The 144,179-nt window shown below is 34.0% G+C and overlaps 1 protein-coding gene across 1 annotated transcript; it reads left to right on the top strand.

Moving 5' to 3' along the window:
- Window positions 1-12,289: 12,289 nt before the first annotated feature.
- GABRG1 (gamma-aminobutyric acid type A receptor subunit gamma1) lies at window positions 12,290-75,778 on the top strand. Its single transcript, XM_060011754.1, has 9 exons — window positions 12,290-12,453; window positions 29,136-29,284; window positions 43,148-43,215; window positions 57,875-58,095; window positions 58,937-59,019; window positions 62,239-62,376; window positions 62,503-62,655; window positions 66,857-67,068; window positions 75,188-75,778. Exons 1-9 carry the CDS (start codon window positions 12,350-12,352, stop codon window positions 75,455-75,457), a joined length of 1,398 nt encoding a protein of 465 aa, XP_059867737.1. The 5' UTR covers window positions 12,290-12,349; the 3' UTR covers window positions 75,458-75,778.
- Window positions 75,779-144,179: the final 68,401 nt, after the last annotated feature.

Consider the following 144,179-nt stretch of genomic DNA (forward strand, 5'->3'; position numbering starts at 1 on the left):
GAAAATCTTTCCATCTTGGATTAGGAAAAATGCTTTTAGATCATCCCAAGCACAAACCATGAAAGAAACCAAATTGATACCTGTACTTCATCAAAATTAAAAACCTTCTAACCAAGAGAATGAAGACATATGTCCACAAAAGACTGTATACAAAGGTTTATAGCAGCAACTGGAAGCAAGAAAAAGATACGTCAACTGGTGAATGGATAAATAAATCTTGGTACATCCATACAATTAAATATTGTTCCCAATAAAAGGAACATAATATTGATAACATCTAATAGAGCAGAATCTTAAATTTATTATGCTAAATGAAAGACACAAGAACACAAAATTGCATACTTTATGATTCTGTTTATATCATGTTCTGGAAAAGGCAAAGAACAGAGATAGATATCAAGACAGTGATTGCCAGGACTAAGTATGAGATGGATTGACTACAAAGAAGTATGTTGAAAATTTTCGGATAGTAGAAATATTCTGTATCTTCATAGTGACAAGTGTCAAAACCTATGGAATAGTATTCCTAAACAGGGTAAATTTTACCAATTGTAAATTATATCTCAATAATCATGGGATGTAAGCAATGTTGTTTACACTCATTCCTGTTAGGTTTTATCTGTGTCAAGATTTCCCAAAGCTAAATTCTGTCATCCAGCATATAAGTAAGCTTTCTCTTCTAGCTTCCTATTTTTCAGTCTTTCAAAAAATGCCTTTTAATTTTCTTTCAAGGTGACATTGATCAACTAAATCTATTCTGTCCTTGTTTGGTTGACTAACCAACTTTAAATCCACACAGACTACAGCTACTAAACAGACTGAAACAACATGGACCCCAAGGACTTCAAAGCTATGATCCTCCACCATGTCTGTTGGCAGCAAGTTCCTGCAATGTAGTCAACTGAGAGGGTTGATTAAGTTATCTCAAAGCAAAAATATCTGTCTTGAATTCCAAGATGAAAAAAATTAAACCTCTGAGGCTATTCCACATGTATATTAATGTGGAAAAATGACATTATTTGGCTTCTTTTTTTCTGATCACACATCTTCCTTTTTATTCTAAGGGTATATAGATTCTTGATAATTGCACTTTGCTTAAAATTTAAATGATGTTAGTTGTGAGCCTGGAGGAAAGAGTGTGAATGCAAATCAACAACAATATGAGTAATTTAGGGCAATAGTTCTTAACCTTTGGGGGAGAGAAGAAAGAATCCCTTATAGATAGTCAAATATTTGCTGAATCAATGAGAATGAGATGAAGCTTCTTCTCAGAAAAAAACATGTATATTATTCATGTAAAATGGAGGTCAAAGACTATGAATCCAATTCATCTTTTCATTAAGAGGTCATCAAACCCTAAGAGAAGGATCATCATTATGTTGTCTTATAAATACTTGTAAAGTTCTTGGAAGTATTTTAACATTCTTTGGAATGTGATACGTTTAGCAAAGCTGCAAAGCTGGTCACATATATTCAGTGAGCAAATATGTATTGACTGCATTTTGCCGTTGTATATGGTATCAGTGGTTTCAATGGAAGTCTATATATCATTTGTTTAAGCATCTCCTGAGAAGCTTGTTAAAAATACAAATTTCAGGATTTTACCTACTGAAACTCTGAATAAGGTTGTACAGGGTGGTAGAATTTCTATTTTTAAAGGCTCCACTAGGTCTTTCTGTTCAATAGCCTGGTTTGGAAATATGGTTCAAAAATTACTAAGTCCTGGACTACTTTTCAATGTTTATAGAGACATGAAATTATCTAACATGTTCTTTAAGTTAAACTTCTTCTCAATGAAAACAAATTACTGATGATAACTTTATTCCTAAAGACCATAGCAGTTAATTCCATGCCTTCATAACCATTTCAAACATTTGTTCTGGGCAGAATAATTTATGGATGTTTTTAGCAATAATGAAGGAACCATTACGAAGTGAACTACTGGCTTTGAAGAAATAATACTGTAATTCTAAAATAAAATCCAGTTTTCAGAGAATAGCACACTGATGTTCATAATTCTTCTGATGGGAAAATATGACAGAAGTTAATATTGTAAAGACTTTTAAGAATCAGCTCTACTAATCAAATACTTAGTATTGGGGAAATACAATATTATGCATATGTGTTGTGTAAATTTGTAGATGCTTTCTCCTCTCCATCTATTCCACTTGTAAAATATTTTAATATGAATTTGATGTTGTTTTTATATTCCTCACTTCTCTGCCTCATAATTTGTTTCAAAGATTAATTGTCCATACTCCTGTTCTACCCTGGATATCCGGACAAATATATTCCTCTCTTTTACCCATGAGATATGACATAATTTACCTGATTAACTTTATAAGTCTTGTTTTGATCAGCAAATATTAACTTGCAACAGATCCTTGCACCATCTCAATTTCTGCTGAGAAACCTCTCCCCATATTAACCCTGACATCCCATCCTGTGTACCCAAATTTGTGACAAGTCTTCAATTCTTGATTATGTTTTCATGACTTAAATGCTGGTCTTATTTCTATAGCTAGTTATCTAAATAGACAAACAGACAGACTGACTGACAGATAATTCACAAATTCACTCTTTTTCATCCAACAATTACAGTGTACCTACTATAGCTAGGTATTATTAGGGACACAAAGACAAAAGAGAGAGTCCCAGCTACAGAGAGTATGCCATATGGTGTTATGACAAACACCATAATATAAAATACTTACTGCTATAAATTGAACACATATACAGTGTAGAAATACAGAAAAATAGATGTCAATATCTGATGATGATTGTGTATATGTAGAATCTGTCCACAAAGATTTAATGTAAAAATACATTTTACATTGTGAATCGACATATTAGGCAATATTTATTCCCCCAAATTTAGACACTAATATTCTTGGAGACTTTGTAATTTGGACTTTTCTCAGACCACCCTTTTGTTCAAAATGAGTCAGACTTCTATAGAATTTCATGGGTGGTGGTTGGTGATAAATGGCTATAGGTCAGCAGGGGTAGCAGTTGTGGAGGAAAGCTGTCTGTGAAGGGAGAGAGAGCAAGGAAAAACTAGAAACTGGGGTGTTTCTCACAACCTCCAATCTTGACAACTCAGGTAATTTTCAGAAGAAAATGGCATCCATGGAAGGGTCCAATTCAATCCACCTGCTATCAGGTGGCTAATTAATGCCCTTGTGCAATGGTATCATATTTGGAGCTAAGTGTTAGTATCTGTTATTGACTGGCCGGAAATTTGCCAAGTCAGACCATACTTGGTGAATCTATATTACTGACTCTATGTATAACATTCATCACTTCGTGTAAAAGGACAGTCTATAAGGACATGGGTGGCTGGAGAAAGAGGGTAACTGATAGTCACACAGCACATCATCTTGTTCACTTGAACACAAAGGTCTTGTTCTGGTGAGGCTATCTTTGGTGAGAATCATAGATGGAATGAAAAATATGTCGACATTCTGTGTTTCTTCAGAGAGGTCTATTCAAATATCTCTTCCCCATTCTCTTGCAACCAATTTTCCAAGTGTGTCTCTTCCAAGTCTCTGACCTTTAGACACAGACTATAAATCAATGAAGATTCTACTTCTGACAATCTCTCATTAAAAAAAAAAAATTCAACAAAACAGTTATACTACTCAAAGTTCTGCCTACTGGGAGTTTTCTTCACTTTATTCTGGAGTTCCTGGAGTAAGCTGAAGTTGTCTACTTTTGTCTACAGAATCATTTGTAAATAAGGCCTGATTTTTTTTTTTCATCTTGTTAACTACTCATAGGAAATTCCTAATGAGACTCTAGGGGAAGACTGAGAGAGATGGGCAAAGGAGCTAGAGTAAGGGCCATAGGCATTTTAGCTATTTGTTTGTGTGTCTCAGTCTATGCCTCACTCAAGCCTGATCGCTTATGTGTTGCTATCATTTGACTATGGACTTCTGCCCATGCCAACAATACCAGTTCATGAAGGGTAACTCAGGTTGTATGGTAACTTGGTGGCTCACGTGAAGTGTTCAGTCTCTACTAGAGACCTGTAGCAAGCCAGAATCTATTTCTTAAAAGGAGAATAATAATCTGAAGAGGATGGCACAGCTTTGCTCTAAAATTTTAGAAGTCTTCTTTGTGATTCATTAACAGGAGTCTGTTCATAAGTGCCATACAGCACCCCTATATGCTACAATCATTTCAAACATAATTGGATTAGTATTCTCTTTTGGCCCAAGTGGTAGAGGCTCTTATGCCGTAGTCTAAACCTATTGCACAGTTTTTTTCTTTTTCTGAGGCCTAATAAAAATAATAAAAGCCCTAATAAAAAACAGACTTTAAGGTTACTCAGTAAATAGGTTGGAGTAATAAACCTAAATAAAGGATATGTTGTTTCTACAATCCAAAGAGACATTATGATCCTTCTTTAATGATAGGAAGGACCCGATGCATTAAATTTTCCTTCACCTTCACAGGAATATCTCCACACCCAGGTCACTGAACCCCTAGTAATTTCATCAATGTGTAAACAAGGCCCTGAATTTTTGTGGAATGCTTTCCCCACATTTTGGTATGCGTGTGTCTTACCAAGGTGTCTAGAGTAGTTTCTTCTTCCTGTCCACCAGATCCAATCAGAATGGTGTCATCAACTTAATGGAAAAGCATGATGTCTCATAAAATAAAAAGACAGTCAAGGTCCATTTAGACTAGACTATGTCACTGGCTGGATGTTTGATTTAGCCCTGAGGTAAGTCAGCAACAGTGTATTCTGACCCTCTCCTCTGAAAGTAAACTTCTAATGAGTTTCACCACTGAAATGTTTGCTACGCATCAGGTATCAAGAGACTCTGGAAACTCCAGTAATAAAAACAAATTTGGGATAACAGCTGCAATTGGAATCATTACCTAATTAAATTTTTGATAATCTACTCTTATTCTCTTATACCCATCTGCATTGTGTATAAGCCAAATAGACAAACTAAATGTATCTTTAGTAAGAAGTACCACTCCTTCATCTTTTACGTCATTGATGTGGTAGAGATGCAGCATTACATTTTGTTTATTATATTGGTAGGTAAAGAGAGTCCTGGGGCTTTTCTTGGGTTTTTTCCCACAGGTCAAAGAATTAATTTGGTATTCTACAAGTTGCTGAGTATGTCCCTCACAGCTATGCATTGTATACCTGGGATAAAATCACATGATGGGTTCAGGTGCACATAGGCCTACCTTGGAATTACCCCAAACCATAAATCATCTCATCTCTATAGATGTCTACTATGGCTACACTGGACCACAGTGGCATTTTGGATCTCCAGGAATTGCTGTAAGTTAAAACCAGGGCCTTATAATCTCAAAGAGTCTGGTTATTCAGCTTCTACAGTCACTCTGAAAAATGGTGGCAGGACTTCTGGGAGGAAGAATAGGACATAAATTTACAGAATAAATTTTTGTCTGCATAGCTACAATCTTCCTTAAGCAAAACCCATCTCCCCTTCATTAAGAGGCTCTAGACTCAAGACTAGAAACTGGTTTGAGGGGCTTGAACTCTTTTGTGATAATTCAAATCACATCTTTCTTCACCAGACCTAATGCTTTGCTGACTATACACATCACTAAGGTTCTATAGGCTGATCATCTACTTCAGTTCCAAGGACACCATTATCATTTAACAAACACCAAAGATCTCTGCAGCTCAGACTATGCTGATTACTGTGTTGCCTCTGGTGTACATTTCTGTACCCATGCCCATCTTTACTCTGGTGATTAAGTGCCACCACCTGACCCCTGATATTCTAGGATTTTATCATGCCCATTGAATACAGAGAATCCCTGAGATCCCATTATCTCCATTGGATTTGGGAATCCAGTTTGATGGCAGCATTTCCCACTATCATCTCTGGCCTAGAGAAAATAGTCACCCAAGAGCTCTTCAAGGCTGCTGGAGCTCCCCTGATGAATACATTAAGGGAGTGTGCTTGGACAAATTTAGGGGCATAGATTGGATTTGGTGAACAGGACAAATCCATGCTAACATCTATTTATTCTTAAAACTTCGGATACCTACTTTTCAGTATCATGGATGTTTTAACTTCATAACTTGCTACTTTGGGGTAAAGGATCAGTCAGTCATTAAAGCAAACTGCTAGAAATACTCTTGATTAAACATATTGAATCCAGAATCTTCACTTAGTGGAATGTACCCATTTCAAAGCATTTTGACCCACCCAGCATTATAATCCTTCTTCCCTGATCCAATATACTTAAAATTTATTTTCATAAAGGCTCCCCAGATTTCTGTCAATAAGGACAATTCTTTTGGTGTTCATGGCACCTCCTTGTGGTCTAAAAGGAGACTTGAGGACTATAAATGCTTTTCTGGTACATACATGTTGTCACTGCATACTTTGCTGGACGAAGAGCTATTGTAAGACAAATTAGGGAGGAAATATGCAAGTAGAAGGACGTTCTCTCTCTGTGGAGCTTAAATGGCCGCGGGAAACTATATTATTCTTTAGCTGCTAGTCAAAACCATATAAATAGACATACTGCAGGCTATTAACTAGATAAGTAGGGAGTTAGTTACTAGATAGGACCCATTCAAAGATGCCCTTGGGGCTGGGGCATTTCAATGCCAGTCCTGCTAGTGAGACTTTTTAAAAATAAAATATATTGGGCCATATACAAGGTGAATGAGTAATTGATATAAAGCTCCATCAAGATCTTTAAGGTTTTCATTAAATGTCAGGCTTTGATATATCTCCAAGTGCTGTACCTTTTCCTGTAAGTGTCTCATATTCTGAACAGGACTGTATTCCTTTGAATCACGGCTGCTAAAGGGTCATTCTTCAAAAACTCTTTCCCACCTTCGACATTTTTATGGGATGGCCCTTTAAAGTAAAATATGGAAGGTTTTCATGACAGTGATGCCCTGGTATGTAGTCACTAAAATAACAGTGTTGGTTAACCTGAGGTTGGAAAAGGTGTCCTGGGCAGAAATATAAATTATCTTCTTTAAAGCAGAGATCATGACTCATCTGTCATCGTAAAGACAACATCACGCAGCAGCTCAAACATGGGCTCTGAAAACTGACTCCCTAGATTCAAATCCCAGCTCTGCCATTGACTTGCTGTGTGACCTGGGAAAGTTACTAAATCTACTAGATCAATTTCCTCATCTATAAAATAGATGTGCTGGAAAAGAAATGCTAGAAAAGAAAGCATGAAACATACAAGAAAGAACAGCGATAACCAGTGGCAAAAGGTCAGATTCAGAAACTACTATACAGAAACCCAAAAATGGGATGGACTTAGATGCTTTAGATCCATAGCTGCCTGCCACCAATGATCAGTGCTCCCTCTCTTTGCTGTACTCTAGAGGCCAGGTACAGGATTAAGGAGATTGAACAAAGAAAGGGTGTGTGTCTTCAGTTTTCTGAAATCTCTTTGAGCTGGCCCTCTCTTCTGTTTGATTTAAATAATAATCTTATTGCATAAATTAAAGTGCTTGGGTTTGTTAATTTTTATCATGGCAATATGTAAATAGGAAAAATAGTTAATTTCCATGGTGTGATAAGAAGGAATAAGTCAAGCAACAAGGTCTGGATTTTGTCTAATTAGAGATGGGCACTTGGAATCTATGCTGTTGAAAGAGATCCCTTAATGGCTGCAGAATTATATAAAACGAATAAAGCTATGCATGTGTTTATTTATTTAATTATACACTGAATACTTATTCATTCTACAGATATTTATCGAGTACCTATTACTAGCTAGCCATTGCTTTGGACAAAAGGGGTGAGTGGATGAAAACAAATGAAATCCTTCACTTCACAGAGCTAAATTATAGGGAGAGAAAGGTATTGACCAAATGTACACATAATATTAAATACAGATAAGCTATAATAACATTAAATATATACATAACAATACCAGGTTTGATAAGTACTATAAATTTTTAATATATAAAATTTTAAAACACAGAACTGATAATTTGGGTAGAAATACAGATACTTTTAAAAAATGTGTTATGTTCTATGATACAACTATGAAATGGTTGCTTTAAGTGGAGAGAGTATTACATGCACCTATAATGTAGAACCATTAAGAATAATGCCTGGTGACACATAGAACTCAATAAATATTAACTATTATTATAGGACAGACTGTACCACAGACTAGCATGCAGTGAACAAGCAATAAAGGCTCCTTGGGGGAAAAAAATGACACCTAAACTTAATCAGAAAGAATGAAGAAAGACGAGGCGGATGGAGAAGAGGGAAGGGCCTTCTAAACTGAAGGAATAGCATATGACAGGACAAAACAAACAAACACACAAAAGTATGATATTGAGTGATAAGTTTAGGAACCTACAATTGTGATTTTGACTGAAGTATAGAGTTTGTGGCCATCAGAAGAAAAGTGTACCAGGAGAACTGGAAAATGACTCCAAATGTCCTCTTGCTCTGGAGAAGTCAGGTTTCAGGACAATGTTGAGGGTGGGGTGAGAACATCAGTGTCTCCTAATCTTCTCCATTCTCCCTGTTAGACTGTACATTCTAGAAATTACTACTCTGTGCCAGAGCCTGTAACCAAGCGCTGGAGTGAATGAATTAGATTTGAAACCTACTCTCAACAAGTAAACAACAGTGACAAATAACATTTTTTGAGTAATCTCTATTATCCATGTACTGTTTAAGGCAATCCCCATGTCTTCATGCCTTTGATGCTTAAAACAACTCAGTAAACTAAAAATTCTTATAACCTTTCTATAGATGAAGAAAGCAAGGCAAAAAGTGGTAAGCCTTGGGGCTTCCCTGGTGGCGCAGTGGTTGAGGGTCCGCCTGCCGATGCAGGGGACGCAGGTTCGTGCCCCAGTCCAGGAAGACCCACATGCTGCGGAGCAGCTGGGCCCATGAGCCATGGCCACTGAGCCTGCACGTCCGGAGCCTGTCCTCCGCAATGGGAGAGGCCACAACAGTGAGAGGTCTGCGTACCGCAAAAAAAAAAAAAAAAAAAAAAGTGGTAAGTCTTGTTCACCATTGTATTCTCAGTGCCTGGTACAGTGTCTGACATCATAATTTATTCATAAATATTTGAATGAATACATTAATAATGGACAAGTGAATCATATGGAAATCTAGCTTTGCTAGGCCAGGGTTGCACATTCATAATCAGGTCACTGTCTCACTGGTCATTTTGTGGGACAATTATAGGACAATGGTTTTCAAATGTTTTGATGCATGAGAACCTCCAGAGGTTCTTGCTAAAGATTCTAATTCATTTGGTCTGGGGAGAAGCCCATGTCTTTGCATTTTTAGTAGATACTCCAAGCATTTTATTCTAAGGTGATACTTGGATACATTTTGAAAAAAATGCTGTGAAATATGAGTTGATAATCATCACAACTAGGTATGAAATTAATGAATAATGGTTATGGCTTAGCCTGTCAAAGGAAGGAGAAGGGGTATGGTGACTTCAATGACAATATGAAGAAATCATCAGCTGCAATGGAATCATTCTACTGATCCTTTTCATCCGTATGGCAGGGCTTCTCATTTTGGGCACTATTGAGGGTTCGGACTCGATAATTCTTTGTAGTGGGATGGCTTTCTTTTGCATTTTAGAATGTGTAGCAGCAACTCTGGACTCTACTTACTAGATGCCAGTAGCTCGTCCATCCTCCAAGTTGTGACAACTGAAAATATGACAACTGAAAATATCTCCAGACATTGAAAAATGTCTCATGAGGTCAAATTGCCTAGAATTGGAAGCCACTGCCATAGTGGAAGACAGGGAGCTGTCTCCAGACACTTTCCTACAGCAACTTCTGGGCTTCTAATCTAGATTTGTATACAGTATAAGACACCTGATCTGTTTCTCCATAAGTGTTCCTCTGTGAGACACTATGGTTTGTTTGATGAGCACAGTGTACCTTCTTGGCTTTTTTTCAGAGCTCACACTATGTGTCACCCCTCCTCCCACCATACACAAACACATACACACACACACACACACACACACACACACACAACTGATTTAGCAAATCAAATGAGACAGACTGTCAGCGTCAAGACATGGCTGATATACAAAATCATCATTCCTTCTTCAGGTTCCAGAGGGCTCAGATCCTTTTAACGTAGTTTACAGGGAATTATAGTTAATTTTGACAGCAGAATAGGATCAGTTTCCCAGAAGACAAATATTATAAGAAGGAAAAATAAATCAAAGGAAGAGACAGAGAAATAAAAAGTCAGATAAAATTTCTTGAAAGAAAGAATTTAAATAAGTTTGAAAAATTTCAGCCCCAAATTGGCAAAAACATATATTTCAGAAAATACAGAAACTTTCCCAGTTTGGAAATTACTCCAGTCCTTTATTTTTACAAGAATAAACAGACAATGTGTAACTGCCTAAGGATATATCCTTCACCTTTTCTCTTCATTAATTTCTCTTAACAGTTCTCAGCATCTTTCAGTTATGTATGAGAACAATAAAAGTAAAACCTTGTTAAGAATTTTTGATGAGAAAACTATAAACTACTGTTGTATAAAAATACGCAATACCATATTGCCACTGATTATATGCAGAAAACTTACCTAATCTTAGCAAAATGCAAAGAGTACCTAGACGAGTATTTGTTATTCACTACATACGTCTAGTGAATTCATTCCTAGTTCACTGGCTAATCAGAATGGTGATTTAGTGTGTGCACACAATGAAACAGTCAAATAGCTATGCAAAGCATATTCTTAATTGGCCAGGAAAAAAAAAATAACTACCCAGATTCATATTGAAATCAACTTTAAATTTATTCACTTCAAAATCTATTATAATGAAACTTTATTGTTATACAAATTATTTGGTATGAGCTACCTTGACTAACATACTTTGTGGAAGAGAATAATGCTTCCTAATTAACAAGTAGTAGAAGAAAAACAAGGAAGTCAATACCTATTTTCAGAGAAGACTAGAAAGATGGAGAATCAAAGAGAGGGGAGAAAAGCCCAGCACTGCACCATCTGTTATTCTGGGCAAGAGAATACCTGTAACCTTGTTACCTCCATCCAGTTCCTTTAAGTGATTTCAGACGGCAGGGTAGCAACAGCTACTCATGCACAAACACTGTTACTTCTACCTTGAACTATTTGCTGGGAGACAAATACTCTAAGGTAACTCGGTGGTTAATTGCAGTTCACCCCTGAATCTGGTCAATTCCAGGTGGTTGTGAGGTGATTAATGACAGCCAAAGACCCCAAACCCAGGGCTTCGGTGGGAAGCAGTGATTTAGGAGGGCATAGAGGCGGAAGATGGCTGGGCAGAGCAAACCTGTTTCCACCACCACCACTGTCTTAGCCTTTACAGTTTGTTCGAGCTGCCAGAGGCTTTCTAGTTGCCATGGCAACTGTTGGGCTCTGCTGCAAACTCAAAGCAGAGCCTCTGAAGTTAGGTACCAAACACTGGAGCTCAACAAACGCAAAGGGGAGAACAAGGATTACACATGTAATCGATCTCCAGCTCCTATGAATAAAATAACCTTTTTAAAATCGGATTTTTGTTTATGTCTTTGTAAAAGGAGATTATTCTTGTCTGGTATTGTTCATTAGTATCATCTTCTGGTGCCCGGAGAGAGGAGACTGCAAATCCTCTCTTATAAGGCAGCAGAAGGGGGGTGGGTAGGAAACGTGATTACCAGGAATGCACCCAGCCCGCTCATTCATTCATTCAGTTATATATTTCAACATCTCCCGAGGACATATTTGTGCTGGGCCTCGTGCCAGGTGCTGGGTCTGCAAAGAGAAATGAGCCGCTCCCTCCCCCCCAACAAAATTAACAACAATAATTAACAAAAATTAGCAGAATCTTCGCGAGCCTTGGGAAAACCAATTAGGCACGGCAAACTCCCCACGGATCCCTCTTGGAAGACAGATTCAGAATCCAAACACGGGAGAGGAAACAGATCCCCGAAATAGAGTCAGGCAGGAGGGAAGGCTAGAGGGAAGAGGGAAGCCGTCTTTCCCTAGCGAGGGAAATCTGTCAGGGCCACTCAACTGCTTCTCTGAGGCTGCCAGAGAGAAGAGGTTTGTTTTTCTTTCAGAAAGACGGAGCCCTTTTCCCTACTGGGCTCGATTTCTAGTAGGGGAAGCCCCGCCTTTTGGGGCCGTTGATTGGCCCAACTTCTTTTCAGATAATTTATGCCAGCATCCTCTCGGTCTGATTGGCTCCCTTGCTCAATTCCGCTGGGAGTCGCATCCTACCTGGTTGGGAGGTGTACTGCCTTCCCACAGTCTCCCTTCTGTACTCACCAGGCTGCAGCTAAGGTGGGAGAAAAAGTCCTGGCTTGGAGAACTGAGCGGAAAAAGCGATCCCAATGGGTTCTTGGAAAACTCTTCTCTTCTGCCCTTTTCTTCTGTGGAGTCAAAGGAAAGGGTTGAGGTTGATGTTCCTGTTACTGACCCTGCATCTGGGAAACTGGTGAGTAAATTCAAGGACTCAAAACTATTCTTTGGTATCTACCCACTCCCCCCTCATTTCTCTTTTTTTTTTTTAAAAAAAAAAATCATTCTAGGTTAAATAATTTGCATTTCCCTGGGCACATGTGCAACATTTTACCATCAGTTTATTTTTTGATTAGATCTACTCTTTTTCTGATAGAATGAAATTAGCCTATGTGTGAAGCACGGAGATTAGCTCAGTTGAAGCAGAGTAGAAACTAGTAAAGATTCAGTTACTGGAAGTGGGGAGGGGAGTAGAAATGTTTTCGCTACTACATTTAGTCAATGAATGCCACTGATGAACTTTCTGGATGATTCTGCATTTTAAAGACAAAGTTATTTTAGAAACTTGTTACAGAGCATGGCATGTATGATGCTTTTTTATACAGTAATATTGCCTTTTCCCTTACCTTTTTACTATTCTAAAAAAAAAATCAAAGTTTTACATCAAGAAAGATCATAAATATGGCTAAAAATCCATCAGGGTTGAAGCTATGTTACATTTAAGTTAGAAATAACCATGTATATTTTACTGAGCCAGCTTTGAATCTTTTTTTTTAACTTGGCTGTGTACAAGTAAATAAATATTGTAAGGTGATGTGATTGTCCTGTGTGTGTGTGTGTGTGTGTGTGTATGTGTGTGACAGAGAGGAAGAGAGAGAGGGAGTGCTTAGAACTCAAGAGTAAAATGCAATCACTATAGAGATGGAAAAATGCCTTTTTAAGTACTTGCATCACTGCTAAAATTTATTATTATGATGATTATTTTTAGCATATAGCTAGAGTGGATTTTTACCATTACTAACAGATAGAACAACTGTATTTTCTCTCCAAAAATAGAGAATAAAGTATGCTAAGCAATATTAGACTTGCCAGAATATGTTTGACACTCAATGTTTTTTAAATATTACAGTTTTAGTTTATTTACCCTTTTCCCTTAGAAACATAAATGTTCTGCATGAGCACGAACACACTACTTGATTAATTATTTCTTATATTTAAGTGCCTTGTAATGGTTTATTTCTTTTAATATATTATAAAATTATGGAAGATATTTTGGTAGGCCATGTATTAGTGCTCTCATGCATCTTCATAATATCGCAAATGAATCTGTGTTCTCATAAGTAAAAACAGACTAACCCAGTGATTTTCTGAAATAACAACCTGTAAGCTGATTTATCACTGTAAGTGCAAGTTTCTCTTGCAACCTAATAGACAAGCTGCTTACTAAAGGGCATACTGTCTACTTAAAGAGATGTTTGGTTTTAAATAATACATTTTCTTCTTGAGGATATTTACATTATGAGAATCATGATGGGTTTCGGACTCTCTTCAAGCTGCTCAGAATTAACAAGTTGTGTGGTATAGTGGACAGAGATGGGCTCTGGAAGTCTGGAGACATGATTCTATGTGTCAAGGGTCCTTAACCACTCTGAACACAGTTCCTTCATCTAGGAAATGAAGGGCAGTAGTAGATCATTTATGATTTCTTCAAGTTTTTGTATTCAATATTTCTAAGATTTGAACTGAAACATAAAATAACTCAATAGCTGCATCACTGGCTTTTTGTAGCAGTTTTCAAGAGGAAAATTCTAATTGGGAATGCTGTGTACTTTTGTTTTGGTCATATGTATGAGTGAGAGAGAGAGAGAGAGATGCGTTATGTAGCTAAAATAAATAAATCGTTTTATCGTAGTACTATAGAGAATATGGATTATTCTGGCCAGTGAAAATATACATATTAAAAAATAAAGCTGTATGTTGCTGTTGTAATTAACTCTTAGGGTCTCAGTTATGAGAGTGTATGTCTTCACTTTTCAAAGTAGCTACAGTTGTGATGAACTTTTTATCCTTTTAATATTTAGTTGAAGATAATTGTTGTCAACATGTATAAACCATTTACATTCATAATTTCTTCTTCCTTTCTTCTTCTTTTGAGGGACCTTTCTAAAACTAATCACAGATGGTTCTATTTGTAAGAATTTTGATGTCTGATGCCAGTTTCTAATTTAAATTTTCAAAGTCACCTATTTTGGGGTTTACCGAATTGGAGGCTATTATTTTTTGTATCTAATCAAAGACAGTAGCTTGTTTACTCATTATTTTTCATCAAGAGCATAAAGGAGAGGCACTTTATTGATTTTTACATTGCTGAACTATGAAAACCAATCCTGTTGTTGTAATTAAAAGCTGTAGTCATGGTTCCTATGTTTCATTCTTTGTGAGGCTCTATGGCATCTTGGCAAGTTGGTTAAAATCTCTCAAGCTTGAGTTGACTTATTTGTAATGTTGAAAAAAATATAATTATAATCAGACTTTTGAAAAGAATTGAAAAAGTACTTTGAGATTTTACATAATCTAAAATGTAATTTATGGTAAGCTTTGACTAAGAAGTTATACTTTGAGAGAGCTAAAGAGAGATTGTTTTAGAGATTGTTTCTAAAAACAATCTCATGAGTCAATAATCATACAATTTAGCAGTCAGTTGCCCAAATGACAATATTCAAGTATAATTACATTATAAAATATATTATTTTAAAATAATTTCAGTAATATATTTTGTGGAGATGGTAATGCATGGTTTTTCTTTAGGCATACAGAGCTTTGGCTTCGTTTTCTAATAAAATATAGATGCAAATGAGTACAAAATGACTAATGATGCTCCATGATAATTAAATATTCAAAGAAGAACTGAGAGACAAAATGATTTTGAAGTTAAAATGTAAATGCTATAATTGATAAATCCCCTGTGTATAGAGTCTTTTTGGTATACTCGTCTTCCTTTTTATCCTATTATATACTATGAGTCACATTTTTGGCTTATCAACAAAAGGAAATGTTTGATTTTTTCATCTTAAAAATGAAAGAGACAAATCTAGTATTTTATATTTATATATTTATATAAAGGTGATTAAAATTTGTCTAAGAAAATAATAATGAAGGTGGGGTCCCAAAGAAGAGGAGACAGGCAGGGCGAAAAACTGAAAAAAAGGGCTCTTGAGATATTGTCAAAATATGATGAAATGACTGCCACAGGCCTCAGGAGAATAATTCACATATATGCATGCTACCAACTGAGAATCCTAGACTCGACCATTAGATGTAAATTCTAGTTTCAGCCTCAGCACTTCCCACTAGGCTGAAATCAGGCAAATCTTTGAGGCAGAGACTCCTCGTTTGTGAAAAGTAGAACTGGCATCTACCTTTCCAGCTTGTTTCAAGACCAAGAGAGAAAATTTTTGCAAAGTACATGACAGTTAAAGTTTTAACTGAAAAGTCATAACAACAGATATTCTTGGAATCTCAGTAATTCTAGAATTTTTTATTCTAGTTAAATTTAAGTGCAGTAAACTCCTTGAATTGTTTGTGCATTATTAAATACCTTTTGGATTATGGGAGAGATCATTCAATGAATATTTATTGAATACCTGCTATGTGCTCTACACAGTGCAACTTGCTGGGTTTACAGTGGTGAATAAACTAGACATGAGAACTAACCATATGGATAGTGCTTGTGTCTAGTGTTCTACATGAGTACTACCATTATACACACTGCTGAGGCTGAGGTTTATGGTATTAATCAAAGGAAAACATCTTGTAGTCAAAATAAGGAAATATACCTTCACAACTCCAAAGATAAACAGGAGTCTAAATTTTTAAGGTTAGAGGGTACTGATAGAAAAGATCACAGTCAGGGAAAGAGAATTAGAACATCATGAGATTACTCATCTATAATACCAGAAAACCATGGAGGAAATGTCTCCAAAATTCTAAAGATAAATGTTCAACCTGGAAGGTTATACTTAGCCGAACTACCAATCAAAAATGAAGGGAAAATAAAGCCCAGATACTGTTATTCTCCCCATTTCACAGATGGAAAAACCAGGGCACAGCAATTTTTACAAACTCACTAAAGATCATCTTGCCGATAATGCTGAATCCAAGACTCAGATCCCATGTGCTCTATGCCCAGAGCCTACATTTTTAATCACCTTTCCTCCAAGATTACAAATGCCATATAAATCAAAGCAATTAACATAACTGTGGATGAGGGGGTTGGAAAGTAAGGAAGGGAGGGATAAAAGGAAGAAAGGAAAGGAAATGAAAAAAAGGAAAGGAAAGGAAAGGAAAGGTGAAAGGAAGAGAGGAGAGGAGAGGAGAGGAGAGAAGAGGAGAGACAGTAAAATTGACACAAGCTGAGTAAGTTACAGTCCGCTGTGTATTTATCACATAATCTAGAATATTATGTGTAGTGCTGGATTAATTATTTTAGGAAAAACTTAAACGAACTGGAGTTCTTGATCTAGAAAAAACACCACTGGATAGAGAGTTAAAAGCAAGAATTTTGAATTCAGGTAAATTTTATTGAGGAATCATATATTCTTAAGGATGCTAGAGAAAATCATTGTTGAATTTATTATGTATAGATGTTACAGACAAACCATAAACAAGTAGTGAAAGCTATGTGAAGCCCGATTTTCATCAGTACAAAAGCACTCTAACAAAATAATGGATGTCTTGTCACTAAACTTCAAGCAGAAGCTTGTTAGAGTTCTTGTACTCTGTGAGAGCCAGATGAAATTTATGTTTTTTTCTACTTTTAAATATCTCAGAATCTAATTCTATCTGTACTAAAATGGTTTAACCAACTGAAGGCCCATGTTTCAGGAAATAGTCTTAGCTATTAATTCATTCAATAAACAGTTATTAAGCATTAGCATTCATTCAACAAATATTTACTCAGTGCCTACCATGTATTAAGCAGGGAACTGGAGACACAGTGGAAAGCAAGACATAATCTTTGCGCTAGTAGTGTTTGTATAGTGTATATAGGACATATATGTGATAGTATACGTGCTGGACAAAGAAGGCAGAGCCCCTGACCCCAGTGAACTTAAACTCTAGTAGTTAATGTTGAGATGGTCTATCAATATAAACAAGTAAAGACAATAAAATGCTATAAAAGCTACTTGCAATTCTAGATGAGCTATAGTGGGGACACTAAGGAGATTGGCATCAATTGTAACTCTGGGAAAAGACTGAATGCCCTTAGCTGTCATAGGCATAAGTTCAGGTCAGTGTTAGTGAAAAATATACATAGGAAGATAACACTAATATTCTGTGGCCAGAGGTATGGTCTCATGCTTTGGTGGGCCTTTTGAAAACTATATTCCTAAGATATCCTTTACTTTGGTCATCTAACATATGACATTAAGATAGCAACGTCCTATTAAAACCTATATAACTTAGTTTAGTAGTAAATTTTTGAACAGTAGGCATTCTCTCCTTACAAATACAAGTCATTTAGAGATTTAACATTTCTCCCTATTTTTAGACAAATATATTGAGTGACAAATATTTTGAGTAACACAGTGGTAAAGACTGTGATAAATATTAGGGATATAGAAAGGAAGTTAACATAGACCCTGCACTCCAACCTGTAGGTAGATGAGCATATCAGAAGATCTATGATTAGAATATAGTAGGTTAAATATGAAAATTTTAATATTGTTGTGATCAGGGTGTGATGTGGTTCTCCACATAGATGTAGGGCTGCTAGAATCAAGGGTTCTGGAAAACAAGTTAATCTTTGGGTAGATTGCTAGGACCATGACTTGTGGTTGCAGAATTTGTGATCCGTTTCAATATAGGCAGGTCATTTACCTCTCAGTCGGCCTAGATGTGTACCACTATTAGAATAATTTTCCAACACATGCAGTAGAGTGTTTCCAGCAGGGATTACTTTTCTACTAAATAGCCACATTGAGTAGAACAATGTAGCCCTATTGGTTGGATTAAATTTAAGTTTTAATCAGACATCTGTGTTCTACAATTTGTTACTCTGTGCAGGTGTCTTATGAGTGTATATTTCTTTCTGTCATTTCCTTAGTACAATTCTTTCTGAAAAACCTGCAAATTATCATAACTGGAGTTGACTAGAAAGAGTGTTTTGTTGCTTCTGTTCTACTCATTTGTATTCTCTCCCTTTTGAAGTGAAAGTTCTGAGAGGATACTTATGTCAATGAAACTATTTTACCTCTCATTTTATGGTCCCAAGACTTAGGGAGAAGGTATATCTTTTTGCATTCAAAAGAATGACTCCCATTTCTTTCTTCCATTTAATTTTAAGATCTTTTCATATCGTTTATAATTTAATAAGCCTCAATATTATGCCTTAATTTTGCAAAAATTTTAGCAGCCTGATAGAATTTATCTGATGCATAAGTGCATCAAAGGCTTAGAGAATGTGAATGTCATGAAGTGTTATATGTTTCTAAGTCTAATTTATGTTCCGTTATGTTGTATGAATATAAAGTGGAACAATGGAAAATTTGGTGTTCAGTTTAATATACTTTCAATCCAGCGGTAATTTTTTAATGGACTGTGAAGAAAATTATGGTTTCTTTCCCTTCCTCCAAAAAATATTCACATGGAACCAGTCTCAAAAGAACATTTATAATCTCTGTGTATTCATCATCCCCCTAAAGACTATTCTTTGGAAGCACGATTCCCAACTTTCTAAACTCTGTTTTAACAAAATAGCATTGGCCTACCAAACAAAGCAAATAAAAAAATCCCAAAACTGGAAAAATATATTGTTTTATTATTAGTACTAGTTGTTATCTTAAGGATCAATCACTAAACTATGAGCAAAGATGTTACAAAAAATAATCTGCTATATTTTATATTTTTCTGTTTTTGTTTTCTTTCTAAAAATACGTCACTATACTAATTTTTAAAAATCAATTCTGATATCAATCTGTCGCTTTTCTCATTAACTAATATAACCCTACACTCCTGTATCTTATCTAACCAGATCAAACTATGTTCTACTAGATTTAGGAATTGGCCATACCCCTTTTGAAACTAACAGTGAAGCTCTCTGTGCCCAAAGTAATCTCTATTGCCTTTAATTTCCTAACATTAGTGTAATTTTAAAGATGCTATGTATTCTACCTTACCAAGGAAACTACATAAAAATCACAGTGGATGAAGATGTCATGTTTTATTTTTTCTCTGAGACTAATATTCCACATCTCAAATTGTAGAATCATTAATATATAATCCAATTTCTGTTCTATTCTGTGGACATAAAATATTTTAAATTTTTTACCACAAATAGTTTAGACCTTATTTTTCTTTACTTGTTTCCTTAAACAAACAATTTAAGCAATCTCTAAGTGATATAAATATATGTTGTTGAAATATATGGGAAAACCAAAAATTTTTTCCCTAATGTCATAATCGTTTTGATCATATAATGTGAATAATAATGGAATAACACTTAGTCCATTCTACTCCTCAAAATTACTTAGCAATTTGGAGCCTATACTTCCAGGTTTTTCCATAAGTTTAAACAAATATGTGTATACACATTTGTATGTACATTTTTTATACAAATGAAATCTAACAGTTGTTTTTGTCACACAGCTAGTATCAAAGATATTTTTGTAGGTTTGTACACATACTTAGTTGTACCTCCTTTTTAATGATAATATGGTATTCTATATTAAGGAAGTATCATAATTTGTTAAATTATTCCATTACAGATTCTCTTTTTTGTTGTTTATTATGAATATTGTTACTGTGTGTATATATATATATATATATATATATATATATATATATACACATATGTACATGCTTTTAGTTTCAATATTTCATCAATGTTGCCAAATTACTCAATTTATTCTATTAGAGCAATTTATTCTATTAATGGTTATAAAAATGCCATTTATCTATATTATCAATGGTACTGAATGTAATGAATCTTTTAATATTTTGCCAATGTGATGGCTAAAATTTGTCACATTTTAAAGTTATTCTTCCTTGCTACCAGTAAATGTTAGCACAGTTTGTTATTTTTATTAGTCTTTTTTTCCCTCTGAAATTTCTGTATACCAGTTATGTTGTAAATATCTTTGTCTCAATCTATCCTTTGTCTCCAGTCTTTGTCTAAACTGTCTTATGTCCTCCATGAGTTATTTTTCCTTTTTTTTTTGTCATTTTTTTTTTTCCTTTCCTGGTTTGGTTACATGTTGCATAGAAAGACCTCCTCATCTCAAAAGTTAAAAAACATTTTCAATATTTTCTTTAATAGTTTTATACTTTATTATATTTTGATCTCTAATATATCTGCAATTTATTGTCTAAGTAGTAATCTAATTTATTTTTTCTAAATGGCTTGATAAACCTTTCAATCCAAGTTACTGAATAATTCATCCTTTCATTTCTAAACTGACTAGTCACGTTTATTGTATACTGAATTTCTAGACACTTGGGATCTGAATTTGAAGGTTTGATTTTGTTTTCACTGATTTCTTTATGTGTTATCACAATATGGTTTTGATTACAGTAACTTTATTTTGTTTTCTTTTTATTCTGGCAAATTTCATCTAACAATCTATTTTTCAATAATTTCTTGTAATTCTTATATTGATTCTTCTACTTAATTACAGTATAATGATTTTAATCTGTTATATAGGAACTGTGGATTTTAATTAAAACTTTATTAAATTTATAAACTAATTTGAGAATTATGTATTAATAATATTGTTTTATAGCCAAAATATTTATTTGCCTTTATTTTGTTCTATTCTTATATTCTTCAATTGGTGTTTTAGTTTCTTCACATAAGACAGATCTTCCCTGCTATATTTTTTGTAATTGTTTTATAGATTGTATTATCATTGTGAAAGAAATCAGTTTTTTTTTAAGTTTATGATGGATGAATACTAGAATCAGAAAGCTACTGCTACTATGTTTTAAAATTTATATTAGGTTAACTACAATCAATTCTCTGATTAAGACCAATAATTACAGTTTTCAGTTGTTTATTTTCTTTATTCACTGTAATTCACTTGTAAACAGCAAGATGATTTCTAATATTCGGTCCATTTATTCATTTACTTAGTGAATTTTTTTTTAATTTTATACCTACTATATGTCAGGCTAAGTGCCAATGGTAACACACTGAAAACCTTAACCCTGGCTTTCAAGGAGCTTACAGAGGGTCATAAATAAATAAAGTAAATAGCTAATTAAGATGCAGTGTGATCAATTTTATGGTAAAGTTAAGCACTGGACAAACTGGAACACACTTATTTAATGTTCTAGGCATGCTTCCCTTCCCCCTCCTCAAATTTTCAAAGCATTCCTCTCTGTGCCTCAAGTGATGGGTCCTAAATTCTTTTGTGTTAAGAGGATAATCACAGAATTGAGTGGACTATCACTTCACCTCTCTAAAACTCTGAAAGTTCAAATCTGTAACTCTATTATCTATCATCTTTTACTTATTTCGCTTCCCTACCAACTTTTATGAGCAATAAAAATGATTCAGCATTACTACCCTAAAAAGAGCTTTGTACAAAAGAATTAAGCAGGTAGAATATAAAGGTAAAAAGAAAATAAGAATTAAAGTTTTTAAATTTTATTTTCTTTGACTTTCAGATCTAAATTCAGTGCCTATACATACTCTTTAAAAGTTAGCTCCTGTAGGCTTTGACATTAAAATATAGTCTACTCAGAAACATTAGAAGAGGTATGTTTCTTCCCTGGAACTTGTCACTTGACTTATAGAAATGTATCTGATGTTCATAAACAAACACTAATTTGTCATGAGCAACAGATCACAGGTGAGGACTTGTTTGGAACTTCATCTGCACTTTTTTAAAAAAAATAACCCATTTTATTTATCCATTCCACTACTGATGCATATTTGGATCTTTTTTCTGAATTGATGGTACATCCACTAATGCTTCTCTGAATATTGTGGAACAAGCATTTTGGTGAATATACTATGCATCTGTGTTGAGTATGTACCTGGGAGTATAATTATTGGGTCATAGAGTGTGTGCACATCCATCTTTAGGAGATAACACCAAGGAGTTTTCTAAGTGGTTTTAACAGTTTGCCCTCACAGTCCTGTACAAGAGTTCCAGTTGTTCCACAACCTCATCAACACTTGGTGTTGTCAAGGTTTTTTATTTTAACCATTGTGGTTTATGTATAGTGGTATCTCATGTTTTTAATTTACATTTTCCTCATGAGTAATGATGTGGAGTGTCTGTTCATGTACTCATTCCCATTTGGTTATCTTTGTTTGTGAAATGCCTAATCAAATCTCTGCCCATTTTTTTTTTCCTGATGGATCATCCATCTTTTTCTAAATAATTTATGGGAGTTTGTTACAATCTTAGAGATGAGTCTTTTTTTTTAAGTTTTGCTATATGATTTAATATTATTTATTGCCTTGTCCTAAACAGCTTGAAATTCAATTTTGTAATCATAGCCTCAGCAATATGTATCGTATTTTTTTTACATCTTTATTGGAGTATAATTGCTTTACAATGTTGTGTTAGTTTCTACTGTATAACAAAGTAAATCAGCTATACATATACATATATCCCCATATCGCCTCCCTCTTGCGTCTCCCTTCCATGCTCCCTATCCCACCCCTCTATGTGGTCACAAAGCACCGAGCTGATCTCCCTGTGCTATATAGCTGCTTCCCACTAGCTATCTATTTTACATTTGGTAGTGTATATATGTCCATGCCACTCTCTCACTTTGTCTCAGGTTACCCTTCCCCCTCCCAGTGTTCTCAAGTCATTCTCTACATTTGCATCTTTATTCCCATCTTGCCCCTAGTTTCTTCAGAACCATTTTTTTTTTTTAGGTTCCATATACATGTGTTAGCATACGGTATTTGTTTTTCTCTTTCTGACTTACTTCACTGTGTATGACAGACTCTAGGTCCATCCACCTCACTACAAATAACTCAATTTCATTCCTTTTTATGGCTGAGTAATATTCCATTATATATATATATATATATATATATATATATATATATATGCCACATCTTCTTTATCCATTCATCTGTTGATGGACACCTAGGTTGCTTCCATGTCCTGGCTATTGTAAATAGTGCTGTAATGAACATTGTGGTACATGACTCTTTGAATTATGGTTTTCTCAGGGTATATGCCCAGTAGTGGGATTGCTGGGTCATATGCTATTTCTATTTGTAGTTTTTTAAGGAACCTTCATACTGTTCTCCATAGTGGCTGTACCAATTCACATTCCCATCAGCAGTGCAAGAGTGTTCCCTTTTCTCCACACCCTCTCCATCATTTATTGTTTCTAGATTTTTTGATGATGCCCATTCTGACTGGTATGAGATGATATCTCACTGTAGTTTTGATTTGCATTTATCTAATGATTAATGATGTTGAGCATCCTTTCATGTGTTTGTTGGCAATCTGTATATCTTCTTTGGAGAAATGTCTATTTAGGTCTTCTGCCCATTTTTGGATTGGGTTGTTTGTTTTCTTGATATTGAGCTGCATGGGCTGCTTGTATATTTTGGAGATTAGTCCTTTGTCAGTTGCTTCATTTGCAAATATTTTCTCCCATTCTGAGGGTTGTCTTTTCATCTTGTTTATGGTTTCCTTTGCTGTCATCTGCACTGTCTTACTAGGTAATGGAAGAGTCTTCCCTAGGTGTCACAACAAGGGCATTTGCATTGCAGTAAACTTTATATGAACTATATCCAGGGTGACTTTACAATTTATCATCCAAATTAGGCCATTTTGTGAGTGAAAGAGGTTACTATTAATATTGTAATTATTCTAGGACAACAGGTGTAAATCAAGATTGTCCTGGGAAAATCTTGATGAATATTTACCCTATGTATGAAAAATAGTTTATATTGATTGATTGACTTGTTATAGACATATATATATATATTTTCTAGCTGTAAAGATGAATTCTCCTCATGATTATATGGCTTAGCATGCCTTGTCTTCACTTAACCTATCTCTCAGTTATCATTAGTTTAAAACTTTTGCTTGTCATATTCAGAAGAGTAATACAATCATTAAAGTACTCTTTTACATACAATAATTTACTATGTAATCAGATGGATTTGTCAAAGTATTAAACTAAGTTAGTAAGACCAAAAAAAACAACACTGATACAGGTGACTCAGAAATTTTCTTTAGTAACAAGTTACAAGTGTCAATTAAAGAATATGAGAAGCAAAAGCCTCAGAGAAACAGATGCCAAGTTGGGATTGGACATGTAAGAGATTTTTGAGAGAAATGCCCGTGCAGGGTAAACGAGAGGAAGTGGAAGTAAGCAGAGAGAGCCTTCAGATAATAACGGAGGTCTGATCCCTGTGCAAGTATAAGGCAAAGAGGATGTTTGGGTTAAAAGAGTCTCAGACTAGAGAGCCCTACTAAACAGGCTTTGGCCAGGCCAGCAGGATTCATCCAACACAAGTTGCCCTTTAGAGGAGGCCCTAGTCTTGCAGGAACGGGTCTGTACTACCATTGCCACAATGTTCATTTATTGCCTGAAAGCAGCCCAGGGAAGCTTGGATGTGGTACAGATGCAGTGCTCGTCCAGAGGGCTGGCGCCTGGGCTGTCAGTCAACCATGTTCCTACCCCAGGAGAATCGAGTGGCAACTTTTTAAGGCTGCCAATTTCATTTTCTTGGCAGAGTGTAAAGCTCTACTTGTCTCTATAAAAACCTCTACTTAATTACTTATTTTTTATGATTAGAAATTTATTTCTGGGCACTATCTGGTGTATAGGAAGAAGCAGTTCATTCTTAGGTAGGCATTAATGTCACATCAACTCCTTTTCATATAGTTATATTACAAAATTATGCAGAAAAATTGTAGTATACTATTAATATACAGAACAAAATTAAATTTTGTATAGCTCCACTAGCATAGAATACTTAGTGTATTCATTATACTGCTTTCCAGTTAAATCTTTAGCCATTTTATACCTAGGTTTTGATTAAGGCAAATTATTATATGTTACTTTGCATATAACATTAAATTATGAAAATAATTTAATATTTTTACAGACTTTTCATAATCACCAATTGAATGGATGCATCAATCACACCATATGGACATATAATACTTTACTTAAACCTGCTCTTTTGTTTAAAATTTGTGCTACTATAGATAACACTGTGATAAGCATCTTTGTATATGATGGTTTTCTGTATCATCTGAATAGTTTTCTCCTTCATTAGAAAATAAGATCATATAGATCAAGAATAAAATTTTACTTATCTTTTTGTTTTCAGCAATTAGCATATTTTGTAATACATGGTATTTCCTCTATAAATGAATTAAAGCATTGGACTGAAGACTGAGCACACACTTTAGAAAGTCTTTTTCATCAGAGAGAGTGTGTGTGTGATTCCTTGAAATTATTATTCTAACTTCTCAGAACTCAAAGGCAGAGACTAAGCATTCTACCCATGCACAACCCAAATGCACTTGCTAACTACTTACCATAAATATTGTTGTGTTCTTATAAATTAGAAAACTCAAAATCTAACTACCCTGGATTGTTAAACAAAGATAAAGTAAGATACCATGGAAACTTCAAAGAGAAAAGGAGTCTTCAAGCTAAATCAATCTTGTTTCAAATCCTGGCTCTATTATTTAATAGTGTGGGTCCAGCGAATTCTATAAATCTATTTTTTTCTAATTTGTAAAACAGGAATAGTAATGTTTATTTCACGGGATTACTCTGGATTAAATGACATACCTTAATATGGAAGAAACCTAGCACTCAGTTCATGAAACATGGTAGGAACTTACTCAACAGCTGATAAGAACAATAAAAACATCAATCATCAAAATAAACATTTAGTAAAATTATATACTAAGGAGTATATTTATTTCCAATAATGATAAAATTATACTCATTCAAATTATTTAAGAGAAGTGCTTGCAAATGTCTACAAATTCCCATAATATTATCTACAAAGATAATACTTGTTTCCTCCAAATGAATGTTCATTCAACATAGGTAAATGTTACAAAACTTCCAGTCTATGAATGATAGTGAAACATCAGATATGCTATATGAACTATCTTTAAAATTATAAGTGATTTTTAGTCACCAAAATAATACCAGTGTGAAATTAAGGTAGTTAATGAATATTCTGAAGGTAATTCAGAAAGTGTGGAGGAAAAATGAAGAAAATTAACTATAATGAAATTTCTTTTCTGCTTTGACAAAAATGAGGAAAGTTAGTTTATGATGTCATTGACGTCAATTTTTATATTACCTCTGAGATAGCTGGGAAAAGGGGGATATAAGTCAGTATAAGCATGTGCTTCCTGGATTACCAAGATGTTACTACCCTAAAACACAGGAAAAACATATTTTTTCTGGGAACTTCCATTTGACTACAGTTATATTTCAAAGAAAAATCAAGTTCTTATACGTGCAGTGGTCTGCATCTATCCATCAGATGTTTTATTTTATAAAACTGGGATTTAAAGCTAGATGGATGCCCTAAATTTTGGTTGTTGACAATATCTCAGAAGTTCTAATTAGATAAAATTTTCCTGGAAGACACATGAGCAGGATTCTTAATATTTCAGTACTTTTAAAGCTTTAGTTTATAAATGAATGTATGTATGTACATATGTATATATTTTATTGAGAGAAAATAAGAAATTATTTAAAGGAAATCATACAACTGTATTTCAGTAGTATATATTTTTGAAGTTAAATACAGCAAAACAATTAATATAAATGAGCACTTCATTAAAAATCTGTTAAATAAATGTACTCCAGGAGTTCACATAGGGATAAAATTTGTATACTGTGGTAATAAGCTAAAATCTCAGTGGCTTACAATACTAAATGTTTATTTCTCGCTCAGGCTACATGTCCATTGTAGGTCAACTGTGGCTATGTTCATGTTGCCTTCATCCTGAAAGTGAAGTCATGGAGTAGTAGCCTCTGCCTGAGTATGGCTGGTCTTCTGGCAGAAGGACAGAGATATGGTGAACCATGCACTGACAATAAATCTGCTTGGTAGTGATGTATGTTACATGTATTCCATTAACCAAAGCAAATTGCAGGGCCAAACCTGAGTTTAATGGGACAGGGATGCATTGCAGAAAGGAGTATTTCAGGTCACATGACCAAGTTAGAAGTCAGTGGAATGAAAAGAATAATTCTCTGACATGAAGAAGAGGAAAAATATTGGGAAGAATAATGTACTCCATTATCCGTTAACTCTCCGTTAATAACTATCAATACAATTATTGTAAAGATAAAATGAGGTACAAATACTTACAGGTTAAGTTTTAATTTACAATGTTAATTTATACTCTTTAAAAGGATAAAGAGAGTGGATGTTAACTAAACTTACTGTGGTAATCATTTTACTATATATACATAGATCAAATCATTATGTTGTACACCTTAAACATATACAATGTTATATGTCAATTATATCTCAATAAAACTGAAAAATAATTTAAAAGGATAAAGGGGGTAAAGGCTGCATTAGCTAAGATGTTTAGGTTCACAGCAAAAGAGATTTGAATGAATAGTGTAGAAATATCAACTAAGGCTGTTAAGATAAACTTGAATATCTACTGTGGGAGGGAAGCTCATCTCTCAAATATATGTAAATAAATAATATAGATTTACCTGATTTTACCAGTATAAAAGTTTATATATACTTTTTCAGTGGAGGACTAATATTTACTAAAGTTGGGTGTAAGTCTAGGTTGATCTCACTCAAATGAAGGTGGGGTTACTTACGGGTAATAAACAAAGTAGTTTGTTACTTTTGGTGAATTATAGATGAATATCTATGTTACTATACGTTTCTACCACAATTCATAAGTAAGCTGAAACTTTATGCTTGTTAAACACACAGGCATAGCAGGAAGCATTAACTATAGGACCAGGGTTTGAGTCTCAGTTTTGAAAATAAATGAGTTTGTGCTTTGGTTGATTCCCTACTGACTTGTTTCCTCATTCACAAAATAAAGGCAGTGGGTTATTTGATCCCTAAAGTCTATCTTCTAGTCCTAAAATGTGATAATCATGCTTTCCATATATATATACACATATATATATGGAAAGCATGATTATCTATATATGTGTATATATATAGACATGTATATATATACATATGTGTATATATATAATATGTATATATATGTATACGTGATTATATATATATGTATATATATGGAGAGTGAGTCAACCACTCATGATTTGGTAAGACAATCTTTGACAGAGTTCTTGGAATAGATGTCTGGGGTCTCAGTTCTTCTGACTTAAAAGGAAGAAGCATAGGTGTGTTCAATACTTTTTCCTTTTTTCTTTGAATCCTTCTTCACTCATCTTTCCTTAAGTCTTCTTTTCTACACGTGCATTTTAAAATACATTTTACCAGACTAATGATTACAACTTTTCCTGCACTTATTTACCTTTGAATTTTTATTTTAGGGTGTGGTGGTATAGAGTCACTTACGTATGGTTGTGCAGATTGTGTACCGCACAAATCTAGGGCCACTCCTCACATTATCAGTGCATAATCTCTATGGCCTTAAATGACAGTTGTGGGAGTGGCAAAACTTTATTACATTAATATTATACGATATTTTCTTGCACTGGATTCTTCATTTTTGAGTATTATTAAAACAGGAGTTGATATGATGTAGGCCTTAGTCTTACTGAATGTAAAATATTTCGAATGCTTTTTTTCCCCTCTTATTATTCTCTTACACAATTAGAATAATCTTAAACTATTTTTAAAAATACACTACTTGGTTGAACTTTCTATTATACAATTTTTGTTTTTGAATTCTTTAGTGTTGATAAAGCAGATGATGAAGATGATGAGGATTTAACAGTGAACAAAACTTGGGTCTTGGCACCAAAGATTCATGAAGGAGATATAACACAAATTCTCAACTCCTTGCTTCAAGGCTATGACAATAAACTTCGCCCAGATATAGGAGGTAAGTTCGAGTAATCATTCTTGGATTTTGCTGACTGTGAAAGCCACATTTGCTGATGTTATTTTATCATATTTCATATTCCTTGAGTGTCCGATGTGTGTTAGAGACTGCGGGTTTGGCAATTATTATTTGGAATGGTACTGCTTTGAAAGCTTCACAGTTTGACGTGGGAACAAAGACATCTAAACATTTTCGATGTAATTATTTTACAATTGCTACAACAGAGCAATTTTTGATAAAACTGCCTGAAAAACTAAGAGATATTTCATAAAAGGGAATATTTGAAAGGTATGTAGGAGTTCCAATTTTTTGCAATGCTGCACTGTTTTAGTTAATGTAGAATTATAAGCCTTGAGAGTATAATTAGTGTAGACAATCCAACATTGTTCTTCTTTGTCAAAATTGTTATTCTCAGTTCTGAGCATTTATGTATACACTTTACAAAATAAATAACCTCTAAGTTTCCCACTGCAACACTTTAAAACAAACAAACAAAATATAAGGCAGCGAGATTTTTATTGGGATTGCATTAAATCTATAATCAATATAGAGAAATTGAAATGTTTACCATACTGAATTTTTACTGTACCAAATTCATGATCATCATATATTCTTCCACATATGTTCAATTTTTTATTAATGTCTTCTGTAAAGAAGTGCTGAATATATTTTACTAGATTTAATTTTCTAATTTGAAGTTTTAATGTAAGTATAAATAGATTTAAAAAAAATTTTACTTTCTAAGTTTTTATTAGCAGTGTATAGAAATATAATAGATATTTTGCTAATCTACTCTGTCCTCAGCAGCCTTGCTAAATTGATCAACTTTATGTATTGTTATATTAATATAGATTTTCTATAAAACATAGAGTAATGACTATTACCAATAATGACTACTTTGCCAATAGTGTTTATTTTGCAAATAATGAGCATTCTAATCAATTTTCAAAATTATACTTTTTTCATGACCTATTGCACTAAGACTAGAATCAGTGTTGAATAGTCCTGGTTTGTTCCTGATATCAGGGAAACCAGTCTATATTTCACTATTAATTATGATGTTTGATGTAAGCTTCTTTTTTTTTAAGATGCTCCTTGTAGTTCCTTTATCTTCTTATTTTGCTAGGGTTCTTTTTACCTCCCTACTGGTTCAAATGACTTCTGTGCACCTACTGAAACAATCATATTGATCATATTTTGCCCTTTATTCTACTAATTTTTTTTTCTGTAACTAACTTTGGCTGATTTTTAAAACTTAAACAAAATTTGCATGTCTGTAATAAATGTTACTTAGTTGTGACATGGTAATATTTTTAAAATATCACTAGATTCAGTTTGATAATATTTAGTTTTGGAATTTTATATCTATGTTCATAAAGGGCATTAGCCAGTTATTTTATTTTCTGTAATGTCTTTTTCAGTTTTGGAGTCAATATTATGCTAGCATCTACAAATGAGTTATATTTCCCTCTCTTTTCATCTCTGAAAGAGTTACCTAAAATGAATTCTATTTCTCCCTTCAATATTTGGAAGAATTACTTGGTGAAGTCATGTTGGCCTAGAGTTTGTATTTTGGGAAAAAATTTTAGCAGTTCAATTACTTTATTAGTTTTGGTTAGTTTTCAAGGAGTTTAAATTTTAAAATTTACTTGAGTTAGATTGTTTCATAACATCTTTTACGATATTTTTAATGTTTTTAGGATCTGAGGGCTTTTCTCCTTCGCCATTCCTGATATTAGTAATCTATTCTTTCATTTATGAATAAATCTTGAAGGGCTTTAAAGTTTTTATTAGTTTGTCATAAAATCGAATTTTAGCTTTGTCAAATTTCTTTGTTGAAAATTTTCTTAAATTTTATTATTTTACACTATTTTGTTTATTATTAATCTATTTTCCATGATTTAATTTTCTGTTTTCCTAGATTATTTTAATTATTTTTTCAAAATAAAATTTAGGCTTAATAAAATATTATCTATCCATGAAATTCCCAGAAGTCTTTCAGCCATAATGTTAATATTTATATAATCATAGAACCATTATCTAAATTATTAAATTAATATTGATACAATACTATTAACTAATCTACAGACCTTATTCAAACTGTGGCAGATACCTCACTGATGTCCTTTTTTTCTGTTCAGAATCCCAACCAAGATCACACATTGCATTTTGTTCTCATGCCTCCATACTCTCCTCCAACCTGGTATAGTTTCTCAGTTTTTCTGTTTGTTTCATGAACATGATAATTTTAAAGTATACTGGCCAATGGAACACCCCTCAATTTGTCTGATATTTTCATTATTGGGCTGTGTTTATGCATTTTTGCCAAGAACACCACAAAAGTGATATTTTGTGCTTTCAGTGTATTGTGTTAGGAGGCATGTGATGTTTATATATCTTATTCCTGGTGATGTAAACCACACTTTCATTAAGTGTGGTTTCTTCCACGTTTCTTCACCGTGAAGTTATTATCTTTCTTTTTGATTAATAAATATGTTGTGAGGAGATACTGCGCTGGGGAGAACTATGCAGATATTCTCAGCACACTTTTGTCCATTCCTCTGGTCTCTATCAATGATTCTTACCTGCAGGAGCATTACTGTGATGTTTGTCAAGTGGTAAGTCAATATTATCATCATTCCTTCTACACAAATTAATTGTAATTCTGCAGTAACTAGGATCTGTGACTTGTCCAATTGTTTATCTATTCACTTATTTATTTACTCAGTGTAGACCTCTAGATATATGTCTTATCTTATAGTTTATTATCCTTTACCATCGTTTATTTTATTGCTCAAAATGAAAATTTGACAACTGGTATGTCCTATAATTTTATTTCTCTGTTCTTTTGTGTTTCTATCATTTTCTGAGCATATCCTTACTTTCTAGCACATAAAATTTTCCAGGCTTCCCTTGATCCAGCAATGAAATTCATCATTTCTCCAAGAACCCTGGTTCCTCTTTTTGTAGAATGGTATTTAGAAACCAAGATGTGAGCACCAGGTGTATTTCTTAATATTGGGTGTCATTGCTTCTTGACCTTCTCATTGGGCAGAAGGAGAAAATATATGTTCTACACACACATTCATAGGCATCTATATTTCTATGTCTATCCCTGTGTATATGTATTATAAACCAGAAGTCAATAGTGACAGCCCTGTTTCCAATCCAAAGACAATAGGGTTCATTCTAACCTTTCCCTTTTCCTTATCTGTAATTTCTTTTTCCATCAGGGAGACACCTGGCTCTCATTTACCCATAGTATATTTTATTATTTGTTCAATTCCAGTAAATAAATAAAGTAATTCTATAATTTTAACATGTCTATAAAAAATTAACTAGAATTATTAAAAATATTAAAAATATTCATATACAATTTTTTTGCCTTTATCTTTGCAGTATGTAATCAAAATACTGTTCCCAAAAGTAACTTAGGTTAGTTCTTTTCTTCCTTATCCCCATTCAATGTGGTTATGTTAACCATTTTATGACAGTTTCATTTCCACGTTACTGGTTATATTCCACTTTGAATGGAATTCATCTATGTTTACTTTTAGCATTTGTATGATTTTATTTCTTTTACTTAATTCCCTGATGCATTTGAATTTTATTTCTGTGTATGGTGTAAAGTATGAATCTAATTTTTATCTTTTTCAAATGGCTTTTCTGTTGACTCAGCATGATTTATTAAAAAGTCAATCTTTGCTTCCATTATTTGAGATGTCAACTTTATCATATATTACATTTTCTTATGTACTTTTGTGATTTCTGTCCTTTCTATTCCATTCTTTCATTTGTTTTTCTATTTATGTGCCACCACACTATATTAACAGTAGAGATTCAACAGTATTTTGAGACTAAAACATTTAGTATTAATATCTTATAAAGCTGGCCCCACCTCATATTTTCATTTTGTTTTGTTTTTCCTTTTCAGTTTTCCTGGCTATTGCGTGTCATTTAAAAAAAATAGGAGCTTTATTATCAATAAGTTTAGATACATTTAAAAAAGAGCTGTTGGTATTTTTATTGGGATTGCATTAAATTTGTAAATTAACTTTGGGAAAACTAACATCTTTATAACATTGAATCATCTAATATGGGAACATGGGCTGTCTTTCTAAATCTTCATGTTAATTTTGTATCTCTCTGGAATGTTTTAAGATTTACTCATAGATTTTTCATATTTCTTAAATTGAATCCTAAGTATTTAATTTTTTTCTCCTGTAAATATTTCCTCAACTCTAATGTCCTCTACCTGATTTCTGGTTTTGCATATCAATGTCATTAATTTATGAATGTTCATTTTATATCTTACTACCTTCCTGCTGCCTTACAGATTTTTTTTGTTAGTTTAAGCATCATTTGTTTTCAAAATATGCTATCATACCATATACAAAAAAGTATTTATTTTATTTACCAACTCATATGCAACTAATCGAATTATCTTGTCTAAAAGCATTATGTTGTTTCATTGTCTAACATGTCTAATATAATAATGAATAGTAGTGGAGATAATGGGTAATTTTGCCTCGTTTTAGTTCTTATGGAAATGACTCTAGTGTTTCTTCATATGAATATTCACATTAAGAACTTATCCCTTGATTTGCTTGATTTAGTTTTAAAATCAGGAATTGGTACTGAAATTTTTCAAAGACTTTTTCAACATTTCCGGAAATAATTTTGAGTTTTATCCTCTTTAAATCTATTAGTATGGTGTATAGTATTAATTGAAACAATTTGCATTCTGGACTAAAGCTTTCTTGGTCATGATATATTATAAACTTAATGAGGTATTGGATTCTGCTTGGTAATATATTATTTAGTATTTTGTATTGGTATTTATAAGTGATATTCATCTTTTATTTTTGAGTACTGTCTTCATTTGTTTTAGCCATCCTTTTACATTTGTTTCATGAAAAGGTATTTTCCTTCATTCTCAAAGGTCTAGCACTTTATCTGGGTGTTAGCATCATCTGACTTTTGGAAGTTTGATAGAATTCCATTATAAATTCATCCAGGTCTTGTGCTTTTTGGAAATAGTTAATCACTTTGATCACTTTGTTTTCCTATGAAATTTGGTCTGTTTGTGCTTTCTACTCATTTTTGGTAATCTGTATTTGCCTAGGAAAACTATCTTTTTTATTTAGGTTTTCAAGTTTATTTGCAAAGAAGTCTTCAAAGTAATTTCTTAGGATTAAAAAAAAACCCTTTTTCTGTTTCAATGTTTAGTTCCCATTTGTTATTTCCTATTTTATATTTTGTATTATTACCCCCTTTTTTCTGATCAAGAAAATTAAGAGAAGTGGATTTTTTCAGAATTTCCATTATTAATGAATGAGCTCTACTCTTTTTCTATTAACTACCTTGTAATTTCTACTTTGTCTTTATTACAACCTTCATTATATTTTATTTTGTTTTACTTTTTCTTTTGAGTTGGAAATTTAATTATTTATTTTCCCTCTTCAATTTTTGGTGTGTTACTATCTGTATTTCCCTTTTTCTCCTGTAGATTTTGCCTCATAAAGGTAAATGCATTGCTATTTGGTGTATAAATATTTTGTGTTATATCTTCATAATGACTCTCATGGCTTTAAACATTAAAAAGTTGTTGTTTTTATTGAGATGGTTAAATTGATGCCAATTACTTATCACAAGAAACAGAAATCTGTACTTCCATTTTACTCATCATATTTCACTATTATTATTTGACACTCTCTTTTCTTTCAATTAATGTCAACTCCCTGAAGGTAGAAAGCATCCTATCCCTCATTGCTAAAACGATGTCTGAAACATAAATTATGTTCACTTAATATTTACTGAGTGACCTTTTTTGAATAGAACCTAGAGTGTATAATCTTTTAATTTCATGTGTAAGTATTTTGACAGTTGTTCTACTTCATGAATTTAGCATTTTACCTAAATTATTTCAGATCGAGATTTGGACTTTCAAATGCTATATACATCTGTGACATCACATCGTTTAATAGATTAGACGAGACATGTCCTAAGTACCTTGATAATTATACCATGCATAGCAGCATTTGTATCTGTGCATCTCAGATTATACACAATGAATTAGTTAATTGTTCACATGATTTGTAGGCATTCCTTTCTGTCCAAAATTTGTGTTAACATCTTTCTTCTTCATAAATTATGAAAAAAAATTTAATCACTTTACTGAGGACTTATGAAATTAATAACAAATTAACATTAAAAGGCTTTGTAATTCTAGTAAAGCTTTAATTACTTTATGTTGAGTTTTCTTTTTTATTTCTTAACAACTTTTCAGGTAGAGTCTACAGCTTTTCAAACAATTTCAGTGATTTAAAGTTTGATCTAATCTAAAAAATTACTATCCCAATAGATTTAAAGCTATCCCTCTCCCAGGATAGATGATAGACATGTGCCACTAGACAGGGACTTGGGGTGAGAAGGGGAGGATCTGCTTTTTTATTCCATCTGTTTAATTGTTCTAAGTTTCTAGTGATGGGAACGTGCAGGAGATATGAGGAGTTAACTGGGTGCAGTTTGAAACTTTTGTCTTCTTAGTTTTCATTTCTTTTTGGGTTAACACCAAATGGCCCCTGGTACACTTGGAGAGGCAAACATATAAATAGTGAGGGTAGGAGGGTAGGAATAGAATAGAAGTGCTTTATGTTGTTGTTCATAGGCGTTTTATACTGTTCAATTCCTTGACCTGGGGAATCTAGAGGCTTCTCTATATCTTCCACCTGCCTTAGTTCCTTTCATCAACAATCTAGTCTGGAGATATGTGCTGCTGTGGCCAAAAAACTGGTAAGATGCCTCTGGTCCAGTTATCTTCCTTTGATGTGAATTGTACCCACAAGAAAATAAAATATCCTAGACATTCTAAAGAGTGGGTGTGCAGATACTCCATTGCTTCTCTTTCTTTAAATCTCCTCTCCAACTTTCTTTTCCCCTGATCAGGTGTAGGAGTGGAAGCAGGTTGATCAGTCTGCTGTCTAAAGAGACATTAAACTACAGAATAAGAGAGCAGTCTTTCATTCTCCTAAGAAGAAATTCCAAATAATTAAATTTACATATACTTAATATATATTATGTATATTAATAACAGTCATACATTTGTGAGTACTGAATACTTGAAATTGGTTATTGACTATTGAGTACTTGAAATGTGGCTAGTATGGCTAAATTTCAATTAAATTTAATTAATTTCTATTTAAATTTAAGTAGTAATATGTACTGTGCAGAGTAGCATTTTATCTGTTCATCTCAGAGTATACATAATAAATGACTTAAGTCTCTCCAAAAAGTGATGTTGGGAAAGCTGGACAGCTACATGTAAGTCAATGAAATTTGAACACTCCCTCATACCATATACAAAAATAAACTCAAAATGGCTTAAAGACCTAAATATAAGACATGACAACATAAAACTCTTAGAAAAGAACATAGGCAAAACATTCTCTGACATAAATTGTAGCAATATTTTCTTAGATCAGTGTCCCGAGGAAAAATAAATAAAAGCAAAAATAAACAAATGGAACCTAATTAAACTCAAAAGCTTTTGCACAGCAAAGGAAATCATCAACAAAACGAAAAGACAGCTTATGGGATGGGAGAAGGTATTTGCAAACGATGCGACCAACAAGGAGTTAATATCCAAAATATACAAACAGCACATACAACTCAAGATTGAAAAAATAAACAACCCAATCAAAAAATGGGCAGAAGACCTATATAGACATTTTTCCAAAGAAGACATACAGATGGCCAAGAGGCAGATGAAAAGATGCTCATATCACTAATTATTAGAGAAATGCAAATCAAAACCACAAAGAGGTATCACCTCACACTTGTCAGAATGGTTATCATCAAAAAGTCTACAAATAATAAATGCTGGAGAAGGTGTGGAGAAAAGGGATCTCTTGTACATTGTTGTTGGGAATGCAAATTGGTGCCTCCACTATGGAGAACAGTATGGAGGTTCCTTAGAAAAATAAAAATAGAGCTACCATATGATCCAGCAATCCCACTCCCTGGTACATACCCAGAAAAAAAAAAACCTAATTCAAAAAGATACATGTGCCCCAGTGTTCACAGCAGCACTATTTATAATAGCCAAGACATAGATACAACCCAAGTGCCCATCAACAGATCAGTTAAAGAAGATAAGATATATATATATATATATACATATATGTATATATATATAAATATATATATAAAGGAATATTACTCAGCCATAAAAAGGAACAAAATATTGCCATTTGCAGCAACATGGATGGACCTAGAGAATATTATACTTAGTGAAGTATGTAAGACAGAGAAAGACAAATACTATGTGATATCACTTATATGTGGAATCTAAAAAATAATACAAAGACTCTATATACAAAACAGAAAAAGACTCACAGGCATAGAAAACAAACTTATGGTTACCAAAGGGGAGAGAGAGGGGAGGAGGGACAAATTAGGAGTATGGGATTAACAGATACAAAGTACTATACATAAAATGTATAAAATAGATAAGCAACAAGGATTTACTATATAGCACAGAAAATTGTAATCAATATCTTGTAATAATCTGTAATAGAATATAATCAGAAAAAAATAACTGAATCATTATGCTGAACACCTGAAACTAACACAATAGTATAAATCAAATATACTTCAATAAAAAATTTGAAAACAAACAAATATGAATAATTATTAAAGTGATCTTTGTAGGCATTCTTTTCTGTCCAAAATTTATGTTAGTATCTTTTCTAGCCATCTGTGTTAGTATCTACTAGCTAAGGTATTAGACAGCACAGTCTCAAGTATCTATTTATCCATATCTACCTTTTCTTCCATGTGTATCCAAGTGTCTGTTTGTCCATATGTGACCTAGGGAAGGAGATGGCAAATGTTAGTTGACATTCCTTGTTAGTAAGGGCTGGGAAGAAGCATCTGGACCCAAATATGACATCTTTGTGTTGAGAACCCCTGCTGTCTGTTCTAGGGCAATAAGACATATTAGTCATAGTTCTTTCAAAATCTGTATAACTGCAATATCCAGATCAGTGGGACTATTTCTTTTTTAATACCATTTAGGGGCAGTAAGAAAAGACCATTAATCTTATTTTCCAGGATTAGAGTTTTTGACTGACTTCAATTAATTTTAATATCCAAGGTGACCAAAAAGCTACATATTATGCTAAAGATATCTTGACTATTGGAATACAGCATGGTTAAAAATAAGTACGAAGAAAATATTTTTAAAATTCATTTTAGTTTATATCTTCTGATTGATAACCAATTACCCACCCAGAGTGAGCTCTCTTCAGTTTTGCCTTAACTACGTGGAAACTCGATGTTGAGCTCACTGTTTTTTTCTTTCTTTCTCTTTTCCTTCCTCTTTGTATTTTCTGGATTACTAAGTTGCCTGGAATGTCTATTTCTATATACTCACTTGCACTAGGAGTTTACTTATATTCTGGTGAGATACTTAAAGCAAAGTACTTAGAAGTCACAGCACAGAAAGAGGCCTTGCAAAAATAATTCAGTGTCCTCTTTACCTGTCTTCCCTCTATCTATCAAAAATGTAATTTGCTGTGGCAGTACATGCTTTTCTAAGTCATTGTTGTACTATCACAAAAAACAGATCTTTGATCTCTGTGTGTATTGATGAATTAAACATAGTGTGCCCACTTTCTAAACATCATTTAATAAGCTTGGAATAGCAATTTTCTTTTAGCTTCATTTTCCTACTTTTGAATTGAAGTATGGTGTTTTCCTTTTTAAATATCACTAAAATCCTGCAATTGGACAAACCTTCTACTGAGAAAATCATAAAGCCAAGAAAGTACTTACTCAATTACTAAGAATCCTGTATTTTAAGTGATTTCACCCAAAAGTATTGTTCATAGCATGAATCAATGAAAGCAGTAATAAGTCATTATTAAGGAACAATTACAGATTTCTGTTGTTTTCCTTTTTATATTTTGAAGCATATAAGCACTAGCTGTAGTTTCAAAATTAATCTGAAATATTTTAATTCACTTTCAGGTTTATTCTACGTCGTGTTTCGGGGATGAAGTTTAAAGGATTGGATCAAATGATAGCACCTCAAAGTTATAAAATGATACACATAACAACTCAAAAAATGCTCATAGTTTGCAAATATATGTTCATTGTGTAATTTATTGAATATCTTCTGTGAATAGCAATGTTCTACGCTGGAATTACTGATGTAATATATCTTTTGTCCCATCTCAGAAGAACTTGATGTATGCGCATCATGAAATAGTGTGGCTCAAGCCCTAATGCCAGAGTTAATATTTTTGTAACATACATATATTTGCCTTATAGTTAGCTAAGGAAATGTTGATATCAAGAAACCAGGACAGATCACTCATATCTACATCTTTCTCTACTGTAAAATGTGAAAAGTATGTCCTGTAAATAAAAATGTCCTCAAGAATATTACTCAGCCATAAAAAGAAACAAAATTGAGTTATTTGTAGTGAGGTGGATGAAACTAGAGTCCGTCATACAGAGTGAAGTAAGTCAGAAAGAGAAAAACAAATACCGTATGTTAACACATATATATGGAATCTAAAAAAAACAAAAACAAAAACAAATGGTTCTGGAGAACCTAGGGGCAGAATAGGAATAAAGACGCAGACGTAGAGAATGGACTTGAGGACACGGGGAGGGGGAAAGGTAAGCTGGGACGAAATGAGAGAGTGGCATGGACTTATATATACTACCAAATGTAAAATAGATAGCTAGTGGGAAGCAGCCACATAGCACAGGGAGATCAGCTCAGTGCTTTGTGGATAAGGAGGGTGGGAGGGAGACGCAAGAGGGATATATGTATATGTATAGCTGATTCACTTTGTTATAAAGCAGAAACTAAGACATCATTGTGAAGCAATTATACTCCAATAAAGATGTTAAAAAAAATCATTTAGTTCTTGTTATAAGCGGTGTTCAGCCCCAAGTATCATGCAATAGAGAGCAGGCACTCAGTTTTTGTTGATTTATCAGATGAACTGAAAAAGTCTAATCAGATAAGACTGGTACATTGCACTTAATTGCTTATAACTGTTAATAAATATACTAAATGAAACTAATAAACCTATTGTTATTAATTGACTTTCATAAAAACCACTCTGTAAATCTAGTTATATTTAGCTTAATTATATGATATTTATTGGTTACAATTCATAGCTAGTCAAACATAAATGGCAAATGATTAAAGCAACTCATCTCAGAAGTCATCAGCTTAGGTTAAGCTATATAAGTTAAGCTATATAACCTTCTATAAGTCATAGAACCTACTTTTATTTAAGAAATCTAATTGTTGGCTACTAGATCGAATTACATTGTCATGTATCATGTAAATCTATAAACCTATAGTTTTGCACACTAAAACTATTTCTAACAAATCCCATTTATTTTTCTAGCTAAGAAAATATGTATGTCATGTAATAAAATATTTGCTTGAGGTAAAACAAACTAAATAAATACTGTATGTTTTTCTAAGTGTAGGGCTTTTTATAATTTCAAAGATTAAAAATAAATATGGTTTTAAAATAATACAGGCACTGTTTTCCAAAATGCCTCAAGTTTTCCATGGAAGCTTACCAGCCTGGAAGCTCTGACAGACTAAAAGTTACTAAGATAGGGAGACTTGAGACAGGATAGGGACTCAGACAGGCAGATTCAGCTATGTACTAGAGGAGGGGGTTCATCCTGTGAGGTCTAATATAGTGCCTGCATTGTAAGAGTGGTAAGTACTGGGCCAGAAAGGGAAATCACATAAACTTATCCAGAAAGGATAACTGAGTATACAGTACTGGAAACATGCTTACTTTAGCATAGAAACTTTTAGGGTACAAGGTGGTTTTTCTGCTTTATTTTATTTGCATTATCTCTATGTAAATCTCCATGAGATCTATGACAGATTTTCTTCTCACAATGTCTTTTTCCCTTCCTGTCTTCTTTATGAAACCTTTATATGCATTCCTCAACAAGTATTTGCTGAATCAGTAAATGAACCCTTTATGCTTTATATGGCAGGGGGGGTAGGGAGTAAAAAGAAACATGTGAAAATGTTTTTCATAGTGAACAAAAAAATCTCATGAGTATAAGTTATCATCATTATGGTAAATCTCATTATAGCAAGCCAAAAATACCTGTCAAAGGTTCAAAGCCCAAATCACAATCAAATATGCACTATTGCAGATAGTAGTTAATCATATCATTCGATTAACTTTAAAAGGCTGACCTGTGCTGCACATTTTGATAGAATATAAGAATACAGCATATACCATTTAAACACTAACTTGGAAAACACAAATGGTTATGTACAAAACACAACAGATGAAGTCCACAGGGATGGCTGTACAATATATTCTAAGAATTAGATGAAAATACACCTTTCACTGGAACCAGTTATAAACAACCCAAAGGAATTTTGTTAACAAGAGAGGAAGGAGGTGGGAACACATTTAATGAAGCTCCTCACGAGAATCAGACCTGGATGTAGACGCTTCAGATCTATCACCTCCTTTAATCATCATAACTATGCTTCAAGCTCTAGCGTGTGCCGAACTAGCTTATACTGGCTCACAATAACCACTCATTATATATCGTCCCGACTCTGTATTCAGTGACTTCACACTGGTGTCTTTAAATCATTCATTGTGGGAGTATTTACAACATTGAAATCAGCAAAAGGTACAAATCGGGGCTTGTTTTCTCCCAGTCCAAGAGCAAATTTGTTAACATTTGCTAGCACATCATGATATGCACTAAGTAGGATAACATAACAATGTTTAGGCTCTAAAATCCATCTAATCCTAAAATTCTATGACTATTGCAGAGCAAATTACCTAGCATTTTTAACTGAATAAACTTCCTTAGTTTTAATGGATGATTTAGACAGTTTTAGGCTGTACACTGGGAGGTTTTTAGTCAAAAATGGTAATTTTTAGTTACATAATTTATTTGTGAAATGAAAAGGTTGTTGTGTTTATATAATGGGCCATGCTTCCTCATTTAATAATGAGAATGTTTTATTCTTGAAAGCATAAAATAGTAATAGTTATTAAGATTTATTTAAATAAGATTTATTTAAGACAACCTATGATTATATCTTTGACCATTCTTTTTCTTTTTTTTTAACATCTTTATTGGAGTATAATTGCTTTACAATGGTGTGTTAGTTTCTGCTTTATAACAAAATGAATCAGCCATATGTATACATATATCCCCATATCTCCTCCCTCTTGTGTCTCCCTCCTAGCCTCCCTATCCCACCCCTCTAGGTGGTCACAAAGCACTGAGCTGATCTCCCTGTGCTATGCAGCTGCTTCCCACTAGCTATCTATTTTACATTTGGTAGTATATATAAGTCCATGCCCTCTCTCACTTCGTCCCAGCTTACCCTTCCCCCTCCCTGTGTCCTCAACTCCATTCTCTGTGTCTTTATTCCTGTCCTGCCCCTAGGTTCTCCAGAACCATTTGTTTTTGTTTTTGTTTTTTTAGATTCCACTTATATGTGTTAGCATATGGTATTTGTTTTCCTGTTTCTGACTTACTTCACTCTGTATGACAGACTCTAAGTCCATCCACCTCACTATGAATAACTCAATTTCATTTCTTTTTATGGCTGAGTATATGCCACATCTTCTTTATCCATTCATCTGTTGATGGACACTTAGGTTGCTTCCATGTCCTGGCTACTGTAAATAGAGCTGCAGTGAACATTGTGGTACATGACTCTTTCTGAATTATGGTTTTCTCAGGGTATATGCCCAGTAGTGGGATTGCTGGGTCGTATGGTAGTTCTGTTTTCAGTTGACCATTCTTTATATTGGTATTTTGCAGTGAGGCCCACAGTAATTGAAACTGATGTTTACGTAAACAGCATTGGACCAGTTGATCCCATAAATATGGTGAGTAATGAATATTAAAAATAGTTATCTGGCATAGAGTTCTGGAGTATATATATACCACAATAATAGAAAGAATATGTGAATAATTTCTGATAACTAATTCTGAATGAGTTCAGGGCAACAGATGCAATTAGTGATTCGTTGGTTGTGCATAGGCCGACTCCAAGGTATAGAGATGATTTTGCAGATGGTAGAGTCATTTTTTGAGATAGGGAATATAGCCATATGTGCCCTCAGATGCTGAAGGCACATTCAGGAGGAACCGTCCAGTAATGATTTGGATTTTAATTTCCAGGAAGAAGTTATGACTGGAAATAGATGTAAATTGGGGAGGGAAGAGGGACAAGCAGCATAAAATATAGCTTAAAGCCACAATAAATGATCCAAGAAAGATGCAGATTAAGAGGAATCAGATGGTATTTATAATGAGATCAATGCATGTAAAATACAGGTGGAAGAAAGAGAAATGCAGAAAAGGGACATACTCAGAAAAGTCAGAGGGTAGGAGAAGAACCAGGGAGAAGATGATATTGTATAATCTGAGGAAGAAAAGAGAATGGAAAAGAAGGAACTAATAATCAGTTGTCAACATACATGAGAATCCAGTGATAAATGGAATAAATTGGGCCCACTGGTGTTGGTTATATGGTACTGGTTATCTCTGTTAGGTGAAATTCAGTGGAAAAGTGAAAGAAAGAAAAGAATAACAGCTGAATCGTACGTCTCTCCTCCATCCTCAAAATTGGTTTCCTATCCAACTTCTTGTCACAGAGCTAGAAATATGGGTTCTGCAGTGATAGACATGCAATCATGTGTGGATTTCAAGGTGATGGTGAGTAAGTGGGAATGCAGGTTAATTTTATGAACTACTATTTTGAGAAACTTGACTTAGAAGAGAATGAGGTAAGAGTTTGGTGGTAGAGAAGGAAGAGAGTAAAAGAGAAATATGAGCAAGAGAGAATATGAGAAAATGTCAAGGAAAGGTCATTTAGGATGGAAAATGGAAAAGTTTGTAACTATGCTTATACACAGAATAAATAGTTTTCATTACCATTTGAAAGACATAATTAATAACTCCAATATAACCCACAGACATTATTTAAAATAGGTTGAAAATGTGCTGTTCCAAACCCTAATGATCCCATTTCTGTGAGTCAAACTACTTGGTCCTATTCAATGAGCTCAATCATGTTTTATGTTCATCTCCTCTGATTTGGTCACCTGTGTTACTCTCTCAGGCTGCCGTAACAAAGTGCCAGAGACTGCTGGCTGAAACAACAGACATTTCAGACATTTATATCTCCAGTCCTTAAGGACAGAAGTCCAAATCAAGGTGTCAGCAACTTTGCTTTCTTCTCAGGCCTTTCTCCTTGGTTTGCAGATGGCCACCTTCTCACTGTGTCATTACATGGGCTTTCTTCAGTGCATGTGTTTCCCTGGTGCTCTTTGTGTATCCAAATTTTCCCTTCTATAAAGACAGCAGTCAGATTGGATTTGGGTCCACCCTAAAGACCTCATTTTAACTTAATCATCTATTTAAAGGCCCTATCTTCAAATACAGTCACATTCTGAGGTACTGGGAGTTAGGGCTTCAACATATGAATTTTGGGAGGACAGCATTTAGTCCATAACACCATGCAAAGATAATTCTCTAACCCTTTGATGATTTTTCTCCCTAACTTCATTTATTCATTATCACAATAAATTGTCTCTTTATTACTGATCTTAACCACTTTATGCCTGAATAACCATCATTATATACTTGTCTGTGTCTGCTTATTCTTATAGTATTACAGCCGTGCTCAGTTTTTCTCTTACTCAATATGATGTTCACATGATTGTCATTAACTTTCACAGCTGCCTATATTGAGTACCGTACTGACAGCATTTTGGTCACACCATAATGGACATCTGTGTTGCCTTAGTGCAAATAAATACGAACTGGCTTGGGATAAGTTGAATTTGAGAGTCTGAAAATAGGAGCCAACTGTCAGGAGAAAGGGCTGGAGCAACTATTTTCCAGGGATTAGCTAAACCTCCGAGGAATTGGAAAAGCAGTGTTAAAGTAAAGAGAGAAGGAAAAAGAAACAAATATCAGACCTTGAGGAACATATATTGGGTTGGCCAAAATGTTCGTTCGTTTTTTCCTGTAAGATGGCTCTGGTAGCTCTTAGTTGTCTTTAATTTGAAACAATTTTGTTAGATTGTATTGTGACAGCTATCATATCAGCATGCATTTAAAAAAAAAACTTACCAAATTGATGAATTTTTGTGTAGCCATTTTAATACTGAAGGTGGAAGAAAAAAAGCAACATTTTTGGCATATTATGCTTTATTATTTCAAGAAAGGTAAAAATGCAACTGAAATGCAAGAAAAGATTTGTGCAGTGTATGGAAAAGGTGTTGTGACTGAACAAACCTGTCAAAAGTGGTTTGTGAAGTTTCGTGCTGGAGATTTCTCTCTGGACAATGCCCCACGGTAGGATAGACCAGTTGAAGTTGATAGGGATCAAATCAAGACATTCACTGAGAACAATCAACATTATACCACGTGAGAGATAGCCGACATACTCAAAATATCCAAATCAAGCACTGAAAATCATTTGCACCAGCCTGGTTATGTTAATCACTTTGATGTTTGGGTTCCACATAAGTTAAGTGAAAAAAACCTTCCTGACCATATTTCTGCGTGTGATTCTCTACAGAAACGTAATGAAAACATTCCGTTTTAAAACAAATTGTTGCAGGCGATGAAAAGTGGATACTGTACAATAATGTGGAACAGAAGAGATGGTGGGGCAAGTGAAATGAACCACCACCAACCACAGCAAAGGCCGGTCTTCATCCAAAGAAGGTGATGTTGTGTACATGGTGGGATTGGAATGGAGTCCTCTGTTATGAGCTCCTTCTGGAAAACCAAACAATTAATTCCAACAAGTACTGCTCCCAATTAGATCAACTAAAAGCAGCACTTGACGAAAAGCATCCAGAATTAGTCAACAGAAAATGCATAATCTTCCATCTGGATAACACAAGACCACATGTTTCTTTGATGACCAGGCAAAAACTGCTACAGCTTGGCTGGGAAGTTCTGATTCTTCTGCCATATTCACCAGAGACTGCACCTTCAGATTTGCATTTATTTCGGTCTTTACAAAATTCTGGAAAAAAATTTCAATTCCCTGGAAGACTGTAAAAGGCACCTGGAACAGTTCTTTGCTCAAAAAGATTAAAAGTTTTGGGAAAATGGAGTTATAAAGTTGCCTGAAAAATGGCAGAAGGTAGTGGAACAAAAGGGCGAATACATTGTTCAATAAAGTTCTTGGTGAAAATGAAAAATGTGCCTTTTATTTTGACTTAAAAAACCAAAGGCACTTTTTGGCCAACCCAATATATTTAAGGACCTGAAAGATGAAATTGAGGTAGTAAATTAAACAGCATAGTTGGCAAGAAAATGAAGATAACGCAAGGGAAGAGAAAGTTTCAAAGAGTGTTTTAGTATTACTTCTACCCCAAACAAATTTGTATACAACCTCTTGGTTTTTGTAAAGATAAAACATTCTATATACCTGTGTGTATTGATTTAACATTATGCAAATATAAGATTTCATAAAGTAATGCCTTACTAAAATGTTAATTTTCTCTTTAAAAAAATCATAAAATATTCAGCCTCTAATTAACCAATACTTAGATAAGCCCATTTGGGCATGTGGAAGTCTAAATTTTCCTGCATTGCATATGTTTTATTTGGGGCTTTTGTTTTCAATTTGAATGAATTCATTAAAGAAAAATGTGGTCATTAAAGAAGAAGTAGAATTCAAGACTGAATTAGTATTCCAGAAATATTTTGACAAGAATGGCTATCAAAAGGCTTCTATGATAATCTTCCTATATAAAAGTTTCATGGTATTAAATATTTAGTTTTCCCAGTGGGGCAAATTAGACACTTGTAACCTTGGACAGTGATAGTTTTTTAAAAAAGCTAATTAAGTGAAATTACTATTAAAATTGGTGATACTAAAGCAGTATAAGAAAAAAAAAACTGTGGAATATTTGATAGTGTTTATTAAAAGAGAAGCATTGTCATACTAGGGATTAAGGAACAGTTTACATAGCAGACTATTTTAACTAAACAATACAGGAAAATTAGAATTCAGTTATTATAAAATGAACAAAATTGCTTTGACTGTGAGTGTAATAAAGCAAGCAGACCTGAGTGTAATTAAGCAAGCAACTGTTTTTTCCCTCTTTACACATACAACTTAAGTTACTGATAAGGAACAAAATTAATACATAGGTTTAATGTTTTTATTTTTTCAAATGAGGCAAAATTTTGTTTGGTGCAAAATGGTTGTTTCATTTTAAGCTTGGCTACATAAAATAGTATCTGTAGATTACTGATAAGACCTAAAGCAATATCATTCTACAATAGGATCTGTCTTTCTTTTCTTTTCTTTTTAAATCCAGGGTTAGATTAATGGCTTCAATCCTGGTGCCACTGTCAAAAAATAGATATTTAATAATTGCATGTTGTAAGAATGAATAAATCAATAAATAGATCATTCCTATAATTTCTATTTTGAGAATTTAAGTGCAAAGTGAATAACAGATGCACTAATGAAGATTGAAAAATTAACTTGGAAAGAGGCTGTTCAACTATGCATCTCTATTTAAAACTATCTAATTGTAAACAGAACAGAAATATACAATCAAAACTGAAGGCAAAAAATGTTAATAGAGGTTATTAGACTGGAATTAAAGTATTTAACCTCTTAATTTTTCAGGTTTTGAGAAGATTATGTATTTTCACTCTTTCAAGTAAATGTGTCAGGATAATTAAACAATTGCACTTATCCTCTGGTAGCAAATACAACGTTCAAGGGTTATAGCGATTCTCTGAATCAAGTCAAAATCAATGAAAGCTCCAGGGAATCCAAGATGATATTATAGGTATATAACACAAGGGGAGTAAGTAGAAAACAGTTATAATTGAAAATTCCAGGTATAATTTGGACATGGGTTTATTCATAGCAACTGGTACACCATTATATAGTCCAATATTTAAGAGATTATCAATATACGCATTTTGAAAGTGTCAGACCAGAGAGATTAAACAGCTATAAAAAACTGTTCAAGAACAAGATCCCATTTCATGTCTGTAGAACTTAAGTTTATATCATCCTAACTGCCAGGGTCAGAGGTCACATGGTCTTAGAATATGCTTCCGAAGCTGAATAGATTCTTCCAGCGTGAAATTGCGATTGGTTTTGGTAATGGAGACAGGGATGAAGAGTGAAAACACAAGTTATGAGGAAGGCAACTTATAAAGGAGCCAGGGCACAAGCTGGGCTAGACTCCAAAGTAACTACCTGCTGGAGATGACAATGCTGGGGAGAGCAGTACACAAATAGGATTAAATTAATTTATCAAAAGACAAGTTGTTTTCTTTCTGTCCAGTATAGAAATATTTAACAGTAATGCCCCTTTTCAGACTCCTTTTACAAGAAAAGGAAAATCCAACCGCTCCCTATAAAAGAAAAAATATTCTTTAAAAGCGTAGATGGAACTATGAAAGTTATAAACATTAATCATTATTGTATGGAAATACAGTACAGGATATAAGAGATTTTCCCAGAAACCAAATTTTGTTCTATCATTCAAATAGAATGGCCAAGCATCAAATGTGTGTATAGGGGGTGAGGTATAGTTAAATAATCTATTTGAGAATGGTGAGAACTGAAGTTTAATATTTTTTATTTTCCCTTATTTTATCAGACTTGTTTTTGACAATAAACTCCCTAGACATATAACTTGGGTTTAAACATTCTAGATATATTGAGAAAGCTGGTGCTCAGAGAGAATTTTTTTCTCCATGAATTTCTTGCAAGGAGCACATTTCTTCAGCATGGTTCATACAATAGGTGCTAATGTTCATAGGTTCATCTTTCCATCTCTCTTTTTCTCTGTCTCTGCCTTTCTCTCTCTCTCTTCCCTCTCATTCCTCTCCTTCCTTTTCTCTCTTTTTTGTTCCTACTGCTTCCAGATTTAAGGAAATAAAGCCTCAAGCATAGCTTCTACATATCAAATTAACCGTGTTTTTTCCTCTTACTATATTAACAGGAAACGGTCACTCCTTGCCAGCTATATTATTTTTAGGAATTATGAAACAGCAAACACATTAAGTTTATTTGTTTGGTTTGTACAATATTTTAAAGTTTGTTGCCATAGTTTTAATTTCTTTTCTTTTGCATATTATGTTAAGATTTATTGTTTTCATTAAATACTCTAAAATCTATTTCTTTTCACAGGCTTTATTTTAAAATAATATAGAATTTAGGTAAGTTTTGATTCAACACTAGCAGAGGTAAAATTAAAAATTATAAATAAATATTATTTTCAACTCTGTACTTCTTTGATCCAGAATGCTCACTTGCCCCATGAATAGGAAGTTAAAGCTCTTAGAATAAAGAAATTAAAATAACCTCTGAACCACCAAAAATTATTAAAATAATTTTACTATTTCTTGAGTTGAAAAAAAACACATTTAAATTTTTATTTTATGGTCTTATTTGTCTTTTATTTATGTAAGACTTGTATTGCGAAAGTTGGTACATTGGCTACTAAGTTAGAATATATATGGCCTCTTTCCTTTGGAGAAGTATAAAACCTAGTGGGGAAGATGTCTAAAAAATAACAAATTAGATCGATACAGAAGAGGAAGGGCCAGGAAAGTTCTGTGTATGAACGCATACATATTTTAAGTTGCAAATGGTGACCCTATGCTATTTTATTTCTAAAAATCTTTCATTAAAATAGGATTTTTTTCCTTATTATAAAGGAAATACATGACCAATATTGGAAAATTAGAAATTCCATTTAGGCAAAAGAAAAAATTAATATTCTAGATTATGATTATCCAGTGGTCACCATTGTTAACTACCATTTTAATAACTTCATGTACATAGTTTTCCCAAATGTTATACTATTAATATTATACATATTTTTATAACATTGTGTCTTTCTACTTATTATATCATGAATGTTATTCCACTTAACTACTTTTTAAAAATATCATTAAATGTTGCATGATATTAGGGGATGTATTTGTACCATAATCTATCTACTAATACATTATCTAACATCTTGGTCAGATTTTGGAGGTGTCTATATTGAATTCTTTTTTAATGATCTGCCTCCTAGGTTAGTTACAATTTTGAGTCCTTCATGAATTAGTAGATAGAGAATGTTGTAGAATGGGACTGTACTTCTTGGTTGTTCTGCCCTCAGGCTAGGATTAGGGGGAAAGTTCTGCCAGAATAAGGACCTAATCATACATGTGATTAAAAGGTAGGTAGCCTTGCTTCCTGACTAGCTGATTCAAGGCACTATTTCATTTGTCAAATGTTATAGATGATAATAAATATATCTTATGAGTATACATTTTTCACCTCTTTGTTTAAAATCAAATTATATGAGTTATATGGTACCTACCAAGGGTTTTCAATGATAAACTCAAAGTTATTAGGCAACCGCTTTGATTGCTTCACTTCTTAATAGAAAATTTATTTACAAGAGGAGAATGACAAACGTTAATACGTTGCTAATAATACTCTTTTTTAAAAAAAGAAAAACAATGAATATCTAAGAAAAAGCAGTTTAGCACATATGGTGATAATTAACATGGCCTAAGATAACTTCAGAGGGATAATAGTTCACCATTTTTGAAGATTACATTTAAAATTCTGTTGAGGTACGTTTATTAGCTGAATGTTAAAGTTTTCTTAAATACACACACACATAAACACATGTTCTCAAACAGTGTTTATATATAGAAATTTTATTTAAAGAGATGACAGGTTATACTGTACAGTTTGAGGAATTCTGTACAAATCTCATCTATGGATTTCTCTCTCTCTCTCTCTAACTCTCTTTATTTCTTTTACTTTTACCTTTTCTTTTGGTCAGGAAACCTAGTTATTGGATAGAAATGCCTTGAGGAAGTGATAGAATTTTAAGTCGAAATTTTCCAAACTTTTAGAAACCCAAACTGCATTTAAGAAAAATGCAATTTTTCAGTATTGCTTTATGAGATTCTGATTCAGTAATCTGGGATGGGGACCTAGAATCAGAAATTTGAAAATGCTCTTTGGGGACTTCTGGTCAACCAGTTTTGGCAGCCACTGGCTTGAGCCATTTTCAACAATAAATTTAGCAGGAATTAGGTGGGATTAAATTAAAATAACAAAGATGCCTATAGATCAGAAGTATTTTTATGAGAATGGGTCACTGGACAACACCATGTCCACTGTAGCCTTTATTCTTGTTTATGTTTAGAACAAGATCACCAAACCTTAGAGATGGGAAAGATCAGAATGATAATTTCACATAGTGCCCTGATTTTTCCAGTGAGAGAGAGTAAAGGACATAGTCAGCACCCTACTCTAAGTCACATAAGTGGGACTCTGACATGATTTCCTGACTCCACCCAACCAGTAATTCTTTAGATTACATCATAATGTCTCACTACACACACTAACTACAACACACTTTGGATGTATTAGTATTAGTCATTGTTTATCTGAAAAGTATTTACAATTATGTACATAATTAAAGACAACGCCCTACCTCCTACTCAGTTGTGTTATTTTTATATTTGTTTCAGCCCAAAGTCTTTAAATAATGTACTAAAGTTTTAGGTTTTAGATTGGCAGTGAATTTGAACTCACATCAGTTACCCTGCAGTTTAACTAAAATCTGAAATAGAGAAAACTTCTTAAATGTCTCCACTTTTAACATCTTGCTATAATGGAAATCAAGACAAATCTCTATAATGGAAATTGTGCAAATCCTGCCACAGGCTTTGGCTTATCTGAGTAAAGCACTCAGCTTTGTGATATGCACAACTTGATCTAAACTACTGAAGTAAACGTCGGAAGCCAGCACTTCCAATAATAGTGTGAAAAATGCCATCCTAGTAGCATACTGATATGTCAGAAAATCCTCTGATTCTATTTTTGTGTTAGGATTTGAACTTGTAACAAAGAGTGGATCACAAAATTAACTTACATTTTAGAGATAAAGATCTCTCTTTAATGTTAGTATTCAGCTGTGTGTGAAAGTCAGTTCAGGTAAATACAACTTCTGTCATGAAGTCTTTCTTAATTTTCCATAGCTGAAAATGATCTCTATTGTTTCTATTTCTGTTTAACTCTATCCCCCCTAAGCATTATTAATTTCCAATTTTATTGTTTATATATTCATAACAAGAAGTCTTCATGTCCATCTTTGTAAACCAAGAACAATACAGAAGTAACTTGGACACTGAAAAATATTTGTTAAAAAGTTAAGTGATGAATGCACATGGTGTTATGTACCTTTGGAAATCTAAATTTAGAGACATAAAAATAGAACCCAAAGGGCTGATAAATGAACTCAGGATTTATGTCTGCTTTTGTAATATCTCTCAATGTACTGATGATTGATTTCAATGATTTAAGTACCTGACATAATCTCCTTCCTTATTTCTTTTTCATTTGAAAAAATAGAATAACACCAAGTTATTTTACTTATCTTGTGATAGTTTCAAGAAGTTGGTGCTTTTACAATAATTGAGCAAAGTGGGGCAGAATCCTATGAACTTTTATCACTAAACCTATTTGTGCTGGGGATTAACTACACTTGTACCTTTTCTCTACATGTTTATAGCCTTAGTATCTGGTTTACTGCTAACCATTGGCCCATCATATTTTGGCCGTGTGAATAGATACTTTAGGGAGAGATTAATGCCAAGGTGCTAAGATCAGATCAGGATCAACCCAACTTCATGATGTAATTATGCACCTAAATTAATTATTTAGGTCTGTATTTTGAGTGATGCTAATTCCATTACTAAAAAAAAAAGTATTGAATTAACCAGTGCTTTTAAATGTTAGACACAGCACATAATTGCAAATCTGACAGTGAAGTAGAAGAATGCACTACATGAACTTTCATCAGTTATGGTTTGACTGATTAAGTTAGAAATCAAGATGGCTCACTTCTTCACCTTTATTCACTAATGCTATTTTCTGGGCTAACTTGCAAGGAGGCAAAGTTTCATAATGTACTTTGGATCTCAAATGTTAAATGCACTGTTCCTCATCTCAAAATGTTTATCCTAGAAGCTATTCTTCAACAAGCTACTTGTTCTCAGTGAATGGAACTTCCTTTTCATGTTTCTTTTGCTTATTTATTATGCAGGTAATTATAACCTCTAAATAGGAACATGAAGTACAAGAACACAGTTTGATTATTTTCTCGAAATTACACTAATACAAATGAGCAACAAAATTGGATTTTTCACTTATGTATAAAATGGCACAGATTTTAATAACTTTTCATCTCAATGAGGCATTTATTAAGGATGAGTAATTTTAAAAAGCTTGGAAGTATTAGCCTTTGCAAAAAGTTTAGGAATGGTGGATAATCAAGACAGGCTCTGTATCTTTCTCTTCTTGAACATAGATTGAGGGACTTGTGAGCAGAAAAAACTTCACACTTTCCCAAAAATCTCTGCTTGGAAGAATTTGGCCTTTGGAAGTTATAACTCTTCTAACAATGATTAGCACATTTATAAACAGGTGTGCTAAAGAAGATCCTGCCAGCTGCTAAGCAGGATTCACAGATGCTTGCTATATCCCAGCCCTATATAAGTTACTTCTCAAGTGCAATCTTTAATGCCTTGTTAGTCAGGAACACCGAAGCCAAGTATACCTACTAAGTAGCTTGAGGTTTCCTCTACCAACCAATGTTGGATCTTTGCCAAGCCATAAACCTGGTGGGTATGTTAGCTTCTTCCTTTATCTTAAGCAGTTTCTGCTGTTCAATCCCATACAAAAGCACAGTGTAATTCTGGTATAGAATGTTGTTTAAATGGTAACCAAGACTATGTGAAGAGGGGGTCATGATGCAATATTTTTGTGTACAGGGACCTCATGTCTTTACATCTATGCAAAACAATGAATGACACACTGTAGATGTTAAATATATGAATGATCACTAATTACATTATTATATGGGACAAATTAACCATAATAATTTATCTATGCATATTAGTCACTTTATAAAACATACATTTCATACTCAATTACATAATGTCTAGGCCTGTGTTGGATTTTAAATAATTATTAATATGTATGTGGCTTTCTGAAATTGCAATAGTGTTCATACGAAATAGATAAAATAATGGTGTTTAAAGGTATAAATTTATAAGGAGTATTAACTAATGCATAGAAATCTAATGTACAGTATAATGAATATAGACAATAATATCATACTATAATTAGATACTGTGATAAATATCACTATAACGGTAGTCATATAACAATATATAAATGTACTAAAGTAACCTTAAACTTACACAAAGTTACATGTCAAATTTATTCAATTAATAAAAACCACCAAGCTGGGAAAACTGGACAGGTACATGTAAAAGTATGAGATTAGATCACTCCCTAACACCATACACAAAAATAAGCTCAAAAGGGATTAAAGACCTAAATGTAAGGCCAGAAACTATCAAACTCTTAGAGGAAAACATAGGCAGAACACTCTATGACATAAATCACAGCAAGATCCTTTTTGACCCATCTCCTAGAGAAATGGAAATAAAAACAAAAATAAACAAATGGGACCTAGTGAAACTTAAAAGCTTTTGCACAGCAAAGAAAACCATAAACAAGATCAAAAGACAACCCTCAGAATGGGAGAAAATATTTGCAAATGAAGCAACTGACAAAGGTTTAATCTCCAAAATTTACAAGCAGCTCATGCAACTCAATAACAAAAAAACAAAAAATGCAATCCAAAAATGGGCAGAAGACTTAAATAGACATTTCTCCAAAGAAGATATACCGACTGCCAACAAACACATGAAAGAATGCTCAACATCATTAATCATTAGAGAAATGCAAATCAAAACTACAATGAGATATCATCTCATACCAGTCAGAATGGCCATCATCAAAAAATCTAGAAACAATAAATGCTGGAGAGGGTGTGGAGAAAAGGGAACACTCTTGCACTGCTGATGGGAATGTGAATTGGTACAGCCACTATGGAGAACAGTATGAAGGTTCCTTAAAAAACTACAAATAGAACTACCATATGACCCAGCAATCCCACTACTGGGCATATACCCTGAGAAAACCATAATTCAAAAAGAGTCATGTACCAAAATGTTCATTGCAGCTCTATTTACAAAAGCCAGGAGATGGAAACAACCTAAGTGTCCATCATCGGATGAATGGATAAAGAAGATGTGGCACATATATACAACGGAATATTAGCCATAAAAAGAAACGAAATTGAGCTATTTGTAATGAGGTCGATAGACCTAGAGTCTGTCATACAGAGTGAAGTAAGTCAGAAAGAGAAAGACAAATACTGTATGCTAACACATATATATGGAATTTAAGAAAAAAAATGTCATGAAGAACCGAGGGGTAAGACAGGAATAAACACACAGACCTACTAGAGAAGGGACTTGAGGATATGGGGAGGGGGAAGGGTAAGCTGTGACAAACTGAGAGAGTGGCATGGACATATATACACTACCAAACGTAAAATAGCTAGCTAGTGAGAAGCAGCCGCATAGCACAGGGAGATCAGCTCGGTGCTGTGTGACCACCTAGAGGGGTGGGATAGGGAGGGTGGGAGGGAGCGAGACGCAAGAGGGAAGAGATATGGGAACATATGTATATGTATAACTGATTCACTTTGTTTTAAAGCAGAAACTAACACACCATTGTAAAGCAATTATACTCCAATAAAGATGTAAAAAAAAAAAAAAAAGAGTTCGCCTGCAAATGCATGGGACACGGGTTTGCTCCCTGGTCCAGGAAGATCCCATGTGCCAAGGAGCAACTAAGCCAGTGGGCCACAACTACTGAGCCTGCGTGCCACAACTACTGAAGCCGGTGCGCCTTGAGCCCATGTGCCGTTTATTTTTTGGAGAATAAAACCACTTCTGAGTGATTAAAATTTTAAAAATAAATAAATAAATTGAATTAAGATCTTACAGGAAACATTAAAATTTTATTTGTTAAAAACTGTATGTGCATAAACTTAGTGGACTAAGTTTATGAAATTTATATATTTCATCTTTGTGGCAATTCATAATGTGAAAATAGGGCTTTTCCACTGGAGGCTTAGGAAGGCCAATTAAAATTTGTTGGATTATGGAATTATTAAAAAATAAATAAATAAGTAAATAAAAATAAAATAAACCCACCAAAATAGATAAAAGGAGGTTTTCCACTCACTTTACTCTCTGTATTCTAGTCAAGTAAATTGTAATTTAAATATCCTGCCTGGAAATTAGGATTTGATCCAACTTCTCTATTGACAAGTTGATTCCTAATCTGTTTACTTATTATTCTCTCTACCATTTTAAAATGTTTTTCATTCATTAGTCAAGCTCCCAATTATAATTCCATTTATTATAAATATTTCTCTCCAGGTAAATTGGACAAGAGCTAGTATTACATCAAGAGTGAGTTACCAATCTCTCCCATCTCAAGTGACTCATATAAAATTTCATATCTTTCAATTTACTCTCTTCCTCCTCTTTTAATATCAAAGTTACATACAAATACATATAATCACTTTCTTTTCTCAGTAGCATCAAATATGCATTCTTATTCATTAATTTTATCAAATAAATTTTAATGCTTATAATATGGTAGATATTCTGTCAGGATATAAAGGTAGATTATACCTAATCACCTAATCCTAAGAATTCTCTCATAACCATGCAATTTCCTACTTACAGTCACTCGCTGATTATGGGCAGAGCCTTTGCTCTAATTATGGCACTCATCAGGCCTCACTGTGACCACCATTATATGGGGTTGTTAGATATGTGGATTTGGGATTCAACCTACAGTGTCTCAGTTTTCATATCATCTGCTCTTTGATGTGGGGAGAGTTATTTTACATCTCTATTAATAAATGTTCCTTAAAATAAAGATTATTGTAGTAATTATTCACAGGGCTGTAGTAAGGATTTAATGACATGATACTTGCAAAACTCAACAGATACTTGGCATATTATAAGTGCTTAATAGGTGTGTGTGTGTGTGTGTGTGTGTGTGTGTGTGTGTGTCTGTGTATGTGTGTGTGTGAGTATGATTGCTTTAAAATATTTGAAAACAGTGGATCTAAATAATTGAAATTAATTTTTTGGACAAAGGACAAGATAAGGGCTTTTAGATAATTTAGCGAGTGTTTGCATTTTGATTTTGTAGCTTGTGACTTTTTGTGTGACTTAAGCATTCGTAAATATCACAAAATTTAATATAATTGTTAACATGAAAATGATTGGCCTTTATATTTAATAGCTATATCCTACCTATTATAAATCTTGAATACAATTTACAAAAAGATATGTAAAGCCACACGGGACAGCAGTAATTACGAGAAATCTTGAATTTTAGTTTACATGACTCATGTAAACAATGAAAAAAAAAAGGTTAAGATAATGGCATACTTTTTTTCTACAAAAAAGACTGAGTTTAAGTGCTATTTACTTACAGAAACTTTATAAAAATTCAACCTGAAGAAAATGTCTAAAATAGTGGTTTTACTATTATAAGTCATTACTCTTCTTTTTATCTTTTAGGAATACACAATAGATATAATTTTTGCCCAAACCTGGTTTGATAGTCGTCTAAAATTCAACAGTACCATGAAAGTGCTTATGCTTAACAGTAATATGGTTGGAAAAATTTGGATTCCTGACACTTTCTTCAGAAATTCAAGAAAATCTGATGCTCATTGGATAACAACTCCTAATCGTCTTCTTCGAATTTGGAATGATGGACGCGTTCTATATACTCTAAGGTATTACTGTTTAAGAAAACTTGTAGTTGCTCTAATTTATTTTCCATACTAATATTTGATCAACTGATAAATTTCCATTTTTCAAACTTGGCAAAGTGAGAAATATGAAGCTTCTTTTATACACTAAAATCTAAAATGGTGAACAATTGTGGAAACACTTGTTTAAACTCGGAGTTACTAGTATGTGAAAAGGACTGAAAGCAAAGAGGAAAAACTCCTTGATTTCCCCTCTTTGAAGCAGAAGAGATTGTGGTACAAACATTATGTTTTTTTTAATCTATAGGGCAAATGATTGACAGAGATTTTTCTCTGGGAGTTCATCCTGCTATAACATTTTAAAATACTCTGATTTTCAGTGGTGTAGTAAAACATCCCTAACACAGGATTAAATGAGGGTCGATGTGTAAGATTCAAGTTTATTTAATTCATTGTCTTGAACATATCGACTCATTAAGAATCATCCTGTTAATGGAAAGATGTTTATGGTCAAAAGAAAACAATTCACCATACTTAACCAGGTACACTCTGTTAACCTGCATGTGTGTGCACGTATATGTGTTTGTTGAGATCCTGAAGTATGAATTTTTAAGTGTAAACACAGAGATCACACTTGGGCTAATTATGAGTTATCTTAGTTGGCTGGAGAGAAAAATGTCAGAATTTTCTTATTCATTTATGAATGTTATTATATTACTACTGTGAGGCTTCAGAATTATTATTATTTTCTAGTGTATCACAGTCCATTATTGTAGGCCAAAATCATGTTTAAAAATTAGACAAAAGATTTTTAATGCCTGAAATTATTTCTCATTATTTAATATTTATTTTTCCATCTAAATAGATTGACAATTAATGCAGAATGTTACCTTCAGCTTCATAACTTTCCTATGGATGAACATTCATGTCCATTGGAATTTTCAAGTTGTAAGTGATAAAATACTTGATTTTTCATAGAATTTTATAGCCTCTGATCCTGTTTATTTAAAAATGTAAAATAAAATGAGATAAACTACAATTTATACAATTTTCAGAAGTGTGGACTATGTTTAACTGTCTTACATAAAATTACAAACGACATATTTGTTCCTGGCTTTAAGTTAAAAAATGGCAATAAATCCATAGTAAATATATATATTTTATCATTCTTTACAAATCTTAGTTATATCTATGTCCTTTTCTTATTTTGATTAAATAAGGGACTACTAAGATAGATTTGTATTCAGATGTTTTTACACTGCCATGAATAAAAAGTTGATTCGAATTTTATTCATTTTCCTAGAGGCCAGATTTAACTTTATTACATTGTACTTTAAAATACATTTAATTGGTCTGGTGAAGAACATTTACTATATGGGTAGCAAATACTTGAGAAAACTTTAATGAGTTGGAAAAACCAAGGTATAAATAAATTTATTTTATTCAAAAGAATGAATGAAACACAGAGAAATGATTAGAGAGAAATAATTTAGATACAAACACTTAGTATTTTGTTGCAAAGAACTAGTTATAATCTTTCTATACCAATATCAGTTTTGTTTTATATTTACTAACATATTTATCCTCACATTTATCTTTATAAAAATGTTTTTCTACATAATATATAATTGAGCAAGTCTTGAAAACCCATAAAATGACTTTAAAAATATTGCTTGTGTCTATGAATTGTATAATGCTTTTTCCTTTTTTAAAATTCAATTTTTTTCAGATATCACATTCTAGAATTTATTCACAGTAGATTACAAGTATTTATAAGTATTATCCTGCTTCTTCACTTTAAAAATTCCCATATATCTCTTGCTGTCATTTATTAAGGATTTTCTTGACTTTCTTAATAATTTTAATCTCACTAAAATGTCCTTTTTACTTCATAGTCTCATCTCTCACTGCTCTGATTTTCTAACATTGACTTATCAATGAATAAAACAGCCAAATAACAGCAAAGACTTGATTAAAAGGAACATTCAAGGACTAGTTGATACACAAATTAAATTTAAAGATGTAGCAATTACTGTATTCTCCTCTAGATATCATACCTGAATTCTTGGTACTGTCATTATTGGGAATATCCTATCCCTGTTAGTGCAATTGGGTGTTACTGACATAAATATAATAATCATAGCTATCTTTTATCAGGCACTCTATAGGGGTCCAGTAGGGTATCCAGCCTTCTCCATCTAATATTTCACAACAAATGTATTTGGAAGATTTCATTATGGCTCCCATTTTACAAGTCAACATCATGAGATTTAGAGTGGTTAAGTAACTAGCTCCCTGTTTCTATTTGTGCCCACATTCCTGTATATTATGATTATACTCTATAACTTCTACAATTCCAATGAAAAAGAATGGGAAATATGGAAAAACAAGATGCTAAACCTTTAGAACAAGAGAGAGAAGATGGAGAAAGGAAAGAGGAAACACATCCTTATACAGGCCAACAAAGATGAGAGCAAATTCATTGCATGGCTGATTAAGGGATACCGGTGGGAAATGATACTCTGTTTTGGAACTTTTTAAAGTTGATACTGAATTTCATTCCGGTAATATGGTAGATTAACCTTTGTGTCTAAAACAATTTAAAACATTTTATTATTAAAATCATCTCAAAAACCTTTAAGTGATCACTAGGAAAGAATTTTCAGCCACAAAAATTCACATTAAAAGTTGAAACCAGAAAGGTAAGAAGGTTTGTAGCCTGAGGACATTTGCCAAAAAAAGATAAAATTGAGCTTCGATTTTGACGGCCTTGTGGATTGGAAATGTAGTAAAACATGATTGCTACATACATCTGGGTTACAAAAGGCTGGACACTTAGAGTAACATTAGAGTAACAAGAAGGAGCACCCCCTCCCCCGTACACACACACATACACATACAAACACTAAGGTCTAAAAGGAAAGTTGTCTCTTCAATCAGCATACCAGGGTGAATTAACTCCTTGAGAGGATTTAACCACAAGCCCAGCCCCACATGGATTTTCCCAAATTTCCTTCACTTGGTCCAAAAAACCCTTGTGGATTTCCAGGAAGTGTAGCAGAAACAAAATCATATCCTTTTTAAAAGAATTCACTTCCATTCTAGACAGCTGCAGAGAAGGCAAAGGCATTTTCAACTTAAATAACAAAGGTCTAGTATCCAGAATATACATAAGAATTCAGATAAAAGAAAGATAAAAAGGAAAACCCAATAAAATAATGGGCAATTGACAAGCAGTTATCCAAAGAAGAAACCGAAGAATCTAATAAACACATGAAAATTTTTCTAGGTTTTATTCATAATCAGGAAAAAAGTGAAATAAAGTACACTCTACAGTGAAACTAAAGAAGACTGTTCACATAAACTCTAATGAGAATATGGATCCACATATATTTTCATACTCTGGTTGGTGAGAGATGAGTATAGTATACTCTCTATGGAAAAAAGATTGACGCTGTTTCATAAAGTGGGAAGTATATGTAATCCACGACCCAGCTACTACATACCTAGGTATATATACCAGAGAAACTTTTGCATATACAATTGTGAGACATGTACAATAACATAACTAACGGCAGTGTTAGTAATAGCCAACAGAAAAGATTACAAGTGTGGACACAGTAAAATGGATAAATAAATTTTAGCACATCTTTACAATACAACAAATTAGCTACTACTACATAAAACAGCATGGATGATTATTACAAATATGATATTAAAAGAAGTAAGATATCAAATAATGCATCCAGTATGTTAACAATCAAGCAGAGTTCAAAAAGAAACTAGACTAAGCTATATATTTCAGAATTGCTTATCAAAAAATCTATAACCAAAAAAACAAGCGGAGGATTATCACAGAAATCAGGTTAGTGGTTACCTGTGGTCGGGAGGGGAAATACTATATTGGAGTGGACACATGGTTTTTCCCAAGGCTAGCAAGATTTTATTTCTTGATTTAAATGAAGTCAACATGGATTATCATTATTTAATCATTATGATTATTCCTTAACCTATACTCATAAATTTTATGCAGTATTTTTTCTATATTTGACATATAATAAAAATGAGAAAGAATTTCAAAAGAATTTGTCTTTGGATGTTGGTATTGCAACAGTAACAGATTTGGATCTGCTAATGTATATATTTTTAATTTTAATTTTTACCTAGATGGATACCCTAAAAATGAAATTGAGTATAAGTGGAAAAAGCCTTCTGTAGAAGTGGCTGATCCTAAATACTGGAGATTATATCAATTTGCATTTGTAGGGTTACGGAACACAACTGAAATCTCTCACACAATCTCTGGTAAGAAGGAAATACAAATCAGTGATTAATCCTAGCATCAGTGGCATTTGTATTTAAATCTATGGTTTGGAATCCTATACTTATATGTATTTTATAGCCAAAATAAAACATATTTTTTTCTTCCAGGGGACTATATTATCATGACAATTTTTTTTGACCTGAGCAGACGAATGGGATATTTTACTATTCAGACCTACATTCCATGTATTCTGACAGTTGTTCTTTCCTGGGTGTCTTTTTGGATCAATAAAGATGCAGTACCTGCAAGAACATCACTGGGTATGACATGTAATATATGCTATAGTGTCATATGACTTTTAGCAACATTTTAATGTGATAAAAGTTTACAGTTTAATATGTTGGAAATATCCCTCTAACTGCAGTCTGACAAAAATGAACAGATACTCTAGTGCAATATGATGCTGAAATGAATATATGAAACAAGTAGGAAAAAGAATTGTAAAGAGCTTGAAATCTCAGAAATGTTTTTAACATAGGTCAAGGGAAGAATAAAACTAAGTAAGAATTAATGCATGAAAATCATACATAATCCCTGAATCTTAAATGTGATCAATATTTTCAATCACTTTTTATCAAGATTTTATTTTTTAGCCAAATCACTAATAGCCAGTATTTACTGACTGGTGTGTGTTTAGAAAGCTTGGAAATCCCCTTCTCTTACAATGGTGCTAATGAACAGTCAATGGTTCCAAAGGGCAGGTGCTGAAAGGAGCAAGAAGTTTCCAGGCTTCTGTGATCTATAAAATGTGTAATAAGTCTGTGAATATTTTTGAGAGTTGCCTGTACAATAACACTGATTAAAAGGATAATTTGTAATTCATACTTGATAAAATAGATTTTTTACCTTTTCTTTAGCAATGTGTTGCAATAGAGTCATAAGAAAATGTGTCTAATTATTATACATTGGTTTAAAAGAAAGTGATAACCTAAATTTATGTATTGATATACAAAGATGAATTATTGATTAATTGATTAATTCCCAACATCCGTATAAGATATGAATCTCACTACTGATAATTGTGTCCTAAAAACATAAAGAAAGTTGGGACAGTTTCTAGTTTCAACAATAAAGAGGTTTTCATGTGGTTTCTATGGTAGCTGGTGACTAACTCCATTTAGTAAATATAGTCAAATGCAAATTACATAAAAGCAGCAAAATAAAACCTGAAGTACCTAGTTCTATACTTGGAAATTCAACTCCTTGGGAATTTAAATAGAGGTGTGATACAGCTAGGGGATAAAATGCACTCATATCTGAGTTTTGTTTCCTACAATTATTTCAAATTATTTTATGTTCCAAGGTAATCAAATTACTTTAGTTTTTTTTGTATGCTTCTCTGAGTATACCAAATATTATATTTTGTTCTTAAATATTATTCTTATATTTCTTCCCAAAGAAAATTTGGATGGATTATTTCTACCATTAGGGTTATATGAAGACAAAAGCCTATGCCATAGTGTCATGAAAGAGAATAGTCAATAGTGGAATTGTGTTTTTACATGAATTCATATTTTTAATATTACCATATCAACTATAAAGATAAGCCATAGCCAGATCTAACTTAAAGAGTATCTCTTACAACTGTGGACTCTATGTAGTTGGAGGGTCAAGGATTTTTTTTTAAGTGTACATACATACATCCATACATCCATCATTGAAGGACAATTTCCTGAGCCCATTTATTCAAGATTGTATTTTAACAAACATTTATCAAATCCTTTATGTGAAATAGGCAGCATTCTAGGTGCTGCAGTGTTAACAATGAACAAATTGTGATGTGCTCTTGTTCATGTTAAAACATAAAACATTTATGTTTTAGTGGGGTGTTTGTTTTATTTTTTTTTTTATTTTTTATTTTTTTGCAGTACGCGGGCCTCTCACTGTTGTGGCCTCTCCCGTTGCGGAGCACAGGCTCCGGACGCGCAGGCTCAGCAGCCGTGGCTCACGGGCCCAGCCGCTCTGCGGCATGTGGGATCTTCCCGGACCGGGGCACGAACCCGTGTCCCCTGCATTGGCAGGCGGACTCTCAACCACTGCGCCACCAGGGAAGCCGGGGGTGTTTGTTTTAAAAGGAAATCCACCATATTATTTTTAAGCTAAACTCTGTGATAATAATTACTAAATTAAAGAAATAAATGTGTAGAAGCTAAGTTCTGCTATAGTTTTCCTTAATTTATGCAATAGAAATGTAATAGTATTTTAGTAAAGTGAAATTTAATTCCGTCATTGATAATGAAATCAAAGAACACTTGGCCTTAAGATTTTTTTTCTACTTGGGATGGGACATTATTATAGAAGCCAGGAGTACCTTGGGAAAACTACCTTTGTCTGACTATGGGAATGTTATGATTTAATAAGTTATTAAAAAAATAGTCCACAAATCAAGGAAGAGAGAAGACGGGTAGTCACTGAAATTATTTCACACTTACCATATGAAAAGCCTTTAAATATAATTTTGGCTTAAAAAAATTGAAGCAAAAACTGTCAGGAATAATGGGAGAAATACACAAATCTGCAATAATAATTGAACATTTTAATACTCTTTCACTGATAGAATAACTACATGGAAAAATCAATTAAGATGTAGAAAATTTGAATGCAATTATCAAACTTAACCTGATTGATATTTATAAAACACTGCACCTAACTACAGAATACACAGTATGTTCAAATGCATACAGAACATTAACCAAGATCTCAATAACATTCAAAAGACTAAAACTTTCCAGAGTATATTTTCTAACCAAAATGAAAGTAAATTAAAAATGAATAAAAATAACACAGATTAATAATGGCCTCAGTTATTTGGAAAAAATTTAAATGACCTTTAGATAACACTTGGGTTAAAGAAAAATCAAAAAGGAAATTAGAAAATATTTCAAACTTAATTTTAATAAGAATTTAACATATAAATATTTGTAATATGCAGCTAAAGCATGCTTGGAAAAAATTTAAATGACCTTTAGATAACACTTGGGTTAAAGAAAAATCAAAAAGGAAATTAGAAAATATTTCAAACTTAATTTTAATAAGAATTTAACATATAAATATTTGTAATATGCAGCTAAAGCATGCTAAAGGGGAAATTTTAAATGCTAGTATTAGAAAGGAAGAAGGATTTTACATTTACTTTAAAAAATAAGTAAATACCTTTTATATAAATATATTATACAAAATTTATTACATTACTGTGCCCATTTTTTAGATGAGAGGCACAGAGGAGTTAAGAAACTTCCCTGAGGTCACAGAGTTAAGAGCGGGAACATCAGAATTTGAACCTAATTTGCCTCCATGACTTCCAATTCATTATACGTGTATCATCTTTAATTTTTTCAATCCTAAGCGATAAAAATGAAAAGATGTGCATGTGAAAGGAATTATTATTAAGGCATGTTTCAGTGTAGACATGAGGGAAAGAGGTGGATGTTGCCTTTACCATATCAAAGAGGCACTTTCTATTTTTTCAACCCAGATGTTGCCACTTTATAAATAATTGACCAAATTAAGATTCATTTGGCATTATATTTAGTACTTTTTTGGAGAGAAAACAATCCCACTAATGGTGCCTTCTTTCATAAGGCAAAGAATGAGAATTAAGGCAGTTTAGATCAGAAGAGACATAACGTGCAGCTGTGAGTTAGGGGGCCTAAAATTAGTAGTGGTAAGAACCACAAGAAGGCCATGGATAAAGAGAAACAGATACCTCCAAAGATCCATACACAGGGCTGGGGTCCAGGCGGGTATTCTAATTTTATATGTTGACTTCTTCAAAACATGAAGATTTACTCTGTCTTTTTAAAGTATTCCCTTGATATCATTTTGCCTGTATTCTTTACCGAGATGAAAAAAATAGGTCTAATTCAAGTAATAAAAAAAAAATTCTATAGTAGTTTGGATTACTTTTAACTGTGTGTGGCACGAAACTTCAAATCACTGTAGATTAAATTGGGTAGAGGTCTAAAATAGCTTCTGGTGCTCTGGCTATTGTATTCCAGAAAAATGCAATTAGGAAGAGGGAACGAAGAGCATTTCCTATCTTTCTAATGACATCTTTTGGTAGTTGTTTACACCCTTGACTTAATTCTTCTTGGCTAGATTTCAGCCTGTGGCCACACATAGCTAAAAGAAGCTGGCAAATAAATTTGTACTTTCAGGCAGGTGCAGACTAGCTAAAAATTGGATAGTCTATTATTATGGAGGAAGGGAAGAATAGGTACAGGGAGTAAACTACCTGCGGTCTGGAGAATTTAGATGATTAGAACTCACAGAGACACAAAGAACACATTGAACACAATGTAGCTATGGTTCCCAGAATTTTTTTTTTTTTTCTGTAAATCACAAGTAATTATATGCTTTTGTTTCCATTGTTTATTTCTGCTCACAATATTGCCAAATCGGTTGGAAGAATAAAAATGGTCTTATTTTTTCATCATTTATTTTTCTTCCCTCCCTCCACAGGTATCACTACAGTTCTGACTATGACAACTCTGAGTACAATTGCCAGGAAGTCCTTACCTAAGGTTTCTTATGTGACTGCGATGGATCTCTTTGTTTCTGTTTGTTTCATTTTTGTTTTTGCAGCTTTGATGGAGTATGGTACCTTGCATTATTTTACCAGCAACAAAAAAGTTAAGACTACTAGAGAAAGAAAGCTAAAAAATAAGGCCTCGGTATGTTAAAAAAAAAATCTCTATTTTATAAGCAACAATTTACTGTTAGAGATACTCTTTTCTCATGTTATACTTTCTTAGACCGATATGGTTGCTAGTGGTACCTTGACAAAAGATAAAAAAAATATTAAGATGAAACTGGAGTACCTAACATTGCCCACCAGCAAAAGTATTCTTATATTTTTCCCTAGAAAAGACTTTTGGATCAACTTTGTAAAGAGTGGTTATTATGCTGTGAAATTTTCTACAAGTAGTAAATTCTTTGTACCTAAAAATTATTTAAACTCTCTCTTTGAATCTATTTTTGTGATAGGATTTGGACTTCTTACACTGGTACCCCACAAAATTAACTTAATTTTTAGAGATAAAGATCTCTCTTTAATGTTAGTATTCAGCTGTGTTTGAAAGACATAGCTTTCTATGTCATAGAGAATATATCTGTTTGGCTTTTGTATATTTGTATTCACTTACTCCCCCTTCCTAAGCATATATCTACCTTAACTTACATCACATCAAGTTGATAAATTAGAATTAACTCTACTGATTCTAAAATACTTAAGTATTGGATGATTAACTATAGTTTCTTTTTATAATGGCAATTATAACAACTTTAAAGTAATATCTAACACTGAGTATTCCAGGAACTCCTTTATATGCATAATTTCATTTATGCCCATAGGCACCTTATACATACAAGTTCAGTAATTTGCACAAGGACAAACTTAGGAAGTCAAGGATCCAAGACTCAAACACAGGTCTTTTATGATGACAGAGGTCAAGCTTGTAATCCTTCCTTTATGTTGCCTGTTTTCATAGGACTCAGAAAAGTAAACATCTTTTTCTCCAATATTAACAAAAAAGACACTTCATTGCTAATTCCAATAAATGTTTTTAAAGCAGATTTTTTCCAAAATACCAACATACTTGAGGACTATATAAAACAGTTATGCATGAGTGGCAAGCTTGTAAACCTACCATAGCATGTACATAATGAGGCATGGGATTTTTCATGTTATGTCCTAAATTTGTAAGTTCTAAGATTCAATGCTTTTTCTCCCTTCCCCCATTTTTCATTAGTTTCCTTATAAAACTTTACCATACTTTTACATTATATTTTACCTTTTATGTTATACTCCAAGGACCAAAGCCTTGTGTATTTGGTTCCAGATTCCCACAATATCCCAAGGAAGGAGAGCACATTGTTGGTGGTACACATTTCAGAACTTACACGGTAGAATTAACCTGTGACTCTCTCAACTTGACATGATTTTAGCTTATCCATAGGATTTATTATGGCCTCTGAGTGGACAAAGCATCAGGGGGCAATGATTTCAGCTTTAAAATCCATTTGCTAATTTTTTAGGTAAAGAAAAACACAAGTTTTCTACTATTTTCCTTTAATCCAAGCCAAACATCCTCTCTGAATTTTCCATTTCATCATTTACTCATCCACAGCTGTGCTTGATTAATACCTTGACAATTTTATTTTTGGAAATTGTGAATGAAAATGTTTAGAATAAAAATAATTCAGACAATGTACAATCTCACATGGATTCTAGAATTTCATTCTAAGAATATGTAATACAGGTACTAATATTATCTAAGGCTACTCAACCAATAAGTGGCTACTGTAGGACTACAGATAATCAGTTTGACTCCAGATCATGTGCTCTCAACCACATTACCAGATGTCTCATTTACTCAGGAAGCTGAAACATTGGAGTATGAGCGTTAACATTATGACATTCATTTAATCATTCATTCATCAAATATTAATTAAGGACACCCATGTTCTAGGCACTGTTCTATAATAGTTATTTAGGAAAAAAATGCCTGTATGTTGAGTATTTAAAACTTAGCACCAAACCCAAGAAGCAAAATATTAAAGATGAAAAATTAAGGAATAAAAAATAAATGAGAGCTTTGAAGCATTAAACTGCAAATATCAAAAGTTAAATTGATATGTAATTGACTACCTAGGTAAGAAAAATATTTTTAGAGCCGTCCAAAATAAAATTCTATAGTAGTTTCTTTCTGTTCAGTTACATGCTTCGTGAGCTTTTTCAATACAAAATGACACTTTAAGTGAAAAATTGGATCAGTAATCAAATCTGATTCCCTGACTAGTTCAGTGTTTAGCCATATGGTCTTGCCAATCAGGTAAATCAGAGCACACTTTTATGAAGAATAGATAGCTCTGCTTGCTGTTGTCTCAAAATATTCTATTTAAGGGCTTTGTGGAATCTGTGTTTTTCTTCTGTTCCAGCCAGGAGGATCAAATGCAAGCCTAGACCCAGAAATCTTGCAGCATCTTGCCTTTACACCTGTTTTAATTGTTTGTGAGTTTATCTTCGTTCTCTCTCTCTCTGTCTCTCTCTCTCTCTCTATCTATCTCTATCTCTCTCTATCTCTGTCCTTCCATCTGCCCACTTTATTTTATAGGCTCAAAATTCTGAGTTGTTTAAAATCCAGCATTTCCCTTTTCTTCACCAAATTATTTATGGCAATAGGCCAGGACCAAAGATCTTGCCTAGAGTCACTGAAAAGTCAACATGTCTGTTATTAAAAGAAACTAAAATCCCCTTCTTGACATCTCTTTGACTGCTTAGCTGAGAATCCCAGAAAACTCCAATTTATTTTACTCAGGAAGAGATGATATTTGAACACAATAGATTTTTAGCTTCAATGACCCCTCTAAGAAAAATATAACTTAATAAAGATGCTTTCTACCTTACTCTCCACATGATATATTGGACCTTTTCTCTCTTTCTTTTTCTTGCTCTCTCTCTCTCCAACTCCCTTCCTCCTTTCCTTCTTCTCCCCCTTCCTTCTTCCTTCCTTCCTTCTTTCCATTATCCCTTTCTTCCTTCTGGCCTTACTTATGTCCATATTTCTTTGTTTCTTTCTCCTTTATTTTTTATTGTGAATGTCAGTGACATTTTGACTTGGTCCATATTACCATCCGATATATTTTATTGGGTTTTTATTTCTACTCATTAAGAATATGATTTACGTGTGTTTGTATCAATATCTATTTTCACGAGAATTTAATAAGTTAACTACGTTGAAGTACAGAATCAAGATCCTTATGAAACATGTAAAGATCTCAGAAAAGCAATAGTAGTAAACCAGCTAACTAAAGAGTAGTTCTTGTTGAAACTCAAATAGCCCATTGATGATAAAAAAAAATCTCAGAAAACAGTGTTATACCTACATCAGGAGCCTGATCTACCCATTTGAGGTAGAACTTATTTGTAATCTCTCAATTGGTTAAAATGTTAAATGAAGGAAGTTTATTTCACCAGCCATGAACAAGGCACTATGAAGAAAATAACGACACAATGTGTTCTCTGCTTTCAGGGATCTTTGAATCCAGTTGTGGAAAAATACATTAGAAGTGCAAATGTAAGATAATAAAGTACAGTACAAATAACAGTCCAATATAAAAATCAAAAGTAGACAAAGACACTATTAGGAAGTAGCAGTTAGGTGACTGGTTTCAAATACCTTTTCGGCAGCAAAATATTTTCTATGATAGATATAAGTTAAGAATATTTAAAGATGTTCTTATTGAAATAGAGATAGGTACCACAAAGTCCGAACAAAGTGGCCTGTCCTATGCACAGAGGAAATCTTGAGACATCAGGTAATATGGTCTGTGAAGCACTAACAAGCACATAGTGTTGAGAAGAGGCTATGTCATTGTGAGCCAACAGTACAGTGGGTGGCCTTTTTCATTTCATTGTAAATAATTTATTCAAAATGTATGTAAACTAACTCTTCCAAAGGGAATTTGATAGAGAAAATCACAAAGAAAGCATGGCATCATTGAAGTAGTTCTTTAAAGAATAAGTTGCAGTTTTCAGGAAAACAAATTATCAAGAATATTTGAGAGAGAAGGAACCATGTAAGCCAAGTTGAGGCATACATATAAGAATACAAAGTAGATTTGTATATTACTCAGGCTTTTCGTCTAATACAGTAGCCACTAGCCATATGGCTAGGTTGATTTAAATTAATTAAAATCAACCAAAATTTAAAATTTAGTATCTTAGTAGCATTAGTCACATTTCAACTGCTTAATAGCTACATGTAACTAGTGGCTACCATATTGAACAATACTGATACAGAACACTTCAAGCACTGCAAAAACTTCTCCTGGACAGTGCTATAGAAAAGAGGAATCTTAGGAAAGAAAATATCCAAGTTGAGGATAGAAAAGTGGTTTATTGCTGAGAAGTGGAAAGTCTCCAGTACCATGTTAAAAATTTCGATTTTGCACTGTCAGCACTGATAAGCCATGCATGTTTTTAAGCAAGATGGCATATTTGCTTCTATGTTTTTGAAAGATAATTATAAGTAGCATGGAGTATATACTTGAATGGCAAAAGAAGCAAGGAGATAAAGACTATTGCAGTAGTTCAATAAGTCATATATTACTGAGAGTGGAACTAGGGCATTGGAGTGGAAATAATGTGTGGAAGGTTGTGTTTTTTGTTTCTTGTTTGTTTGTTTGTTTTTTGCCCACAATACCCAACCATAACATTTTCTTCACACACAAAAAAATATCGTATTTTCAGCCAGTGCATATCTATATGAATAAACATTCTTCTACCTTTCAGAGCACAAAAATAATGAAAAGATGAATCAATACACAGTTTCACAAATTATAAACCTTCTTTCCTGTAATGGTAATTGGCAAAGCTCCTAGGAAGGATTATTTGATATTGGTGAAATGTGAAATACAGTAAAAAGTTTACTTGTGCATAGTTGAAACAAATGAACAAATCAAACAGTATATAAATGTACAAGTGAGAATACAATTCTCTGCTTCACAGCCTTGGTCCCAACCCTCAGAATTTTTTTTTTAACTTTCTATTTTTTACTTTCCTCTGATAATTATTTCCATTAACTTCTAATTCTTGGAGTACCAAAATTGACAACTCAGAATCACCAAAATCCACCTCATGTCTATTTATAAACATTGATGTAGATCTTGTAATTTTTGAAATTCTCACTGATAAATAACTGGGATTTTGTGAAAGGTGATTGGAGAAAATCTGTGCTTAGTTTGGCATTCTCATGTGCCACTTTTTGAATGAGAAATTAATAGTGATATTAGTTAATATTTCATAGTATCAATAACATGACCTAATAATGTTTGCTAATCATATTGCTAATACTTAATATTATTAATTGTATTAGTATATGATCTAAATAGTTATTATATTATTGGTCTTGGTGCTTAAAATATATTTTGTATATTTAACTATACGATTAATCTAAAAGTAAGAGTATTTAATATATAACCAGACACATATGTATCTTTAATAGTGAGAATGGGATGGATTTCTCAAAATGTTAAGTTCAGCTACTCTTAGTGACTTTTTAAAATAACAAAAAAAATAGCATATTCTCAAAACTACATCATTTGAAGTAAAAGGAAATTCTATTCAATTGTGTTGTTTCTTTTTGTGTCATTTAAATGGATCTATTTTATTTTTTCAAAGTTTGCTATTTGGGGGGCAGCAGGATTTTTATTTGAGAAATTGTAAGGTGGGTTTTGCTGTTGTACTTCAGATAAATAAGGCATATAATGTTTATATTGTTCCAATTAATTTTTCAGTGGTTTCCAAGATCACAAATGTGTCAAAAGTATTTTATTTTACTGATACTGTGTCAGCTCTTTGGCTATTTTTCTCAATACATATAAAATTCATTCCTAGTCACATTCATCATTCAATAAAGCGTAGTTTCTTTCAATTTATGAATTAGTGGCGTTTTGGGGGAGGCAGCAGGAAACTAGAAAATTGTCAATCTAAATTGTCACTGCAATAAGAAGCTCTCCATGATTTTGACCATCAGGGATTGGTCAATGTTTTAAATGAACCATTTGCAGTTTTCCTCCATTTTTGTGTACTTTAATGTTTAATCATACCTCTCATGCACAACTGATATCTTCTAACAAACACACCATCTTCCCATTTATGACAGTTCTGAATGATATATGGAATGTGTTCTATGCCATATAACCTTGAAATTGCGGACTAACAAACTTGCATTTTAACCACTTTTCACTCTGGTTAACATTGGAACATATGTTATTTAAGTATTAAGTAACAAGAAAATGAATACCAATTTGCCTCATTTTTATACGTAAGTTTAGTGCTCCACTAAAATTTAGGAGTCTAGTCGAGTATCTCCAGGTGTCAATCTCAAAAAAGATCTGTCATTAACATTTAATAACATACTGCCTCCGTTTTTCATGATATATCTAGGCAAGTGAAGTCATGCATTTGTGTTTAGGGCATGGCTTCTTATCTTCAGGCTGCATATTTTGTTCCTAATATGGATGTTATGACTTGTGTGATGGTTTTATCTTTTTAAAATATCACTAAATGTGATTATTTGCTTCTCTTTGCATGTATTGAATGTTTAATATGTAGTGGGTCAGATTCTATGTTTCTTTTCAGAAATGAAATGGGTTTGAATATAGGTCCAAATTTTTAAAAATTATCATTTTTTGTGTTTAATTTTAAAAATCTTTCTCATACAATGTTTAATTTTCATGGCTTTGAGATTTATTTATTTCAAAATTTAGGATGAAAAAATTTTATAAACATTTTCATTAGAATTTAAAACCAGGATAAAACAATTGTTATAATCTCAGCATTCTATTCAGTGTTTACATAATGACACCACTGATTAAAATAAATTGTGAGATTCATATTTTAAAATAATCCCTGAAATATGTGGAAGTCCTGAGAGATGAAGAGTTACTAAAACGGCAATCTTCACTCATATTTTACTTGCCATTTTATTCAAGCGTTCATTAATGTATTTCTTTCCAGGAACATTTTTGATGAGGTCCAAGTTTTTGTTGTTGTTTTTATTGTTATTATTGCTTGTTTTAGCACATATTTTATAGTCAATTATGATATATCCTCTCCAGGAATCAACAGTAGCAATGACAATTACAGCACTATTATCAATTGGCAAGGGAATAGTTGCTATGTTTCAAATATTTCGTTTGGTGTTTTATGTATATCATCTCATTTACTCATCAAACAGATCTATGTATTGTTATTGTGGCTTTGGTATGGCAAAAGACACAGACACAAAAGAGCAGTGACATTTCCTGTTCAAAGTTACAGGACTCTACTGGGCAGAGCTGGAATTTCAGCCTAAGTAATTGCTTTAATATTGCACAATATCCTGACTCCAAAGTGATTGCTCCAAAGTGATTGTTCCAAAGTGTTGGCTTTAATATTCCACAGTATCCTGGCCATGCTCAATTTTTTATATTTTTAAAAATTCTTGTTCTTATTTAAGTATTATTCAGAACATGGTATCATCAAGAGTTAGTTTGATATGTGTCCCAAAAAATCTTGGTAAAAATAATAACTATTACTACTAGGCAAGACGAAGCATGGATCATTTTATATGTTATGAAGTTTATTCAGCACAACCATCACAAAAATTAGGTGGTAATATAATTCCAGCTGGATAGCTGGAATGAGCAGAATTTTGGTAGAATTAACAGAATTTTGAATATCAGTTGTTCCCCAACCTGAATTTTTACCTCCTGCACATTCTGTCTCCCAAATATGATGCTTTGTGCCTATCCACAACTCCAGACCTCATATCTTTTTTATTCATTCATAGCTCCTCAAAGTTTTCTGCTTTATCAGAATGTCATCTTTACTATTTGTTCTCATTATTACTAAAATAAAGTACAGAATATAACCACAGCAAACAAACACATGTTTATAGCATTGTAAATGTTTTACTGTAAAATATCATAGAAAAATATAGTTTATTCTCATTTTAGAATTAGATTCATGGTTAACAATAATTCAGTAGAACAACTTTCTAAAGATATAAAATATATTTAATTGAGTGTTTTTTTCCCTGCAAAATCTTTGGAATGTAAAATAATATTTTTATGTGCTACAAGGTAAATTATAATCTAAAAACATGTTAGAATTGGGTATTCATTTGATTTTTGGAAAATAAGATTATTTTTACTGCGTGTCAGTCTCTCAGAGTTTGCCTTGAGGGGACAAATTGATCTTTTTTATGATTTTTTTTCTCAAAACTCATTTATTATTTTACTCAGATGTCCTCTGGACTCCATCCAGGATCTACTCTCATTCCAATGAATAGCCTTTCTCTGCCGCAAGGAGAAGATGATTATGGGTACCAGTGCTTGGAGGGAAAAGATTGTGCCAGCTTCTTCTGTTGCTTTGAAGACTGCAGAACAGGATCATGGAGGGAAGGGAGGATACATATACGCATTGCCAAAATTGATTCCTATTCTCGAATATTTTTCCCAACAGCTTTTGCCTTGTTCAATCTGGTTTACTGGGTTGGCTATCTTTACTTATAAATTCTACTTACTAGGCAAAACTCATAAGAAGTCTGACTAAATCCAATATAATCGACTGTCCTTCAGTAACATGGCGTTTAAACTTAAAATGCAGAGAAACCAATGGTTAAAATGTGAATAGTTATTTTAACTATTTTACAGCTTTCTTGGGTAAATAAAGTAGCAGCTTTCAGATTAATATATGTAAATTTATGTAAAACAGATTAGTTGCAAAATTCAGTATATTAAAATAGTATTATATATTTGTACTTTAATTTTCTTTATTTTTACATATATCCTATTATGATTTTGAATTTATAAGTTCTGTGATTCATATTTCAAAGATGGAATAATTTTAATATATATTTTATTTAAACATAACCTATCATTTGTAATGGTAGCTTAATCTAATGCCTAATATTTATGTAATATATTTTTGCCTAGAAAATATTGTTAATTTGATTTTTCTTTTTATTTTTATGCTCTGTTTGGACTAGAGTTAGTTGAAAACATATGAAACATATGAAAACAATGATTTCATTGGATTGACTTCCAAGAAACTTTACTCCCAAAAACAAATTAATTTATTTTTAATTTTTTTATTATTTAAAAAAGAAAAGGCCATTTTACCTTATCTTTGATCCAATTCATTTCCTGATGAAACATTAAATAAAACTCCAGTTATATTTAGGTTTGGTGATTTACAAACTAAGATGGAAACCATCAAAGTAATTTAAATACAAGGTGAAAAAAAATGAAGAATATTACATTTAACCATTTTATTCTCTGCCGCATAGCATTTATGAAGAATGAAGAGATTAACACTGAAGTGTTTAGATCTACCGACCCTGAACTTAAATACAGAAAGAACTGACTTTTTCTTAACCCTCTACAAAAATGTTACATTCCTTAAATTAACCAAAAACATTGAGGAACAGGGCTTCTATTTGCTCATTGTGGCTAAAGAATTATTATCTAGCAAATTGATTTGAAATGCATATTGAGGATATGGTCTTAATTACGTGCTATTAACATTTTTCAGACCAGAAATGTTCTAGAAACACAGTCTTAGGCTTGTGTTCTATATCGCCTTTCCCAGTTCCTAAATTTGGACTTGGTCAGCTTTACGACTTTGTTATCAATTTTAATGATATTCTCTTTTTTTAAAAGATGTGAGCAGGCACAAAAATCATGTTAAAGGTGGAGTTCTGTTAGAGGCACCTCTAATGAACATGAGTGTGTGGAGCTCTCTCAATTCTGAGAGGAACAAAAATAGTCTTACTATAGTTTAAAGCCTGTTGCTTAATAGTTTCCAAAATGTCTGTTTTGTTAAGAGGCGAGATAAATTTAGGCTTTAATTAATCTATTCCTGTAACTAGTTGGGCATATTAACTATTTATAAGAACTCCCTATTCATTCACCATTACCTAATTATCTGTAAAATCACCAGAGTGATCTTGAAGATAGCCTTTAAAAATTGTTTCCATTGTCAAGAGCAACTATCAGGATGAATAATTTTGTGATCAAGGCCTATCTTATGGTATGTGGAGGAAGCTATCACCTGTGCGCCTGACACCATGTGGATAGTGAATACATGTGTATGCTCTGGCATGGTTATACTTACGATTTTAGAATATATAGTGTTTTGGTTTTTTTAATCTAAATATGTTTCATTGGGTATCCACCACCTACATATGAACTTTTTTACTTTGCTTATAAATCTTGGAAAAACGTAAGCATGAATTAAATGATATTGCCCAAATATCCACCGACACTGGTTTTTTCTGAATGGAGAGCCAAATTAAACTTTGGCCATGTATATATTCACTTACAAAGTGCTCATGCATTCATTGTTATAACATTGAGTATTGATGGATATTCTTAACGTAAGCATTCATTTAAAGATAAATGAAAAATGAAGTACCAACAAAGAATAAATCATTTCACTAAAATGTATCATGGCTATTTCCATGCTTTAAGCTATAGCCTGCTCATTACCATGGGGGCAATTTTAATTCTGGGATTCTTTCAAGTCTATCAGCATGACCCTATTTTAAAATTCTTAAAAATGCTTAATATTAGTAGCTTTGATTTTCTCACTGGTGTTCCATTAACTTGGCTTTAAATGTTGACAGTATTTACAAGTGGAAATAAAATATGATATGATGATAAAAATATGACAGATGCTTTTCTATATACATTCATTGTATATATCATCAAAACTAGTGCTTTGTTTTCAGAGCCAGTGGCATTTTGAGCAGTTCTGTTTAAACAAGCAGATCAGAAAGGGAAGTGTGTAAAAATCTTATTATTTCTAAAAATGAGAATGAAAAGGTGAAAATGCAGTTAGATTATTCTTACAAGAAGTCAAATAGAGCTTACTTTCAAAGGGTATGCAGTCTAATCCCTGTTTCTCTCTTCTTTCAAGTATTAGTTTTATCATCTTGAGAAACTATTTTTAAAAAATCCTCCTCTTTCTCCAGGTGAGTTATATCTTAATTTTATTGGATTCACTGGTACTTGTGTTTCCTGACTGATTTAAATGTTTTTAACACTAATATAGACCAAAAAAGTGGATATAGATGAGGGGAGAGATAATTAGAGCAGAGGGACTTAGAATAATTTGGAAAAGTGTTCATTCACATCGAGCCATCCTCTAAATATGTGACCAGGATCTAGAAGTATCAAGAAGGGAAACTGTGACTAGCATGATTTTATTCTCTTGGGTTTACAATTGCATGATAATATTTTATCTATTCTTGAATTGCATAGATAGACTCAATTGAAATCAGTTCCTAAAAGGCCAAGTAGTTTCTGGAAAAAAAAAAAAAAAAAGAACTTAGATTTCCTGAGAATTCAGTAGGGAAAGGGCAAAATTAAAGAATAAATCTAACTAAATATAAAGTGTTAATGTAAGCAGAAATTAGATAATTCATTGGTTACATTTTATTTTAAAGATATAGATTTCATTAAGGAATTTTGAAAACATTAACTTTAGGTTAAAGTACAATAAATGTGGGTAAATATACAAATAATCACCAGGGTTTTTTTTCCCCTTTAGTGTGGTCCCATATTCTGACATCAAATTTAATCATAAAATATCTTATATTTCAGTTTAAGAACAAGATCAATATCGAGAGTTGTATTCTTTCCAATGATTCAGCATCAAAAAGAATGATTGACAGTACTCTCACATCAAGGGCTCATAATTGTAAGATGTGAAATTGTATTCCAAGTCAAGGTGTTGTGAAGAAATGCATCTCGTACTTTGATTACACAAGAGATTTAGATAGGATGATTTGTTTGAGTTTAAATTTTAAATTAATAACCAAAAATTGATTAGATATATAATAAATGAATAAATATATGCACAAAATTATCAGTTTTATACCAGTGTCTATTTTCACTCTTGCAAAATTCAGCAAGATACCATTCACAATTATTTCATTGATCTTAGCGCTGGAGTTTAAGTGATCACTTAGACATTCAATAATTTAGCATATGTCCCACCAAAAACATTTTGAAAATAATTTCTGACCAAGCTATTTTTCTTTATATCATCAAATTTATTTAACTCCTCAATGTCACACCAAATGAAGTCTAGACATACTTGGTATTATGTTTCTGTTGGTCATTGTTTTTTACTGCTAGCGAGTCCTTGACAGAGCACTGTAAAGTCACAGAAACCATTACCAAGCCTCTATCAAAACATTCCAAATGGAGTTTCCAGACCCTGTTGACCACATTGCTGTAGTCAATGTAAGGTCAGTTCTGTCTTTTTTTGCTTGTGCATTTTGGAAATGACATAACCTAATTCAAATATTTATGCAGCACTTCTTATATATAAAGTACTGACTTAGATACAATAGGGAATATAAAAATGAACTCTGGAGGAGATTATAATATAATCAGAAGACTAGTTATACAATTTAAGGGATGGAGGATAACTCGCGAAAGTTTCTTGGAGAATATAGGCTTAGAGATGGGAGCTTGAGAATTCAATATGTCAATAGGCGAGGTTAACAGAGAATACATTTTGCAGTTGAGTAAACAGCTTGAATAAAGAAACAGAAGCATGGGCACAAATAAAAGTTCCATTTCAATTGAAGGTTAAGATTCATATAGGGAAGCAAAGATGAGGCTAGAAAGATAAGTCTAGCCCTATGGTAGAGAGGCAAGAATATGAACTTCAGAGGGCTGACTGATATCAATTCTTGAAGAGTTCACAAAGATACATGAGTACAGAAGCACCATTATTAATATCGCAAGAGTTTCATTTATTGGTGTGTGATGTTTGGAGTAAGGAAAGCCAGTTAGGAAGCTACTGTAATACATGAGGTGAGAAAGAATGAAGGTCAGTACGCAGGTGATTGAAGTTCAATGGAGAAGGGGGAAAGACAGATCCTGAATAAAAAAGGAAAAATGGCAAACATGAAGCTGTGATTAACAGGAAACTGAGTGACATGTTGTGTGTAAGAGAGGGGATCCTGTATTGCATAGTAGGTATTTGGGTGTAAATGAACACTAAAACACTGCAAGGAAATTCTGGATGTATTACAATCTTGTTTGCTGTTACTTTTAAAATTTTAATCAAATGCTTATTTTTCTTACTGATCTATGTTTCCCACATTAGGGATGAAAAAAAAGAATAATCTCCTGAAGTATAATCTGTCCAGATTATTATTATTTTGTGAGAATCTTTTCCTCATGAAAAGGGCTTTCTCTTCAAATAACTTTCTCTTCTTTCTTTCTAACTAAGAAAAAAAAAAATAATGTATTTGGACAAAGAGAGGAAGGGAGAACTGTGAATAGAAATAGGCTGCTGTGTGACCAGACAAATCCAGGATTCTGATTCTCAAACAATTTCTGAAATATTTGTCTCAAAATAAATGAATTTATTTTTGGTCAATGAAATATGTACCTGGAAGCTTTGAGTCTGGGAATAGTTAAGATGAGCCTGTAATGCAGTTAAGCTGGAAAGAGCTAATTAAAGGACTTTTAAGATATAATTGACCTAAATAGAAATAGTTTGGATCTCGATAAACCACTGTAATAAGAGTTATTTGTGTCCATAAAGTGTATGTAGTCACATCGTATAATAAAGTTTTGTGGCTTGTGATTGCAGTGGCTTCTGCTTCATCATTTTGGGGAGCATTTTGTGTGTGGCAAAGTTATCTCAATTTATCAAAGTATTATGTCCTTTAATGATTCTAAGTACAAAATAAATTCAGTAACATTATGAAATAGTTACATTCTCTTAAAATGTGTCTTTTTTATAGTTTTCATACAGATATGTCCCTTTTTTAGTTTTAGAGTATGTAATCATGATTTTAGCATTGAAGTTAATTTATGATCAATGTTATTTCACATTTTTCTAATTAAGAAAATAAATGTAAGAGTTCTCTTTGACACAGAGTTCTGAAAATGAATTAAACTGAATGAATTAAAAGGTTAAGCAAAGATAGTTAATATTTATGCATGATTTTCACTACCAAGACAATGAATCTGGATTATTCTAACAACTTGTGATTTCATCCTAATCGGAAATGCCAGATAGTATTCCCCAGGTGAATCAATAAGAAAAATATATATTAGTGAGGATTAATACTCGGGCCATTCCAAATACCTTGCGTTATGAAAATGTATTATTTCATTTGAGGAAGCAGTGAAGGAAAATTCTCTGCCACTAAAATACAGTACTTAAAAAAAAAGGAAAGTTTGTGATTCTTCCTTCAGGTTCAATGCTGTTTTTATTAAAAAAAAAAAACAAAAAAACCTGAATAAGATGAAGGAGGTTTTAGTGTTTCTTGAGCACTTGCCATGTGTCTGGAACTTTAAGTGCATTCTATATTAATAACTTAGACTTCAAACGAATGAGCTCTATGTAACAGATGGAAAAACTGAGGCTCAGTATATTAGATACATGCTCCAAGCTCGTATACCTGTAACCTGAAATTAAATACAGATACCTCTAGTTACACATACACTTCTCTTTCAGTTACAAGTAACTATTCTGATGACAATGTGATTGTTCATATTCCAAAACTAGAACAAGTTTCCTTCACAGAAGAGGTATTTAGACTTAAAAAGCAGCCTACTCAATTCTGTTTGAAGCACAGAAACCCTATATTATTCAGTAAGAGTGTAATCTTTGTTATCTCCTTGTTATTTCCAGTGTGGACTCAAGGTCAGCTGATATATTTTAAACAGGTACTATAAGATTTCTTAAAAATTACTCCTGATATCCAATCAAATATAATACAGACTATCAGGCATGGCTCAGAGATATTGTGGGTTCAGTTCTACACCACTGCAATAAAGTGAATATCGCAATAAAGCGAGCCACATAAATTTTTTGGTTTCCCAATACTGAAGTTATTATAGTGTTTATACTGTAGTCAATTAAGTGTACAATAGTTTTATTTCTAAAAAACTTACATACCTTAATTTTTAAATATAGCTGAAAAATGCTAACCATCGTCTGAGCCTTCAGCAAGTCATAATCTTTTTACTGGTGGAGAGTCTTGCCTAGATATTGATGGCTGCTGACTGATCTGGGGGGTGTTTGCTAAAGGTTGGGTGTCTGTGGCAATTTCTTAAGTAAGACAAAAAACGGAGTTCTCCTCATTGATTGACTCTTCTTTTCAAGAATTATACCTCTGTAATAGGGAATGTTGTTTGATAGCATTTTACCCACAGTAGACCTTCTTTCAAAATTGGAGTTAATCCTCTCAAACCCTGTCTCTGCTCTATCAACAAAGGTTATGTAATATCCTCAATTCTTTGTTGTCATTTCACCAGTCAAGTTTGCTGTCTTATATGGACATGGTTTGTGGTGCACCCCAAAAATTATAACAGTAACATCAAAGATCACTGATCACTGATTACCATAACAAATATAAAAATAATGAAAAGTTTCAAAATATTGAGAGAATTAACAAAATGTGACACAGAAACAGGAAATGAGCAAATGCTGTTGGAAAAAAATGGCACAACAGACTTGTTTGATCCAGGGCTGCCACAAACTTTTAATTTGTAAAAAATGCAATATCTGCAAAGCACAATAAAGCAAAGCACAGTACAATGAGCTATGCCTGTGTTTACTTTTTAGAAAATGGAGTGGCACACTATGGCCACAGCAATAGTAACTGGCTCACAGCCATACCCCTTCATTTACATATTGTCTGCGGCTGCTTTTGCACTGTATCAGCACAGTTGAGTAGGTACAACAAAAATCAAGTGGTCCTTAAAGCCTAAATATTTATCCTCTGTCACTTTACAGAAAAAGTTTTGCAACCCCTTTTTTGGAATAACTTATTGTGCTATTTAAAAAGGCACCACATTTTTTAAAATGCATTTTCTTAATTTTTAAAAAATAATACAGTTAATTGCTCTCCACTGTACTTTATAGTCTCAACTCCTCTCAAAGAAACATTAATCAAAGCTATGTTCTCCTTTTTTAAATCTGCTAAAAAAAACTGTTGTGAATCTGTTTCATTAATGAAAATGCATGCTTCATAATTATTTCAATGTTTTTTGAAGTAAAGTAGACTAATCTAGAGAGAAGATTGCTGTTACCACTAAAACTGACACAAGATGCTTTAAGTAAAAGAAAAGTGATAAATGCAACTGCTAAAGTAATTTTAATATTTTCCCCCTTGAGACAGCATAAAGTATGTTTTCTCATTAAAATTGTTTGTGTCAGTATACTATCTTGCTTTTAACACTTTTCACAGTATTAAAATCCAAACAGCTTTTTCTGAATAATTTTATTGGAATAAATATTTAGTTCACTTTACACAGTACTCATGAGCTTTCTCTCTGCATTTCAGGGTGTGCACTTCAATAATTAAAATTTACAATTCCAATAGTCACAAAAATTAGCTTGTTAAAATTTTTATGCTCAATAAAATAGGAAAACATCTTTAAGATGATACTATATAATAGGTAACTTTAGTAATGATACATTTAACATTTACCATAAATCAAATTTCTGAATATTGATTCAAGTACACTACTAAAAATTGTTTATGTTCATACTAAGATTTAGATTTTTACTTTTTTCACTTTTTTAGCTTTAAACCTTTTAAATTATTGTGCTAAAATTTCAATTCTTCATTATGGCTTGTCATTTTAAAAGATTACTCTTATAATAAAATTTCAAAATTGTGAAAGCCTCACTTTGCATTGATATTAATAATTAATATTAGTGTATCCTTTTACCACACATTTTAAAATTAATGATCTCAGCTGATGAGTAGCAAAGCCTATGCCATATGAGGGACCAATAGTAAACATTCCGTTTGGCAAACTAGAAACCGTGAGCTTGGGTGACCCAGACAACATGACACACATCAAGTCCAGTCGTTTGCTTATAAATTCTGTTTATTAAGTAAACTCTGGATTTTAAGATATATTATAAAAGAACTAGAGCCATTTGTACTGCGTGCATAATCCCTCCTATCTTTCCTGACTTTGTCTTCTCAAGGATGAGTAAGAAAGGTGAGAACATGTACTCTTAACTCAGAGTGTTTTGATGTGTTTTTCAGTCATGGTCCCAGAAGGAGAATGATGGGATAGTTGAACTGTGTAACTTGAGGAGGGTTTAACAAAAGGACACTTTAAAAAAGTATGGGAAAGAGTTAGGAATGCCTCCAAGCATCTTCCAGAATCCTGAAACTAATTCCAGAAGGAAGAGCTGGTGCCAAAGGATCAGAGGGGAGGGAGTAGTTGCAGGGAGCAAGAAAGAAATAACTGTGGGCAAAAGGACATTTGACAGATGCTGGCAACTTGTGGCAACCTTGTTGGAGGATCCTGTGGAATAAATACCTCAGTGACATCATTTCCCTTCTTCCCTCCAATCTTCTGCTAGTGCTCCTCAGTGGCAAAATTTAACTGGGAGCTGAGAGCAAAGGGGCATTTGATTTGATCCATACAGGTCAGTTTTCTGGGACACAGAGCAGAGGGCAGAAGACTGGAGATATTTGGAGGGGAAAAGGGAAAACACCCAGAACAATGTTTGAGGGCACTACTGAGAGATTTAGAACTGATTACAGTTAATGACTTTTATGGTCACATAATTACTTTCTCTCTGCCTGGAAAAACAGAGCTAGAGGCATCTCCTGGCAACTCGGAGCTCTGGGCCTCTCACTGCACAGTCACCAGCCATGGCTGGATCAGGATGCCTTGGCAAAGTTGACCTATGCATCAGAAAAGCTTCTCTGTCCCTCCAGCTCTATTTTCTCTGATACAGGCAGGTTTTATTTGGTGCACATTAGTGCAGTAAATTTTTACGTATATGTTCGTTCTAAGAGCAAAGGGCTAATTTACAGATTTTTTTTTTGTTTGACATTTGTTACCAAAATTCCAGTTAGTGTGTTTTTCTTTTCCTTTGTCTCTATTATACACCGCTTTTTATTGATAATTTGAATGGAAGAAAAGAAGCAGGACCAGGAAAGACAAGATCCAGGTCTTTCTAGCTCTTTCTTTTTTGCTAGGATTACAACAATGAATATGACATAGTTTCTGACTTCAATAATTATTATAAACTAAAGTGTAATAGTACATGCTGAGCTTTCACTACGTACCTAGAACTATTTACAAAAATTCAATTGCACATGAGGGTGAAACTTTAAAATGTATTGATGGTATTGACTGGTCTGCAATTGAACATCTACGATACACAAACACACCATAGTTCAATTCTGATTTAACCACCTTTGACAAATAACTGTAATACAGGAAATTGCAGTTGACACACTAAACTAAGTATAGTGAGAATGAGCCATGTTTTTCTATGAGGAATTGTGAGAGGGAATGGCTTCTGAGAATAAAAAAAAAAAAGAGTGGGAGGTAAAATATAATATAAAAATAAGAAAAAGTAACTTTAGCCAGTACATAATATATACTTGGCATTATCCTAAGAACTTTATTCATAATAACTAGCTTAATTCTTACAACATCCCTAAGAAGTAGCTACTATTTTATTTGTAATTTACACAGCAAAGCTGAGGCACAGAGTGTGTGATATACTTGCTCAAGGACACAGAGAAAGTGAGTAGCATACCTGGGATTAAACCCCAGCATGCCAGCCTGACACCCGTTCTCTACATCACTCTACAAATTGCCTGTCTATGCATACAGGATCCACAGACTGATGAACTAGAGAAACAAGATTATTTATATTAATATATAACTGAGAAGTCAAAGGTCAAATATTAATTGTCCTAGCATGAGACTGCAGGGATAAAGGGTGAAGGAAAAAAAGGGCAATCTCCAAATGGAATACACAGATTTCATATTTTAAATCCTTTTATTAATTAAAATTACTTCTACAATGATTCAGCAATCCTATATATATCCCAAAGAATTGAAAGCAGCATCTTGAAGGGATAGTTGCACACACATGTTCATTGCAGCATTATTGCAATAGCCAAAAGGTAGAAGCAACCCAACAGCTATCAACAAATGAATGGATAAAGAAAATGTGGTATATACATACAATGGAATATTATTCAGCTTTTAAAAAGAAGAAAATTTTGCCACATGCTGCAACATGGATAAAACTTGGGACAATACACTAAGTGAAATAAGTGCATTCCTATGAAACCTTTTCTAAGCCTAAACCATGTAAAGCGAAGAAAAAATTACCTTAGGACACACCTTGCTAACAGATGCCCACAATAAATAGAAATAAAGTACATATGCTCACAAAGTTGAAAGCTATGGCAGATTGATGCTAAGATGTTGTGTAGTTCCTGGAGAAGGCGCTTGGTGGTGCCATTCTTGCTGCTCAGGCTGTGCACTGCCTCTATAAAAGCTTATTGCAAAACAAATGCTGAACACTATTTTCACTTTTCACTTTTTTTTTTTTGTAAAAGCAAAAATCCTCTTAGGATTTATTTCAGTTAGCAAAATCAGGTACCAACATAGGTCTTTCCATAAAACTTAAGTGGCATAAAGTGAACTGTTGAAAAGTGGGGTGTACCTGTACTGCAGATTCCCCTTTATGAGTTATCTAAAGCAGTGAAATTCATAGAAACAGAAAGTAGAATGGTACTTGTGAAGGGCTTGGGGAAGGGAGAAATTGGGAGCTGTTCAATGGATATAGAGTTTCAGTTTTGGGGGGTTTTTTCAGATTTTTTTTTTTTGATGTGGACCATTTTTTGAAAGTATTTATTGAATTTGTTACAATATTGCTTCTGTGTTATGTTTTTTGGTTTTTTGGCTGCGAGGCATGTGGGATCTTAGCTCCCTGACCAGGGAGCGAAACTGCACCCCTGCATTGGAAGGCAAAGTCTTAACCACTGGACCACCGGGGAAGTCCCGAGTTTCAGTTTTGCTAGATGAAAAACTTCTAGAGAGCTGCTGCACAGCAATGTATATATAGTTAACACAACTGAACTGTACAGATTAAGATAATAAATTGTTTTTTAACCACAATTAAATATATGTCTATATATCTATCTATAGAAGATAGATAGATATACAGAAGTTAAATTACTTCCCCAATCTTCTTTGCAGACTAGATATAGATGAGTAGTATCAGCAATAGTCATTTATATTTAGGAAAATTAAAACCTTATTGTGTAGTAAAAAAGAGAAACAGCTTTGAAATTATGCAGAATTGGAATCAAATCCTAGCCCTCCCTTACTTCTGTGTGGCCATGGACAAATTACTTAAATTTATAAGCTTTGGTGTTTTTTTTTAATCTAAAAATTGGAGGTAACATATAATTCAAAGGATTTCATAAAGATAACATTTATGGAAATTCTTGGTGTCTGGCAGATGCTCCAAAATTGTTAATATCTGCCCTTGATGTTTACGTGAGGGGAAAGGCTTATGAAAGGGAGATTTCTTGAAATAATGACTTTTTGATCCAGGACTGTAATAGGAAGCAACTTTATATAGCAATTGAAAATGTGATTCTGAATTCAGATGCACAGTTTGTAGCCTAGATCCACTAATTACTGACCACATGGCACTAGGAAAACTGCTTAACCCCTTCAAGGGTTGAGCCACACTCATCTCAACCATAAAACATGGATGATAATAAATGTACTGATTCTATAGAATGTGCAGCAGACACTATAAACTGAGTGCCAGAAATATATATTCCAGAGAACGACAAATATCATAGGACATTACTTATATGTGGAATATAAAAAATGATACAAATGAACTCATTTACAAAACAGAAATAGACTCACAGATGTAGAAACAAATTTATGGTTACCAAAGGGGAAGGGGGGAGGGATAAATAGATAGATATACAGAAGTTATGATGCTGAGCATATCCTAGAAGAAGAATGCATTGGTATCAATCTGCATGTAAGTCATAGTTTGGGATTAACATATACACACTAGTATATATGAAACAGGTAAACAACAAGGAACTACTGTATAGCCCAGGGAACTATATTCAATATCTTGCAATAATCTACATTGGAAAAGGATCTGAAAAATAATATATATATGTATATATATAATTGAATCTGTTTCCTGTACACCTGTAACTAACACAGCACTGTAAACCAACTATACTTCAATAAAAAAATATTCCAAAACCCTATCTTTCCCTTAGGCTTTCTCTACTATAAAGGAAAATAAAGAAAATAAATATGTGTTTTCCCATACTTTCCTATAATTTAAGGGTGACCATGTGATCCAGTTCTCATTAATTATATGTAAGAAAGTGCCTAGGTGTTCCTTCTAGCAAGATTTTCTTTTTCTTCTTAAGAAATAGACTAGTGTCTGCAATCAGCCCTTAGGCCTGCCAGCGTTTGGCCTTCCCCTTTTTCCTCTTGGAATTCAGACAGAAGACCTGGAAGTGCAAAAGTTGATGTATAGAAAAAAATAGAGCTTGTTATACCACTGATGAGTTGCCACATAAGCCTTAGACTGCTTATCCCAGAATTTCTTGTCATTATGGATTAAAAAAAACAAAAACCCTCTATTCTTTTAGACACCATACAAGCTTATCACAAGCATTAAAGGAAGAAAAGGGAGGAAAACACTTAGCATGGTGACTTGCCTGCCGCAAATTATTATTGACAGGCATGTATGCCTAGATGAATGTGAATCTAACAACCCCTCTATTTCATATTCTATGATGCTGAGCATATGCTACAAGAAGAATGCATTGGTATCAATCTACAAGTAAGTTATATTTGAATGTTTTTATCACTTTCCTAACCTTTGCCAATAAATACATAATTATGAAAAGCCAATTGTATTACAGGTTTCCTCAATTTTTACAGTTACTTTCCATTATATTCTGATTGATTGGTTGAACAGTGAGGAAAATAGACGTTCAAGAATGCATGAGAATATATTGTAAAATCTTCCAAAGAGTGTGTAAAAAAATCATTTCTGGGATAGATTTTACTGTTGCATTAAAAAAAAAATTGGATCTGCATCTGGTTTGGACTATTTTGGTGAGCTTAAAATATCTTGAGGGGAGTAAAGTGTGTATACCATATGCTCAAGCCTTAGTTCATTGATTAGTTTATTGAGCTGAGCTGACTTCCTAGTGTAAAGCTGATTCATTTTTTGATTCATCATAGAGAAAGCTAATAAGTTGAAATGCTCTTTCTACTATTATGGAAAATGTATGTTTCTTAATGGGCTTTATAATGGTGTAGTTTTCAACCATGACTAGCTTTCCTTAAACTATCAAGATGAAAATTAAAGTAGCATTTAATCTAAAACGATACATTCAATGAAGTAAAGATGTGACTGGCTCTTTGAAAGCTTATGAATCAAATCATATTTCCAGAGTTCCATTATTTACTGAACCAATTCCACAGTAGATTGTGTTTTCAAGAAAAGGTTGCAACAACACTTCCCAGCATACATGATTTGTTTGTTTGTTTGTTTTGCGGTACGTGGGCCTCTCACTGTTGTGGCCTCTCCCGTTGCGGAGCACAGGCTCCGGACGCGCAGGCTCAGTGGCCATGGCTCACAGGCCTAGCCGCTCCGTGGCATGCGGGATCTTCCCGGACCGGGGCACTAACCCGGGTCCCCTGAATCGGCAGGCGGACTCTCAACCACTGCACCACCAGGGAAGCCCTGTTTGTTTGTCTTATGATGTGATTTTTAACTTTCCTCCAATTAAAAGGTAGGACTTAATTCAGTTACTTATTTTCTAGAAATTTCAATGGTATCTGGCCTTGCCAACATCTACAAGTTTATCTAGTGCCATTTCAAAGACTCTGGGTGTTCACAACAAAGAACCTTGGCATAATTTTTTATTTTTGCTTAGATTATTCTTTTCCCTACAGTTTGCTTTCTTGGCCCATTCTTGTATTGTAGATCTAAGCTTAAGTGTAATCTAAAAGAGGAATCCTCTGACTACTCTGTAAATGTGAGACCCCCTTCGTTATTCTCTATTCTCTATATATGATTGATCTGAGGCCCATTATTCACTTTGTAACACTTATTATAAGCAGTAACTTTCATAAGTATATACACACATATTTATTAATTGATTAATAGATCGTCCTCTAAGTTGTAGCTTCAGATACTGAGGGGCCAAAATAGCTACCAGATAAGACAAAATTAATAACTATTATTTGAAAGAATCATTGAAATAATGATTCAAAAGAGAAGAGTCATAATTATACCTTGATTACAATACAACAAATGTATAAAATTTTTCTTTTAAAAAAGTATGGAATGCTATATATATATATATATATATATATATATATATAAAATCAGGTAAATGGACAGTATTTAATGTTACCATCAATTAGAAAAAAAAGGAAATGGATTGAATAAAAATTCAATTAAACAATACAACAAATGCAGGAAAACCGGAAAATGAATAATAGTAAAGAAAAATTAAAGCTTGATAAACAGGACATGAATTGATAAACAGAGACAAGCAATTAAAAAATAAAAGAGAAAAATCACTTATAAAACGAGAGAATAAAAAAGATAACTAATGTAACCAAAGTTGTAAATGTAAGGAAGATAAAATATCAACTAGAGAAATAATTGAGACATTTTAGAATACTTTGTGCAATTACACAATGGTAACAAGGCAACATGAAATAGGCACGATTGACATAAAAGTATTAGGTATGCCAACAACAATGTGAATCAAAGGGAAGAGGCACTGGAGTCAGAGACATATAACAAGGGATTATTTTACATTTCAAGAAATAGACTAGAAATAAGTTTTTAAAACCTCCCAGTTTGACTTTTCCAGAAAATATATTTTAAAATCTGAAAATAAAAATAATACTATAGGCCTATTGCATAAAATATGTTACATATATTTTATATAAAATTCTAGCAAATAAAATTCAGCATTAATTGTTCCATACCTGACAGAGAATATTACTTGCTACATATGGCCAAGAACTTCTGAAATGATAACTAACTCAAGAAGGTTGTGAGATGTAGCTTCCCCGAGGGTTTTCCTGAAGCTAAATTTCCATTTCCACAGGCTATTTGATATATCTCATACATATGACAATTTAAAACAATATTTTTAGCTCAATAACTTATAGCAATAAATGTGTACATGCACAAGTATACTTTTAATATTTCAAGGAAAATAACAGTTGGAAAAAAATGATTTATACATTATTTATTTCAGGCAATTTTACCATTATTGAAGTTATTTCAAATCAAGTTAAGTAATGAAGGAACATACACGTACTAAGGGGTTTTCAAAAATAGTATTTTTGAATTCATAAAGATTAATTCCAAGTTGAATATTCTATGCTTATTCAATCTTCAATTTTTCTCTACCACAAGAAAATTTTATGGAGTACATTTTATTCACAGTCATCTTGAAAAGCTTATTTAATGATTTTATGGATGCCTTAATTCTACTACCTGAAAAACTCCTGGCTATGAAGGTAGGAAATGGATCCATGTCAGGGAAGGAAATTCATTGTCAACATGTGTGTAAATAGTGGCAATGCTTGATGCAATATTTCATGTAATTCCTGCAGTCTCCCTATGAGGTAGTTATTTTATTTTAAATTAGGTACTGAAGGTTTTGGTACTAGAGTTATCTGTGCAGGTCATGCTGTTGGTAAATAGCAGAATGAGACTTGAACTTAGATTAACCTGACTAAATACAGTGTGTGTGTGTGTGTGTGTGTGTGTGTGTGTGTGTGTGTGTGTGTTTGTGTGTATGTGGTGTGTTTCCATCTTTCATGGTTTGATATGCAGAAGGATAAAAGAAATGTGGTTAACTCTATTAAAAGCAAAATAAATTAACCACGAGTCATAGAAACATTAAGTATGGTAGCTCTCCAGCAAAGAAAACCATAAAAAAGACAAAAAGACAACCCTCAAAATGGGAGAAAATATTTGCAAATGAAGCAACTGACAAAGGATTAATCTCCAAAATTTACAAGCAGCTCATGCAGCTCAACTTTAAAAAAAAAAAACCCAATCCAAAAATGGGCAGAAGACCTAAAAAGACATTTCTCCAAAGAAGACATACAGATTGCCAACAAACACATGAAAGAATACTCAACATCACTAATCATTAGAGAAATGCGAATCAAAACTACAATGAGGTATCACGTCACACAGGTCAGAATGGCCATCCTCAAAAATCTACAAACAACAAACGCTGGAGAGGGTGTGGAAAAAAGGGAACCCTCTTGTACTGTTGGTGGGAATATAAATTGATACAGCCACTATGGAGAACAGTATGGAGGTTTCTTAAAAAACTAAAAATAGAACTACCGTATGACCCAGCATCCCACTACTGGGCATATACCCTGAGAAAACCATAATTCAAAAAGAGTCATGTACCACAATGTTCATTGCAACACTATTTACAATAGCCAGAACATGGAAGCAACCTAAGTGTCCAACAATAGATGAATGGATAAAGAAGATGTGGCACATATATACAATGGAATATTACTCAGGCATAAAAAGAAACAAAACTGAGTTTTTTGTAGAGATGTGGATGGACTTGGAGTCTGTCCTACAGAGTGAAGTAAGTCAGAAAGAGAAAAACAGATACCATATGCTAACACATATATATATAGAACCTAAAAAAAAAAAAAGGTTCTGATGAACTTAGGGGCAGGACAGGAATAAAGACACAGACGTAAAGAATGGACTTGAGGACACGGGGAGGGGGAAGGGTAAACTGGGATGAAGTGAGAGAGTAGCATTGACATATATACACTACCAGTTGTAAAATAGATAGCTAGTGGGAAGCAGCTGCATAGCACAGGGAGATCAGCTTGATGCTTTGTGACCACCTAGAGGGGTGGGATAAGGAGGGTGGGAGGGAAATACAAGGGGAGGGATTATGGGTATACATTTAAACATATAGCTGATTCACTTTTTTTTACAGCAGAAACTAACACATCATAAAGCAATTACACTCCAATAAAGTTGTTAAAAAAAAAAGAATGGTGGCTCTCAATGTGAAATATTATTATAAACATCATGAAATATTTTTCTAAATGATATTGTTTTAGAACAATATTTTATTTCCAAATTGCTGAAATACCACCATAAACATATTAGCATTTTGAAAATATATTAACAAAGTAATAAAGTAAAGCCAAATTGCCCTCAGGATAGATGAGAGCAGTTATTAATGAAACAGTACTTTCAAAAATCATAAAAATAACAAGTAACAACAGACTTAAACATTTTCTAGTAAATTGTGAAAAATGGAAATAACCTATTTGTGATAATCACAATCACAAAGAACTTGAGGAATCTTACTATTGTTTTAATTCCTATTCAAATAGATTGGAGTATAAATATGATTTCTTTGGTAACAGATTTTAATAGTCACAAGCCACCCAAGACAAACAAACAAAAACCTTGGACTCAGCTTTTCTCTTATTTCCATCATCACCTTTTCTACTGAATATTTCTAACTTTCTTCTAAATATAAAAAAATCTTCACTAAGTTTTCACCACCGAGTTTTGATGGATATTTACCCAAGGATATATTAACAACTTTCAGGTTTTAAAATGTTTTCTGTTCTGTTTGTTTCATGAAACTCTGACTATACTAATGGTAATCATTTGACATATGTTACACTTGGTCCTTTTACAGAAACAAACAAAAGAAAAGTGGTTTAGAGTCAAACAGCCCACTATCCATCTACTATATCCAATTGCATTAAATAAATCACCTGAGTTTTCCATTTATCAGTTCCAGAACAACTGAATATGGTCCAAGTATTCTGAATCTCATCTTGAATATCTAAGTCAAAAGTCCTTCCAGTATATGAAAAACCATCTGTTACTCATTTGTATTTCAAGGACTTCTTCTAGACACAGCATAATATTATACATTAGTCTTAAGAATTACTGTAGAAACATTTGAAGTGATAAGACTCAATTTTTGGAATTAAGCATCATCAAGAAATTTCCAAAATAGTTGATGTTACAGAGAGTAATAGATGACCTCATTTCACCAGAGTCAATATTTTTCATTTCTATTACTGGTTTCCAAACTATAGGAATATTTTATCCATTCTTTCAATGTGACCTTTTTGAAGTAAATACTAGAGCTCATTCTCTAAAGGAATTCCTTCCTTGGTGCATGTGCAGTGGCGGGTGACATATGTAAATGTGCAATGGGATACCTGGGTTCACCAAGAAGTAAGTCAACACGGGATTAGATATGCAAGAGCTTCACTGGGGGTAATTCCAGATGAATTACCATTACCAGCTTTACCTTGCATGATTTTCTGAAATAAAATTTGGAGATAATGTAGGTAAATCATATATTTCTACACTTAGATGATCTGTTTTTCAGGAAGTGATAATAATACGTCCTTGACTAAATACATCTTCCCCAGTCTGTCTTCTATACTGATGCTTCCAGTTAAGCAATAGAGGAGAGATACTGTCTCTGGAAGACCTTTGTTAAATACTCAAACAACTTTTCATAATGATGGGAGGTTCCAGGGAGTCTTCACTGCCTTCCTTCTGCTAGAATGGATGAGTTTTTCTGAACTGTAATATCCACTTATTTTTGTATTCTGAACTGTAATATCCACTTATTTTTGTATGTTTTACCATTTATAAGGCATTAGGGGACCTTACTTCATTTGATCTTCCCAATGTCTAGAAGTAGCTAAAGAGTACCACTAGTCCCATTGCACAGTTAAGAAAACAAGAACTAGTTATTTTCCGAAAGTTAAAGAAGTACTCAATTAAGGCCAAAGATATGAGCCTTTTCAAGGCTAATTCCAGAGTTCTTTCTAACACAAGGCCATTCCTTTCTGACTGGTGTTCCTTCACTTTGACCAGCCCGGACAATCTAGCCCTGTGAGATGTGAGGAAGGAAAGAGGGTTCTTGCTGAGAGAAGGGATTGATCCTACAAGAACAAATGCCCTTTGAATAAAGGAATATCTGAGGTCATTTGGCCTGGTGGGCAGTAAGGAGACAAAGGGGCAAAGAACTGAAGTTATTGAGAGGTGGAAAGGGAAGGCTCCAGACTTCCTAGATGTGGTCTACCTGTTGCCACGTGGAAGGTCCAATATATTTCACCAAGACATTCCACAAACTTAACATCATAGTAAAGTACTGCAGGATTGAGTAGTATACAGCACAATATATGTTATTTTTAACTCTACCAACTAATTTGATTACTGTAATAATGTTCTGACTAAATTAATTTTAGAGATTGAGGAAATTGGGACTCAGTGAAGTTTAGTGATTTTGATAGAAGTCATCAGTTAGCAAGCCAGAGCTGAAAATAGAACCAGCTTTTGACACCTATTTCTATTTAATTTCCTCTACATAAACCTCAGTGAACTGTATTTGTTGTATCTAAGACATTCTGCTCCTTTGAATCCTATTGACAACATTAAAAATAAAAATAAGAGTAACATTTGAATATCAAAATTCTTATGAAACATAAGGTACTAGGTAAAATCTAAGCAATCTTCTTAATAGATATATTTCACTTTTCATGATGGTTCATAGTTAACTTTTTCCCTGTAAATCCAGGCTCAAAATGGCATTGTCTTTGAATTTCAGTATTTTATCTTCTCAAGAAAAACTTAGAATGTCATTTATTAAATAATGACAGATTTTAATGTAGGTTAAACTTTATCAACTTTTATACCAAACAAGCAATAAAAATAAGGTTTTAAAAATTGACTACTTACAGTTATGCTAAAGTAATTTGTAGTTACAACACCAAGATTGCAGCTTACCATTAATTCATTGGGGGTATAATTATTTAACAATGTTGATAGAAGAATTAGCAGGAGAAAGAGCCTAGTGAATGAAATATGATTTGTTTATTCATTTTTCAAGACATTAGTGGGAATACGAAAGCATTACTATAAGGCCACAGCAGTGTTTGTCTATCAAAAACAAAGTGCCTATAGAATTTTTGGAATAATAACTTTGAATTTTTGGAATCAAAGTGCCTATAGAATTTTTGGAATAATAATAATACATGTCAAGTATAGAAAAATACCTCAGGATAAATTTAAGCTACACAATGTTGGTAAAATATATGGAATTTGTTTTGATAAAAATATATACAAAGGGGCTTCCCTGGTGGTGCAGTGGTTGAGAGTCCGCCTGCCGATACAGGGGACACGGGTTCGTGCCCCGGTCCGGGAAGATCCCACATGCCGCGGAGCGGCTGGGCCCGTGAGCCATGGCCGCTGAGCCTGCACGTCCGGAGCCTGTGCTCCGCAACGGGAGAGGCCACAACAGTGAGAGGCCCGCGTACCGCAAAAAAAGAAAAAAAAAATATATATATATATACACACACAAGGATAATTTACATTGTCAGGAGCTGAACTGAGAGAGAGAGCCGAGCCATCAAGTGTCCGAGTAGTGCATTAAACAGCAAACCCAAAATGAAAGTGTTAAACCTTTAACTACTTACTGCTATGATATAAGCTAGAGTCTGAAATAGGATAGAGCTCCAAGTCCCCCTTTCACTTCTCCAGAATGGCACGTTAGTCTGGTGTCAGGTGGATTAACACAGAAGTGAGGGTTGGGTCACTCAGGGTTTGAGGAAGCCCTTAACAAAAGGCACTGGCAGTTTCATGGACCTTGGGTTGGGAGGAGAGCAAAGGTAAAGGACTAGGAGTGAACAAGTACTGGGTCAGACTGGGTAAAATTGCCTTCAAGTTTTCTGCCTCTTACTTCCTAAGGAGGTCACAGCAGAGGTACCTCTACCCAAGGCCCCAGATGAAGACCTGGGAAAGAAGATGACTGGGCTATCTTCTCTTTCTTCAGGTCCCTGTTCTAAAATCACCTTATCGAGGAGGCCTTCCCTTAACCTACTGAAATAGCAACATCTTTTTTCCCTTTCACTGCAATTGATAACCCCTTACTCTACTTAAGTTTTCTCCATGGGTTTTGGTGACAATATTAATCAAATAATTAATCCCACATTCTTTTTCTAAATTTTCTATTAAAATGTTACTATAGTTAAGTATTTTTTACATAGGATTTCTAATGAATAAAATGGTTGTGTTAAAAACCAGAACAAGTGTTCAACAATTTCCTTTGAGTTCATGTTCTTCCAGTATACATTTTAACTAAGATGAGGCCATTTCTAATTTTCTTAGTGGTCAATATATGGAACTAAAGTTTACCTTTAAGTAAAATATAATTATTATAGGGAAAAAACTAATTTATGAGATATCTTGTTCAGTTGAAACAAACTCCTCAAACGTTTCACTCATTCAGCCATTCATTCAGCCATTTATATGCAGAATATTTTCATTATGTTCATTTTATATATAAGGTTCTAAGTTAGCCATCCCATATGCAAAGTTAAATAAAGCATAGCCCTTGTCCTTACCTTTACCAGAACTTGATGTCTAAATCTAATCATAATTTTGATCTAATAAATAAAGCAGGCCCAGATAAACTATCTTCATTAGCAGCAGTATTAAAATGACCTTATATGTTATGTTTTTTGCAGGAGATGATTGTCTTTAAGAGATTTTCTAATGATTCTGATTTTTCAGCAATTCAGATGATGTTTCCTAATTCCACATCAGTGAAGTTGGATATTATCCTTTATGTTTTTCCCTTGCAGGAAACTGCTTTGAGGCCATTTAGAAGAAGACTAATTTGTTCTTGCAATATCTTGCCAAGCTAATTGACATAATTTTCTTCTACTTATATCTTTTGCAAGATGGATACATTCATATTTCAAGAACCTAAACTTATACAATATTTGCTGTAATTATTAAATCATAAAGAACAGGACTACTTGCATTATTTTTCTTAAGGAGGACTAAATTCATATCCAAATGCAAATATATAGACTTTGCAAATATATAGACTAATAACAGAAAACGTGTGCATTTTCTTCACTGATTAGATTTTCTATTCTTCTTCCATGGAGAATTTCTTTAAAGCAGTGATAAGTCCTAACAACTAGATCATTGTATTAGGTATTTTAATGTACAAGAACATAAAGTTATGTTAGGTACGTTAGATATTTTATATAACATATGTTCTCATTATAGAGAATATATTTTCAAGTGCTTTGACAGCTGATTTCCCTATTTTAGAGAAGACAGGAAATTTGGCAAATCAAGGAATGATCAAGCAATTTTAATTACCATCCATACTGAAATAAGTTTGCTTGATTTATTTTTTTAACTTGTCAGTTTATATCTGTATCATTGAAAGATATCTCAAATTAGATTTTAAGTAGTGATGAAACAGATATTCATTATGACAAGATAACTTGACTACACTATGGTTTGAATCACATCAAAATTGAATATATATATATATATATATATAAATTTCAAAAAAATTGCCAAATGACTTTCTATTTCTATAACTAACTTTTGGGTTTTAATCTCAAGGCAAAATTATCTCCTAGACTCATAATGCCTACTTGTACTTTCCCAGAAACTAAGAAAGAAGATATATAAAAAAGAATGAAACAAGTCCCGTTAATTGTAGAAACTTACAATTTTGTTAGTTATTTTGACAGTCACCTAAAATATCACTAATTACTTTAGAATGTGAAAATTATGAGTTTTTTAGTCAGTATTATAAAAATGTGTTTAACTTAGAAAAAGTAATTGATAAATTTAGAAAGCTGCTAAGAATTTTTCTTATAAGATTATTATTTTTTATGTTTCCTTATTTCCTTAATTTTCGCTAACATATCAAATATAACCAACTGTTTTTAAAATTTTAAAGTAGATGTAAAGTACTGCACATCAGGTGGTTAGCAACAAATTATCTAATCAAAACAACTATATAAAAGACAAAAAAAGGAGCGTGTAGGTAAAATAGTCAATTTTATACTTTGATGTTAGCTTCGGTTAGACGAAATGATACAAAAAGGAAAATTGGAAAAGAACATATGGTACATCAGAACTCATCAAGAAAAAAGTTAATGACTCTGAAGATTAGAGACAGAAGTCTAAGCTACCCAATTTAGATAACTGGTCAAAATGCTGCTAAGAATTCTAAATCACATTATTAAATTTGGGATAGTTTTGTGAAAAAAGAAAACCATCAGCACTGCATGCAGACTTTTAATAGAGCTTTTCTATAAACCTTATTCTTTTATATTTATGTAGTCTACACATTATAATTATTGCTCATAATTTCACTTACAAAGAGTTAAGCCACAAGTAATGTAAAAAAGACACTATAAAAGATCATTCTTGCCTGAATTTATTCTTACTATATAAGTTGAAGAATGGTGATTTTTCTAACTCTATCATTCTTTGACAATGATCAGTTTGCATTCTACTGTAAGAGTCTTCCCTTCTCCCTGAATTTATTTGTTCGCTTGGTTTTTACTGTTACTATGTAAATCATGAATTTTTTTATGTTTGTTGTGATTTTTTTCATTGATCAGATCTCTTTTCACTTATTTTCACAGCATCCTTGGGTGGCAACAAAATCATTTAGAAAACTGTAATGAAGTGAGTCACTTACTCTTTTAAAATATTTAGTATACTGTATATAAGTAACAAATATAATTCTTCCCAATTATTTTAAATTTTATAAGAAAATATTCCCAGTGTTAACTTGATAGTAAAAACTACTATATATCTGTATTGCTCTGCTGCACATCTCTGGTCTCCACAATAATTTTTTCTAAATACCCATTGTGTTTTAATCCATAACTGTCATTAGTTATTTTGAAGATTTACTTTCCCAAATTTGGCCAACAGTGGGAAATTTTTCAAAACTGGTTCTTGTGTCATTTGTACAGGACCCCTCATTTTTGAGTGTCTGTATACTTTCTGACACAATAAGATATTCCAGAATCATCTTCTACTTTCCCTGGAATTGGCCATTTCTCTAAGTACTCCTTTTTTACTTTTAATAGGGAACAGTATTTAGAAAACAAGACACAGTGGTAAGGTGTGCTCACTGTGGCTGTAGTTCCATTGCTTCTATCCTTTCAGAGTACAGAAGCAGGAATTATGTATTGTAGGGCTGAGCAAATTTGTAAACACAGTGATATTTCTGGGAGCCAGGGTTCTCACTATGAGAGAAAAGACAAATAAATATAGAATGGGGAAAGAAAAAATGTTATTGTATTTAGTTGGCATTAGATATATCAGCATAAAATGATAAATTTTTGTCATTTGAATTTATTTTTATGTAAAGAAACTAAAGGTTTCTTTAGTTTTGAACTCATCCCAGTTTTCTCAATTAATAGACTTTCCACTTCTGTTCCCATTAACATGAATGAAAATTTTACAATTGTTTTTAACAGAACATTATTCTCATAAGATGCTTTAGGGTTGAATAAAGATTTTGTAGTCATTAAGGTTGGAAAATACTGTATTCTCTATTTCCTTTCTGGTGATAGATGATACACAGTAGCATTTTAAAGCTCCTAAGAGGTCTAGCGTTAAAAGAGCCTGTCTAACCACTCTCCTTAAACTATTTAATCACAGAATCCTTTTCCCAGTTAGAAAGAGGAAAATCTAATCAAACTGACATTACACAGAATACATTTTAAGAAATGTTCTTCTATATCACTTCTACAGAAGTATGTTCTTGAGTTTGTCAATGTGGCCCCCTTACAAGGGAGCAAAACTAGAGGGAACACATTATTTTCACATGTGCAAACTGTACACAAGGATTATTTGCTGCCTTAGAAAAGGAGAAATCCAAGGATAAAAATTTCTGGCAAGATCCAAAGGAAATTTCAGCCAGAGTCTGCTGATGGGACTCTTCACTGCCTCTGGTTTACAGCTTTAGGTGATGATTCAATAAGGGAACCCTCCTGCCCTGTTGGTGGGAATGTAAAGTGATAGAGCCACTATGGAGAACAGTATGGAGGTTCCTTAAAAAACTAAAAATAGAACTACCATACGACCCAGCAATCCCACTACTGGGCATATACACTGAGAAAACCATAATTCTAAAAGACACATGCACCCCCATGTTCATTGCAGCACTATTTACAATAGCCAGGTCATGGAAGCAACCTAAGTGTCCATCAACATATGAATGGATAAAGAAGATGTGGCACATATATACTATGGAATATTACTCAGCCATAAAAAGGAACGAAATTGGGTCACTTGCAGAGACATGGATGGATCTAGAGTCTGTCATACAAAGTGAAGTAAGTCAGAAAGAGAAAAACAGATATTGTATATTAATGTATATATGTGGAATGTAGAAAAATGGTATAGATGCACATATTTGCAGGGCAGGAATAGAGACGCAGATGTAAAGAACAAATATGTGGATGGGGGAGGGGGAGTAGGATGAATTGGGAGATTGGGATTGACATATATACACTACCATGTGTGAAAAAGATAGCTAGTTGGAACCTGCTGTATAGTGCAGGGACCTCAGCTCAGTGCTCTATGGTGACCTATGGGATGGGGGTAGGGGTGGGAGGGAGGCCCAAGAGGGAGGGGATATATATATACACGTATAGCTGATACACTTCATTGTACAGCAGAAATGAATACAACATTGTAAAGCAACTATACCCCAATTTAAAAAACAATATGTGTTTACAGTACTAGTCAGTAGTTTAATAATCCAAAAGCCTTATCCAAAGCCTCTTTTTAATACCAAATCCAGGAGACAAATAAATTGCTGCTTCCTCAGTCTTAAAAACAATTGTCTTTCCTTATTTAACAGCAATCATTTCATTGTGGGAAGACTTGGAATTACAATATGACAAATATTACTATATGTCTAAGAGCCGTGTTCACTACACATCTACACATCTGTTGTTGAGAAATTGGTTTCATCCTTGGATAGATAAAGAGTAGTTGGAAATGTAGAAATTGAAGTAGGTATATGTAGTATAATTATTGCTAAAGACTATGCTCATTATTGTCTTTTTAAAAAATATTTATTTATTTATTTGGCTGCTCCAGGTCTTACTTGTGACACGTGGGACCTTCGTTGCCGTGGGTGGAATCTTCGTTGTGTCATGCAGAATCTTTTAGTTGTGGCATGCTAGATCTTCAGTTGCAGCATGCAGGATATGGTTCCCTGACCAGGGATCGAACCCGGGCCCCCTGCATTCGGCGTGCACAGTCTTAGCCACTGGACCACCAGGGAAGTCCCTCATTATTTTCTCACACAAATTAAAACTCACAGAATTTTTTTGCATATCCTAGATAGACGTACAATTTCTTTTGTTAGATGGATAAACCAGTTCAAGCCAGTATTTCTTAAAACTCCATAATACCTTTAATAAATGAGAGAATACACAATTTAAGTGATCCTGTTTCTTTTACTATTTTGTTTCTCTCCTGGTTTTATATAAAGAAATTAGAAACATATTAAAAATTGTCTAAGTCATTTCTTCAAATTTCTCTCAGTTCTCAATATGCACAAGAGCTCTAAAATTAAGATATCTTTTTTTTTTTAGCGGTACGCAGGCCTCTCACTGTTGTGGCCTCTCCTGCTGCGGAGCACAGGCTCCGGACATGCAGGCTCAGCGGCCATGGCTCATGGGCCCAGCCGCTCCGTGGCATGCGGGATCTTCCCGGACCGGGGCACAAACACGTGTCCCCTGAATCAGCAGGCGGACTCTCAACACTGCGCCACCAGGGAAGCCCAATTAAGATATCTTGCAGAAATTCATTGATATATGTACTTTTTCATGATTTTTATACTGCTTTATTTAATATAGGTGGCACTGTATCTTCAGTTCAAAGAAAAGAAAGTGTTTGCTCTGCAACTATTCACTCAGCCCTTTCTATTTGCTAGGTATAATCTTAGAGGTTTAGAACGCAAAAAGTGAAGAATACATGGGCCCTGCTTACAGTATAGATGCCTGTAGTATAAAATAAGGCAGGCATGAAATGAGATATATGAGTGGAGATTGTCAGAGGAACCATAAAAATATAATAAATGAAGCATTATGGAGCACAGCAAATGAAGAGATTGATAATACCTATAATGTTCATAAAAACTGATGCTTTTCTGAATTAATTTTCAACAATTTCACCTTAACCACCAGCTAAAATCCTGTGAAGACATGATACATTGTATTCTAAAATCCAGGAAAAACACTAATACGTGAATTATAAAATTTCATGAACAGAAATACCACTGTATTTCCTTACATTAAATTCACAATAGTGGCAAAGGTAAAGCCTCTGTGGTAATAGAAGGACCAATGCCGTGGAAGGAGCTGTATTCAATGAGAGACTTGGCATGTAGCATCCTTTTCCTATTTATTCAGTCCTGGTTCAGGACAGGGTTGAGAAGGCAGAGAATGCCATAGACTTAAAACTCAGTTGCTTTAGAAGTAAGGTAAAGATGTTGTGTTATATGATTCTTAAAGGGCCCTTGAAGCTTAGGACTTTATATATCTAATCCTAATTCCATTAAGTATGAACAGGGCAGAATGCAGAAGAGGCGAGAATGAGCAGGAGCTGAGCCCAGTAGATCGCAGGACTGAATAAATTCTGACAACCAAGTGGAAACAAAGGTGTTTGGCCCCGTAGGCAAAGAACAGAAGTTATGGGGGGTGGACAGAGCTGGGGAGAGGTGTGTAACAATGAAAAGGCCAGGTGAGGACTCCTATCCAGTCCTTTTTCCATTATCACTAAAAAATGGCAAGAACCTGGATATTACATCAGATACTAAAAAAATCCTATCCTTACTCTGATTTTTCATGCAATAGCACAGGAGAGCCAAACACCTACACTTATACCCCCACTCCTTGTTGAACTGCAAGCACACAGAGCAAGGAGCTGAACAGTCAACCTGGAGAAAGCACCCTCTCTAGACCAGATTACAGGTTTCTCTTTTTGCTTTGATGAAATGTTCCTGGGCTCAGGGGAAAACATTCCACAAATCTGAATGAAATCTCTTTGGTCTGAAATTTGTGCATAAACCTGGAAGGAGGTAGTTTTCATGTGGTTTGGGGTTTTCTGATGAAAATTTCAGTGTTCTGGCTTGTTTGTTTCCCCTAGGAGTCTTCACAGATGAGCCTGTGTGAAAGTTCCCAGCAGATATTTCATTCTATTCGCTTTCCTTCTTTCTCTTGTGGCTGATTTTTATCTTTCTCTTTCAAACTCACACAGCCTAGTCCCTCAGAGCTATGTGTTAGGTCAAAATGTTTTTTCATTGCTCTGTGAATGTCCATGTGGGGACGAGATGCTCCTTTCATTGTAGTACATGAGCTAAAAACTCTGGGGCACATTTTTCCATCAGAAAGCTAACTTGAGTCCATCTAGCCCAACATGTTTATTTGCTAGCAGATCAACCTGAGGCTCAGAGAGGTTAAGTAAAATTGACTTCCTTACTCTTGTGACCCTAGTGACTCAAGGCTGCTGCTATCTCTTCCTTTGTTTGCTACACACCTACCTAAGTGTGTATCACTGTCTTTAGATTTGCCTTTTGCAATCCATTCTCCACATTAACAAATGAGAACTCATTCAAAAATGCACTCTTCATGCCATAAAATCTCTAAGGCTTCCCACTGCCTTAAGTAGCCCCTTAATTTCCATTTCAAGTCTGCGACTGATATGGCCACTTCTGATTTCCAGCTTGAACTCTTCTCACCTCTCCTTTTCAAGTGCTGCCCTCTACGTTACTGACCTCAGCATGTTCTTGCGTGCCCCTGGGTTTTGTATTGATAAATGCTGATTTCTTGCTCTATAGAAACTTCCACCTTATCCTTAAATCTAACTCCTACAGGTTATAGAGTTGAACTCAAATATCACTAATAACTCTTGCACACTGCTTTAGTTCCTTGCACACCCCCCTCCCTCCCACTTAGCAACTAGAATATGTGTTGTAAATATTTTTGACTGTATGTTTATTCACTAGACTATGAGCTCCATCGAAGCAGGGTTTTTATTTGTTCTTGCTGATTGCTGTAAGTTATACAATTGGCACAGTGCCCAGCAGATGAAGGACTCAAGATATCTGCTTATAAAACAAAGTCGAAACTGGAAACAAATTCTCCTGCTTTTTAGTCTACTATTCTTTCCTCTACTCTATATATTTTAATCTCACTTAAATCACCTATAAATCTACAATGACAGTCTGTGTTTATTCATGTCCCCAGCCTTATTTACTACCCTTCAGCATGCTGTGGTTCCAGTTTATAGAATTAACTGCTGCTCCTCTAAAGTGCCACCTCATTTGTATCTTTCTTCCTCTACTTCCTCCTCAGTCTGGTGAAATCCTGTGCATAGATCACCACCTCTAGGAAGCCTTCGAAGATTCCCCAGGTTGACACTCTTGTGTCTCCACTGTACTTGGCACACATTTTCATTACACTTGGCACACATTTTCAAAAGGACTTTTCCTACACATATTTGGCACATACTTCCAGGATGACATTTTTTATATTTGTTTAAATGTTTGTCACCCTAATAACTTCAAGATTCATGGATTTAGGGATTATGATTTACCCACCTTTCAATGTCAGTATTTATCACATAATCTGATGCATGTTAAGCTCAATAAATGCCTCTTGAATAAATAACAAAACTGGTATGATATTTTTCCCCGTTCTTTTTCCCTTTAATTCCTGCAAATAAGAGACAAGTGGCACCCCACATATGACAAAGCAAGACACATTCATTTTATGTCAGAATACCCCTGGGTTCCAGTTTTACCACTGATGAGCTGAGTTACCTGAGGCCACTCCTTTTACCATTCTGAACTTCAACTTCCTGATCAATAAAATGAGTTGAAAATAAATAATTGAATAAATAAAGTTTAAAATTAAGATATTTACATGAAATCCATTGTGACTATTATGAAAATGAATGCAGTGTTTTTTAATCAGTGACATGATATTCTGATGTTATCTTATTTTTTTTTTTCTTTCTGCGGTACGCGGGCCTCTCACCGTTGCGGCCTCTTCCGTTGCGGAGCACAGGCTCCGGACGTGCAGGCTCAGCGGCCATGGCTCACGGGCCCAGCCGCTCCGCGGCATGTGGGATCCTCCCGGACCGGGGCACGAACCCGCGTCCCCTGCATCGGCAGGCGGACTCTCAACCACTGTGCCACCAGGGAAGCCCTGATGTTATCTTTTATTACTAGAAATATACAGATTAAAAATGAGATCTGAATCTTTCCTACAGCATTGAATTAATTTTATATCAAAAATTCTTTTTGGTAATTTAAATAATTATGAATGATTAATTAAAAGTAATTTAAATGTTTATGAAATATTATTTTTCTTCCTAAAGTTTCCTTTTTTATTTTGTAAATTGAACATGCTCAGTATATAAAATACAGAACATTTACAAAGATATAAATAGTTAACAAATCATTTTTAATTTTTATTTATAAATAGCTTTTAATTATATTTTGTTGCATTTCTCTCAGCCTTGTATCTATGTATACTTTTATTTCCTTGTTTCACTTAACTGTGATCCTTATCACATAGTCTACATTGTATTCTTCTTTTTTAAATTAATCGTCATATAAGCAGAATTCATGTTATTTTTCACTAAGTACATTTTAATAATTGAAATTAAACTAATATACTAACAATTACTTTTGGACTTTTACATTGTTTCAAAAATTTACAGTTACAAATTATGTTGTACTAACTATCATTTTGCCTAAAGTTTTTTAACCTAAAGCAAAATTACAAAATATTATTTTTAGGTCAAATAATAAGAGACTTTACCTTTCATTATAAATATAGTTAGATTGATTTCCAAAATGATTATACAAATTTTCACTCCCACTAGCATTATGCAAGAACGTTAAACGTAAAAGTGTAAACTTCTTGCATAGTACATTCTTGTATTTTCCCATATCTATGCTACTTTAAAAAATAAAAATTATTTTTTCATATGTATTTCTTTACCAATGAAGTTTACTTTTCCCCTAAACAATATATGTCCTCCTTTTTGAATTATCTATTTATGTCTTTTATTCATTGATCTATTTTAAGTATTTCTAATAGGTTTAGTGGGAAAATATTGTCATATTATTGCAAATATTTATCCTACTTTGTTCTTCATATTGGCTTTTGAGTTATATTGAGCGCTTATTGCATATTATCACTCTTCCATGTGGTTTACCTGTATTAACACACTTAATCCTCACAGCAGCCCATCCATTGAGTACTGTTATTATTCTTACTTTAGGCATAAGGAATTTAATATATAGGAAGTTAAATAATCTGCAGTAGCAAGTTAGAATTATCACTCGATGTTGTGGCACTAGCACCTATGCTATTTGGCAGTATACCATGCTGTCTCAAGAACTAAATAAAACATAAAATGTGATTATTTGAAAAAAAAGGATTTATTTGTTTTACAATTTCTTACCGTTCTTGATGTGATTCAGGAAACCATTAACTCTTTTTTAAAGAAATAAACTATGTGGATCTACAAATTTAGATTGTTATACATTACTATATAAGGTAAAATGTATTTAGGTTCCCAATTCTGGGCTCTTTCATTAGTCCCAGATGCTGTATGCAATTTCTAAGAATTCATATATCTGCAATAGTTTAAATTACTATAGAAAAGCAAGAATCTTTCGGCAGATATAGGGAATATAAACAAAAGAACCTCGTCTAAATTCACTATGCACTCCAAGTTTATATATAGATCTGGCTTCGGTAAAATGAAACCAAACCTGTTCAAAATGACCTGCTGAAATCTCTTTTGACTTTTACTCTCTCAGAAATGGAATTTTAAAATATCAACTATATATTTTTTTGAAATGTCATTATTGATAAACATTGGGTGTACTATTTCACAGAGATTTTCTGATTTCCCATGAATTATGTTTGCAGTCTTGAGTAGCAAGAACCATGTGAACATCAAGCAATATCATTTATTAGATAATATGGTGACAGAATAATTTACAATGCACATTAAATAAACAAGCCAATGCACCCAACATAGGAGCACCTCAACACATCAGGCAAATGCTAACAGCAATAAAGGGGGAAATCAACAGTAACACAATCATAGTAGGGGACTTTAACACCCCACTTTTACTAATAGACAGATCATCCAAAATGAAAATAAATAAGGAAACACAAGCTTTAAATGATACATTAAACAAGATGGACTTAATTGATATTTATAGGACATTCCATCCAAAAACAACAGAATACACATTCTTCTCAAGTGCTCATGGAACATTCTCCAGGATAGATCATATCTTGGGTCACAAATCAAGCCTTGGTAAATTTAAGAAAATGGAAATCGTATCAAGTATCATTTCCAACCACAACGCTATGAGACTAGACATCAATTACAGGAAAAAATCTGTAAGAAATACAAACACATGGAGTCTAAACAGCACACTACTTAATAACCAAGAGATCACTGAAGAAATCAAGGAGGAAATCAATAAATACCTACAAACAAATGACAATGAAAACACAGCGACCCTAAACCGATGGGATGCAGCAAAAGTAGTTCTAAGAGGGAAGTTTATAGGTATAGAAGCCTACCTTAAGAAACAAGAAACATCTCAAATAAACAATCTAACCTTACACCTAAAGCAATTAGAGAAAGAAGAACAAAAAAACCCCAAAGTTAGCAGAAGGAAAGAAATCATAACGATCAGATCAGAAATAAATGAAAAAGAAATGAAGGAAATGATAGCAAAGATCAATAAAACTAAAAGCTGCTTCTTTGAGAAGATAAACAACATTGATAAACCATTAGCCAGACTCATCAAGAAAAAAAAGGGAGAAGACGCAAATCAATAGAGTTAGAAATGAAAAAGGAGAAGTAACAACTGACACTGCAGAAATAAAAAGAATCATGAGAGATGACTACAAGCAAGTATATGCCAATAAAATGGACAACCTGGAAGAAATGGACAAATTCTTAGAAATGCACAACCTTCTGAGATTGAACCAGGAAGAAATAGAAAATATGAACAGACAAATCACAAGCACTGAAATTGAAACTGTGATTAAAAATCTTCCAACAAACAAAAGCCCAGGACCAGATGGCTTCACAGGCGAATTCTATCAAACATTTAGAGAAGAGCTAACACCTATCCTTCTCAAACTCTTCCAAAATATAGCAGAGGGAGGAACACTCTCAAACTCATTCTACGAGGCCACCATCACTCTGGTACCAAAACCAGACAAAGATGTCACAAAGAAAGAAAACTACAGGCCAATATCACTGATGAATATAGTTGCAAAAATCCTCAACAAAATACTAGTAAACAGAATCCATTAAAAGGATCATACACTACGATTAAGTGGGGTTTATCCCAGGAATGCAAGGATTCTTCAATATACACAAATCAATCACTGTGATATACCATATTAACAAATTGAAGGAGAAAAACCATATGATCATCTCAATAGATGCAGAGAAAGTTTCCGACAAAATTCAAAACCAATTTTTGATAAAAACCCTCCAGAAAGTAGGAATAGAGGGAACTTTCCTCAACATAATAAAGGCCATATATGACAAACCCACAGCCAACGTCGTCCTCAATGGTAAAAAACTGAAACCATTTCCACTAAGATCAGGAACAAGACAAGGTTGCCCACTCTCACCATTATTATTCAACAGTTTTGGAAGTTTTAGCTGCAGCAATCAGAGAAGAAAAAGAAATAAAAGGAATCCAAATAGGAAAAGAAGAAGTAAAGCTGTCACTGTTTGCAGATGACATGATACTATACACAGAGAATCCTAAAGATGCTACCAGAAACCTACTAGAGCTAATCAATGAAATTGGTAAAGTAGCAGGATACAAAATTAATGCACAGAAATCTCTTGCATTCCTATACACTAATGATGAAAAATCTGAAAGTAAAATTAAGAAAACACTTAAAAACATGTTGATGTTTTATACAGTACAAAACATTTTATCATTATGTATTATTGAAGTGCCTTTTAATGCGAAGATTCTCTGAAGTTTTATCTCCTTCAAATACTGGGGACAATGATTATTCTCACTAGGGAAAAAATGCAACTTATTATAGTTACATATCAAGACAAACGTATTCATTGGCATATGTTCTGTTTTAATTAGCAGTCAGAGTTCTGCTGGGGTTGCTTATCTTTGATAATTGAAAAGAAAACTTTAGCAGACACATTTACATAGACAATTTCTCATGTTACATGGAGACCCAATCACAAGTCAGTATGGGAATCAGGCAGGCAGGAAGAGGGGAGTGACCTGGGAGTTGACATGACCAAAATTTGAACTGACAGTTCCAGGACCAGAACTTTGCACCCACAGATGTGGAATAAAAAAGCTTTGTTCTGATTCACACTCACTGAATATCTAAGGGCACTGGTCTGGGAGCTAGTACCCACCATAGCAGACTCTAAGCACAAATGGGGTTGCGGGGGACATTAAATCCCATTGAGGTCATAGTGAGTAGAGTGTTGTCAACCACGGGGAAGACACTTATGAGAATATAATTAGTTGTTATAGTTCGCAACAAATTCAGGGTGAAATGAGGGCATAATCTCAATGATGTTGCACAAATCTCATCACTCTGACTTGGCAGAGAGGAGGAAATGGGGAGCAGTTAAGTTCAGGCCTGAGGCCTCACTTTATCCATTTTAGATAATGGGCTTAAAACAGAAAACAAAGTGCTGACTCTATCCATTGTCTAAAGGCTTCTAATATGCTACCAGGGTCATTGTCATTGGCCTGGGGACAGAAGGGAACTGTATCGGCATCTGTCAGGCTTCATTAATTGGGCAACTCACCACAGGCATGGAGACAGAGATCATAAAGCATTATGATTCAGTTTCTTATTCGTGAAGTAATGACAATTGGATCCCTAGTAGAGAATGAGCTCTTAAATATGCAAGCAAAATCCACCAGTTAGAGAGGGGTAAATATCTCTGCTTAAATATCTGTTCATTAACTCAGCAGATAATAATTGAGAGTATACTAAGTGTCAGGCATGTGTATAGTTGCTAGGGTTAAAGATATTAAAAAGTAGTAGATGCTTACACTCTAAAGGGCAAACTCAATTTTCCTTTCCCTTTCTACAAACCGGAAAATGATTTATTTTACCGTCAGAAGTTCCTATGTATATACTGTTGTGGTGAGATTGAGGAACTTTGAATTTTGATGGAATGTCTTTATATTATTTCCTGTAAGGTTTTAGGATATCACTCCCTAGATACATAATTAAATGTGAATTTTGCTGTTAAGGATTTTTGCAAAAATTTTATTCCAACTAACTGTGACAAGTTGTTCTGGACAAGCCTGAATACAGTTGAAGTTAAAATAGCAGATTTGTTTTGTTTAGATTTCAATTGAGGATAGTTTAGTTCATCATGCTCTTCCATTCATGGGACTCTATGATCATCAATCTTTACAAGTCCTCTCTCATATTTTATATTTGATTTTATTTATTTCCTACATTTTATTTTATTTCACACCCATCCTGCCCTTAACTACGTTCTCACTTTCATATATTATCAGGGAAATAGAGATAGATCTTTTCAAAAATATATAGTACTGGTGGGTGTATGTATATGTTTTAAATACATCTTAAAATAAATAATAAACAGTTTTAAGAATTGTTCAGGTCTTAATATGTGTGAAGCACTCTTCAAAGTGTTTTTCATATATTGACTCATTTAATTCTTAAAACAATTTTATGGTGTACGTACTATTATTTTCTCCATTTACAGATGAGAAACAGAGGCACAGAGAAGTTATGTGATTTGCCCTAGGTTACACACCTAACAAGAAGTCCTACCCAGATTATCTGGCTCCAGAAACTGGAAGTTTTAACCCATCTCTATGTATTTTGCCTCTATGTATGTCACATTGTGTCGTAGATCTATTTTCCATATCTTAATTTTACACTTGATACTACAATTTTCAGTCCACATTAGCATATAAATATCATTCATTGCTTTGAACTGCTACTGCTGCAGCCTGTTCTATAGTATAAGGAAACTATATTTTATTTAACTGTTCTCTTTGTTGGAAACACCTGGATTATTTCCAGCTCTCTACTTCTACAAAAAATACTGCAGTAAACGTTCTGCGAATTTCCCTTTTGAGCCCATTTTTGTTTGGATGTGGAGTGGAATTGCTGGGTCATGCTATACATTTACATTACATTTTAACATGCCGTGTTAAAATACTCTCCAAAATAGCTGTACTAATTTTCATTCCAAGAGGAATGCATGCAGGTTACTATTTTTTCACATAATACACAACCCTTGATATTTATCTATGTTTGCCAGTCTGATTGAGGGTATATCACTGTGGTTTTAATTTGCCATTTCTATTTACTAGCAAAGTTAATTCTCTTTTCATATAGTTTTAGCCATTTTTTTCTATAACTTAATTGTTCATATTCTTTGTCCATTTTTCTAATGTGTTTACTTATTTTCTTTGAAGTAGTTTCTTGGACATTTTTATATTAATCTAGAAGTCTTTTTAAATTTTTTAAATTCTTTTTGACGTTTTTTTAATCAACAGTTTCAGTGTTACCTAGACTAGTCACAATCATAAACTGCAAGCAGGTATTCTTAATGGAACCAAGAAATTTGGTGATACTCACAGATTATGGTGACTGAAACAAAAAGAATAATGACAATAACAGAAATTCCATAATAGAATGTTAGTGAAAAAAGACTAACACATTACATCAGAAAGTTAACTAAGCATAACAACCCAGTGAAGTAGGTGTTGTTATCCCCATTTTAATGATGATTAAACTGAAACTCACAACAATTAAGTTACTTATACATAGGATTGATAACTGAAGGTCAATAGTACTTGAGTAAAGAAAGATGCAGTGGGTCTCAAATCTTCATTTCTATCAGCAGAACAAGTGATTCTGATGGATTTAGTTCTTTACCAGCACTTCAAGAAAGACTGTCTATCTAAATCCTACATTTGTCAAATTTTGTGACTACTGCTCTATGTGCAGAGATGAAAAAAAATTATCAAAGTGTGAATAAGGAAGAAATCCAGAACTTCTTTGCCAGTTGTCATCCTTCCTTTCTCTATAGATATAAATGCTCATGTATCTCTTGGTCCACATATAAAGAGAAGGTGTTTTGGCAAAATATAATTGAAAACAAAATCTTCTGTCAATTCAGAAAATTTCTCCAAAATGTAGAGAAAGAAAACAGTTTATTATTGAGTAAGCATTATCAGAATGTGATGTGTATCACAGGTAATCTGCTAAGAGGTTTAGGTTTCCAAGACAGAAAGAAATCTCAACCTTTTTACAACCAAGCAGATACAACCCATTGCATATATATTCTCAAGATAAACAATAACTAGTCCTCGAGAAGGGGGACGTGACAGCATCATTGACCACACGTAGTGTGATCGCCTACAATACCCTGGTAATTGGGATTACCATCTGTGTTAGTTACTTAGCTAAATTCAAAGGAAAAATAATCTTTTCATATCTCTATGACAGGGGGCAGTTTTGCAACTTGCAGCCAGTTGAAGTTAGGCTCCTATTCTCCCACAGAAACTGGGGGATAGGGATCCTATCTTCCTTGGATGTTTACATTACAATGAGATGGTTTCCAGGTCCTTGAGAAAGCCATTCCTGGGGATTCAAACAGCCAACAAAAACCTTCTTTAGCTTTTACCAAATGTAAAACCGATAGCTAGTGGGAAACAGCTGCATAGCACAGGGAGATCAGCTCGGTGCTTTGTGACCACCTAGAGGGGTGGGATAAGGAGGGTGGGAGGCAGGGAGATGCAAGAGGGAAGAGATATGAGGATATATGTATAGCTGATTCACTTTGTTATAAAGTAGAAACTAACACACCATTGTAAAGCAATTATACCCCAATAAAGATGTTAAAATAAATAAATAAAAATACAATGTTTTACATACATTTCAAAGAGACAGAGAAAGAACTTACACTTAGAAATTTTCTAAAGCAAATGGTCTAAGAAAAGGGAGGAGAGGGAATTCCTTTCCCTTATTTTTCACATAGAGAATTAAGCCTCCTATTTTTAATTTGTATTTGCCCTTACGGTGCTAATGTATTCTGCAGTTAATATCCATGGATTTTCTACAGTGTCCTGAGTGTCTTTTATCCACTGGTAATTTTAGGGTAACAATAAACATAACAGGGTTTGTTAACAAAATAAACAAAACAAGGCATATGCTTTGATAAAATATTTTATATGTATTAAAACAATTAGTACTCACCACAAACTATGAGAACAATACTATTATCCTCTTTTTTAGATGAAGAAATTGACAAACAGAACTGAAATAACTCAAGGTAGCCTGGTTCTGAAGTCTAGACAATTAGCTACACTTCTAACCTGCAATCTGTTTTACATAAAATTTTCTCTCTCTCTCTCTCTCTCTCTCTGCCTCTCCGTCTCTCTCTCTCTCTCTCCCTCGCACACACACCTCCTCATATCTTCCACTTCTTGTTAAGAAAATTTTGATGACAAGTTTAATTCTGATAATCACTAATAGTTTCCTTCCAGACAATTTTCTGAAGGAACAAAACTACTCTGACAGCAAATGGCTGCTAGTTATTTTGAATGTTTGGAATTTATGCTTAGTTAATTCCTGCTCAATAAAACAAAAACTTATAAAGCATTAAGACAGGGGATACAAAAGAGAAAAAGAGCTTGCCTCACAGTCTTTGTTATTTCTCATTATAAAGTATGTAGCATGGCCTCTAAAAAGCTGAAATAGTTTATTATATTTCTATCAAAACAAAATTTATTTGTATGAGACAATAATGCCCACAAGCATATAGCTACCAAAGCAAAAATCTTGCCTGCCAAATGTGTTTTCTTATTAAATCTCCAAGTAGTGTAAATTAAGTGTAGGTATTAGGCTAAACACTGAGAATAGTTTGGAGGTAAGGTCTTGGCCTTCAGAAATTTACACACTAATGGGTAAGGTGGAACCATTAACATTCCAAGCACTGTCACAGTTACAAAACCTCTTCTGCATTTACTACCTCATTTGGTCTTCATTACAACTAGTGATGTATGTCTTATTTTAATTCTCACTTTGCAGGTAGGGAAATCGGGGCTCAGAAAGGTTAATTAATTTGTCTAAATTTACATTCTAAATGAGAGGCTGAAACTAGAACTTCTTACTAAATGCTGTGCTCATTCCACTCCACAATAGCTGCTTAATTTACTAATACTGCCTTTAAAATAGAGGGAAGTTAAGTCAGAAAGAGAAAAACAAATATTGTATATTAACGCATATATGTGGAATCTAGAAAAATGGTACAGATGAACCGGTTTGCAGGGCAGGAGTAGAGATGCAGACGTAGAGAATGGACATGTGGACACAGGCAGAAGGAGAGGCTGGGATAAACTGGGAGATTAGCTTTGACATAAATATACTACCATATGTAAAACAGCTAGTGGGAACCTGCTGTAGAGCACAGGGAGCTCAGCTCTGTGATGACTTAGATGGGTGGAATGGGGGGGGAGGGAAGTCCAAGAGGGAGGGGATATAGGTATACATATAGCTGATTCACTTCATGTACAGCAGAAACTAGCACAACATTGTAAAGCAACTATACTCCAATAAAAAAAAGAACCCTCACAAAAAATTTTAAGTAATAAATTCAGATAATTAATCCACTTATTAATTTTAATAAAATAATTAAAATAAAATATATATATAGAATCAGGATTTCTAATACTAACCAATTTACCAATATTTTACTAAAAGGTTTTCTGGTTCATTTCCAAAATCTAATTTGGAAAGTTTCTTGTTTTGTGTTACTCAGCACTCATTTCACCCATATTCTGGTAGCCACACCCTGATTTTCATGAGAGTTAGATACCTAGCTACCACTTGACCTTAGGTTTTGTAGGGAACACTGTTACTCCAATCCTTTTGAATTCCTGTGAGCCCTCGCCTGGCTTCCATGTGCATTTGCTTCCAGTGGTCTGCATTCAAGACTCCTCTTCAGGAGACTGCCCTCAGGACCCTGGATCCACTGTACCCTCATGCACAGGAGATCTGGAGATCATGTTTATCCAAGCCCAGTCATTGAAAAGGGTAGGAATAAATTACACACCAGCTTTCCATGTGGGAAAATGTAGAAGACATCCCTTTCTGGACAGTTCCTGAAACATACCCCTTTTCTGCACTCTGCCTAAAATTACATCCTTGCTTGTTTTCCTTCCCATCCCTGTCTTCCTTTCTGGTTTCTTCTAGGAATACTGCCTTACTTACCTACAAAGGAACCTGGGGACCTGACCTAAGACAGAGTGTATCATATGACCTGACCTTACACAAATTGGTGACTCATATTCTCCTGCCGTAGGTTTATGTTTAGAGTTGATATACAATTTAAACCAATGAGAGAGAATAAGATCCCGGGAATCCTATGGGAGAGAACACTGTCCCTTCTTAAGGAAATTGGAGCTAAGAGAATGTAGAGTTTTCACCTTCTGCAGCTAGTTTTTCTGAGCCTGTTGGAGAGTAGAGCCAAAACATTGAGTCAAGTTGAGCCAAGTGGTGGGGAAAAAACAGATGCTAAGGATCTCATTTACGCCAGTACATCAAGCTTTGCCTGAAGGCCGCCCTACATCTGGACTTCTCAGATACTTGAGCCAAAAAAATTCCCCTTTTTGCTCATGCCAGATTGGCTGAAGTTCTCAGAAGAATAACAAACTATTTCCTTATTAGTAGAGGAAAATGAGATACATTTTTCAATTGATGTAATGTAAGGAGTGTTGAGTCCATTTTTTGGTCAACAATGAAAAACGACTTGAAATCATTCAATATGCTCAAATTTTAGGATTATGTATTTAAAGATAGAGAACAGGCCACTGCTTTTTAAAACTGTTTTTATAAGTATTTTCTAGCAAAAGATAAAAGGGTCTCTCTGAAATATCATTTTTGTGCTAATAGAAATTCCATCTTTGACAGTAAAACAAGATTGTAAACAGCACATTAAAATTATCTTAGTAATTTTTCACTAAATTAACCCAAGGATTTACATACTCTACATGCAACATATACACTTTAAGTATTATATTATTGATTACTATTTATGAAAGTTGAGAGAGGAAAGTGTGGTATAAATAATTCCAAAGATAGCACATCCTCACTGAAAAGAGATTATGTTGTTATTATTATTACTATTATTAATTAAAAGCAGTGTATAACTAAGAGTATGGATTCTAGAGTGATATGAGTTCTGGAACTGTATGCAAATTCTGACAGATTCTAGCTATCCAGCTGTTTGATTTTTGGAAAAAAAGAGCTTTTCTGAGACTGAATAGCCTTATCTGTAAAATGAGAATTATGATGGTATTTATATAATTAAGTTGTCTGAGGAATAAGTGAGATAATTCAGTTCAAATACTTAGCACAATGTTGGCCATATATTTATAGTAAAAATTTAAAATCAACATTATTGTTTCCAATGGGGAAATTGTTTATTCACATTTGTCACATACACTGGTTTTAAAAGAAATACTTTTTCACAAAAAAAAATCTCTTTAACTTAGTAAATAAAAAGCTTACATAGCTAAAAGTAAAATATTTGATAGTATCCCATATCTGTGGAGAGGTTCTCAATGCCATAAGCACAGTGGTCAAATTATTTACATTTTATTTTTTCCTTTTTACTACTATTTAGATATATTGTATACAATAGGATATTTTTGAAAAATTTAGCATGAATTTATCAAGGACTATTCAGACTTGGAGTTATGCACCCTAGATATTTTAAAGAAAAGAATCAGGTTAAAAGTTGTATTTTTAGTGAGGCCTCTTATTTGTAAAAATTCATAAATATATGTGAATAAAAAATTTCTTGAAAGATAAACTCCAAAATTTTAATACTGTTCAATTCTGGGTTGTGAGATACTAATATTATTTTCATCTTTTTACTTAATTATATTGTCTATTTTTCATATCATTTGTATGATTTACTTTTCAAATTTAAAAATTAGTTTTAAAAAGAAAAATAAGGGCTTCCCTGGTGGCGCAGTGGTTGAGAGTCCGCCTGCCGATGCAGGGGACCGCGGATTCGTGCCCCGGTCCGGGAGGATCCCACATGCCGCAGAGTGGCTGGGCCTGTGGGCCATAGCCACTGAGCCTGCGTGTCCGGAGCCTGTGCTCCGCAACGGGAGAGGCCACAACAGTGAGAGGCCCGCGTACCGCAAAAAAAAAAAAAAAAAGAAAAAGAAAAAGAAGCAAAATAAAATAAAATTAAAATATGGCTAATGTTGCACATGCTCATCATAGTTAGAGAACACGCATAAGTAGAAATTTGTTGTTTCCCTAATTTCTTGATTCATTATCTACACATGGCAGTTTTGCTGAAAATCATCTATCACTCAGAGTACAAGTATGGGTTAAAAAAAAATACTTTCCCAAAATATTCCAGAGGAGCCTAAGTCAGAAAATCTCAAGTACTGCCAATAGCTTCATTCTCTATGGGTTAAAGCCATTCCCTTTAGAAAGTCATGAATTTAAATAATTTGGAATCCACAGCCTTCTCTTCTGTAGCACATAGTTAAGAAACTGAGTTTTGGGGCCATTTCTGTAAAGGGAGATATAAATAAAATCTGTCCCTTTAACAAGATTTTTTAAAGTCTAGTATTCAGTTCCTTAGATTTTTTTTATTGTTTATTTTTTAATTTCCCCTTTCTAGCTCTAGTTTCAAAAAGTCAAAGTAGAGAGAACATTAGGCAAGACATATAGCAAACTGCCTACAAGTGACTTAAAAAAAATTGGTATTTGATTCAGAAGTCTAGGTCTTAGTTGAGTCTCTGAACTTGGAAGGTTAGGTGTTTCCAAAGTCACTTCATCTCTCTGAGACTTATCTGCCTTATATAATAATTAAAGTTAGGATTAGGTGAAGGCTGAAGCTTTTTCTGTCTCTAAAATTACATTTTATATGTTTACAGTTAATTCCTATAGTTAAAATCAAATTTTAAAAGTCCCAATACAGATTTATGTGTGAAATATATTAATTATAACTTCTCATATCTGTCAAGACCACATAACCAAAGTTTTCCCATACCCTACAATTTGACAGCAAATTTCCTAAGTAATCTTCAAATGCTTTTCTCTATTGAGAGTAAAAATATATATATTAACTTGGAGGTCATTTAAGATATTAGTTCCATTTAAAGGAAAATAACAGCATAACTTGTTTTTCCTCCAAATATATGTAAATTTATTTTGGCTCTTGCTAATTCATAGAATAGCCTAAAAATTAGTTATAAAATCTTAACAAGAAATGAAAAAAAGAGATAGGGAAAAATTAGGAGGAAAGAAGAAGGGATGTAGGAAGAATGGAAGATAAATATAATTGCTCTTGACGTCTTAAGAATATTTAACTTTTGGATGTCTTAGCCCAGATTCTCTAAAATTCAGAGCCTGAAATGAAAACTTACATGCTAACATTTTATGGGTGAGGAAAATTGAAATCTCAGGAAAAATGGAGTGAGGGAAAATGAGCCGAGGATAGAAGAAGACCCCACATAAGAGGGTGCATTTCTGAGCTGGCTGTAGCCAGGTAACAAACAGACAACTTCTCAGTGTGAGGGGCATCTGAGAGAACCACTGTGCTGCAGAAAGTTTCTCTGTTTCTTGTCTCCCACTGACCAAATTCCTCCATAGGGCTCTTATACCCAGGCTTCCAAGTTTTTCAGTTCAGTCTTACTGGGCATCTGCTAGGGGAGCCAATCTCAAAGTAGCAGAGGAAGCCTCCAAAAGATCTAGTGGCGCCTTGTGTCTCAGAAGCAACAGGAGAACCTGTGGCAGAAGGCAACTGGTGTAGGTAAAGGTGTGAGGTGAAGTGCTGCCTATCTATGTCAATGAACAACATGGCAGACCAGGAGCCCCAGCCTGAAGGTCTGCTGCCCAAGCAGGTAGATTACCATGAACACCATGACACGGCATCAGAGCTCAGTGGAACTTCCTCTCCAGAAGATTAAACCTACCAGAAGGAAGATAATTCCAAGTGATCTTTCTGGAAGTTCATTACAAACATAGTGCAGAAAGGGAGATGTGAGCAAACCTGGAGAGTCACCTAAACTGCGTCCAATGCCTGGGTATAATAATTCTCCATTTCTGTACTCTGCTTTAGAATTATTATATAATAATATTTTTGTTAACCAGCACGCATTTCTAATCTATTCATTCTCTGAAGATAGATGGCATTCTGAAGGAAGTCAGTCCACTGTAAATTGGTCTGCAAGGAAGTTATTTATAACAGGAAAGTATAGCTCTCTTTAATAGCCAGGTAGATTTATTGCAGAAAACATTCATTGCCTGAAATATTATTTCAGGTTGTAAAGGTCAGCATAATAATATAATTTCCACCAATTAGCTTTTATGCAACCCTTAGGTAGCCAATGGTAAAGATTATTTTAAAATGATATCTAAGGATCAATTTCAACTGGCCACAGGCCTTTTGGCAATGGTTGTTTTGTGTGTTTTAAAAATAATGTCAAAAGAAAAACACACACACAAAACTAGCACCAGTCTCTCTTAAATTGATTTTGATATAAGTACAAGACTGGAACATTAGTTCTTGGAAATGTCCAACTCTTTCAAAGAATTGAGGCTTTCTTGAAAGAGAAGAGAAACCATCAACACTTTGCTGAACAGGGATTTCCCTGGTGGCGCAGTGGTTAAGAATCTGCCTGCCAATTCAGGGGACACGGGTTCGAGCCCTGGTCTGGGAAGATGCCACATGCTGCGGAACAACTAAGCCTGTGCACCACAACTACTGAGCCTGCATGCCACAACTATTGAAGCCCGTGTGCCTAGAGTCCATGCTCCACAACAAGAGAAGCCACCGCAATGACAAGCCTGCACACAGCAACGAAGGGTAGCCCCTGCTCGCCGCAACTAGAGAAAGCCCGCACGCAGCAATGAAGACCCAACACAGCCAAAAATAAATAAATAAATAAAGTTATTAAAAAAAAAAAAACTTTGCTGAACAATGTTAATGGATGGCTTGTTTCTCCTCATGAAACTGCACAGAAAGATAAACCATGAACTATAAATGTGTATTTCTTCTCTCTTTAATTTGTACTCAACCTTATTTCACCAATATCCTATAAGGTTTGTCATCATTAGGAGCCTGCAAGGTGGTAATTCAGAAAAAATTCCTTGTGGGTAGGAGGATAGATGATAATTCAATCGATTGGTAGACTGCCTATTAATTAAAAATATATATCTGGTGACACAGGAAGTACTTCAAGATTACTTTGAATCAGAATTTTTATTTATATCAGAATCCATAAATTCAAACATTTTTTCTAAATATTAAATTACCTTAACTGATATTATATAATTTTGTCAACAAATGTTGTGGCTGAGGCTGCAGTTTTTCTTCCAATTCTAATTTTCCCTTCCTTTTTTTTTTTTTTTTTGGTAATAGAACTCTTAAATGTTAGCAAGGTACATGATTATCAGAATAAAGACCATATCCCCTAGTCTTCCTTGCAGGGAGGTATAGCCACCTCACTAAATTTGGCCCATGTCTTGTGAACAAAAGTGAGAGCACACCTTTTAGATCTTGGCTTGAGGGAGAGGAGAATACACTCCACTTCCCTTTTTATCTCTTCCTTCTGGCTGAAAGAAGCTATGGTGGCGAAAGTAGAAAATGTAAGTTGTGACAGAGATAGTAATGCTCACCAGACATTTCAGACATTCTATGTATTTTCAATATATCCCAAACCCATGTATTTAGGGAAGGCCAGATGCCTACTTCTGTTCAGTGAACTGAGAGAGGAAGTGACCTCTAACACTTCCTGGCTTAGGTAGGGAAAATATCAGGTGCTAATCTGCAGTATCTTTTTCCCTCTGCAACGGTGACCAGTGAAGCTTCATATTCCATTTGTTGGTGCTATCAGATCATAGAGTCCCCATCCTCCCACGTTCCTGAGTGACTTTGTGGAACAGAGCTCTTTGCTGATGATATGCTACAGAGCAAGTAGACAATAACCTTTCTTACTTTAAGTCTCTGGGATTTAAGGGTTAACTTGTTAATGCAAAATAGCTTGTCCTAACTAATGAATGGACAGAGGCAACATTCTATGAAAGGTAGAAAACGGAGCTGAGAGAACTTGGGTCTCCAGCACTGTGGAGCTTTCATATCAGTTTTGGACCTCTTAAAGAATTAGGTAAGAGAGAAACAAACATCTTTCTTGTTTAAACTTCTGAACTTACCGCCTTATATATGAAGTTTCACAGTATCCAAAGAGTCACTTACCAAATTTGAATTTAAATTCTTTAATGTTTATATTTTCTAAAATAAGAATTATAATTGGTCACAATAAAATAACAAAATCATAATCGCTAGGATTGTTAAAAACCACTATTTTGGAATCTCCTTTGAATAATGGTCTCTGAAGATATTCTCATCCAAGATTGTTGTATTTTTAAAATAAATACACATAACATACCTAATTCTGAACTTGCACACCATCTTTTACATAGTAATGAACTTTCATTGAACTGTTACATTCCACGAATTGTACTATTTATGTGCATTACTTTATTTACTCTTCACAACTCTATAAAGTAGATACTATAATTACAATCTCCATTTTATAAGTGAAGAAACTGAGATATAGACAGGAAGATAACTTGCTAAAAATCACACAGACGATAAATGTCCAAGACAAGATTCAAACCAAGTTTTTAATGATTTAAGAGCCTGGTCTCTGACATGATACTATATTTGTGTTCATGGTGAGATAAATGCACACAGGATATTAAAAGTCCTTTTTAAATTTTATTCATCTTAAATGTATTTTTTCCTTTTTCCCTTTCTTTCTGGTTTTCTTCCTCCCTCCCCTTCCTTTCTTTCTTCTTTCTTTCCTTCCTTCTTCCTTACTTTTCTTCTTTCCTTTCTTGTTTTCTTGTGTTCTTTCTTTCACTTTTTCTTCTTTTAAGAATGAAATGCATGCGTGCCTTACTCAAGATTAGAAATCTGAGGATTGCTGCATTTGTCTCACACTATATGGCAATAGATCTGCATGAGAAATCATGAGCTTCCTCTACTTGCATCAAATCTTCTATTACTCCTGTAGACATAATTTTATATCTGGAAAATAACTTTTTTGAAAATAGCAAATACATTCTGGAGGATTGTTTTGCAGACAGTTCTAACAGCAGGATCAATCTCGTTTTCATTGTTCCTTTCACTTCATTTTGTACAGGTGCCTGTGCTGCTTTTTCTGTGTCCCAGCATCCCAAGTGGCTCAATAGGCAGTCCCTTGACATGGAGTGAGACGCCTACAAACTGAGCTGGGGGACTGTTTCTGGCTAGGCTCCCAGGGTGGGTGTGAAACATATGGCAATGAGAGAGGAAAATTTCTGTGCTGGTATTGCTACTGACACTTCTAATATAATTTTGATATGTTAGCATAATGAAATATGTTATACATGCTAGAATTAGAGAAATAAAAAGCATGATCTTGAAAAAGCTGTTTCAAGACTAGAAATAAACAGAGAATATGCATGATTAAGGTTTAATAAAGATAGATATTCTGTACTGTGGTAGCAAGAAAGAGAGATGTAGAACAGAATTTAGTCACAAAAAGGAGAGGGTAAGGGGTTAGAGAAGGCTCTGGGAGCAAGTGATCCCTGCTCTGAATCTTAAATAATGAGTAGTAGTTAGCCAGGCAGGTAATAGTAGGAATATTATGTTGGGATGTACAACATTGCTATTACACAATCATTTTTCAATTATAAAAATGACAATTCCTAATGGCTTAACCTAACCTAACAAGTGCTTTTCATTGATCCAGGAGTTTGATAATTATTAATTTATTTAGTTCTCATAATTATCATAGGAGTTAAGTACTGCCGTTTTACACTTAAGAAAATGGGCATAGAAAGGTTAAGTATATTCTAAAAAAAAAAAAAAAAAAATCAGTAGAAAAGCCAGGATTCGAGCCCAAACAATCTGGCTCAGTCATTTTCTTAAAAGCACTGATTTGCAGTCAAGACAGTAAAGGACACTCCTTTCCTCTTTAGAAGTAGATGATTCTGTTCACATACATCTACATCTAATTCTCATCAATTTCCAGCATTCATGCTAGCTTAGGGCCCCCCTACTAGAGAAAAAGAGAATGATTATTTAAAATATTTATTCACAAATAAAAGTTTACCTCTTGATGGCCTCTAGATTATAATATCAATAAAGTAATATTGTTAGGACTTTAAAACTTACATACTGTACAGCCAAATTTTACTAGATTCATTGTCTTTTTTCCAATTAAATATATCTGTTTTATAGACTTAAGTGTGTTACATGCCAATTTAAATATTTATTGCGTGTGTATACAATCACAACCAGAACACTAACAAGAATTTTTTTAAAATATTATATAAGCTCATTTACAGAAAGGAGACAACTTTAATTTCTAATAAATTGTTTATAAAATAAACATACAAAAAAGCTCCATTAACTACATTAAAGGCTATGTCATCTTAGTGCCTTGAATAATATAAATGGAATCAGTAGATTTACCACATAATTTAAAATTAAATCAGTTGTGAATACATGATTTGAATATTAAGTTTGGGTATAATTGAATCAGTTTTTATTCTTATAACTAATATAGTTTCACAAAGTTATATAGGTCAAAATCAAAATATTTCAGTCAAGGTTTTTTTGTTTCTTTTTTAGAGCCAATTGCTCATATTAACTTAAACAGAACAAGGGATTCATTCAGAGAGTTTATAGAACTGTTGGGACGTCCTAAGCCAGAACAGCTACAGACAAGGCAGAATCCGGATTCCACTACTGGTCTGGGATGTGCTGGTTCATATAGGTCAGGAGTCCTATACAGGTATAGGTCCAGCAAACCCTGGAGACTTCAGCCAGGTACACTGCTTTGATCAGCAGTGGAAATACTCTGACTCTTAACTCTTATTTCATGTTTGTATTAGTCAGCTAGGGCTGCCATAACACAATACCACAGACTTGGAGGCTTTAAACAACAGAAATTTATTTCTCACAGTTCTGAAAGCTGGAAGTCCAAGATAGAGGTGTTGACAGGGTTGGTTTTTTATTGAGGTCTCCTCCCATTATCTTCACATGGTCTCTCTTTTGTGTGTGGTCACCTCTAGTGTCTTTCAGTTTGTCTAAATTTCCTCTTATTATAAGGACACTAGTCAGATTGAATTTGGACCCACCCTAACTTCCTCATTTTAACTTAATCACCTGTTTAAAGGTCCTTACATTCTAGGGTACTGAGGGCTTCAACATACAAACTGGGGGAGGGGAGGGCATATTTCAGTGCATAATATTCAGTTATACGACCCAAAGTCCTGGGTAGGATTTTTGACCTATGTATGGATTTATTTTTTTAGCTTGTGCCAGATTTGGTCACATTCTTAAATGTTTTTGGACAATTCAGGCTAAAGTATGTGTAAATTTTACAATTACATATTATAACCAATAAAGGGTATACTCTTTTCCATTTTTTTCAAATTAAGCATAGAAAATGATTTCTATTTGTATTGCTACGTAAGAGACTACCTGAAAAAAATAAATTACTACTTTTTATCGTTCTATGGGTTGATTGGACCTATCTGGGTAGTTCTCATTCAGGGCTCCCAAGTGGTTTTAGTCAGAAACCACAGGCTTGTGCTGGAGTCATCTGAATGTATAACTGGGCTGGGGTCCAGAAGGCTCTTCATTCACATGCCTGGCACTTAAGCAGGGATGGCTGGAATAGCTGGAGACTGACTGGCATCTCTTTCTTTCCGTATTGCCTCTCCACATGACTAGTTTCGGCTTCCTCATAGAAAGGCAGCTCAGAAGAGTTAAACATCAGATATGATCACCAGCTTTACCCCATAAGCTTTCTAAGACACTCAGACAGAAACTGCAAAACTTCTACGACCTTGCTTCAGAAGTCGCTTTCACATTTTATTTATTACATAGGTCAGCCCAAATACAACCCAGGGGCTGGGGTGGGGAGGGGCATACAACAATGTGAATATCAGGGGCATAGTCCATTGGTCCATTGGGAAGCCATTTTGGACACTAACTACAACACTTGTTTTATTCATAATAGGATTAACAATAACGATTTGCAATTAGATGGAGGGGAAGGGAAATTTCCTACTGATTATTTCCTGAAAAATATATCAGTAAGTATAGAATTCTCCGTGGCATAAGTAGGTTTTAACTAGTTATTAAAATAAACTGAGTAGAAAGTTTATTTTAACTTTCTACTCAGAAAGAAGAAGATTTAAATCTTCTTTGTTGATAACAACAATATCCAATATAATCATTTGCACTGATGTATTACCTAAGTATTCCCTTGTAGGTGTTTTACATAAAGTAATCAACAGTCACTAGTGTGTGGCCCATGAAGGCCTTCTACCCAATATGAACTGACAACAAACAACACATACCATTAGCAAGAAACCTAAATCTACTGTATTCGATTTTTTTTTTTTTTTTTTTTTTTGCGGTACGCGGGCCTCTCACTGTTGTGGCCTCTCCCGTTATGGAGCACAGGCTCCAGACGCGTAGGCTCAGCGGCCATGGTTCACGGGCCCAGCCACTCTGTGGCATGTGGGATCTTCCCGGACCGGGGCACGAACCCGTGTCCCCTGCATCGGCAGGTGGACTCTCAACCACTGCGCCACCAGGGAAGCCCCGGAAAAAGTATTTAATAAAGAGTTAATAAGCAAAGCCATGCAATACTAAGAACACTTCTCAAATTATATATCAAGAAGGCAACTCCAAAATCGAGTAAAAAATAAGAAATTACCTCAAATATAATTTGAAACAAAAAATGCCGTTTAAATATTTTTTCAAGTATTAAACATAAAATCCTGGGGTAAGTTTGTATTGTCAATTTGAATTTTTATTTTTATAGAATGATATAATCAAACTTTTAAAAAAGATAATTACACTCCTACATTTTTGAAAAACCTACTTGAAGAGACAATCTGTTAATATAGATGATTATCTGAAAGCATAAAATATATACTATTTTCAATGAGCTGCTAACTCAGAGAGTACATGGATTACTTACTATGGTCTATTTGGAAGAAATACAATTGAAAACAAAATTTCCTCTCAACCCAGAAAACCTCTCCACAGAGGTAAAAGAGAAAGTAAACAGTTTTGTTATTGAATAAGCATTAAACCAGAATGGGATGTGCATCACAGTCAATCTTCTGAGAGACTGCAAAGACAGAAAGAACTCTCGCTCTTTTATATAGCCGGGCAGATTCACCTGTTACATACATGTTCTCAATTTAAATGACTGGTCCTCAAGAAGACTTGACAAAACCATTTGTCACACAGTTCATCCTAAATTGACTTGGCAGTTGAGGTGATTATCTGTGTTGCCTAATTGATTTTATCCAGAGGAAAATAAACTTCTCATATTTTTCTGACCAGAGGTAATTTTAGAGTTAGGCACCTGCTGCATTTAGGCTTCTATTATCCCACAGAAACAGATAGGTAAGGACAGCATCTTCTTTGATGATTACATTTTAAAGGGATGTTTCCCAGGTCCTGGAGAAAGACATTCCTGGGTCTTAAAGTTGACAAGAGGCTTATTTAACTTTTAAAAAGATTTGCTTACATTTCAAAGAGAGAAAGAAATAACTTAGAATTACAAGTTTTCTAAAGTAAATGCTCTAAGGAAAGGGTGAGGAAGGGGAAGGATTCTATTTCCTTATTTTTATCAGGGAGACTTAAACCTCTTATTTTTGATTTTTATTTGCCTTTACACTACTGTCTGTAACTGCTTCTGGTACTGAAAACAGTGAATCAATTTATGAAAGAAGACCCACATAGTGATTCTATGGGAATCAGGAATACTAGAAGCTATCTGAATTTTTAAAAGAACATATCTGATGCTTTAGATTTTATAATTGGAAAGTGATATTAGTTTTACGTTTAAAAGATATTAGTAGACAAGTCCTTGGAATTTACTTAAAATTATATTTTAAAAAGTACTATACAAAACAATACTATATTTATGTGGTGTTATTATTTTAAAATGCTTATCATTTTCAGTCTGTCCAATCCCTGACCTTTCAAAATAGTAATATTTATTGCATCCTGTGTTTAAGTAAGTCACTGGTGGAAATGATGCCCTCTCAAGTTATGTTGTTAACTTCCTTTTATAGGATATCTATAATTGCAATTTATTGATATGTTAACTAATTTTCATTGCTTAATATAGAAAAAAGATATTTCCCCTTTTTTTCCAAACAATTTTTTTTGAAGTCCACAATTACCCCCATGAGAACCAGCAATTTTAGGAGGACTTTTTTTTGTTGTTTGTTTATTTTAATGACTTCATGAGATTTCTCTCAATAGCTGAATGAATCAAAAACAAAACTGCATTAAGCTTGAATATTGGGAGTTTGGCAAGGCTCCCCTCCATTAGTTAAGAGGCTTAATTCTATAAATATGTTTTTCATGCAAAAAAGTAGGATTCAAATAATCACTTCAGCAAAATGACAACTAGTAGATCTGAAATTTGGGTTGACAATAGAGTGACTGTACAGCTACTTTACACTCAATGATCAGGAATACCTCTGTGTGGGAGTGGACATTTAAGGTGAGGTTATCAGTGGAAAAGTCAGTGTGATGAACACTATCCTGATTTTCTTAGGCTGATGGTGGGGAATGTTTGCTACATTCTCAAACCTAGAAGAAATTCGAAATGCCTGTGCTGGATAGAATAGCGCCCTCCCAAAATTCATGTCCACCTGACACTCAAAACCAATACCGTATATTAACGCATATATGTGGAACCTAGAAGAAATTCAAAATGCCTGTACTGGATAGAATAGTGCCCTCCTAAAATTCATGTCCACCTGAAAACTCAAAACAAATATCATATATTAACGCATATATGTGGAACCTAGAAAAATGGTACAGATGAACTGGTTTGCAGGGCAGAAATAGAGACACAGATGTAGAGAACAAACGTATGGACATCAAGGTGGGAAAGTGGCAGGGTGGTGGTGGTGGTGGTGGGATGAATTGGGCGATTGGGATTGACATGTATACACTGATGTGTATAAAATGGATGACTAATAAGAACCTGCTGTATAAAAAAAATAAAATTCAAAAATACAAAAAATAATGATTGTAACAAATTCAGTAAAGACTTGAAAAAGAAAATGTGACCTAATGTGGAAATAGAGTCTTCAGTAATTAGTCAACATAGATTAGAGTGGGTCCTAATCCACTGACTGGTGTCCCTACCAGAAGAAAAAACAGAGACCAAGAGACAGGGGGAGAATGCCCTGTGATGAGAATGGAGTGATGTGTCTAAAAGCTAGGGAACACCAAGGATGCTAGCAACCCAAGAAGCTAGGAAAGAGGCATGGAACAGTTTGTCCCTCACTCACTCCAGAAGGAACCAACCCTCTTGACCTTGATTTCAGCCTTCTGAACTTTAGAACTGTGAGAGAATACATGTATGTTATTTTAAACTACCCAGTTTGTCATAACTTGTTACAATAGCCCTAGGAAACGATACAAGGTGTTGGCAAATGTTTTCTGTGAAGTGCCAGATAATAAATATTTTAGGTTTTATGGGTCACATAAGGTCACTGCTGCATATTATCCTTTGCTCTATTTTTATAACCCTTTAAATGTAAAAACCATTCTTAGCTCTGTGGACTATACACAAAGAGACCCTGGGCTAGATTTGACCCAGAGACCACAATTTGTCTCCCCTGCCTCATTCTCTCACTCCCTTGCTTTAGGAGAGAAAGAGGTTACATGGTCAAATATAAGGATATAATCAAGTCTCTATGTTAGGAAGTGAAGTAGAAGGGGTTGAATATAAACAAGCATGAGTTTGGAAAACTTTACTTAGTGCACATTTTGTTGGATTTTTTTCCCTCACATTTATATTACACATTAAAGCAATGCCTTGTTCAGAGTCAAAGCTTAAGAAATGGAAAGCTATTGTTATTTTTATATCTATGTCTATCAGCATAAGGAATAAACATTAGAGCACTGGCTCATAATGAAGGAAGTTTGAATTGCTAGAATGGTCAGAGGAGAGTCATGTTTGGACCGTTTTTATTATCATCCCTTTGTTTTGCTTTCTGTAACACAATATGCATCTCTGTTCAGTGTTTGATTGAAACTTTTAACAACTTAGCTTAGCTACTGATGATAGAGAATAGGTGAGGGTATTGTTTCTAAGATGATTTTTTGGCCTTTGAGGTAAAATTAATTTAAGCAATGCACTGACCCATTTAAGAGGTGTTGTTGGTTGCTATAGGACTTGTCTTTGTTAGTGTTTTTGGTTTGGGGGAAAAGCCAAGCAGACATTCATAAATTCTTGAGGATCTGGATTATATATTTCATTACTCCACGGTGAAAACACAGAGATCACTAAGAAGAGTAAAAGGCTGAAGAAGGGGTCCTCAAGTATAAAGCCTTGTTATATCCTGAAGAGACTATCAATGGCCCTAGTTGACATCGGGATTAACAGAGATTACTGGTTTCCTACCTTTAGAGAAACTCAAGAAACTTTCTCCCCTCTCTTCACTCCTTGAAGAGGAGAGAACCTAGGACTCATATAGGCCATCTTTCTACCAGGTAGTGCTTTATCAGGAGTAGGATAAATACATTAATTTGGGGGCCAACTTTCCCTTTTGGGAGGTTGGCTTTACTACGCCTTACTTTTTCTTAGATCTTCTTGTCTAACCGTCAAGGTTCTACTGTGGGCAAAAGGAAAAGGCCCACCCCAAAAAATTCCTTTTGGCTCTTGTAGCTTACATAATGCACTGTGACAAGATAGAGTTTCCGTACGTAAGTCTGTCTTGAATATCAGTGTGATTTTTGTTCAGAGTATCCCCTCTGGATATCTTTCTCCAGATCTCGTGACTTCCATTTCTATTAATTATGTTTGGCTAGTTTCTCAAATTCAAATGATTAACAGAAAAGATTAAATCAGCTCTCATAAATTGCAAAAGCAAAATTGTTTGAAGTTAAGAGATTTAAATTCTGAATTTTCTTCTTATCACTTCATCCTTTCTTCTTTCTTTGCTTCACTGGTTGCTTACTAGTTAAAGGATTATGATAATCGAGTCAGTAAACTAGACTCCCTGCAGGAGTTATAGAAAAGGAAATTTTTCCCAGTTTAATGTACTCTGTAATGCCACTGTACATGGACAATGCAATCACAGTTTTAAAATAGTTACAAATTGATAAATACGATGTATTTAAAAGTTTCTATCAAAGGCCAATATTCATTTAGTTCAAAGCTCTCCATGTAGAAATATTTCTAACACCAGTTAAAATGAAACAAATTGACCAAAGGAAGATTTTCTCTACTTTTTAATTAATGTATTTACTTATATTCTACCTTTTTTCAAAGCAGATTTAAGAAGGCTCTGCAGATGACTTAACTCCTTTGCAGTGAAATGCATGAATATACAATATTGTTTTCCAGGCTTGAGTACAAAGGTGATATATAAAACTGAATACAAAAATTGAAACAAGATTGTTACATGGCTATTTAGATATGCTGTATTTATCTAATTAATTGTTAGGGAGAAATACTCTGAGTCAAAAATGAAGAAATAAACCTAATCCAACATTTTGTCTTTTTGGTAGATTTTTCTCAAATATATTCTGGACAGGAATGTCTGGCTCTTAGATTTCTCAAGAGGAAATGGATTTCATAGCAGCCCTAAATAACTCATTCTAATACTTAAAAACCAACTGTCAGAAAATATTGGTTAAGCAAATTTGAAATCCATTCTGCTGCTCTCTCAGTTCAGTTCAGACTGAACTACGGAGAGACAAAACAACAGGACTGTACTGTTCATATAAAAATACTTGTTATAGGGCTTCCCTGATGGCGCAGTGGTTGAGAATCTGCCTGCCAATGCAGGGGACACAGGTTTGAGCCCTGGTCTGGGAAGATCCCACATGCCGCAGAGCAACTAGGCCCGTGAGCCACAACTACTGAGCTTGCGCGTTTGGAGCCTGTGCTCCGCAACAAGAGAGGCCGCAACAGTGAGAGGCCCGTGCACCACGATGAAGAGTGGCCCCCGCCTGCCGCAACTAGAGAAAGCCCTCGCACAGAAACGAAGACCCAACACGGCCAAAAATAAATAAATTAATTAAGTAAAATAAAAAATAATACTTGTTATATGCATGTATGCTGTACAAATAATATAATTCCATCAACTCATGAGTCTCCAGATGCCCTGTGGGACATTGTGGGACATTGTGATGAATGAGGCCTCAGAAAATCTCCCTATGTGAGGAAGAATGTTTGTCAGAGCTAGGGACATAATTCCAGAGTCAGTATGAATATATGTATTAAACATTGCTCCAAAACATTATAGGGAAAAATAAGTGTGATCAATATTTATTCCTAAATTCTTTGTCACATTCATATATCACAATCACATTTCTGCAGTTCTACAATGCTGCCATTTGTTGAAATGCAATCCTTTTTAGCTTGAATATATATATTTTCTTTAACCTTTCCTTTATTACTTTGTGCTTATTTCTGTACACTCCATCTGTGGGTTTTTAAAACTATATATGTATAGTTTTATATATATATAGTGATATATATATATATCACTTTTTTATATATATAGTGATATATATATTTATATATATATAGTGATATATATGTGTGTGTGTGTGTATATATATATATCTATATATATATCTATATATATATATCTATATATCTCACTTGCTTGAGCACACAAAAATAAATGCAGCATTTTCATCCACTAACAAGGACTTGATGAGGGAGTTTTCAAAAACCAGAGAGCTCTTTAAGACAATATGTAATTAAAAGGTTGATTATTTAGTACACAGCCCAAGGAACATGGGGATTCTGAGAAGATGGAGATAAATGAGCACAATTTTCCTTTCTTTTCCTAATCCAGGTTGGCTGATTCAAAAAGTTGAACCTGGGAGCCATCCTTTTTACTCCATGTTTGGGAAAACAAGAATGTTATGGATGGGAAAAAAAAATAAACAAATGAAGGCCTTTGAAACAAAACAGATCTGGGATTAAGATAATACTTTGACATTTAGCTAGATGGCTTTACACAAGTCAACTAAATGTATTATATCTTTTTAAAATCAGGATAATGTTCTCTCATATGGTTTATTTAAAGACTGGAGGTAAACATCAAACACTATGTCTCTCATATAGAAGTTACTCAATACATAATAGCTACTAAAATTATTATAATTACTATGTAAGTCAGAAATAAACAAACTTTACCAACTCACAGTAATCTAAACTTTTATTTCTGAATAAAAATATCTCTTTTCATCATGCACAAAATTTGTACCCATTTTGGAAACACACATGAATCAGGTAAGTTCCATGTCAGACAAAGATATGGTACTAATGGGTTTTTTAATTTATTCTCAGCAATGAAAAAAAAATAATAGAAGTCAGGCAGAATCAATACATTGAGAGTTCTGTGACAGCAATAATTTTTTTGTTCTGGACACTTTTGACAGGGGTATTTTAAATCTTAGTGAGTAGCATCCTTTAGAATTGCTTTTAGATTTCTGTAATGTGAACTGTATTGTAAGGACTCGGAATTTTTTTCCAAGAAAAAGAAGTAACTGTAAACCTGAAGAGATGTTTGACTTCTTGTCAGGTCAGGGGCTTCAAGGGAAGAATGGTGGTTCAGGGACAGAAATACTTGGCTGAAGTCTGCCTTTATATGATTTGAGTTTAATTAAATGAAACTGATGAATTATGCAATAAGGAAATGGCACTATGCTGTCAATGATTTAAAGCCAGAAATCCTTGTGTAGGAAAATGATAAAATTTCTCATAGTAGAAACACAGATATTAAGCCCTAACTTCTGCTCACCAATGTTAGTAAATTTACACAGAGTGATACATATTTTCCCACATTTTTAGGCAGTGAAGACACAGGTGTGCTAGATTTGTCCTAAGTCACCATTATCCCTAAGGATTCATTATTATTCTTCAGATTTTATACATGCACATTTTAAGGCAGGGTTTCCCTCCGATTTCAGAGTCACAGGGTATAAAGCAAAACTTATTTTTATGCCTCAGTGATTTCAATTAAATGGCCCAGCCATCTATGAATGTCCATTCCTCTCTGCCTTGGTGTAAGACAAGGATATGTGCTTAAGTATCACAGAATTCCTGTCCTCTGCTGGGGTGGGAGTAGCAGTCCAGCGAAAGGCGAATCAAAGCAAAAAATGGATGCCCCCTATTGACCACCCCTGGAACGTCTGATCTGTATATTTTACAATCAAAACGAATCTCTATACAAAACAGAAACAGACTCATAGATAAAGAAAACAAACTTATGGTTACAAAAGGTGAAAGGGATGGGGAGAGGGGTAAACTAGGAGTGTGCGATTAACAGATTCAAGCTACTATAAATAAAACAGATAAGCAACAAGGGTTTACTGTATAGTATAGAGAACTATATTCTGTATCTTGGAATATAGTTCAGATATATTCAGTATAATGGAAAATAATCTGAAAAAAATATATATATATATATATTGTGAATCAACTGTAATTATAAAAAAAGAGATTTTGTTTCCGTAGCTGAAAAGTGATCTCTAAACACTGTCAGATCATAGTCATGCTAGCTTCTGGGAAAGTTGAGGGGATGAGTTCATGTCAGGGCCTGCTTTCAGAAGCCAGGGAAGTTTAGATGCATGGTTTCTGTGTTTCCAAACGTCTAGAAAGTTGCTCTCCAGCAAGGGTCAGCAAACATGACCTGCAGGTCAAATTTGGCCCACTATCTGTTTTTATAAAGAAAGTTCTTTTCTTTTTTTTTTTTGGAATTTGCAGGTTATTTGGAAAATCAACAAATGATCACATCTTTCTTCTCCCAAACATTTAAAAAAATCTTACCAATCCATGTTTCTCTCTATTTCAATATAGATAACAGTGGACATTCAGCCTTTGTTATATTCATAAAACATACAGAGTACAAAGCTTAGTAAACACAAAGAACACTGCTTGATTTATTTTCCCTGGTTAAGTGTGATTCGTGTTAAAAATCAAAGCCAAATTCTTATGAAACTATCATAAAATGTGGCCTAGTTCTCTTAAATAACTGCATTTTACAGTTGGCATTTCCATTTGACCTCTGGACCAAGCCAGGAGTGACTCACGGGCCACTACAAATAAAACTCTAAAAACTAAGGGTAGGATTAAATAAAAACCTCAACCATCTTCTTCAGTCCAGAAACCAATGTGGTATATATTTGTCCTGAGCTAAACCTAGAATGTAACAAATCTCTTATTTGTAATCATAGCACAAACTTAAAAGTCTATAGAAGTGTAAGTAGATTTCCAGAAAGATTCCTTCCTAGATGGCATTTTTGATATAATATGTGCTAGTCAAGGTATCATGTATTCCTTTAAGCCTCTACTTCGTTTCTAGTTCACCTGCTGTTCCATGTAAGAGGGATCATTATGCCTCATTTTCATGAAAGCAAGAAGCTAGGCAATATAATATCTTGAGATCATTTTCAGATCTGACAGGAATATGGGAGGCATTCATTGAAAATTAACCCATGTCCTGGCTATTGTAAATAGAGCTGCAATGAACATTGTGGTACATGGCTCATTTTGAATTATGGTTTTCTCAGGGTATATGCCCAGTAGTGGGATTGCTGGGTCATATGGCAGTTCTATTTTTAGTTTTTAAAGAACCTCCATACTGTTCTCCATAGTGGCTGTATCAGTTTACATTCCCACCAACAGTGCAGGAGGGTTCCCTTTTCTCCACACCCTCTCCAGCATTTATTGTTTGTAGATTTTTAGATGATGGCCATAGTGGGAAGCAGCCGCATAGCACAGGGAGATCAGCTCAGGTGCTTTGTGACCACCTAGAGGGGTGGGATAGGGAGGGTGGGAGGGAGGGAGATGCAAGAGGGAAGAGATATGGGGATATGTGTATATGTATAGCTAATTCACTTTGTTATAAAGCAGAAACTAACACACCATTGTAAAGCAATTATGTTCCAATAAAGATGTTAAAAATAATAAAAAATAAAGGGAGAATTCTTTCAATAAACAAGCAAAAAAAAAAAAAAAGAAAAAGAAAATTAAGCCAGTCATCATTTTATTTTCACTCTGCAGAATAGAATATAAAAATTAGCAAATTCTGTATCCTGTTAAATCTCTGGAATTCTATCTGGGAGGTCTTGCTGCTGCCCTAATAAGGGAAAAAAACACATACACACACACACACACACACACACACACACACACACACACACACTCTCTCACATACCCATACACACAATTAAATTTGCTTACATGATTGATTGGGACTACTGATGTGAACATGTCAGTGTCAGAATTTTCTAATCCAACTTCCTAAAATGACCAGTTCTGGCAGCCATGGAGATGTACCACTTGGATCTCCTATCATGAAGAAGGTTTGTGTTCAGTGGTAAGGAATAATGTTTGCTGACAGCCTCTAGTTATTAACACCTTCAGGATCACCTCAGTTTTCAAGATGCAGCCACATTCTTCTTGGTTAGTCCCCAGACAATTACTGAGCATGGTGGAGGCACGAAGACAATGTCATTTTCCTCCAATATGGGACCCTTAAGGAATTTTTGTTCCCGAGCTACCTGTGGTTTGGTGAAGACTAACATCTTCATCACAGTTTGTTGTTCTTTCTGTCCAATCTTACTACTTCTACATATTCCCCATTCATAAACATAACATGTCCAATATAACTCTTGTAATGCTAACTGTGCCTCAGCGTCTACTCCGACTACCTGAAAACACTGATGTTTGATGAGATATTAATATGGTTCTTGAATAAATAGTTCCATGGCCAAACAAGTTGATTCCACATAGATATGCACAAATGTGCATGAACAATATAGAATTTCTGTGGCAATTACACTTGCTTAATGTTGTTTCAATCTGCATTTCTAGACTTGTTTAAGAACATACTGCTTTCTTACAAATTTTTCTTTCAATGTATCTATTGATTTTAATGTTCTACAGGTTTTGATATATGTGATATAATGATGTTACAGAAACATTTTTTGATGTTGGAAAGAGGAAAAACTCTGTCCAATCCTTCTTCAAGTCACGTCCTACTCCCAAATTTTGCTTCTTCGAAAGAGTTAATGCAACTGGTAATATTCAATGATGACTACATGGTTCTCTTACTAGAGACCAGGGTCATTCAGAAATTAAAAGTCAGAGGCATAGAAGATTCTTTCTCTTTCTTCTTTTACCCATACTCTTGTTGACCCTCATTTTTCTCTTGAGCTGTGTAAAGTACTGAGTTAGGATTGGGGTTTATGGTTTAAGGAGGTTTCATCATCCTTTAATCTGTGCTTCAATGAAGGTAGGCATACCAGAGAACTCTTCTGTTTGTGATGGGAGTAGGATTGGTGATAGGAGGACAGAGATCCAGCTAAAAATAATGCTAATTTGCTTTCCTTTGACATTGCCTCTTATTCATCTATCTCCTGATAGAATTTTTGGCCAAGAAGGATTTCAGACATTCCTTATCTCTCTGGCCATCTTCACATCACCAGAACTCACTCTGCATTCTAATACTTGGCCTGGTCAGCTTTGACATTTAGCTGCAGTCTGGATCTTACTCTAAGACATCTTTATTTTTCAACCAACTTTTTCCAGCACTCTTGTACTTATTCATATGGGAATGTTGACCCAGAGCAATAATAAGGGATATACTATGATAAAACTCTCAGTATATTTTATTAAGGGAAATGTGAAACTCAATGATATTTTCTGAGATTTGTATCATGGCTCTGGTGTATAAATCCTGAAAATGAATACTAAGAACAGAGATCTTATTAGAAATTCTTTTAGTACATCAGTATCTTGATTGGTATTTCAAATATACCACCCCAGGGAAATCTCTATATAAGCTTATGAGATGGAAGGGAATATGAGAGTGACTCTAAAATATCCCTGTAGTCAGTAAATATCAGTTAAAATATTTTTGCATCTCTGTGTATTTGAGAACATCTAGCCCAATTTTCCTGCTGTGGGTACTACATGGTAATGTAATCCTATATAAGGGGTGCTAAGGTAATCCTCATAGACCTTGTAAGGAACCTATTAAAACAATCTTTACAGACACATTATGCTTATGATATGTGATATCAAATTAAGAACAGAAGTCAGAAAATCTGAATCAATTTCTACCTCTACCTCATATTATCTATGAGAACTTGAGCTAGTGATTATACTTCTGAAGCTCAGTCTCTTCACTTGTGAAAACAGGAATCACGATGTCCTTATTTCACCATAGCAATGATAAGAACAACCAGATTTGAAAAGATATGGAAATTACTTTTTAAATGGGAAAGCACTATGAAAGTGAGAATGAAAAATCTCAGAATAAACCTTAGACAGAAGTATAAAGGAAGTAAGTTTTTGTTCTGGTCCTCAGATTTCACTGTAGATAGCCCAAACACTCCCTGGTAGTCTAAAATATCTATGGTTGTAGACCAGGTATGGTAAATATAATTCTAAGATGACCCCCGTGATCTCTGCCCATTGGTAAGTGTCTTGTTTCTAGCCAATAGAATATAACAAAGGGAATGGGATGTAATTCTGTTGACAAAGCCAACAGAAAATATGTTATATGAAAAGGATGATGGTGACAGGACTACATTCCCTTGATCTCATATTATACAAAACTCCCTCTATGCTAGTGGCTTTGAAGAAGCAAGTTGCCATGTTATGAAATGCCTATCAAGAATATCAAGTGGCAAGATTGCAGGGGACCTCAGGAGCTGATGGCCTCAGTCCTGCAACCAAAAGCAACTGAATTCTGCCAACAAGCACATGCTCTTGGAAAAAGGTCCAGAACCTTAGATGAAACCACAGCGGTGGCCAATATTTTAATTGTAGCCTGCAGAACCCTAAGCGGAGGATCCCCTTAAACCATGTTCAGATTCCTGATCCATGAAAATATGAAGTAATAAATGTCTGTTGTTTTAAATCATAAAGTTTGTGGAAATCTGTTTTGTAGCCATGGAAAACTAATGCACCAGGTTATAGATCTTTCCTTTCACATTAAACCTAAACTGTCTGTTTTTCCAAAGCTAATCTGATTCATGAATTGACACTATGTTAATTGTTCAGTATTCTATTCTTCCTAGTTAATATACATGGATGGTTAATATACATATACAATAACTGTAGATGCTTTAACTTGATGGTTTTTAAAAGGAGTTACTCAGAGCATTAAAAAGATTTCAAGGAGGAGACTCCAGGTTATAGATGGGTGAGCTGATAGAAGAGGAACATGCAAAATAATTCCAGGTCTTGATATCTACTTCTGTGCTACAAATGTAGCAATTCCTTTAGGTGTACAAGTTAGAAATTACTTTTAAAAACAGTTATTCTTATAAAATATTTGAAAATGACTTTCTTAATTCAAAGCATTAATGAATGGTGTGGAGGTTGAGTGAAGGAAGGTGTCATCATAATCCCAGTTGCAAGTGTGTATAGATAATCGATAAGGAAAGAAAGAAGAAAGAAGAAGGGAAGGTAAGAAGGAGAGATTGAAACAATGCATGTAAAAACACTAGGCTCCTAATAGACACTTAAAGTGTTAGCATTTAAAACAATCTATTTTGTATATTTATGGAATTCTATACTGAAATTCATTCTCATAATTTTGAGAAGCAAAAATATTTGTCTTTTTAAGGGGCAAATTGTAACCATATTAGCTCTTTTATTTTTTTTTAGTTTAAAGGTGCTAAATTCCAAGCATATTAATAATAGCCAATGGATAAAACATGAAATAAAATGTGTTCCACTCTGTATACATAAAAAAGAAACCAGTGATAGGTGAATGAACTGTCCAACTTGTGATTCTTTAATGACTGCTCTGTTAGGCTTACACACGTGCTAAGACCAAGTGCCTTGACCACTGAACGCAGCACTCACTGAAAGACATATTCAAAGAGATGTAAATTTCCTTCTAATTCTTTGGGCTAAAGGGTGAATGTATTAGAAAGTTAAAGCAATTGAAGTAGTTCACTTGTACTCACTGAATTGAGACACTTTTAGAGAACAACTAGGTTTTTTTTTTTTTTTCTTGTGGTACGCAGGCCTCTCACTGTTGTGGCCTCTCCCGTTGCGGAGCACAGGCTCCGGACGCGCAGGCTCAGTGGCCATGGCTCATGGGCCCAGCCACTCCGTGGCACGTGAGATCTTCCCGGGCCAGGGCACGAACCCGCGTCCCCTGCATCGGCAGGTGGACTCTCAACCGCTGCGCCACCAGGGAAGCCCACAACTAGGTTTTAAATGGCAAAATGGAACTCAAGTTTCCATGAACACAGAGAAGCAATTCCTGGCCTGATAGCAGTGCACAAATATAAGGTAGCTCGGGAGATGGGTTGTGCTTTTCAAGTAAGTTCACACTCCAAACTCAGTGAACTCTGAACTCATAACATTTTATATTAGTTACAGGGCTGGAAATAGCAAAGCACTTTAATGTGTCAAATCCTTTTATCTCCAGCATGTCTATCTTGGTTATAACGCAAAGCTAAACACTGGCTTTTATCTAATATACTTGCCAGAATCTTCAACCTTTCCCTTTGACATCCTTGCTATTAAAAAGCCAGGAGCTTCAGCAAGTTGTAGACCTGTGGAAATACATTTTTTGCTATTTAATCAAGTATGGGAAGATTGTAAGATGTACTTGAGATGTGCTTAAGCTCCTGAAAAGTAAATAGGGATTTTTTTTCCCTTATAGGCTTCTAAGTCCCAGATTTTATTTCCTATCTTTCCTAACTAAATTTTAAAATAAAACCATGGGAAAATGATTTTTGTCAGTGTTCATCACTGTACAAATTTTAGGAATCATTTAATTGGATCTTGTGTATCACTTGTGTAAAAATTTTTATATACAATGTGGTAGGAAGGGAGGATGAAAAGGACAAAAGACTAGTCCAGTTTGACTAGGGAAACTGTATAGGTCACTGAATATGTTCATAACTCATTTTGAATATAAACAATTACATGCTCAATTATTTCTGTCCTAGAAAATCAGTAAGTAAAGGGAATTTCTATATAACATAAAAGTACTGAGTAGCTAGTAAATAACTAAATTAATAGTTTGATATGAGAAATCACATATAATTATGGTGGCCATGAGGATATAATGCTCCGTCATCTCTTTGAGAAAACCTATTGCAGAGAGTTTGTTGGCTGACAGTCTGCAGTTGCTGCATCTAGGGATTTCTTGTTAATGCTCCCAGCCAATGATTGAGCACATTTGGGGTACTAGGGCTGGGTTATTTATGCCATCTGCTGAACCCCTCTAAAACGCAATCTTGTTAGAGACCCACTGTTGTCCTGGATAGTATTTTCTCAGATCAGCTGATCTCTTTTACCCTTTTGTGTCAGTAGAAACTCTGTATAAAGAACATGTGTGATTATAATATTGAACTTAAGGTCTAGACCTAAAGTTGTGCTTTTCTATCATTTCATGAAATAAACCTAAAATAGGGACTTCCCTGGCAGTCCAGTGGTTAAGACTTTGTCTTCCAATGCAGGGGGTGCGGGTTCAATCTGTTGGGGAGCTAAGACCACACATGACTCGTGCCAAAAATCTAAAACAACACAGAAGCAATACTGTAACAAATTCAATGAAGTCTTTAAAAATGGTCCACATCAAAAAAAAGAAAACAAAAAAAACCCTAAAATAGTAGCAGAGTTGGTGTTCTGGGCAGCTAATGACTTGGTGGCTGCTTTTATTGTTCTTTGTTCGTTTTTCCTTTTTTATGCATAAATGAGAAATCTTAGTATACCCTTAGTGGCAGGGAAACTGGACATGAGCTCAGCTAGGTGCTCTGTGGTGACCTAGATGAGTGGGATGGGGGTGGGTGTGGGAGGGAGGTCCAAGAAGGAGGGGATATATGTATACATATAGTGGATTCACTTCTCGGTACAGCAGAAGCTAGCACAACATTGTAAAGCAACTATACTCCAATAAAAAAAAAACAAAAAAAAGAAATAAGAGTGGCTTGGTGGTTCAACTATAAAATAATATAAAATATTTTCTTCCCGACTGTCAGTTCCTTCTGCAGTGTAATGGAGATCCCTGAAATGGATAGTTCTTTACGATACAATATTGGTTAGTCATTTTTCCTATAATCTTACATAGGTCAATGAGTGTCTTCACACTTTTTTTTTTTTTCAGTACGCGGGGCTCTCACTGTTGTGGCCTCTCCAGTTGCGGAGCACAGGCTCCGGATGCGCAGGCCCAGCGGCCATGGCTCACGGGCCCAGCCGCTCCGCGGCATGTGGGATCTTCCCGGATCGGAGCACGAACCCGTGTCCCCTGCATCGGCAGGCGGACTCTCAACCACTGCGCCACCAGGGAAGCCCACACACTTTTGATGCTTTAAATGATGATGACTTTCTTCAGAACTAGTATTAGTGGTACTTCTTTGGTGTTTAGGATTGCTTTTCACTTGAAATCAAAAGTGTCATTTATATTTGAACAGTCATTACCATAGTTCTGTTAAACATCATCCCAAAGAATTTTGTACAGATGGCATCTGTTGCATGAATACTAAGCAAAATCATATTGATTTCAGTTGCACTTTGCCTACTAGCATTTGCATCATAAATGTAGAGCTTAGATATCACACAATGCAAAAAGAGTGAACACACTGATGCTTCTGCTCCACCAAATGACAAACTCAACCGCTTCATTTACATTACTTTAGGTCTAGATAACTGAGTTGTTATGTCCTGAGAATATGAATCTCTTCATTTCTTGTATTTATAGCCTTGAAATTGATATCTTAGATGTGAACAGGAAATTATGCTAATATGGGGTTAAATGATCATTTGTTAACTTGCTGGAATTTTAAGAAAAGGATTTGTTTGTCTATTGCATGTAAGCATGAATCTCCAGGTGTCTAAAACTCATATGTTAAAACTCATAGGTTCTTAAGTCACAGGGCATAGGCTTACCCCAGTGTTGTGACAACATGGCTCATCCCAGAAATTGCTACGTAAGGACAGCTTGCCCACAAAGTAGAATACAGTGATATGATAAATCCCGGAGAGTTTTGGGTTTGATGATGGTCAGAACCTTCACATTTTATCATGTTCATTTTTTATCAGTGTGCATTGTGTACTGAAAAAGAGTTGTAATACTTGAAAATAGGCACTCCTACATCCTTATAGCTTATTATCAGGAATAAGAATTAAGGCAGTCTTCATCAACATGACTATACTATTTGTTCCAGAAAATCCTTTCTGAGAGATAAGATTACAGACAAGTAAATAATTTCATTAAATGCTTTACAAATTTCCCTTGAGTCTTATGTTTCCTTCAGTGTTCTAAGCCATAATTTAAAGTTCTCAGGATAAGTTTGTTTTAGTGAGTAGAACAGAGAACCCCATGGTCTGTTTCCCCAGATGTATAGGAGAAGTGGTACGTTGGTTACTCCAAGACACAGTTAAATATAATCTTCAGAAAACCTTGCTCCCATGTGCTTCTGTCAGCAGTGCTGTCGGAAGAAGGAGGCTCACATTCCAAATAGCCAAGGCATCAGTTGTATTTAGACAGCTCAGAAGCCACTTTTCCTGCTGTTTGGGGAATTGCTCATTTGGCTCGCTTCTTGGGGCTTATTGGTCTGGGCTTATTGGTCTCATAGCATTAACTGTTAAATGCCTTGTAGGTATCCTACCACACCCTTAAATATATACAAGTGGAGGGCCCCCCCATGGGATATTAATCACATACACACATAAACAACTTAAATAGCCTGAGAAAGCCCTAAAAGGTATTACCAGTGATAATGGATATGCAAATAGATCCCAGGGACACTTCCAGGGAGCTCTTACAAAGTCAGAATACTGAAGCACTAAGCCCTCTCCAGCTGTAGACTGAAGAAGGCAATAGGAGAACTCTCACCAGTACCCCACACAACAGTTTTATGTCAGTATCTTGAATCTGCTCGTGGGCCTATTAGCTCAAGAAGAAGTTACCAGCTTCAGGGTAAGGCTATTTAGTACATGCAATTATTATCCAGAAAAAAAACTCCTTTGCATTAAAGAATAATACTAATATCTACCATTTATTGAGCATTTACTGTGAGAAAGGGACTCTTTCCGAATAAGTGCCTTACATTCTTTACCTTATATAAGTACAAAACTAAGCTGGCAATTTTGGTACAATTGTCTCCATTTTATGATCGAAGGCAGTGAGGCTCTCAGAGATCAAATAGTTTTGTAATATCAAAAAATTAGTAAGTGATGACCTGAAATGAGAACCTCATCATTCTGACTCCTGAGTTTTACTTATAACCAATGCATTATACTGATGAAACTGTCTTCTTCAAAGGCATATAGCCCCTGACTAGTGGATTTGGGTCTGTACAAACATGCGG

The sequence above is a fragment of the Delphinus delphis genome, chromosome 5 (assembly GCF_949987515.2).
Source record: "Delphinus delphis chromosome 5, mDelDel1.2, whole genome shotgun sequence".
NCBI classification, from domain to species: Eukaryota; Metazoa; Chordata; class Mammalia; order Artiodactyla; family Delphinidae; genus Delphinus; species Delphinus delphis.

Coding starts and splice junctions, on each gene's coding strand:
- GABRG1 (XM_060011754.1), top strand. CDS start 12,350: ATGGGTTCTTGGAAAACTCTTCTCTTCTGCCCTTTTCTTCTGTGGAGT. Junction 29,285..43,147: donor ACTTCGCCCAGATATAGGAG/GTAAGTTCGAGT, acceptor GGTATTTTGCAG/TGAGGCCCACAGTAATTGAA. Junction 43,216..57,874: donor CAGTTGATCCCATAAATATG/GTGAGTAATGAA, acceptor TTTATCTTTTAG/GAATACACAATAGATATAAT.